Source organism: Mustela nivalis (genome assembly GCF_964662115.1).
Source record: "Mustela nivalis genome assembly, chromosome: 7".
NCBI lineage: Eukaryota > Metazoa > Chordata > Mammalia > Carnivora > Mustelidae > Mustela > Mustela nivalis.
The window spans coordinates 66,193,985-66,338,163 of record NC_139026.1 but is presented as its reverse complement, the minus strand read 5'-3'; the positions used below and the strand labels follow the sequence as shown (position 1 = coordinate 66,338,163).

General features: G+C 39.6%; 2 protein-coding genes and 3 pseudogenes across 5 annotated transcripts in view; 4 read left to right on the top strand and 1 right to left on the bottom strand.

Moving 5' to 3' along the window:
• The first annotated feature begins 1,510 nt into the window (after nt 1-1,510).
• LOC309869583 (kelch-like protein 42 pseudogene) lies at nt 1,511-2,560 on the top strand (annotated as a pseudogene). The gene has a single exon. The product of its transcript is annotated as a kelch-like protein 42 pseudogene (transcript).
• A 32,051-nt stretch (nt 2,561-34,611) lies between these two features.
• On the top strand, nt 34,612-80,623 carry LOC309868825 (liprin-beta-1-like; the record flags this gene model as incomplete). Its single annotated transcript, XM_082739010.1, has 21 exons — nt 34,612-34,830; nt 35,742-35,873; nt 40,420-40,512; nt 40,835-40,927; nt 42,280-42,394; nt 45,604-45,665; nt 48,814-48,898; nt 58,989-59,143; nt 64,328-64,443; nt 65,416-65,472; nt 66,777-66,846; nt 69,049-69,220; nt 69,684-69,716; nt 71,846-71,978; nt 72,265-72,393; nt 73,885-74,035; nt 74,721-74,832; nt 74,980-75,068; nt 78,711-78,833; nt 79,558-79,683; nt 80,259-80,623. 21 exons carry the CDS (start codon nt 34,612-34,614, stop codon nt 80,481-80,483), a joined length of 2,490 nt encoding a protein of 829 aa, XP_082595136.1. The 3' UTR covers nt 80,484-80,623.
• Nucleotides 80,624-83,943: 3,320 nt separating this feature from the next.
• LOC309868511 (rab15 effector protein pseudogene) lies at nt 83,944-86,480 on the top strand (annotated as a pseudogene). The gene has a single exon. The product of its transcript is annotated as a rab15 effector protein pseudogene (transcript).
• A 3,329-nt stretch (nt 86,481-89,809) lies between these two features.
• LOC309868507 (small ribosomal subunit protein mS35-like) lies at nt 89,810-134,519 on the top strand. The gene is made up of 7 exons (XM_082738431.1): nt 89,810-89,852; nt 91,452-91,619; nt 94,338-94,398; nt 101,819-101,958; nt 108,717-108,826; nt 111,326-111,395; nt 134,236-134,519. The coding sequence occupies exons 2-7, from the start codon at nt 91,476-91,478 to the stop codon at nt 134,503-134,505; spliced, it is 795 nt and encodes a 264-aa protein (XP_082594557.1). The 5' UTR covers nt 89,810-89,852; nt 91,452-91,475; the 3' UTR covers nt 134,506-134,519.
• A 9,145-nt stretch (nt 134,520-143,664) lies between these two features.
• The window catches only part of LOC309868824 (MANSC domain-containing protein 4 pseudogene), a 7,747-nt pseudogene continuing 7,232 nt past the window's right edge, over nt 143,665-144,179 (bottom strand). The window contains exon 3 of the transcript in view: nt 143,665-144,179. This exon is cut by the window's right edge and continues 126 nt beyond it. The product of the transcript in view is annotated as an MANSC domain-containing protein 4 pseudogene (transcript).

Below are 144,179 nucleotides of genomic sequence, written 5' to 3'. Positions count from 1 at the left end.
CTGGTTTTTAATGCTTCTCCCCTTACTAAGGTAAAATGTTAATCCGGTTGTAGGAGAGAACTTGTTTCAAAAAGCGGAAATGTATTTATGAAGAAGGTGTCATTTAACAACTTGCCATTCCAGAAGACAGATGAAGCTTGTCATAATAAAAACAAAGCCCAAATACATCTCCTCCCCAAGTTGAGGACTATTACGGAAGAATCTTGGTCTGGGAAAAATTTCACATTTTTTTTGTTTTTGTTTTTTGTTTGTTTTGTTTTTTAGGATAGGGTGCCAGTTCCCTCCCAATCCTTATCCCTCCATCTACCCAAAGCTAACCTAACAGTATCCCTCTCACTCCCTTCTAAGATTAATTCATATCTCATGAACAACACGAGGTCTTCATTATTTGGCCTGAGCTTTTTACTCATCTCTTTGCAACGTCCAGTGACAGAAGACCGGGAAGTTGCCCCTCCTTCAGTAGTCCTCATGGGCTGGGGAACATACGGTGGCAAGAAACGCCACTAGGTAGGCCAGTATGACTAAAGGCGGCCAGATCTTCTGCTCAGACCATCTGTCATGGCTAGCCCAACCAAACTGAAATAGGAAAAGCAATAACTTTTAGACGAGGTTTTAAAAGAAGTCACGTGTCCTCACTTAAATTGTCTTTCTTTTAATAGCATAAAAAGACTTAACGGGCCCCAGCAGCAAATACAAGCTCGTCTGCTTCCCGACCCGTTTCATCTGCTGTACTGTGCAGCCCAGCGAGCCCTGCAGAACCTGCTGCCATCTGCCTGGACCTTCTTTCTGCAAGATGGCTCCTCCACGATGACCCTGGCGAAGAATCAGCTCTAGGTGTCACCTGCGTGTGTAGGGACGGCCTATGTGCCTCAGGCCCCGGGACACTATGCCGGATTGGGCTAGATGGGCGATCCCAGATGTGATGTCATTTTGACTCCCAGGACCCCCGACTCCCATCATCCCGGTCCCCCCACGCCTGTTTTCTTCTTCTCTTCTCTGTCTCCCCGCTCGTAAAGCAGCGCGGAAGAAACAGCGGACTGGCTTCACCTCGCCTCCAGTCCCCCTCCCAACCCGCGCGTCGCTGCGGAGCCCGCAGGCCGCAGAGCCGCTGCGCCGGGCGTGCGGGGGAGGGCTGCGGGGACGTGGCCGCAGCCGGAGCGCCGGGGCCCGCAGCCCTCCCCGACAACGGATCCGCTCGCAGGTCTGGCGGGCGGCAGGGGTCCTGCGGGCGGAAGTGAGAAGCGAGGCGTGGCAGGAGGCTGCGGGCTGGGGGCTGGGATCCCCTCGGCGGCGGACGCGGCCCGGACAACCCGGACGAGGACGGCGGCCGCCTCCCGACGCCCGGCGCGCGGCAACCCGGCCTTTTGTGGCGTTGAGGCAGAGCAGACCGGCAGGGCGGCCGCTGCGGGGGAGCGAGGCTGAGCCGCCGCCCCTGGGACCAGGAGGAGGGGCTGCCTCGGGGGCGCCGCCGCGACCCAGATAGGCTGGGCGGACGCGGGAGCGGGCGGCGGCCCGTCGCCTCCCTCCTCCTCCGCGGCGCCATCCCTCGGCGCGCCCAACCCGGAACCCGGCGAGCGCGTGGGGGCGGGGAGGCGAGCGCGCAGAGCTGGCGGGCACCCCCGCGGCCCCCGGCCCCCCAGCCATGTCGGCCGAGGAGATGGTGCAGATCCGCCTGGAGGACCGCTGCTACCCGGTGAGCAAGAGGAAGCTTATCGAGCAGAGCGACTATTTCCGCGCCCTCTACCGCTCCGGCATGCGCGAGGCCCTGAGCCAGGAGGCCGGCGGCCCCGAGGTGCAGCAGCTGCGCGGCCTCAGCGCCCCGGGCCTGCGCCTGGTGCTGGACTTCATCAACGCCGGCGGGGCCCGCGAAGGCTGGCTCCTGGGCCCGCAGGCGGAGAAGGGCGGCGGGGTGGAGGAGGAAGAGGAGATGGACGAGGTGAGCCTGCTGGCGGAGCTGGTGGAAGCGGCCTCCTTCCTTCAGGTCACGTCTCTGCTGCAGCTGCTGCTGTCCCAGGTGCGGCTCACCAACTGCCTGGAGCTGTACCGCCTGGCGCAGGTGTACGGGCTGCCCGACCTGCAGGAGGCCTGCCTGCGCTTCATGGTCGTCCACTTCCACGAGGTGCTGTGCAAGCCCCAGTTCCACCTCCTGGGGGCTCCTCCTCAGGCCCCCGGGGATATCAGCCTGAAGCAGAGGCTGAGAGAGGCCCGGATGACCGGGACTCCGGTTCTTGTAGCCCTGGGGGATTTCCTGGGGGGCCCCCTGGCCCCACACCCCTACCAAGGGGAGCCCCCGTCCATGCTCAGGTATGAGGAGATGACCGAACGTTGGTTCCCGCTGGCCAACAACCTTCCTCCCGACCTGGTGAACGTCAGGGGTTACGGGTCTGCCATCCTGGACAACTACCTCTTCATAGTGGGCGGGTATAGGATCACTAGCCAGGAAATCTCGGCTGCGCACTCCTACAACCCCAGCACCAATGAGTGGCTCCAGGTGGCCTCCATGAACCAGAAGAGGTAAGCGCCCAGCGGGGCTGCTTCTGCTTCTTTTCCCGTTCCATTCATTCACTTGCTCACTAGTTCGTTCATTCCCTTGATGTTTGCTGGGCAATCGCAGGAGATTTTGCTGAAGTGGGAATGACATCTTCAGGAGTGTCGCTGGCCTGGACTCTGGCAGAGTTCCCAAGGAACTGAGAACTTGCGAGGAAGAAGTGGCCCCCGCCAGGTCAACTAACCGAGTACTTTCCTTGCAGGTCTCGCTCTTTCAGGCAAACTGCCTTTTTGCCTCTTTCCCAGTTGGGGGGGCGTGGGGGTGGGGGATGTCTGTGGTTTCCTGGAAGGATACTGTAAAGGAAAACTTTTTTTAAGTTTGCTTTCATTTTTACCTTTTTTAAAATTTTTTAGGCTCTAATCCTGATTACAGTGACAGACCGGGCAGTGACCTGTAATGCGGTCTTGGGAGGATTTTTGTTGTTGTTATTGACTTTGAAGCTTTCCACACTGGGGCCCCAATCTGTAATCAGATTACCATTAGAATTGTACCTTGGATTGTCTTTTTTATTTTGTATCCTCTCTTTTGCATCTCCCTTCCTTCCCAGACAGTTTCGTCTTTGTTCTAAAATTTGAGCCTGGCAGTGGTCACCTACAAAATTAGAACGTTTCAGTGCACCCAACCTTCCCCCTCCCATCCTCAAATCCCTCCCAACATGCCCTTGGGTGACATGAAGACAGGTAAAGGAGGAGGGGAGGCGAGGGAGAGTAGGGAATAGAGGTGGGAAAGGAAAAGGAAGAAGAAGGAAAAAAAAAAAAATAAAAGAGCAGAGCAGATACAGGAAGAGATGGTAGGAAAGAAAGATGGAAGGACTCAAGATGGCCCAGAGCCATTCACACTTAAGTGGGGAGAAGAATCAATCAGTATGATCCACGAAAGGACAGGAATACCCTTTTTTCTGCTATTCTTGTATCCATCTCAACCCCCACATGGGCCCTACCCTCAAGTGTGGAACAAGTAGTTGGGGGACTCACCACAGGCAAAGAAAGTTGTAACTGGAATGGGAAGACCATTATACATACATACTTGACTTAAGGGTACCCCAGCCTAGGGGGGTGGGGGGAACAGTGGCTTTATTTCTACTCTAACATGAAATTCATTTTGGAAAGTGTTCTTTTTTTTCTGGTGATAAAAATAATACATACTTATTTTAGAAAAGTGGAAAATGGAAAAGAATCAAGAAACAGAAAGACTATCACTCCTGCTCCCTCCCTCACAGAGGCAATACTGTGTAGAGATTGGCATGTTTTCTTCCAAGCCCTTTTTAGTGTATTATTTATACCACTGAGATGATACTGTATTTAAGGTTTGGTATCAGAAGTGTTATTTTTAGGCAAATTCTACAAGCTTTAATTGAGGTAACAAAGGGACATTCAGTGGTTACGAATGGTGCTCAGATTTGGGGTGGAAGGCCCAGCCGGTTGTCTGTCACCTCTACACACGTGTGTCCAGCTGTATCAACTGCTGCTCAACAGAACCCCTCCACCCCCAAATCCAGCTTGAGTTCTAACATAACACCTCACAGAATTCTTATTTTTTTAGAGAAGCGGGGAAGGCCACAGGGGGAAAGTGAATCCTAAGCAGGCTCCGTGTCCAGCACAGAGCCTGACGTAGGGTTTGATCTCATGATGCTGGCATCATGACCTGAGCCAAAATCAAGTCAGATCCTTAACCAACTGAGTCACTCCAGTGCCCCCTTTTCTTTCTTTACAAATCCTTGATAGTCGTTTTTCTTTTTTCTTTTTCTTTTTAGGAATATTCTTTATGTCCTCCAGGGGAAAAAAAAAAAGGTATTCAAGTAATTCGTAAATACATGCTTAGAAAAATTACAAATGACACGAGAAACCACAGAGTGGAAGATATGTGTATCTACTGATATATATTTATATATTATACATTTGTAAATATATGTTATAAATGTACATTTATATAAACATAAGTATGTTAATAATTGTTAGGGGAAAATGTTTGTATGTGTGTACATGTAGGGGTGTCTGTTCATCTTCTATATATTTTTACCATAGGTTGATTAGGCTGTGCTGATTATTATGACAATTCCACTTGGAGAGTTTTTTCTGTATCAACAAATATCAACATACATAGAGCGGTCTCACTCATTAAGAGCTGTATTCTAGCCTTTGGCTGTATGGTAATGTAATCAGCCCATCCCTTACTCGTGAGCATTTAAGTTGCTTGTATTTGCCATTATAAACACTGCTATAATGGGATGCCTGGGTGGCTCAGTGGGTTAAGCATCTGCCTTTGGCTCAGGTCATGATCCCAGGGCCCTGGAATGGGTCCCATGTTAGGCTCCCTGCTCCTCAGGGAGTCTGCTTCTCCCTCTCCCTCTGCCCCTCCCCACACTTGTGCTCTCTCACTCGCTCACTCTCTCTTTCGAATACATAAGATCTTTTTAAAAAATGCTATGTTGAACATCTTGGCATAGATGTGCCTCTCTTAGCAGGCATTTTTCAGTAGTCCTAAATAACAAATTCCTGGAATCTCTGGATAGGTGGGCCAAAGTATATATAAGTTTTAAATTTTGGTAGCCTCTGCCAAATTGCCCATCAGAACATTGTTCAGATCTCCTCTCCTATCAACAGTGTCTGAGCTTGCCAGTTCCTGTACTCCTGCCAAGACAGGATATTATCATCATTTTATATTTTTACCAATCCAGTTGGCAAACACTGATGTGAATCTTTCTGCTTGGGAGAGAAATTTTTCCTCTCAGATGTTTATTGGCACTTTGTATATATTTTATAAGTGGCCTTTGCCAATGAAAAATACAATTGGTTTATCTTTTTCCTATTCCGTTTAGAAATTCTGTTTACATACGTAGAATCAATCTCTTGTCTCTTAGGTAATGTTGCACTGTTTTCCCCCTGCCTTTATTTTACTGGAAGGCCTCCAAAATAAAAATCCACAAAGTGACTAGGCTGGTGAAGTCAATGAGTAGAGGGGTGGGTTGGAGTGATGATGAATCGGAGAGCTGTCACCCTACCGCAAGAGGGCCCCACCCCTGTCACCCACAGCTTGTTGCTATCTCCAAGTATAGCCAGATGCCCTGATTTTTAAAGACTGGCAACTTACTGCATTGAAAAAACCAACATCAACAATAACAGAAACCTTGCAGACCAAACAAACTGTAGGACAACACTGGCATTGTGAGCCTCCAATTTTGGACATCAGGTTTATCATGTATTCTTTTTTTTTTTTTTTAAATTTTAAATCTTTAATATGTAATACCTAATCTTCATTATAATCTTAAAAAGATCTCTTTATACAAATGTATCACATATTCTTACATGAGGAAATTTAAATTTTGGGGGAGTCAAATTTGTCCTACATACTATTAGCTTTTAATCTTGCACAGGAAGGGTGTCTACAAGTTAAGAATATACAAATATTCATCTGTCTTATAATCTATTTTGTGGTTTTGCCTTTTTACATTTATATTTGAATGTGTTTGGGATTTATTTTTATGTAAAGTATAATGTAAGGTTATAGCATGTTTCCTAAATGTCTCAGTGGCCTCAGTCCTCACTGTGATTTGCACAACCAGTTATCAGATGATAATTTTCCTGTTTCCATATTGACATATTGGCTTTTCCTTTACCAATAGCATACTTTTATTTATATTTATTTATTTTTTTTATTTATTTATTTTTTCCAATAGCATACTTTTAAATTATTGCAGCTTGGTAAACTATTCCGTTGTCTCGTGGAATAGAGACCCATTTTTTTCTGTTTATTTTTTTTTAAGATTTTATTTATTTATTTGACAGAGAGAGAGACACATCACAAGTAGGCAGATCAGCAGGCAGAGAGAGGGGGAAGCAGGCTCCCTGCTGAGCAGAGAGCCCAATGCTGGACTCGATCCCAGGACCCTGAGATCATGACCTGAGCCAAAGGCAGAGGCTTAACCCACTGAGCCACCCAGGCACCCCTTTTTGGTTTTATTTTTATTCTCTTAGCTATTCTTTGTACATTTTCCCCTTCAGAGAAACTTTAGAATCCAATTGTCAAGTTCTGTTGGAGTTTTGATTGATATTTATCAGTTAAGTTGGAGGAGGATTAATAGTTTCATAATACTTTGCAGATAGAAAAATTGTTTTTCCATGTATTTAGGTCTTTTGGTCTTTCAGGAAAGGTTTATGATCTTTGTATAGTCTGTATATTTTTTGCAGCTATTCTCAGGAATTTTCTAGTTTTTTTTAAAACTTTTGTGTATTTTTTTTTTTAAGTAAGTTCTGGGCGAAGGTGGGGCTTGAGCTCAAAACCCTGAGATTAAGAGTTGCGTGCTCCACTGACTGAGCGAGTCAGGCAACCCCGAGCTACTGTTTTTTTTCTACACAGATACTTTTTTCCACCAAATTTTATAATTTGTAACCTTCTTTATCTCTCTCATACTTTGACTCAGATTTGAGGGTCAGCTCAATTGGATGTCCCTTTCTGAACTCTGAGTTAGGCTAAATATTCAAATTCTTTGTTTCTCTAGAACACTTTCCACCTCGAATTGAAGTTTTCTGCTTTATGTCTGCTTCTCTCCCTTCCAGTCAGGTCCAGTTCATTGCTTCTGTGTGCCCCTACTGCTAATGTGGTATCCAATAATTCATAGATGCTCAAAATGCACCATTGTTTTTGAATTATGAACTATATCATATATTATTGTAATAAAAGTGACTATATTATTTTATTTTTTTAAATGTAATATTGTGAATATTTTTATCTTGTAACAGTCACTGTCGTTATTTAGAATAGCAGAAAAATAATATTAGGTAACATTTAACTGAACATTTACTCTGTGCTAGGTACTGTTCTTACTGCTTTGCATGTATTATCTCACTTATTCTTCACAAAGACTGTATCAGGCAGGTTCCCATTTTACAGTCAGAAACTGTAAGTAAGTAATTTGCTAAGATGTGTAGTAAGTAGAGTAACCAAAATGTAAATATCCATTGAATAGATATAACCATTTAGAGTATTTACAGTTTGGCTTCTAGACTGGCAGTGACCATCTTCATGTGCATTTTTTAATTTTCTTAAAAATTATTTTCTTCAGAGAAGTGGAGCACAGATGCTTTGTGCTGCTTTTAAAAATTTCATTACATGTGTTTGAGCTTCACCACAGCCTTCATTCATGTCTAGCATCTTTCTAGTCACTATTGGGCAAACAACAAAGACAACATGGTTCCTGTCCTCAAGGAATTTAGATGATGAAACAAGTAAAAATGAAACTTAGAATGGGATTGTTTCTGGATAATGTATCTAATACAGTTTCTGGAAACACCAGAGGAAACTTAGAACCTTGAGGAAAAGCAGATTTCAGCCCCTGTGATTACACAGCATTTCACATCTGGCTTGATTCACTGCCTCTGTGATGTACCTTTACATCACAGTACCTTTACTGTTTTACTTTGACAAAGTGGTCAAATGCAAAGCAGCCCACATTCCTCAGCAACTGAATAGGGTGGTGATCTCAGAATCTTAAATAGTATGGCACAGGCAGGAACCCTAGCTTGAGAGATTCTGTAAAGCCCTTTGCACCCTGGATAAAATGGTGCATGTGACCAGTAGTGTTCCCCATGCCCACCCCCCGCCCAAAAAGGAAGAAAGAGATGTTAGTGTTGTGCCGGCACACTTGAAAATGGCAGTGTGAGTACACAGCAGAGCAGAGAGGCTGCTTTGAAGTCCAGGGATGCCCCACTGCCCAGTGGTCTGCATGTGGGTTTGATCTCAGGAGTTGTCAGGACATCTGTGCGAAAGTCTGTGTACCCACAACATTGCTTGCCCTCCCTCCTTGCTTCCATTGGTGATAACTTGCAGGAACTGGCCACTGTTGCTTGCAGCAATCCTGGTCGTTCATTTCTCCGTCTCTAACATCTCTAGTCTCTCTGATTGCCCTGTACTTTTGCTCTGCAGTTGTTCTGTGTGTGAATACAAAGCCGGGAGAGAGTTAAACAAGTTTCCTGGCTGAGACGGAATTACTGTCGTCAGCCTTAGCTGTTCCCTTTTTCTCTGGGCCAAAGTTTAGTATTTTAGGGCATTTCTGGTCTCCTTTCTAGTTAAGGTTGCAGCCCGAGAATAGTGGGAAGGAAAGAAAACTATATGTCTGTTCATCCCCCACTCATTGTGATTTTGTCCAGTAGTTGCTTCGTGTGCTCCAGTCTCTCAGACACCTAGTAGGTAGCGACCTGCTGGTCCCCAGGGGAGGTTAATCCATAGGGAAGTGGCAGAAGGTAGGCAAGAGGAGGAGGAGGAGGGGACACAAGGACCTGAATGCTCCACAAACTATATGTCTTTTCTGTGTGGTTGAGAAAAGATCTTGCCATTTCTCTCTGATGTTTACTCCAATGGCAACAAACTTTTCTATGTAGCAAACCTTGACAATGGTTCCTATTTCTTGAGCTCTTAACTCTGGGCTACATGTTGTAGACACTGTTTTAGATGTCACTTCCTATTTCACACTCACAGCATCTCTTTGGAGTAGTCTCTTTTTAGATCATTTTAATCTCTTTTTAGTAGTATTGGCTCCATCTTCCCAAGGGGAAATTGAGGATGAGTTTCATAAGTTTGCATGGTTACAGGGCCAGCACTCGAAGCCGCTCCCACCTCTGTGTCACCGGCCGCCCTACAGCTGTATACAGCTACTGTTGATCTGTGTAGCAGGGTTCAGCATGTTTCATGTCACTTAGTTTTTAAGGATTTGCTGGGCTCTTTATTTCCTTGAGGTGAAGTAGTAATTAAATCAGCATTTTTTCCCCTTTATTTCTAAGTCAGTCAAGGATGTAGCTACAACACATCATTATTTGGTTTAAAAATTATTCTTTTTACCCCCTGAAGGTAGTATGTCAGGGATCAATATTAAGAAAACACTAGAGATGAATTTTTTTTTTTTTTTAAGCCGTAGCTTGGATTCATACTTTCACCCTTCCAGTAGGTGAAGAGTGAAAGAGTTACTTTCAAAGAGTAGGAAATAAGGTGCTTCATGGTGAGAATTTATGGATGAGAGAGCACTTTGTATGTAATTCCAGAATACATTCCAGCCGGTGACTGTTGCAGTTAACAAATGACAAAGAGATCCTCTCGGAATTAAGAAATTTAGTCTTATGACACCCAGAAAAAGCATTCCCTCTTGTGACCCCTTTCTGCAGGTGTTCCCCTTTTCAACTCTTCCTGTGTGATATATGTTCCTTTCTCCACTTCACAGGTGGGGAAACTGAGGACGAGATGAACTGAGATTTAGTGACTTATCTAAGGTCACACAGCCATTGAGTGGTGGAGCTAAGATCTCCCCGTGTGAGCCTGGGCTCACAATCCTCAGCAGGACGCGTGTTCACTAAGTGGTCCGCGTTGGGGTGGCAGTTTCATCTTCAACTCAATATTGAAAAGCGTCTTCTCTTCAAGTGAATTTGAGCATGCTGGGTCTGGAGAGATGGAATTGTTTACTTTTAACTGCTTACTCATTCAGCCCTTACATGTTTACTTAGGACAAATGCTTATGCTGGATGAATATTAAAAACCGTTTTGATCTTAGAAAATTTACTATCTGTGTACCTTTGGGAAGCAAAAACAAATTGCAGACTAGTAAAATTTAGTCCTTATTTGCAAGCTTTATTTCCTTTGGTTCCCCAAATTTGCACACACAGAGAGGGCATCATGGTCAGATTTTAAGGACCATTGGCAGCAGGAAAAGTAAGCAACATGAAGTAGAGACCCCCCCGGTGGCTGCCACCCCAGTGAAGTCGGTTGGCATAAAATGTGACTGGCTGGCTAGGTGTAATGGACAATGTGAGGTTCTTGCTGAAGAGTACTCTGTTCACTTTGTCATTTGAAAAACAAAACAAAGACTCATTTAAACGGACACGTTGCAGGCACCTTTGAAAACATCTTACTGTTTTAGTAGGTGTAGGTGGCTATTACCCACATGTCCTATGTCATGGTACATCAGTGTTGATTAGACTCCTGCTAGGAGATCACACATGGGCAACTTGTTCCCTGTTTCTTCCTCATGTACCCTCTTAGCATTTTTCAAATGTGGGTCTCCCCATTCTTTTTTAGGATATTGTTAATTTTGAAGACATTGTTGTATTAGTGGTAGATGTGGTGTCTAAATTTACTACTTTATTTCAAACACTAGAAAACTAAGAAATTATAATGGTAGTATCTTATCTCAGTGTGGTACTTCCTGAGAAACTGTTGCCTGTAATGTCTTGACCATCCTGTGATGAGTATTATCCCCATACCAGCAATAGTGAATTGGCGTGTTTGGACTAGGGTCAGAGAGCTGCTTCAGGTCTTTCTGTTGCATTGTGCTCTGCTCACACTCCTGTAAACTTGAGACCAAGCACCAATCTGGGAGACTGACCCAAATGTGTATCCCATCTGGCCTTCAAGGAGTCATTAATTTCTGTGCGCTACACTGGAACAAATTCGTTTTTTCTTTTCAATTCAGAAGTTAAAAGTTACAAGACTTTTATGTAGCATCTGAAGCTGATGAGCAGTATTTGATTGTATTACTGAATATGGGGCTTAAAACCAGTGTCTTCTCCTTTTAAAATTATTTTATTTATTTGAGAGAGACAGAGATAGTGAGAGAGAGCATGAGCAGGAAGGAGAGGGAGAAGCAGACTCCCAGAACCCTGGAACCATGACCTGAGCCAAAGGCTGACGCTCAACCAGCTGAGCCACCCGGGTGCCCCTAAAATTATTTTCTATTATGATAAATGAGCATTTGTTGATTTAAGTATTTGTTAACATACGGAAGCCCCCGTAAGGGTGCTGTATCAAAATATGTTTAGTTTGGTGCTTATGTAGCCCTTTGTATTGTGGTGTGAAACAGTATATAAGATGCCCTCGGATGGAGCGGTGGGATGGGGGGGGCGAGAGATCTGCCAGGAGCACTTGTGGTAAAGGGGTCTTTGAACCACCCTCTAGCACCCACCCTTAGCATATGCACCATAGAAGGTGCTAGTGTGTACCTAACATGGAGCCTCCTCAATGGGGCGGAAGAATTGGAAACATGCTGAGTAGAGAGACAAGGGAGGTTATGCGTTCCTCCCTTAACACTTGCTCCCGCAGTTGAAAGAAATATTAAAATATTAAATATTAATATAAATTATTATTTAATGTTAATATGAATAAATTAATATTACTATTAAAATATCTTTGGTTCTTGGCATAAGGCTAAGCAAGACTACTCTTGGTTATATTGAGTTGCTTATCTCTAATTGCTAACATTTGAAAAATGCTTCATTCTTGTGAATTCTGAGATAGGAGTGAAATTTGAGGTGTCATTTGGCCATTCCTCTGTCCCCAGGCAGAATGGCACCCAGCTTGGAGAGCTAATTTTCTTTAGATCTCCAGCACATTCCTCAGTCTGCTTTAGCAGTTGATGCCATTGCCTTCTTAATGGTTAAGAAAACTGACTCTCTGGGCCTTTGTATCTCTCTTTCAGGTCTAACTTCAAACTTGTGGCTGTTAATTCAAAACTCTATGCCATTGGTGGGCAGGCCGTTTCTAATGTTGAGTGTTACAATCCCGAGCAGGATGCCTGGAATTTTGTGGCACCCTTACCAAACCCTCTGGCCGAGTTCTCTGCGTGTGAGTGTAAGGGGAAAATTTATGTCATTGGAGGATATACGACCAGAGGTAAGTGAAGGGGCCAAGTAAGTGATCCTCTTCCACGTGAGCTTGGGCAGCCTGGGGAAATGCTCTGATGTACATATTGTAATTTCATACATTATATACTGGACATTTGCATATCTGGGAGGAAGAGAGTTGAGTATTACAAGGGTACTTTGGACAGAAGGGACCTTTGATCCCTTTGTGTGAGCATGAAAATTGAATGGGGTAGAGGATGTGATGAAGAGAATACGTATTTTCTTTTTTTTTTTTTTTTTTAAAGATGTTATTTGTTTATTTGACAGAGAGAAATCACAAGTAGATGGAGAGGCAGGCAGAGAGAGAGGAAGGGAAGCAGGCTCCCTGCTGAGCAGAGAGCCCGATGCGGGACTCGATCCCAAGACCCTGAGATCATGACCTGAGCCGAAGGCAGTGGCTTAACCCACTGAGCCACCCAGGTGCCCCAAGAGAATACGTATTTTCTTTCTGCTCTGGAAGCCCAGCCTTGTGAGCAGCTATCTTGTGACTGGACTGGGTAAGTGCCATCCTTCTTCCAAACACATTTAACACTATGGAATTTAGGGCCAGAACATCCTTGTGGATCTGTGTTTTCACTTTCTTCGTTCTTGAGCACAAACCTATCAGACAGTTTCCAGAAGCTCAGCTCAAGGCTGTTGTTCACATAGTGTAAGAGGATTACAAAAGACAACAATATAAGAGAACTTTTTCCTGACCAGAGGTGGGAGGTGGTTGTGCTTTTTATTAAGCTGTACTGTTTTTGGTGGGCATTTGGCATTGATAATTTGGAAATAAGTTTTCCCAATAGGTTTTTTACTGCTGTTCTTGGTAGATAGCATCTCACATGATAATGACAAACTTGGTTGTGTTAGGAGGCGGTGGGGCCCACCAGATAGAAGTGTGTCTTGCCTTTTATCGCTCTCCCCCACTTGTGTCCGAGTTACCTCTTGGCCAAAGAAATGTATTTATTTTTTATTTTTTAAAAAAGATTTGATTTATTTATTTGACAGGAATAGAAAGCGCATATCTTTGAGGGAGCCACTGTTGAACTCAGTACAGGTGCTGTGTTTATGCATCTAAGGAGAGGCAGTGACCAAGAGAAATGCATGGGACGCAGTGAACTTTTTTGTTTTTTAATGCCCTCAAGTTTTTATCCCTGTGGAGCTAGTCCCAGTGCCTCTCCCTCATGACTTTCCAGTAAAGATAAATAATTGCCAGCTTTTTGGGGTAATAAATAATTGAAAAAAGAGAGAGAGAGACATAGCAACCATTTCTTTTACCTTCTACATTGGTGTTTGGGTACGGTGGTCAACTTCATGTGTTTAATGAAACCAAATGTTCTTACAAAGAACATTTGTTGTAAAGGCCTGTAAAATACATTGTTTGAATTTTAGAGATAAACCTCATACCTGTCAAGCAGGTTTATATAACACTGAAAAGTAAGCCCAAATATGTAAGCAAGTCTGAAGAAAATGATTTTGTTTTGCTGGTACGGCGCACATACTTTTTTCTCTCATTGGGATCCTACTGAGTAAAAAATTGACATGGGGTGGGCAATAAAATTTACGTTAATCTCTCCAATTCTGTGTGTGGAGAAACCTGAATGCTTTCTATGTATGCTTGGTAAGTTTTCACCACAGTTTGGCCCATTATGACATTATTGATTCTAGAATATGAGTATCTAAGGTAACAAACACTTGTCTAGTGCAACTAGCTGAACTTTGTAGGTTTCAGGTTGAGCGGTTCACTTGAAGGAGTTGTTTTAGTTTTGGATATTATGATAATGGGAATCCCAAAATGTTTTGGTTATTTCGGTTAGCGTGTGTTTGGCAAGTGCGGTCATACGAAGCTTAAGATCACAGCAAAGGTAGGACCTTCCAGGGACCACTTCCATTTTGCTCTCAGTCCTTTTGATGTATAATGGGCCTCCTCTAACCCCAGCCCCATGTGTGTGACAAAAAGTGGAGAACCTGGTCGTAGTTTAACATGTAGCTAATAGCGTCATAGCATATTTGACACCATAATGAAGAGGAGATAATGAAATATTTCCTGTTTTTAAGCACTTTGACTTGCTTTCTGAGATATAGCATGATAACCCCAATGAGACAAAGAACATTTGTTGTAAAGGCCTGTAAAATACATTGAATTTTAGAGATAAACCTCATACCTGTCAAGCAGGTTTATATAACACTGAAAAGTAAGCCCAAATATGTAAGCAAGTCTGAAGAAAATGATTTTGTTTTGCTGGTACGGCGCACATACTTTTTTCTCTCATTGGGATCCTACTGAGTAAAAAATTGACATGGGGTGGGCAATAAAATTTACGTTAATCTCTCCAATTCTGTGTGTGGAGAAAGCTGAATGCTCTCTATGTATGCTTGGTAAGTTTTCACCACAGTTTGGCCCATTATGACATTATTGATTCTAGAATATGAGTATCTTAGGTAACAAACACTTGTCTAGTGCAACTAGCTGAACTTTGTAGGTTTCAGGTTGAGCGGTTCACTTGAAGGAGTTGTTTTAGTTTTGGATATTATGATAATGGGAATCCCAAAATGTTTTGGTTATTTCGGTTAGCGTGTGTCTGGCAAGTGCGTTCATTCGAAGCTTAAGATCACAGCAAAGGTAGGACCTTCCAGGGACCACTTCCATTTTGCTCTCAGTCCTTTTGATGTATAATGGGCCTCCTCTAACCCCAGCCCCATGTGTGTGACAAAAAGTGGAGAACCTGGTCGTAGTTTAACATGTAGCTAATAGCGTCATAGCATATTTGACACCATAATGAAGAGGAGATAATGAAATATTTCCTGTTTTTAAGCACTTTGACTTGCTTTCTGAGATATAGCATGATAACCCCAATGAGACAAAGAACATTTGTTGTAAAGGCCTGTAAAATACATTGTTTGAATTTTAGAGATAAACCTCATACCTGTCAAGCAGGTTTATATAACACTGAAAAGTAAGCCCAAATATGTAAGCAAGTCTGAAGAAAATGATTTTGTTTTGCTGGTACGGCGCACATACTTTTTTCTCTCATTGGGATCCTACTGAGTAAAAAATTGACATGGGGTGGGCAATAAAATTTACGTTAATCTCTCCAATTCTGTGTGTGGAGAAAGCTGAATGCTCTCTATGTATGCTTGGTAAGTTTTCACCACAGTTTGGCCCATTATGACATTATTGATTCTAGAATATGAGTATCTTAGGTAACAAACACTTGTCTAGTGCAACTAGCTGAACTTTGTAGGTTTCAGGTTGAGCGGTTCACTTGAAGGAGTTGTTTTAGTTTTGGATATTATGATAATGGGAATCCCAAAATGTTTTGGTTATTTCGGTTAGCGTGTGTCTGGCAAGTGCGTTCATTCGAAGCTTAAGATCACAGCAAAGGTAGGACCTTCCAGGGACCACTTCCATTTTGCTCTCAGTCCTTTTGATGTATAATGGGCCTCCTCTAACCCCAGCCCCATGTGTGTGACAAAAAGTGGAGAACCTGGTCGTAGTTTAACATGTAGCTAATAGCGTCATAGCATATTTGACACCATAATGAAGAGGAGATAATGAAATATTTCCTGTTTTTAAGCACTTTGACTTGTTTTCTGAGATATAGCATGATAACCCCAATGAGACAAAGAACATTTGTTGTAAAGGCCTGTAAAATACATTGTTTGAATTTTAGAGATAAACCTCATACCTGTCAAGCAGGTTTATATAACACTGGAAAGTAAGCCCAAATATGTAAGCAAGTCTGAAGAAAATGATTTTGTTTTGCTGGTACGGCGCACATACTTTTTTCTCTCATTGGGATCCTACTGAGTAAAAAATTGACATGGGGTGGGCAATAAAATTTACGTTAATCTCTCCAATTCTGTGTGTGGAGAAAGCTGAATGCTCTCTATGTATGCTTGGTAAGTTTTCACGACAGTTTGGCCCATTATGACATTATTGATTCTAGAATATGAGTATCTAAGGTAACAAACACTTGTCTAGTGCAACTAGCTGAACTTTGTAGGTTTCAAGGTTGAGCGGTTCACTTGAAGGAGTTGTTTTAGTTTTGGATATTATGATAATGGGAATCCCAAAATGTTTTGGTTATTTCGGTTAGCGTGTGTCTGGCAAGTGTGGTCATTCGAAGCTTAAGATCACACACAGCAAAGGTAGGACCTTCCAGGGACCACTTCCATTTTGCTCTCAGTCCTTTTGATGTATAATGGGCCTCCTCTAACCCCAGCCCCATGTGTGTGACAAAAAGTGGAGAACCTGGTCGTAGTTTAACATGTAGCTAATAGCGTCATAGCATATTTGACACCATAATGAAGAGGAGATAATGAAATATTTCCTGTTTTTAAGCACTTTGACTTGCTTTCTGAGATATAGCATGATAACCCCAATGAGACAAAGAACATTTGTTGTAAAGGCCTGTAAAATACATTGTTTGAATTTTAGAGATAAACCTCATACCTGTCAAGCAGGTTTATATAACACTGAAAAGTAAGCCCAAATATGTAAGCAAGTCTGAAGAAAATGATTTTGTTTTGCTGGTACGGCGCACATACGTTTTTCTCTCATTGGGATCCTACTGAGTAAAAAATTGACATGGGGTGGGCAATAAAATTTACGTTAATCTCTCCAATTCTGTGTGTGGAGAAAGCTGAATGCTCTCTATGTATGCTTGGTAAGTTTTCACGACAGTTTGGCCCATTATGACATTATTGATTCTAGAATATGAGTATCTAAGGTAACAAACACTTGTCTAGTGCAACTAGCTGAACTTTGTAGGTTTCAAGGTTGAGCGGTTCACTTGAAGGAGTTGTTTTAGTTTTGGATATTATGATAATGGGAATCCCAAAATGTTTTGGTTATTTCGGTTAGCGTGTGTCTGGCAAGTGCGGTCATTCGAAGCTTAAGATCACACACAGCAAAGGTAGGACCTTCCAGGGACCACTTCCATTTTGCTCTCAGTCCTTTTGATGTATAATGGGCCTCCTCTAACCCCAGCCCCATGTGTGTGACAAAAAGTGGAGAACCTGGTCGTAGTTTAACATGTAGCTAATAGCGTCATAGCATATTTGACACCATAATGAAGAGGAGATAATGAAATATTTCCTGTTTTTAAGCACTTTGACTTGCTTTCTGAGATATAGCATGATAACCCCAATGAGACAAAGAACATTTGTTGTAAAGGCCTGTAAAATACATTGTTTGAATTTTAGAGATAAACCTCATACCTGTCAAGCAGGTTTATATAACACTGAAAAGTAAGCCCAAATATGTAAGCAAGTCTGAAGAAAATGATTTTGTTTTGCTGGTACGGCGCACATACGTTTTTCTCTCATTGGGATCCTACTGAGTAAAAAATTGACATGGGGTGGGCAATAAAATTTACGTTAATCTCTCCAATTCTGTGTGTGGAGAAAGCTGAATGCTCTCTATGTATGCTTGGTAAGTTTTCACGACAGTTTGGCCCATTATGACATTATTGATTCTAGAATATGAGTATCTAAGGTAACAAACACTTGTCTAGTGCAACTAGCTGAACTTTGTAGGTTTCAAGGTTGAGCGGTTCACTTGAAGGAGTTGTTTTAGTTTTGGATATTATGATAATGGGAATCCCAAAATGTTTTGGTTATTTCGGTTAGCGTGTGTCTAGCAAGTGTGGTCATTCGAAGCTTAAGATCACACACAGCAAAGGTAGGACCTTCCAGGGACCACTTCCATTTTGCTCTCAGTCCTTTTGATGTATAATGGGCCTCCTCTAACCCCAGCCCCATGTGTGTGACAAAAAGTGGAGAACCTGGTCGTAGTTTAACATGTAGCTAATAGCGTCATAGCATATTTGACACCATAATGAAGAGGAGATAATGAAATATTTCCTGTTTTTAAGCACTTTGACTTGCTTTCTGAGATATAGCATGATAACCCCAATGAATATTTCAAATTCTGTTTCTTACAAAGAACATTTGTTGTAAAGGCCTGTAAAATACATTGTTTGAATTTTAGAGATAAACCTCATACCTGTCAAGCAGGTTTATATAACACTGAAAAGTAAGCCCAAATATGTAAGCAAGTCTGAAGAAAATGATTTTGTTTTGCTGGTACGGCGCACATACTTTTTTCTCTCATTGGGATCCTACTGAGTAAAAAATTGACATGGGGTGGGCAATAAAATTTACGTTAATCTCTCCAATTCTGTGTGTGGAGAAAGCTGAATGCTCTCTATGTATGCTTGGTAAGTTTTCACGACAGTTTGGCCCATTATGACATTATTGATTCTAGAATATGAGTATCTAAGGTAACAAACACTTGTCTAGTGCAACTAGCTGAACTTTGTAGGTTTCAAGGTTGAGCGGTTCACTTGAAGGAGTTGTTTTAGTTTTGGATATTATGATAATGGGAATCCCAAAATGTTTTGGTTATTTCGGTTAGCGTGTGTCTGGCAAGTGCGGTCATTCGAAGCTTAAGATCACACACAGCAAAGGTAGGACCTTCCAGGGACCACTTCCATTTTGCTCTCAGTCCTTTTGATGTATAATGGGCCTCCTCTAACCCCAGCCCCATGTGTGTGACAAAAAGTGGAGAACCTGGTCGTAGTTTAACATGTAGCTAATAGCGTCATAGCATATTTGACACCATAATGAAGAGGAGATAATGAAATATTTCCTGTTTTTAAGCACTTTGACTTGCTTTCTGAGATATAGCATGATAACCCCAATGAGACAAAGAACATTTGTTGTAAAGGCCTGTAAAATACATTGTTTGAATTTTAGAGATAAACCTCATACCTGTCAAGCAGGTTTATATAACACTGAAAAGTAAGCCCAAATATGTAAGCAAGTCTGAAGAAAATGATTTTGTTTTGCTGGTACGGCGCACATACGTTTTTCTCTCATTGGGATCCTACTGAGTAAAAAATTGACATGGGGTGGGCAATAAAATTTACGTTAATCTCTCCAATTCTGTGTGTGGAGAAAGCTGAATGCTCTCTATGTATGCTTGGTAAGTTTTCACGACAGTTTGGCCCATTATGACATTATTGATTCTAGAATATGAGTATCTAAGGTAACAAACACTTGTCTAGTGCAACTAGCTGAACTTTGTAGGTTTCAAGGTTGAGCGGTTCACTTGAAGGAGTTGTTTTAGTTTTGGATATTATGATAATGGGAATCCCAAAATGTTTTGGTTATTTCGGTTAGCGTGTGTCTGGCAAGTGCGGTCATTCGAAGCTTAAGATCACACACAGCAAAGGTAGGACCTTCCAGGGACCACTTCCATTTTGCTCTCAGTCCTTTTGATGTATAATGGGCCTCCTCTAACCCCAGCCCCATGTGTGTGACAAAAAGTGGAGAACCTGGTCGTAGTTTAACATGTAGCTAATAGCGTCATAGCATATTTGACACCATAATGAAGAGGAGATAATGAAATATTTCCTGTTTTTAAGCACTTTGACTTGCTTTCTGAGATATAGCATGATAACCCCAATGAGACAAAGAACATTTGTTGTAAAGGCCTGTAAAATACATTGTTTGAATTTTAGAGATAAACCTCATACCTGTCAAGCAGGTTTATATAACACTGAAAAGTAAGCCCAAATATGTAAGCAAGTCTGAAGAAAATGATTTTGTTTTGCTGGTACGGCGCTCATACTTTTTTCTCTCATTGGGATCCTACTGAGTAAAAAATTGACATGGGGTGGGCAATAAAATTTACGTTAATCTCTCCAATTCTGTGTGTGGAGAAAGCTGAATGCTCTCTATGTATGCTTGGTAAGTTTTCACGACAGTTTGGCCCATTATGACATTATTGATTCTAGAATATGAGTATCTAAGGTAACAAACACTTGTCTAGTGCAACTAGCTGAACTTTGTAGGTTTCAAGGTTGAGCGGTTCACTTGAAGGAGTTGTTTTAGTTTTGGATATTATGATAATGGGAATCCCAAAATGTTTTGGTTATTTCGGTTAGCGTGTGTCTGGCAAGTGCGGTCATTCGAAGCTTAAGATCACACACAGCAAAGGTAGGACCTTCCAGGGACCACTTCCATTTTGCTCTCAGTCCTTTTGATGTATAATGGGCCTCCTCTAACCCCAGCCCCATGTGTGTGACAAAAAGTGGAGAACCTGGTCGTAGTTTAACATGTAGCTAATAGCGTCATAGCATATTTGACACCATAATGAAGAGGAGATAATGAAATATTTCCTGTTTTTAAGCACTTTGACTTGCTTTCTGAGATATAGCATGATAACCCCAATGAATATTTCAAATTCTGTTTCTTACAAAGAACATTTGTTGTAAAGGCCTGTAAAATACATTGTTTGAATTTTAGAGATAAACCTCATACCTGTCAAGCAGGTTTATATAACACTGAAAAGTAAGCCCAAATATGTAAGCAAGTCTGAAGAAAATGATTTTGTTTTGCTGGTACGGCGCACATACTTTTTTCTCTCATTGGGATCCTACTGAGTAAAAAATTGACATGGGGTGGGCAATAAAATTTACGTTAATCTCTCCAATTCTGTGTGTGGAGAAAGCTGAATGCTCTCTATGTATGCTTGGTAAGTTTTCACCACAGTTTGGCCCATTATGACATTATTGATTCTAGAATATGAGTATCTAAGGTAACAAACACTTGTCTAGTGCAACTAGCTGAACTTTGTAGGTTTCAAGGTTGAGCGGTTCACTTGAAGGAGTTGTTTTAGTTTTGGATATTATGATAATGGGAATCCCAAAATGTTTTGGTTATTTCGGTTAGCGTGTGTCTGGCAAGTGCGGTCATTCGAAGCTTAAGATCACACACAGCAAAGGTAGGACCTTCCAGGGACCACTTCCATTTTGCTCTCAGTCCTTTTGATGTATAATGGGCCTCCTCTAACCCCAGCCCCATGTGTGTGACAAAAAGTGGAGAACCTGGTCGTAGTTTAACATGTAGCTAATAGCGTCATAGCATATTTGACACCATAATGAAGAGGAGATAATGAAATATTTCCTGTTTTTAAGCACTTTGACTTGCTTTCTGAGATATAGCATGATAACCCCAATGAATATTTCAAATTCTGTTTCTTTCAAAGAACATTTGTTGTAAAGGCCTGTAAAATACATTGTTTGAATTTTAGAGATATACCTCATACCTGTCAAGCAGGTTTATATAACACTGAAAAGAGTTTTTATATAACACTCTAGGATCATGACCTGAGCTAAGGGCAGTTGCTTAACCAACTGAGCCACCCAGGCACCCCTGCTTATTGCAATTTCATATTGTCACTTATTAAACAAGTGCTTGGAAATTTTAAAAAAACAATGGTTCTTCACCAGTCTGAAAACCATGGTCTAGGTTCTCATACCTCCGTGTCAGAGCATTTGAAAGGCTCGTTGAACGGAACAGAGAAGAAATACATAACTATCTGTTGTCACCTTGCGTGAAAGATCTGAAACTCATTTTATTAACTGGTGGAGTGTGTGGTCTTGCAGTTAGGTAGACAGTCGGCCACTGCGTGTTAAGTGACTGAGGTAATTCAGCTCTGCCGGTTCAGAAAATTTCTCTTCCCTAGCTGACGTCTAAGTGGGGTTGTAATTTGGCCTTGAGCTGTCACACCTGCTGGGAAGCATGTGTCATTTAAAAGGATATAATGGTAACATCATTGTTTTTTCAGATCTAGGTTGGAATTTGCCCTTGACAAACACAAAATGATGAGTGACGCAAGTGATATGTTGGCTGTGGCGTTGGAGCAGATGGATGGGCTTACAGCAGGTAATCTGCGTCCTCTGAAAGATGGAATCATGACATTTACTCTGCACTTTTGGCTTTTTCATTCCAACTCTTTTATTACCTTTTCCACTTTATTTTCATTTATTGGTTGCCTTTAGATTCCTCGTGGTTTCACATTAGCCCCTCTTCTCTATTTTATACCAGTATCATTCTCAAACTTTGTTTGAAAATGTCTAATTCCATTTCCATACTGTAGTTCTGACTCAAGGAGAAAGAAAGTATTCTCGGGCAATGCTCTCGGGTTCCCTTCCTCCTCGGGAGCTTTGTACTATCTGTACTTTACTGTACTCCCAATAAACCTTGCTTTGCTGCCGACCCCCCCCCCCCAAAAAAAAGTAAGTAAGTACATCTCATGGGATTTCGGTGCAGGTAGTAGCTGTAGGTCACACTTTGAGAGATACTGCTCTACCTAGGATCCATGGATATTCTGATCTATTCCCTTGAATTTGACATTTACTTTGCCACCAGTAACTCTCACCTCTATTTACTTTCTCAATTCTCTGCTAAGCTTTGGGTCTCTAACTGCCAATCAGATACCTCCTTTGAAATAGCCTATATGCATATCCATGTCATCACAGAAAGAAAAAAGGAATGGACTCTGGGTCCATGACCTGAGCCAAAGGCAAACGCTTAATGACTGAGCCACCCACGTGCCCCTTAGCCATTCCTTTTTTTCCCCTCTGAAGTCTGTCCTGTCTGTGCTCTGCCGTGCTTTGTCCTGGCAACCCTCTCCCTTGATGTTCTTGGCATTCTTGCTTTCCCGCTGTAGTTCCTCATTCTCTAGACCACCAGAATTTTCTTTCTGAAACACAGATCTGGTCGTATTCCTCCCTTATTATGAATCTTGAGTGATTCTCTGTTATGGAAGTAGAGCAAAAACAGTGTAGATCATGACCTGCTTGTTTTCTCATCATGACCAGAGGGACTGAACAGTAGGTAAACCCTTTCAGATGCTTGCGCTCTCCTAGGGGTAGTGGCTCCTTAAGGTCTCATGTCACATTCTGCGTTTTGTCACAGGAGAAGTACCTTTATGTATTTAGGAACCCATGGTCATGAAGAAAGGTTGAAGGGGCCAGTGGGTGGGGTTGTCATCCATCTGATGGTCTGATGGTCAGGGTCGAGGTGTGGGTAGCATCTACTGCTCCTCCATTCTAGCTACCTAGCCCCTGTTGCTTATCTTTTCTGGTCATAAATTTGACCCTACTCTGTTTCAGTGGTTTGAAGAAACTACAGGTGTTTTCATTGTCAGAGGTTCTTCCCTTGAATGCCATGGCAAGTCAAAGTTTGGCCTCCTTTGTTCTACTTGTATATCCCGAGACCAGATTTTAATTTGACCTCCTTTGTAGATTAGACCACATCTTGTGTACTGTGTTTAGTTCTTGGAATATCCGTTTCAAAGAGGTTATTGGTAAAACTTAAGAGAAGGTGACCGTGAAGGCGAAGAAACAACTTCATCTGGTAAGCAAGTATATTCTTGCTCAGGGCATGATAGATACTTTCACACAGTTGAAGGACTATTACGTGGAAAAGAGATTGGACTTACTGTGTCACAGTTTCGGAAAATAGAACCAGAGCCAGATCCTAGGCTGTTATCAGAGGTTATAACCTCAAATTCTTAGTGGAACTCCGTAGTCAAGACAAGTGATGTTTCTGGACAGTAGTTGAGGACTGACGTTTTACATACTCTACTAGATGAGTATATTTGTTCCTTAGCCCTGGCAGGGCTTCAGGACCAACATGAGAGTTCTTCGGAAAATCAAGACTTCCTGGGTCTCAGCTCACACTGACGCAGTCAGGAGCTTTTTGGGTAGGACCTGGCTTTATTTTCTCAAATTACTATCAGTAGCTCTCCACCTAAGGTAGAGGGAGATGTGATTGCAAATATTTGAGGAGTTTTTCTAAATATGCATTTCTCCCCTATCCCTCACCTTGTTTTGTGATGGAGACTTAAAAGAGTAGAAGGTTATTGTGGGTACATCTATTGTGAATAGTATTATCAGGTGATTGTAGTGCTTTAAACTACTGGAATAGGACACGATAGCCTGTTTTGTTTTTAAAATGCTCTACTGTTCCTCCCTTTCCCGGACATACTCTCCTCAATTTCTATTTTTCTGGATTTTCCTCTCAGCCTTATATGGTTCCTGAGGGGAAGATCATGGGAAGTATTTAACATTGGGCCTAGCATATCAGTGGTTACCATTATTACAGTTTGGCAGATTTGGGTCCTCATCATTTGGTCTAGTTCTTTGGAAGGTCAGTGGAATGGACTAACTGAAGGAAAATGCCTCTCCCTATGGTTGGAATTGATCAAGCTGTGTGGCAACTGGAGAGAGAATTTACACATTGTTTCACACTTTTCTTCCCTTTATAAGACCCTCAGATTAATGAGGTGGTAGTCAAAATATCATAATTATTGACACTTAAAGTTAGTACTTCTAATTAATATGTATATTTGATAGACCAGAAAATAAAAATCAAAGAGATGAAGAGGTATATATGAGTGATTTCTGAGCAGGCAATGGGTTAGTTATGTACATTCAAGTCATAAAACGCTTTCCCTTATAAGTAATAGGGAAAGAAAGGCTGTAAAACTATTTTTTAAAGCTGATATTAGCTAGAGTTTTTGATGCTAGGCTGCAAACAAAATCATGGGAGAAAATGTTAACACACACACACTCCTGTACATACACAAATGTATACATGTAATTCATTGAAATTCTCCAAAGATTAAATTCTGGTAAATTAACCGGAAGCCAGTCCTGTTACCCTTGACATTATGCTATGCGGTTTCCACCAAATTGTGCAACTTCTTTTACAGGGAATTTCTCAAAATCTTATGGTACCTAAATTTATATTTTGGGGAGTACTTGGCTCTATCCACACTGATCTCTACCTTCTTAGCCCTTATTTCCATGAGGTCAGCACATCTTTCACCAAAGTCCATTCATTATGTTCTTACCATAATACACAGTTGACGTCCCTGTTAGGTATTTGGTGATTGATATTTACCATCAATTATATGGATTTTATTTTTGCACCGAATCACTATGACTTGGAGAGATTCACACGACTCCTTTATTTTCTTTTCCTTTTTGCTTATTTTGATTATTCCTCACTGTGACTGGACTTGCTTGCCACCCTCAGCTTTAGGACATTATGTAATATAAACCCTGTTGTTCTCTCTGTGATTTTTTTTTTTTAAACTTAGGTTCTAAGGCCCTGGAATATTCCAATGGAATTTTTGATTGCCAGTCTCCCACCTCCCCGGGATTCATGGGAAGCCTGCGAACTCTGCACCTTGTGGAAGACCTGCGTGGCTTGTTGGAGGTGATGGACACAGATGAGAAGGAAGGGTTGAGATGCCAGATCCCAGATTCAACAGCGGAAACACTCGTCAAATGGCTTCAGAGTCAAATGGTAGATAATGGCACATTACAGATCCTGCGCTCGGAATCTCTTGTGGCTTATTCCAAAATTTAGAACATAGAGTAGCTGATTAGAGCAACAACAACAAAAAAGTACAGGGCAGCAGGTTCACTGTGATTTTTATCCCTTAATGCATCCCAGTTCCCTTTAAGGATAATGTTAGTGTACATTTCATGGGCTCCAGCCCACCACCTGATTTTGCCTCTGAAGGTGGACTCGCTTTCTTGGATGACCTGCTGTGGCCTAGAACAAATAGTCCTGTAAAGGAAAGAACCTTGCACGTAATAGATGCTTTCTCAGTACTATTGGAAAATTTACTGTAAAAGGACCAAGAGCAGTTCAGATAGGAAGCAGAGTGAATAGAACCTCCAAAGACAGCGAGGCAGAGGTCTGCAGTATCTGATAGGAAGTGCCCTCTAGTGATCTGTGGGGGTCATGTCAGTTCTAGGGTGTGAGGGAAGCTATAGAATTGGGCTTCCAATCGCGTTCTTCTTCCCGGAACAGTGAAGCCCCTTTCTAGGCATCCGTCTCAAAAACGGATGGTGTGGAGGATCTGCCCTTTCCCTGAACACATTGGTATATACCATGGTTTTAATACATTTGGAACAAATAAAATCTAAAGAATGCCACTAAAAAAATTGAGAGAAGAAGATAGAAAAAGTGTTCTTTCTGTAATACGAGTAATGCCACTGAACTATATGCTTAAGAATGGTAAAAGTGACAAATTTTCTGGGTATATCTTACCACCACCCAAAATGAGAACATTAATACTGTGATAAAACTGATGGTTGGATTGTATCTTGGCATTTCCCAATGCAGGTGCTGGAGACAACAGACCTGAATTTCAATTTGGGGGCTGATTCTTAGAAGCTTGCATGATTTGGGGGAGATTTTTTAAGCTGTTTGTCTCGTTTCCTCGTTTGTGAAACAGGGACAACAGCTTCTGCCGCACGGGAGTGTGAGTGCCGGGAGCGAACTTATGAGTGCTTGTCGGTGCGCCTGGTAGACGAGTCGAAAATACAACACTGAAGAGATTGTAGAGGATGGAGGGGAAACTACGGGGTCCATCTGCAAAGAGGGAAAGAAAGTGTTGGCTCCAGTTCCGTGTCACTCCTACATGGTTCACTTTTTTACAAGGCTACAGACATTTTTCAGACTATGGAGAAGCTTTTACAATATTTTAGAGACTTCTTCTCAGTTACATAATTAAGATTTCATTTATGTTTAATGATAGCCACTTTGGGAGTCCATGTCCTTAAGACTGATACCGATCTTCTCATTAATGCCACTGGCCCTTTGCAGTTCTAATTACTTTGTCTGGGCCAGGAGACCCCCTGGTTTCCTGTCGGGTGTCGCGTCTTCCTTCCCTACTGATTTCTGCTGTATCATTCTTTCATAGGATCAGAAGCTGGTTCAGAAGAAAGAAAATAGTCACATTAATAGTTTGTTACTTGTGAGGGGATATTAAATCACTAAGAATGAATTTGTTTGAATAAAGTAGCTATAGCTGTAACCTTCTAAACACTGACAAGTTTAAGACTCCGAAGTTTTTCTCCTGTGGTTAAAACAAAACAAAAACCTAAATCTGTTGAGTATGCCATATTTGGTCAAGTACTGAGATAGAAGTATTATCCTGTTAATAGAGATATTAATGGTGGAGAATTACATGCTTTATCAAGCTCTAAGTTCAAGAGGGCAAACAGAAAAATATGTCAAATTATTTGAGCCAAGCAAGCAGTTTCTGTTTGCTTTAGGTCTAACTCTATGAGTTGCCTAGAACATTCATACTATGCTTTTCCCAATAGAAGACGTTGAGGATCATGACCTTGATCAGGGCATAAAATCCCACAAGTGACCAGTTACTTAGCAGCTTTAGTATGAGGCATTCGCAAAATCAGCAGAAATGACAAAAGTGCAGTTTTTGACAAAGTGAGTGGAACTGCGATGATAGAACTTCAAATCGGCATCGTGGCCGATAAGATAAATTGAAGTGTGCCTCACTGGCTTCTGACCTGATAAGTCACAATACATTTCCATCGTATTCCTACATTTAAAAAATAGGTCCTATTAATTGCAAGTGTATCTTCTAAAAAAGTTTTTAGAACAAGTTTCATAAAAATAAAAATACTCATGACTTGAGACGTGGGGCACATTCTCTCCAGTCCCTGACTCTCCGCCACATGACCCATTCTAGGCCCGCCGTCCCCAGAATCCCCCACTGCTCTCTGCCCAGCTTCCCTTCTCATGTGTGTCTCCAGGGAATGTTTGTTCCAGCTTTGGCAAACAAGGCCCATCTTAAGATTGGGTCACAGGGTCACAGATCATCTGAGTTCAGCAGTGTCTCACTGAGACATCCTAGCTCACGTGAAAGCTTCTCACCCCCAGAACACTTGTTTCTTGCTCCCGTTGGCTATTGAGTGAAGAAGATGTGTTCTATTTCTGGAAAACAAACACTGAGAAAAATTACAACCCAGAAATAAATCCATATTTCTGATTTTGACCACATCTGCTCTCTTGACTTGGAAAGTACAGGAGGTACTCAGGCTTATCCTGAGCTTCGGGCTTTGAAGCACTTTCTGGCGACTTTGAATAAACAGGCATCTTTTTCTAGGAGAAGGTCATGAGTGGGCTTTTTGGGTGTGACGCTGTATATGTGAGATGGATTTCTCCCTTTGGATTTCTTTTTGAGCAGACCTGATGAGATTTTGGAAGAAATAGACATCTTCCTGGAAAGATTGTCTGTATTGCCCCGGGTTCGTATTTATTTTTTAGAGTCATAACAGAAATTTCAGAGGAGACAATAAATGGTGTGTTTCAAGATTGATGGAGGCAGACCTGCTAGTACATAGCGTCATCAGCCAATCAGTGGGGACACTCCAGTGGGGATGCTCCAGGAGCTCCCAGTGGCAGTGCTGTTGCCCTGAGATCATTATGCACAGCACAAGGTGAGAGCCTCACCGCCCTGATTCCATCACACTTGGAGAGAGGACAGGGGAGTGGAGTATTGTTGCCTGGTGGTTTGACTTCCAGTGCTCTTGCCATCACGTTCATTTATTCTTTGGACAACAGTGTATGAGATTCCTTCTTGTGCTGGTAGGCCCTGGTGAAATGTGACTGTGGTGTTCGTGGCCTTCCTGTCTTTCTCCGTTTCTCCTCCTACTCCAGTATCTGGTAGAGAGCAGGCAAACAAATGTCTGCACGCAGCAGTAGAGAGGTAATGCTGGTTAGGGTGCACGAGGCCCTGGTGTGAGAGGGTTCTTTGAGTGGCTGGAGATAAATTTAACCAAAGGAGATTTAGAGGGCTGCGCCTTCCTTTTTTGTCCTTGATACAGAATTTTGAAAAATGTCATCATGAAATAAAAAACTGGATGGCAGTTTTTAAAACTAATTTAAAAAATAAGTGTATTGAGGGGCGCCTGAGTGGCTCAGTGGGTTAAGCCTCTACCTTTGGCTCAGATCATGATCTTAGGGTCCTGGGATCGAGCCCCACATTGGGCTCTCTGCACAGTCGGGAGACTGCTTCCTCCTCTCTCTCTGCCTGCCTCTCTGCCTACTTGTGATCTCTCTCTCTGTGTCAAATAAATAAATGAAATCTTAAAAAAAAAATAAGTGTATTGACTTTGGTGGAGACTGTGTATCTGTGTGTGTGTGTGTGTGTGTCTGTGTGTGTGTATCTGTGTTATAGCAGCAGTCCAACTGTTTCTTAACATTTGTTGTCCTTATAAAATGAAACTGATTTTCTTTTCCATATTGTCATTTAGCTACTCAGCACTCTGATTTGGGAATGTTCTATTCAAACTGAGTTCTGTGTTACAACAGAAGCTAAGTGTAATTGTGGCAAATCACTGCTTGCTTGTTGGTTTGGGATTTAGACAGGACAGCAGAGCTCTGGAAAGAACAAAGCAAAACGAAGCTGGGGAGAGAGGGTAGTCAACTGGAGACCAGTGCAAACCAACAGAACTAAGAAAATTAAAGGAAAATATAGCACGATACTTTAAGTGAACATAGCAGGCAAAACATTCCTGCCTACCTTGAAGTAGTAACCGTTGATATTGTTGTGTGATGGGTACTTAAGGTCTCTACTTTCAGATACAAATGAAATTTTGTATAATAAAACAGTTTTTGAAAGGGAGGCATGGGAAGCAAGATGCTAACATTTATTACATCTTTATACTTCATCATGGGTCTACTTGACCATTAAAAGGAAAATAATATAAATAGAAGAGCTTCTATCTAGATGACTGTGGGTGAGGTATATTGTGCCTTTAGCATTATATGGAGCATCTGCTCCATGAATTCAGACAACTCATATTCCCAGGGGTGGTTGCTGGCTAACTTTTGGACTCTATAATTCTGTAAGGAATAGAGCCATTTAGACATTTTACCCGTCGTGCCAGGAATATCCGGCAAACACCACAAGTTCCTTAATTAAAGTATCACTGTTGCATTCGAGCTGGATCCCTTGCCTTGCTTTTCCCTCCCAAGTGTCCCATACCTTCCTCCACACGCACTGTTAGTTGGCTACAATACTATTGAAATCCCCAAGCTGATGCTGATTTTGACTTAAACTTTCAGTTGTATCGAATGTGGTCAGGATGGAGTTGCATCATGAGTGAAAGTAGGAAGAGTTATTTTGAAGGCATCTCTGGGATTTTGAGTAAAGTAATTTGAGCTGGTGTTCAGTGCTTTGGATGTCAAATAGACTCAACAAGAGTTGATACTCAATGTATTTTTAACTCTCTGCCCATGATTTTATAAGAATCTTGGGAGAATCAAAAGAAATGTAAGGTAGTTTTGCCTTGTGGGATCATTAAGGAGAATAAGTGACCAACTCTTGTAAGGTCATGAGGAAGCCATCCATGGCAGAATATGGTGAAAAGCTAAGTGGTGAAGGACAAGACAGAGAAGGGAAACAGTGTAGGGGCAGAAGAGAGTATGGCATAAGGTAAGAAGGAGGAGGTGAGAACTGGCTAAGAAAAATGGATTTGTAGAGGCCGAGAGGAATGATGAGTGAGTATAGTGGTGGACACACAGCCTTGGAGTAGATGTTGGAATGGCCAGTGGAAGAACGTTCACTAGGAGGAAGAAACTGAGAATAGTATGGGTAGAGGTGGTAATTGTAAGTCTCAGGGAAGCAGGAAATTAAGGATCCAAAGGTTATGTGGAATAATGAGCTTTGAGCAGGAAGTAAGACTCAATTCCCCCAAGATGGCGGAAGAAAGGGAAGATGTCGAAGGCCATATATACTCTGCTTTGGAGAAGATGGTATGTAAGGGAGTTCATGCAAGATAGTCTCAAGTATAGTCCATTAAAAAGGCTCTGAAAACACCTTGTAAACATGGTAGCAAGAGGGAGTACAGGCTTCAGGTCAACCACGGAGTGAGAAGTGAGAGGGCCAACTTGCAACCAAGTGTTCATTCATCCTGTATTCATCTGATGGTTATTGAACACCTATCATTCGTTATTCATTCCATAGTCATTTGGTTTGAACTCACTGTGTGCCAGGTGCAAAGGCAAACCTACTCACAAAGAAGGCAGTTTGTTGGAAGAGGGGAACATACATGTAGCCACGTCTAACCTCATCTGTTCAGTGTGTTGCCTGCCACGATGAGGATTCCACGATCTGGAATCTCTAACTGGCCTATGAGTGAACAGGTAACTCAAGGAACACTTCACAGGCCAAGCCCAGGTTGAGCTGGACTTTACAGAGCGAGGAAAGATGAGGAAAGGGTGGGAAATACGGCCCGCACCAAAGGAATAGAATTTGAGAGTGCATGCCACGTGGGAGGTTTTGAGTGGTCAGGTTGGTAAAGCTTGGGAGTTGGAGGAAAAACAGAGGTGGTAAGGTATTTGCCTAATGGAATTTACCTCCTGCAAGGATTCTTAAGTCCAAGGTAACAGAATTGGCAGAAATAGAAATAAATGTGTGAAGAGACTAGACTTTCACCTGCTTGACTAGGTCAGTGCACTCCTTGAAAAGTATTTAACTACTCCATTGGTGATTCTTAACTTTGGCTTTGTTTTGCTGTGGTGACCTGTGGTCTTTTAAAAAAAGAACTCCTTGAGCATTATGAACTCTTGTAAATATCACTAGTCTCGAGAAGTGTGAGTATGTATGCTCATAGTGAGTCAGTTTTTAGTATTTTGATTCTAAGATCGTTTTGTGATACTGATTTTGGAACATCTGATTTCCATTTCAAATGCAGTAGCTTCGTGAAACCCTTCTAGAACTTGCTATAGCAGCATTTCTAATCTTTCCATCGGAAGAAATAACAACTTTTACTTTTTATCCTCAGTGAACAGAAACCTTTTTTTTTTTCTACCTCATGAAATGTATCTGTTTATAAAAGCACGTGGGGTTTTAAAAGCAGATGCCTGCTAACATTCATCATCAGAATGAGGAATTCAAAGCTGTAGAAGGCCAGTCTGAGTACTGCTTCAGATTGAGAACATGTATCATACATCCTGGCTCTGTTCCAAAAAACTGTCCTTAAGAAATTATGTAAATTTCATTTTCATGGCAGTCCCTGGGGTTGGAAGTCTTTCAGGCCACAACTTGTAATGTATTTGGATTCTTCGGTTTACAATATGACCAGAATTATGCAATGGTTATAGGGCAGGTATGTGGTCAAGCTGATGTTAAAAAACTTTATCCACTCTAAATACATGTTGCAGCCTTCCTCAATTAGCTTCTGATTCTTTTGTGGCCTCATGGGCAATGTATCCAGTGCATCTAAGTTTTTAGAAGCAACATGCTGCAATTTTCTTTTTTGTTAGCATGTGCATGTACGTGTGTGTGCGTGCGCTCAACACATGCCTTTTATTACTTCCAGAATTTATATGGGAAACTGCATTATTTGGAAAGGTAGTATAAGAATACCAGTTAATTCTGGAAAATAATAGATGTCACATCTGCTGTGTTCTTGGACGATAAGGTTGAGTTTGTGTTTCTCTGGTTTAAACCTGAAATTATTTGCTCTTTTTTTTTTTTTTTTAAGATTTTATTTATTTCAGAGAGAGAAAAAATGAGAGAGCATGAACAGGGAGGAGAGGCAGAAGCGGACTCCCTGCTGAGCAGGGAGCGTGATGTAGGACTCCATCCCAGGACCCTGGGATCATGACCTGAGCTGAAGGCAGATGCTTAACCAACTGAGCCTGCCAGGCGCCCCTGAAGTTATTTGCTTTCTTCATTGACCTCTGGATGGCCCTATCTAACTAATTTGAGCTCCAGTGGCTTTTATTTCTGTTGTAGTTGAATGAGGAATCAGGAATTTCTATTGGGATTACCCGTCATATGATTATGAGCTACTTACATGAGATAACAAGGGACATATCAGATATACTGCTGTATTTCAAAATGATGTTTTTATATTGTGTGCTCTCCGTGAGCCTTTTTGTGTATCTCCTTAATGGCTTTTATATATGAGACAGCTGAGAAAAAGAAAAATGTGACTCGCTTTCCCAATCGGTGTTTCCTTCAGCATTTACACCATGCACAGACATGTCCGAATCTGATAAAAACGTGCGGGGCTGGAGGGAGGTGAAGAAAGTGAGCACGAATCTAAGCAGAGCCCCAGGCCAGTGCTGTGGTTGCAGGATGATACCTGTTTCCAGGCTCTGCAGGAGCTTGGCGTAACCTAATAGAGTTGAGCAAAGTCACAAAGAGTGAAGTCAGAATGGGAGCTAATAAAGTTCCTGGTAAGGTGTGGATGGGGACGGTTGGGGGAAGTAGTTGTGGACTGCTTCCTAAGCTTTCAGGGGAAGGAAGAAAGGCTTCAAAGACAAAGGGAAGGCTTGCCCTGAGATTTGGTCCTGAGTAACAGGGAGGAAGCTGATATGAGCTGCCCCCAAGGCCTCCTCTGTAAAGACAGGCATTTGCAGTTCTGGGTTTGCAACTTGGGAGGAGAGGGGAGGCACATAAGGGCAGCCCAGGACATTCCCAGTGCCCCCACCCAGAAATAGCACAGATCATTCAGGCGGCATAAGTAATTTCTGCCTGCCCACACACTCGCGAAACTTCGTATGACCCAGCTATGCGTCCCTGCGAGCATGTTAGTAACCACTGTTCCTTTTAGGTCATGATTTTTCTGCTTGATGGGAACTTGTCTGGTTTGGTGATAACATGCCTACCATGCCCATTTTACCTATTTTGAGGCAAATGGACCAAGTTTTAGACTCGTGTTTTCTAGCAGTGGTGGCAGCAGCTGGCTGAATTCTATTCAGGTTCCTTGGATTAAGAATGTATGCCATTTTATTTGCTCACAGTCGTTTCAGTTTTAAAGAGAGTCAAGCCTTACACATACTCCTTCATCTTTTCAGACAAATGGACACCTGCCCGGAAATGGAGAGGTGTATCAAGAAAGGCTAGTACGTTTAGAGAATGATAACGAATCTCTCGTTCTTCAGGCAAGTGATTTTTAACAATGCTATTCTTCCTCCACAACATATTTACAAAGACCATTTTAAATTGGGATGGCATATTCAGATGCTTGGGAGCCGGATTGCTGATAGAAATAAGTGCTGATAGAAATAAGTACGTACACACAATAGGGAGTGGTGAGGACTGTGGTAGCACCAAGGTGTGCCTCCCCGGTCTAGAGTGAGCAGCCTCGGCTCCTCTGATGACAGCCACAGTGTCATCTAAGCTGACTTTCTGATCTGATCTGTCATCTTAGTTGATCTGGTGTTTTTAATTTACAGCATAAATTGCAATTTTATACCACATATTTTCATAAACCTGAATGTTTTTGAATCTGAATCTATTTAATTTTCAATTTTAAAAATGATCCTGTGAGCTGAACAGAACAGAAGTGAGTAGCGGACTCTGGTTTAGTGGCTAAATTTGAGTTTTCTTCTTCTTAATGTTTTAAATGCACGACAAACATTTTTATTTTGGTATTTTGAGTTAAGTAAATTGCAGTGTATTTATGGGATTGGTGATCGTGGGGAAAGACTCACGTGTAGTCCTTGACAGCTTCTCTTTCAAACATAACTCTCTTAATCTCTAATACTACCTCCCACTCCCATTCCAACCTCCCCAAAATGATGATCTATGCACATACCCTCTCGCATAAAATGGTTGAAATGAAGTTAACCTATAACTACAAGGTATTGCATATCCCCAATCAGCCCTAACCTCCTTAAAAATTGGGAGTCTGCAGGTCAAGAAGCATCACTTAGATAGGATTGTAAAGGACTGCTGTCTTATTGACAGCTTTTTTTTTCCCCTTACAACAAATGGGTAGTGACATCATTCCAGTTTTTGTTCTATTTAGAGAAATAAAGTTTGTAGTGGGACCCAAATCCTTCCTAATCTATTGCAGTATTTTGCTCTATATACAGGTAAGTGTGTTAACAGACCAGGTGGATGCTCAGGGGGAGAAGATTCGAGATTTGGAATTTTGTCTTGAAGAGCACCGGGAGAAGCTGAATGCCACAGAGGAAATGCTGCAGCAGGTATGTTCAGAAGCCGTCACTGAGGTGGGGTTTTCTTGCTCGCCTGTTTGAAGTTCTGCACTTGTTTGTTGTGTCCCCTCGGACGCAGCATTGAAGTTCATGATTCACCGAGACTGGCATAGTTTAAGCAAAAACCGAGGGTAACAGGGTCTCAAAACACATGCATAACATAGAAAGCGTTCATGTAATTTGAATCTGGAATAAAATACTGATAGGATTATAGGTAGTTTTAATGTTCTTCTTTAAATTTGCATATGGTTTCCTAACCCCCAGATATGAGCATATATTTTATGATTAAGAAAAAAGATACGTACCATATGTGACTTTTATGGGGAAAAGAAAACAAACCCAAACTTGTAATACACCACACACACACACACACACACACAGTGCTCGTAGACGAGAGGGCCTATAATATAGCGGGTAGGGTACGTACTGGAGGGAGACTGTTTCAGTTTGAGTCCTTGCTCTGCCACATCCTTGCTGTATGACCTTTGGCAGGTTTTCAGCCTCTCTGTTCCTCACCTTCCTCATTTGTTGAACACAGATAATTCCTGAGTTATCTTTAGTAGGAGTTTCTGCTTTAGAAAGTTGTTTTGAGGATCGAACCACATCAGAACAGTGCCTAACACAGAGCGACCCTGTCAGCATCAGTGTTCTCATCAGGCTTTGAAGCAGTTAAGATTTCTGCATATCTAGAGCATGTACGTCTCCCCAGGAAGTAAGCGCACACTTAGTTCTGCTCCATGAAGGTTCACAGAAGCAGATAATATTTTCAAATTTTATCTGTTTAGTGATTAATCTTTACCACATTCCCGACTTGATAGTTACTGCTTTGCAGGGTAAGACACAATCATATGTGGTGATTTGTAATAAAACAAGTTTTGAGTGTATCTCTTAAATTCCAATAGGAGCTTCTGAGTAGGACATCCCTAGAAACTGAGAAGTTGGATCTGATGGCTGAAATATCTAACTTGAAGCTTAAACTGACCGCTGTGGAGAAGGATAGATTGGATTATGAAGACAGGTTCAGAGACACGGAGGTAAGTGATACCCTCCCCCTTAACATACATATGCGTGTGCGTCTGTATATGTCATACACATATTTCCAGAGCAAGTTGAAATTCCTTGTAGGCGTGAGGGGGAGGTAGTTAATGGCTACGTGCTCTCGTTCATCCGTGCTCCTTTTTAGGAATAATCTTTAATTACATTGGCTTTTTTTACATTGACTTTTTAATCACTAAATGCTCATGGCAATATTTATTGTGAGATTTTTTGTTGTTCATACCTTTTTTTAAATTGTGAGACTTTTGATATGAAATTTTAATGCTTTCATTAGTCTTTAGAAAGAACTTTTCACTTTGTGACATTTGGAGCTTCTCTCTGTTCGTCTGCCTGTCTGTCCTCCTGTCCGTCCTCCTGTCCATCCGTAGTGGTTTTCTTCATTATGGAAATAATGGGTTTAAGTGTATCACTTTACTAATAGCCATTTTTACATTTTACTGATTATTTTCTATATAATAAGTAGGTTTGAAAATATGTACAGAGAACATGCTTTTATTATATAATCATAAAAATCAGATTTTTAGAGTTTATTCAGTTTGGCCTTCTACTTTTGGTCTCTTCCACACATAAATCATACCAATTAAATAAAGCTCAGTATACTTTTGTGAAATTTGGGATAGATTCTACAACTTGAAGTACCCATTTTTGTGGTTAAACATGTTTTGTTCTTTGGGCTGTTTTATTGTTAATCTGGGTCTTTTATTTGCTTATTATTTGTTGTTGGGAAAAGAGAGCATATCCGTTTGAAATCTGTTTATTTGGAAAAAATTTGAAGATCTGCAGGACTCCCTTATCTCCCAGGGAATCTCTTCCTTTCTCTCTCTTTTGTTTCCTCGGTTGGAGTATGGAAAGTTGTCATACTGCATTAGAAACTGCGTCCCAAGAAGCGGAGAGGAGAACTCATTTAAGTATTCTTCCCCCTCTGTTTTCTTTGCACACGTTTCTTTGAAGCCAACTCTGTACCATCATGATAACGGGGTCCCTTAGGTATGTTACTAGCTGTGGGCAAGTCCCGCATAGACTGGCTTTAGTGAGATTTACTCCATTGCTATTTTCCAAATTCAATTTTCTGCCAAAATGGAACTGTAATGGAAGGTCTTGGCGTATGTGTTACTTCCTCAACAGCAAAAGGAAATCCCCAACTTAGTTCACGTTCAATCTTCAAAAGTTCTTTGTCAGTCACCTATATGAGCATGTTCCTCACTTGATTGAGGCTGGGGCTCTTAGAACAGAGCTGAGAAAGTCATCCAGTTTCTCTAAAATTGTCCCTTTTGTGCTTTCTTGAAAAAATCCATTTGGATATTTTCCTCTATTTCCTCTCTGTCATTCCCTGACTCCACACTTGCTGCATAACATGACAGAGTTCAGTCAACAGATGGACTGCGTGGCATGGAGGTTACTCTGGTGCAGGGAAAGACGTCGCAGTGTTCTGGTCAAGAGTTGGCCCTTTCCCTTGTGTCCATAAAGCTGAGGGGGAGTCATCCTGCATGACTGGTTAATTTGGATCGGGGATGTTAACCAAGCATTGGGACTAAATAGAAGTGGATGTGTTAGGATTTTTTGGTAAGACTCCAGAGCAGTAGTCACATCTCTTGAGTTTGTCTGCGTTTTTTTAAAAAAGATTTTATTGAGTTGAGAGAAAAAGAGCGTGTGAGCAGGGGGAGAAGGTGAGGGAGAATCTCAAGAGACTTTGTGCTGAGTGAGGAGCCTGTCGTGGGGCTCGATCCCATAACCCTGAGCCGAAGATCAAGTCAGAGATGTAAGCGATTGAGCCACCCAGGTGCCGTGTCTGCATTTTTTTAATAAAACTTTTTTTTTTTTTTCCTGGTGCTTCCTTCCTTTACTCATTACTCATGCATTTTCAATCATAAACAAAGTGATCCTGTCATCAGACTTTCAGTAAACTCAATCCTTGATTTTTTTTCTAAGATATTTAACACTATTGGTAAAATACCACATGCATATCTAGAGATTATAAACTATAATCTGATCAACCTCATTACATATAACAACAAATAAAATAGTCCTCAAAATTAAAACCGAATTGAATATGCTCTTTCCTATTTTTGTTCCCTTAATAAAATGTTTGGTGGGGGCGCCTGGCTGGCTCAGTCAGTAGAGTGTGCAAGCCCCATATTGGGTCTGGAGCCTCCTTTAAAAACAAACAAAAATTTCCCTGGCTGTTTCATGAATCCAAAATTCCTTAACTTTGTCTTAGAATTTTAGATTATTTGGAGATTAATTTCTAAGAAAATATTGGAGTGGGGAAGAAATACAGGCACTTCTGAAAGATTAAGGGTAAAAGTCTTGAAATCCTGGAATTTTGAAGACTTGCCTGGAATGGCTGATAGGAGATGCTTAACACTATTCAACAGTGCCCCCTTCTGGTAAGAGTACAGATGCCAGAAATGACGTTTCTGCGGAGCCTGAAGTTTCTCGGAGAGGGAAAAGGGACTAGTAACAGGGGTTTTCTTTTTATAAAGAACTGAATTGGAAATAATTTGAATTCCATTATTTTAAAGTCTTATATTGAGCTATTTCCAGATTTTCCAGCTTGACTGACTGTGGAAAAACAGGACTTCTTTCAGGTTGGAGATTTACATTCATACTTAGTGTTGCCAGAAGGGAAATTTGGGTAGGGTTTGTTTGTTTGTTTGTTTGTTTGTTTTTTAACAGAAAAATTATCTCAATTTATAATTGTGGTTTTTTTAGTTACTTCTTTTTGCAAGTTGTCACTGTTTCTAAAAGAAGAGTTAAAATAAGACAATACCAAATAGGAATTCAAAGCTGCTAGCCATGAAAAAGTGGCAAGATATATATTAAAAAGACCAGGAGATGAAGGAAGGTCACTAAGAATTCTAGTATGCAAGAATGATTAATAAATGGGGGATAAATAAATGGGAGAAACTGACTTTTTCCTTAGACTTGAATTCCGAACCTGTAGATAAGGAATCACAGCTAAAATGTTATTAAATGATGTCAAACAGTTCCTGACCTCATTCGTGAAAGGAGGAAACAGCTGTTCCCTTACTGAGGTACTGTACTAATAACAACTGTACTAGGGGCACCTAGGTGGCCCTGTCAGTTAAACCTCTGACTTGAATTTTGGCTCAGGTCAGAATCTCATTGAGCCTTGCCTAGGACTCCATGCTTAGCGGGAGTCTGCTTGAAACGTCTCTCCTTCTTCCCCCCTCTTTAGGAAAAAAAAAAAAAAAAGAAAAAATAATTATAATAATAACTAATGAGTAATTATTATATAGTACTGTTAAGTAATTTAGGAAAGGCATCCCTCTCCCCATGTGTGAATCATTACTCATAGAAGTTTAGTAAGAAAGTTTTATTTCTTATGGTATTGCTTCTTTTTTATGGCATTTTTGTATAGTTCTGTCATCTGTTTATTTGTGGCTCAGGAGTAGAGGACTTGTAAAATGAGGAATAAAAACATGTTAAGCATTGGTGGAGTCTTGATGGTTTGTAATCAAAAAAGAAATCCTTTCCACAGTATTTGAAGTTGGTATTGTGTGGCATTCTGATTCCCTTTTCCTACTGTCTGGGCTCTAGACAAAAATATGTTACTGTTTCTTAGAACACTTAGACAAGTTTTACAAGCAAATTAGTTTTTGTTTTGTTTTGTTTTTTTAATGTGAAAGAGAAAAGCTTCTGGCTGTATTTGTATTATGAAAACCTTAGGATTATTTTCTTTTTTCTGTTCCAAATGTAACATTCATGTTATGACAATGTATTTGTAAATTACAGGGCCCTCATCCACCCTCAAGCTGAGAATCCTTGGTTTAAAAGGTTTACATTTCAAAAAAAACAATAAAAGGATTTAAATTCCATTCCATTCTCCCAGACTGGGTTGATGAACAATCTATATTTTTGTTAGACAAAGGAAGAAATTGTAAAAATATTTTTATAAATAATCCACAGATCACTGAAAAGGCCCTAAAAGTAATGGCTTTACTAAAGAAAATTTTTCTAGTTAATTTTTAAAGTTGGAATCTATATGGTGATTTTTAGTCCAGAAATAGCTGATGATTGATGTATGCGATTGGCTACCTTTGTTAATCAAAATTGAAAGTCACCTTTTAACTCTTAAGCATAGGAGACAAACTGAGGGTTGCTGGAGGGGTGGGGGGTGGGGGGATGGGGTAAGGGGGATGGGCATTAAGGAGAGCAGTGATGTGAAGAGACTGGGTGTTATATAAGACTAATGAATCACTGACCTCTACCTCTGAAACTAATGATACATTATATGTTAATTATTTGAATTTAATTTTTAAAGAATTACCTTTTATTTCCATAATCTCATGATTGTGGGCCAGATGCATGGAGAATTTAAAATAGTGTTTTAACTAGAAAGATGCTTTGGGCCTCAGGGAGATACATTTATTTCCATTTGTCTGATCCAATTCCTACAACCTGAACCCAGGGGCTTGTTGACTAGGTTTCCAAGCTGCTATTTTGGCCTACATAGGTGTGTTGTTGCTTTCCTGATATGTTTCATTGTTCCTCCTTTGACAGGGGCTAATGCAAGAGATCAATGATTTGAGGTTAAGAGTCAGTGAAATGGACAATGAAAGACTTCAGTATGAAAAAAAGCTGAAATCAACCAAGGTAAGCTTTCTCAATGGCAAAAATTTGTAAACAGCCTGACTCACTTACCTATGATCCATAATACAAGTTCTCAACTCAATAGATGATAAAGAAGTTATCTTACAAGTGAATGAAATTTCCCCCCAAGCTGGAGACTTTCTTGAATTTGAACACCACTATTCTGAATTTTTAAAACTTGGGGCTTTAACTAATCTAGTGAAACATAACCTGTTATTTCTGTTAGTTAACCTAACCTCCTTTATAAATCGATACTATTTTCTTGGATATTTAGGCTTGTCTTTTTCTATCTGTGGTTTCTTTCACACCTCTGTCTCTCTACCAGGCTTTAATGGCCAAACTTTCTAGCATGAAAATCAAGGTGGGTCAGATGCAGTATGAAAAGCAGCGGATGGAACAAAAATGGGAGTCACTGAAGGTGTAGTAGACTTTGGGTAATGGGGTCCTGGGCCTGTTTGCTTTCTGGCTTGCGCTGTTTTGCCGTGATAGTGTTTTTTAGTAGCATGTGCATTCATCGTGTGTGTGTCATCTGTTTTTTTAAAAATACATTTAAAAAAGCTGATGGAAGGGCCAGTGCGATCCCTGATGTTGTTTTCAGAAACATATGAAATAATTAATGAAAAATAATAAATGGGCAAAATAAAAATATTCATTTAGAAATTTGATCTCATTCTCTTAGAGTACCTGAGATCCAAGCTTGGTAAAATAGTTGTAAAAATGCACCTGGAAAAAGATATCCATTTTGCCTCAGACTGCTTCTTCCTTTGGGACTTTCTTACAGGTTAACTGTATCATGACAGTGAGTTGAAATTACTGCTGTAAAGAAGCTTTTTGCCAGTGCTACTGAAAATTCCTTGTACTTGGGATCCATGCCTATCATAAGTAAAAAGTATAGGGCCAGCTTTCTTGCGTCTTTGGAGATCTTCTCATAGTACTAAACACAATACCTACCTTAAGAGACTGAAAATAAAATGTTTATCAGTTATAAAAATACACTTATTAGCACTGCAGAGCTTTATTTTCTGTGCTAAAAAAAGCCAGCAAAATTTCAGTTTGCTAAAGCTAATTCTTCACCAAAATTAAACTGAAAATTTAACATTAGTAAATAGAATATTGGACTTGGAATCTTTAATAGCTACATAGTAGACAAGAAGGGGGGGGGATTTAAAATCTGTTAAATCTTTTTTCCATTGTTGTGGGAGACTCTGTCCTTTTATTTTGGTGATGAAGATGAATTAGTTAGTCCCATGATTTGGCTAACATTGTTCACCACTTGCTACCTTACCCATCAATTAAGCTCTGCCTTGTTCATGCTCAGGGAACATGAATGCCATCTTGAAATACTAAATAAATCTCAGTCAAGTCTTGATATATATTTTCCAATTTGCATTTTATTTTGCTTTTATGACACTCGGGGTCTAATTTGATTATCATCCTGGATTAACTGGGGGAGGGTTTTTTTTGTTTGTTTAACATAAGCTTTAAAACTTAGGCTACTCAGGTCCTAATTACACTTTAAAGCATTTTGTTTTAATTTGGTCACACAGAAACTTGAAACACTTATTCCAGAATTATTAGACATTGACCTTCATTAATTGTCTTGCTTCCTGCTTCCTCTTGCCACTGTCTGGTTTCTGAAGTCTGCATCTAGATTCCTATCGTTTTTGTTTCATTCCCAAAAACTCATTATTGACTTAAGAGTTAACATGCTCCCTGAATATTCTCCTTTAGTCATAATTCCCTGTTGTAAAACGAGCTTATCATTTGTAGGACGAACTGGCATCTTTAAAAGAACAGCTGGAAGAGAAGGAATCTGAAGTAAAAAGGCTACAGGAAAAACTGGTGTGCAAGATGAAAGGAGAAGGGGTGGAAATTCTCGATCGAGGTGGGCACATACATTTGACATTTGTTCTCTTACTTTCTTAGAAACCTCCCTGTGCAGCCCTCCCTTCCTCCCCACACCTGCAAAAGAACCCCGTGTCAGTGGTGAGTCCTTTCAGAGAAAGGAGAAGGGTAGCGGAAACCAGCTGAGGCCAGGACAGCAGGGCCTCCTCCGAAACTCTTCCCTGTGCCTGGGGATCTAGTAGCTTCCTCTTCAGCAGCTGGAGGAGAGCAACTCTGTACTTCATGCGGTGTTTATTATGCATTACTAAGTTGTGAATTCTGTTGAGACAGTTCTTGTTCTGATGGCAGTACAAGGAAGTGATAGAAAGCATTAAAAGGGAACATTATCATGTCCCAGGTTTAATCTCCCTCTGAACTGAACTTGAAACAGCATGAACTAAGAGATTTAGAAACCGTTCCTTACACTTTTGAGAGAAGAGAGGAAAGGACTTTGCATCTTTGGAAGATCAAGGAAAATTTCTTATGGTGGACTGAGCCCTCAACCTGCTAGAAAGCAAAAATAATCCTCTTTTTTGAAAACGTGTGTGAATTTATCAAAAATTTTTCTCATAACTGAGGAAGTTTGTCTTGAATATTGTATGGACTGTCATTTTTAATACACGTTATATGTGATAGAAAATAACTTGAATGAAATGTGTTTTTTATGTTATATTTGGAAATATAAATGCACAGAACACCTGACAACACTAGGTTTGATTTAACCTTTCTTTGCTATTATAAATCACTGTGGCATGCAAACTACAAAGCAACTTCTGACTCTTGAAACTAAAAATTCCATTGAGTGTAGCTTTAGTACATTTTTATGTGAGCATCGGTAACCTCACTGTCTGAATAATGAAGGGCTTCAGTTAGGTTACCTATAATGTCTTTCTTGGTTCTAGAATACCCTGGCTTTATATCCCTGTAGTTGTAATTCCCTATGGATCAGAAAGCTAACTCATCAACCATTGAAGGATTTTTCCCCCCTTGTGTATTTTGGCATATAATAGAATTCTGGCGTTGTGTTTTTTTGTTTTTTAAGGAAGCTCTACACTCAACATGGGGTTGGAACTCACCTCCCCGAGATCAAAAATCACATACTATATACTGACTGAACGAACCAGCAAGGCATCCCTAGATTTGTGTAGTCTTTAAAGGACGTTCACAGATAGGTCATGCCTTTAGGGTTTTAAGAATAAAATGGAATCATGTTGTGGGCTAGAGGACGTGTTGGAGTAGTGGTTCCCAAAGACGGACGCTGGTCTATGAACTGCTTATCGCCAACACACAGCCCGATAAACACAAGAGTCGGGAGCAATGTTTAGAAACTTCATAGCAATCTGATGTTGGCATAAGATCTCACTGCGTGATCAGTGGACTCATCTCATTGAACGGGAGGTAGACCACGTCAGAGTCATTGAATTTGAGTGGTGAGGTTCATGTGTCCTAAGCCAAGTGCTGGGCACATTCAGGAAAGCCATGTGCTGACCCGTAATGGAAATGTTACAACCAAACATCACTAATGGTGTTTTCACCCCGTAGAGTATAAGGACTGCTTGTATTCCACAGACCTAACTTTAATATGCCAGGAAATAAGGGTTCACAGAGAAGAAGTGACAGAGGTAGGAACTCAAATCTAGGTCTTTGGATGAATTATATTCTCTTTCTAACCTTACACAGAGCTTCATGCATTGCAGTACCATTCCTAAAGCCACAAAATAGTGTTTAATATTCAGTTTTTATAGGGTTAGCTTCTTTATCTTAGGCAAAAGGCTAAATAATAGTACTTTAAAAATATTTATTGTTGTAATGTATATACTAACTTCCAATTCGATGGGTTTTCCTACACAGATGAAAATTTTAAAAAGAAGCTCAAAGACAAAGTAAGGTTTTTGGTGTCTTTCCATCAGCCTTTAAATTCACCAAAAGTACTACTTGGACTGTTCTTTGCATGTGTTTTAAAAACATTTATCTCACCAAAGATGTGAAGTTGCTTCATCGATAAGCTCTCCATTTCTTCAGAGTGCACAAAATAGAGCGTATATAAACAAACAGTAAAAACAAGGAGTAAAAGGTCATTTTGCTGATTTTTCCCCCCCCGATTCAGCCCTTTTGCTCCACAGGGTATAGCAGAACACCCAGAGTAACAGAGGGGAGGAAGAATTTTTTTTGTAGTTCGGGAGACAGAGTATCTGAGGAGAAAATTACTTTTCAAGGTTTTGTAGCCCACTTCTTCCCTGAGATCTACATTAGGAACTAAACATACCCTGTTGGTGTTAGACAAGATTGTACCCAGGCTGATTAACAGAACCAGCCTCATCGAGATAAATCATTAATTAATAGACTCTTTCCTCCAGATGTTGAATTCTTACACCCAGAGAATTGGGCATCAAAAAAAAAAAAAAGGCATTTTCTACAGAATATACCTTCATATTGAAAGTGTTTTATCAGTGATGAATGATGCATTTTAAAACTTACCTTAAGTAGTAGTTTGTTTGTTTGTTTTTCTCAGAAGCAGGTAACCTTAGCTCAATTTTTTTTTCTGTTTGAATTTTTTAAAATTTGTGATTTCGTTTTAGGTTGACATTTCATCTTAAAATATTGGTTCTTTTATTATTAAAGTAATGTGCTTTTGTATTTGACTGTCAAATTTTAAGGAAAATCACATTTACCTTTTAAAATAGTGTCATAAATGATGTTTATAGATGAAGCAAAGTACTTATCCTTCTGTATGGAACCTACAACCACCTTCATAGCATGACTGCTATTGATGCCACATTCCATCAGGCTCTTGCCATTCATGCCTCCATCTTGGTTAAAACTGAGTATCCTGTCCTCTGCTTATGTCATTGTGTACACCGTCCATCGCTTTCGCCCACTGCTTTCTAGGTTTCTTGTTTCTTTTTTTTTTTTTTTAATTGAAAAGCCGTGTTTTCATGGTTGTAGCACTGAAATTTCACCTTCCGTGTTCTCGTGAGGATTTTGTTATTGCTTCGAGAGAGGGTAGTTAGCTCTGACCCATATTGTTTGCTTCCTGGAGTGGTAACTATTCAGGCGACATGGAAGGTGTTCATTTTTCAGATTTTCCCCAAAAGAGGATATGGACGGTAAACATTTCATTAAAACACTTCAGTCTGAAGAGTCAGCCCCTTGTTATTGTCACACACCTTAACAAAACTGACTTCTGACGTGTTCTTGTGATATTTTCAGATATTGAAGTGCAAAAAATGAAAAAGGCTATGGAATCTTTGATGGCAGCAAATGAAGAAAAGGTATCTAGATGAAATTAAAGTATTTATGTGGGTGTGTACCACCATTTTGATCACTCCATGAGTTTTCTTGAGATATGCCAGGTTGGAAGAACCCTACACACTACTGATGTTGAGGGACAGCCGTTCTGCCTTTCTACCTTCATGTGCCTGCTCTCGGTGATGGCAGTTGTCATTGTGACTGTGTGGGTAGAGTGGTGACCGGCAGCACTGGGTCCACTGAGATCTCCCTCTCCCACCTCCCTGTGAATCTGGAAAAATGTTCAAGCCCTCAGATCATTTCTTTATATTCAGGTGGGAAATGAGAGAAAGGATACAGTCCATAGTGCATCCTTTCTGGGCTCGCATGAACTCTGAAAGGGGTGGTCCCTGACAACTGTTAGCTTCCCGATGAGGTTAATTTTCTTCATATCATTTTCTTCACACTCCTGGATTCTTTCACATGAGGGATTGTCTCTGTTCTCCTGAGAGGTGAGATACGAGAACAGAGGCATCAGTACCATGAAATAAAATATGGCCCTAGGCTGTCTTTTAGCTTTGTTGGCCAAATGCCAGGGACTCCAGAGTCTTCTTTCCTGTTGCTTCACTGATTTCATTCTGATGAGAGCAGGGAAACAGTGTCCTCTAAAGCAAGGTGTTTTTTCATGGCCTACCTGATCAGCCATATACCCAGCGGACAGCAGCAGTCGGGTTCAGCTCGCATCATCAGAACTACTCTTACACCTCATGTTACTCAATGAATAGGACAAGGAGGCATTTTCCCAAGAAAAGAGTCATTTCAAGGAAGTAAAAAAACAAGCAACTGCCAAAGAACTTTGCCTTGATCTTTTTGTCTCAGCTTGTTTCTTTCTCTAATTCTTGTGTTCTCTGTTTTACTCTATATTTTTGCCGTTCATTCTCTTTATTTGCTCTTTATTAGGAAATAAACTCATTGCCCTCTCCACCCACCTATATTTAGGTTTCTTTTTGCTAGTCTTTACCACTGTGGAATAAAAAGGAAAGTCATTAGCAAGGGGCCCATGTAGTTTTTACTTTTTTTTTTTTTTTAAGATTTTATTTATTTGAGAGAAAAACAGCGAACAGGGAGCTTGATATGGGGCTTGATCCCAGGACTCTGGGATCACTACCTGAGCCAAAGGTAGACGCATAACTGACTGAGTCCCCTCGGTGCCCCCATAGCTTTTACTTTTAAAAAAGTAATCACAAATTCATTTAGTCTTAATTTCTCTCTCTCAAAAAGCATCAATAACAAACAAATCTCCCAGTGTTGACTGAGGGCTTACTAGACATTCAAACTGCTTTAGGAGCACCAACGCTGACATAAGTTTTTAGTAGTTCCAGAAGGCTTCAAAGAGGTTGCATTTGAGCAAAATCTGAGGAAAGGCAAGAGTTGTTTATCAGGAAAACGAAAGCTGCTAAGGAGAGTATCTATGAACTAAACATGTCTCAAAAGCCCAGACTTGGCACAGCCTAGTGCATGTTGGGAAAGTTCAGAATGAGATAAGGTAGAGGGGTATATGACGCTGACATTTACACAGGTTGACAGGGTTTTTGAAAACCTTATTTTGGATTTGAGGGCTCCTGGGTGGCTCAGTTGGTTAAGCACCTACCTTCGGTCAGGTTACGACCACAGGGTCCTGGGATTGAGCTCCACATCAGGTTCCCTGTGGGAGCCTGCTTCTCCCTCTCCCTCTGCCCCTTCCTCCTGCTTCTTCTTCTCTCACTCTCACCCTCTTTTTGTCTCGAGTAAGTAAAAGTCTTTGAAGTAATTTTTTTGGGGGGGATTTGAGAACAAGTTTCTAGTTTGAGTAATGAGGTGAATGATAGTGCCCTCAAAGAGTTAAGGGAATCTAAGCTCAAGTACCAGGGGCAAATAATGAGCTTAATTTTAGAGACATTCACTTCGATGTGCTCATGGGACTTTTAAAAGGAGATTTCTCATAGAAAGTTGGAAAATGAATCTAAATTTGGGGGTTAATGTATAATTATAGATGGGGTAGGGAGTGAACCCAGTCCATTTTAGGAAAAATACAGAATTATAGATTTTCGGAGACTAAGCTATAGTTGATATGTAAATTAGCTTTTGCTCCATGACAAATCACATTTATTATTTCTCATACTTCTGATGGTTGATTAGGGGGTTCTCCTGGTCTGGGCTGGCTTTGTTGATCTCTGCAGTTAGCTGGTGGGTGGGATGGGGCTGGATGGTCTAGGCTGGTGTGACTCCCATGTCTAGTGATTAACATCCTTGCGTAGATTGGGCCCATCTGGGATGTCTCTTTTCCAAATGATATCTCGTCTTCCATTAGACTAGCCTGTGCTTCTTCACATAGTGAAGGTTCCCTGGAGCAGAGAGAGAGGGCAAACCCTAACCACATTTGTTGATATCTCTTTGACCAAAGCAAGTCACATGGCCAGGCCCAAAACCAGTGAGAGAAGAGCTAGGGAGCCCATTTTTTTAGGATCCACCAGAGTGGGGGTAAAGGACAAAATCTTAAAGCACTAACATTTTATAGACTGGGCTGGGTAGATAGTGGAAGTAGAATATCTATCTGGTCAAGGGATTAAGAAATCAAAATAGAAGAAAAGAAAGAGTGGAAAGAAAAGTGAAGGAAAAAGGAGGAAAGAGTGGGGTCAGTCAAGTATCAGAGGTCAAATTAGAAAAAGGATGAAAAGTTCTCTTATTTTTAGTAAATGTGAAGTCTCTGATGACTCTGATGACTAATTGGTACAACTTTGGCTGAGTGTTTTGAGAAGAGAAAGGCCAGATTATGATTGATGACAGCAGGTAAAGACAACAGGTGTAGTAGATCTTTCTTTCAAGACCTGCCCATAAGTTGGAGAGGAGAATAATTAAAGTTGATTTTTTTCTTGTTTTGTTTTTGTTTTTGTTTTGTATCTTATTACCTTGTTTTGTTTTTGTTTTTAAAGATGGCAGCTGAAGGATAGGATCTCTAAATTTAGAGGTACTTTTTCTCTATCTCTGATGTACGTAGGAAAACTGGTAAAATGTAGATATTACCAGTTTTACTAAAGTTTAGAAATATTCCTTGAATAATGTAAATAATTCATGTCTCCCTATTCTTTGTGTTGCAATTACTTTTACTGTTTAAAGTCATAGTTTAAAGATGACAATTTATTTTATTAATAGGATCGGAAAATAGAAGATCTTCGACAGTGCCTGAATAGGTACAAGAAGATGCAAGATACAGTGATACTGACCCAAGGTAAAAAAGGTACTGTAGCTCTATAGGTTTTTCTACTTTACTTGATTTTAAGTGGCTATGAACTTTAACATTTGTTTTCATTTTCCTGGAATATCCATTATTCCAAAATAGTTTGTTTATTCATTTATTCAACAATATCATTAGGAAACAATATCACACACTTTCTTGGTGAGTAGGCCAAAGAGAATACTGTGGACTGGTTGGTCAAGGAGAACCTCTGTGTGGAGTTCATCAGATAGCATTCTAGACAGAACAGTGTGTTCTAGAGCCTGGGGGGAGGGGCATCTGGGTGGCTCAGTGGGTTAAGCATCTGCCTTCAGCTCAGGTCATGATCCCAGGGTCCTGGGATCGAGTCCTGCATTGGCCTCCCAGATCAGCAAACAGTCTGCTTCTCCCTCTACCCTTCCCTCCTGCTTATGCTTTCTCTCTCTCTCTCAAAAATAAATAAGTAAATTTTATTCATTCATTCATTCATTTATTTATTTGTTTGTTTGTTTGTTTATTTATTAAAAGAGCCTATGGGGAAAATGGGCTCGGTGTATTTAAGTAGTAAAAAGACCGTTGTGACTGACTGGAAGGAAGTGATCAGGGGGAGAATGAGAGGAGATGAGCCGAGCGGATAGAAGTTAGCGTTGGCCAGGTCAGGCAATGTGAGGCATTCAGCTCTGTGAGCCCAGAGGGATCCACGGAAGGGTTTTTACAAGTCTGCGGCATTTTCGTAACAAATGGACCATATTGGGAGGAGGGAGCAGTATCAGAAGAAGAGAAGCCAGTCAAGAGGCTCTTGCAGGATTCCAAATGGAATGTTAATAATGGTACTGATTAGAAACACATTTTGGTGTTCGAACTAACACAGTGGTGTGACGAATTAGATGAGAGTGAAGAAGAGGAAAGAATCAAGAAAGACTGATGTTTTTGACTAAAGCGACCGGGGGTGGGGGGTGGGTGTGTGATGATTCCATTTACCAAGGTAGCGAAGCCTAGTGAGGGCGCACTGAAATGATTAAGGGGGGTTGTGTTCAGCTTTGAATGTGTTAAGTTAAAACATAAAATAAAACCAAAACCATAAGACATCTAAGTAAAAATAGTCACGCTTTGATGGGGATTAAGGAGTGCACTTGTTGGGATGAGCACAGGGTGATGTTGGGAAGTTTTGAATTACTATATTGTATACCTGAGACTAGTATTACACTGTATGTTAATTAGAATTAAAAACTTAATAAAATAGTTATGCCTTTTGATGTGGTATTATTCTATAGGTGCATGGTTCAGTTGGCCATCCTCAAATGTGGAAAATCTCTGGGGGTCATTTAAAACAAAAGTGTTAAGAACGTTGGAAGTTTTCTCATTCATTAGCAATGCAAGGTGGGGTTATTTGCTCTAAAAGTAAACATGAGTAATAAATTTTTTCAGAGATACTTGTGAAATACTCAGATTTTGGAATTTCAATTTCGATGAGTTCAAAAAGAAAGAAAATCCTACTTCAGACGAGGATTTCTGAGAGGGGAAAAAAAAATGGATCTTCATCTTATTTTCCACAGGACTTAGTGTATGTTAAAATTTTAAATATCCAAATGAGCAAGCAAATGAACCTCTGTCAGTGTTCTTACAGCGATTCTCATCACTCAGCATTTTCTCTGCCTTCAAGAGAGTGTCTCTTTTTAGACAGTATTGCAAATTAACAAGTGATTAATTTTTACGTAGTCATAACATTTATTTTTTTTTAAAGATTTTATTTATTTATTTGACAAAGAGAAAGATCACAAATAGGCAAAGAGGCAGCTGAAAGAGAGGGGAAAGCAGGCTCCCTGCTGAGCAGAGGACCCTGAGATCATGACCTGAGCCGAAAGCAGAGGCTCAACCCACTGAGCCACCCAGGCACCCCTGTAGTCATAACATTTAAAACAGTATTTGATTTTATAGAATCTCAATACTGTAGTTTTTATATTTAAAAATCAAAGGAAAATATTAATTTCTATAATTATGAAACATAAGAAAATCAAGAAAAGAGGTATTCTTCATAATTGCACTGACATGATCATTTTTGTCAGTTTCATGGGGTTTTTTGTTGTTGTTGTTGTTTGTTTAATCTGGTTTTGTTTTAAAATAGACTCCATGACCAGCATGGAGCCCAACATAGGGCTTGAACTCACGACCTGGAGATCAAGACCTGAGCAGAGATGGAGTCTGACGTTTGGAGCACCTGGGTGGCTCAGTTTGTTAAGCGTCCGACTCTTGCTTTCAGCTCAGCTCATGATCTTATGGGTCGTGAGATCAGGCCTTACCTTGGCTCTGCACTCAGGTGGAGGCTACTTGAAGATTCTTTCCTTCTGTCCCTCCCCTGGCCTGTGCGTGCATGCAATGCTCTCTCTCTCTCAAATAAGTAAATAAAGCTTAAAAAAAAAAAAGAGAGAGAGAGAGACACTTAACCAACTGAGATACCCAGGCACCCCTCCTGTACTTTTTTTCATCTTTTTTAATGCATATAAAATGTGTAGAAAAAGGAGGTTGTTTTTCGTTTTCTTTTCCAAAGTTAGTTGTATTATTTTACATTGCCAACAGCAATGTATCACTTGCCAACACTTGGTATGGTATTTGAAACTTCACAATCCTGTACATTTGATATGATTTTGATTTAATTGGTTTAGTGTTTAAGTATTCTCGTCACAAGTCCCTCATGATGAAAAGTATTGGACATCTTATCATGTACTTACTGACATTTGTATATTAAAAAGAGGGAGTTTTTAACCACCATTGAAAATTATGTCCTGTTCTAATGAACAGTTTATAAACAGTGATTTCTAACTAGTATTTGTATTTACTTAGTCCTTAGAGAATGCGAATAATACCTACATTTTAATGAACTTAGAATAAATGCCTAATAAAAATATAAGAAGGTAAGTCTAGTTAACAGCTTTAAATGAGTTTAGGATTTTGTACTATTCAGAGAATAGTGTTTTAAGCATCAATTTTTGGTTTTAAAAAAGAATATCTGACATAGTTGTTCAGCAGCTAATCCTTTTCATTGCTGAAGATGTAGAAGTAGTTCTCAAAGTTGGCCGCTTTCCTGGGTATGTGGTTGCATTTGTCCATAAGGCTGTTCTTTCTTCTTTAAAATAAATGGCACAGAAGGATCATCTTAAGGAATCAGAAGATTGCCTATTGTTGTTTTTTCTTCTTTATATGTATGTGGTTTTTGTTTTGTTTTGTTTTGTTTTGCTTTAAGAACACAGAAATGATGATGTGAGTGCTGTGAAATGTGTAAACCTGGCAATTCACAGACCTGTACCTCTGGAGATAAAAATACATTATTAGTTTATTAAAAATTAATAAAAAAATAAGAACACAAATGATGAATGATGAATATTGAGTTTCTCATGGTGACTGTGTTGCTGTTCAGAATTTGTTTGTTGTACCACTGATATTCTCCAGCTTGGTTGTTTCTTTTTTTTTTTTTAATTTTTTATTTTTTATAAACATATATTTTTATCGCAAGGGGTACAGGTCTGTGAATCACCAGGTTTACACACTTCACAGCACTCACCAAAGCACATACCCTCGCCAATTTCCATAATCCCACCCCCTTCTCCCAAACCCCCTCCCCCCAGCAACCCTCAGTTTGTTTTGTGAGATTAAGAGTCACTTATGGTTTGTCTCCCTCCCAATCCCATCTTGTTTCATTTATTCTTCTCGTACCCACTTAAGCCTCCATGTTGCATCACCACTTCCTCATATCAGGGAGATCATATGATAGTTGTCTTTCTCTGCTTGACTTATTTCGCTAAGCATGATACGCTCTAGTTCCATCCATGTTGTTGCAAATGGCAAGATTTCATTTCTTTGGATGGCTGCATAGTATTCCATTGTGTATATATACCACATCTTCTTGATCCATTCATCTGTTGATGGACATCTAGGTTCTTTCCATAGTTTGGCTATTGTGGACATTGCTGCTATAAACATTCGGGTGCACGTGCCCCTTTGGATCACTACATTTGTATCTTTAGGGTAAATACCCAATAGTGCAATTGCTGGGTCATAGGGCAGTTCTATTTTCAACATTTTGAGGAACCTCCATGCTGTTTTCCAGAGTGGCTGCACCAGCTTGCATTCCCACCAACAGTGTAGGAGGGTTCCCCTTTCTCCGCATCCTCGCCAGCATCTGTCATTTCCTGACTTGTTGATTTTAGCCATTCTGACTGGTGTGAGGTGATATCTCATTGTGGTTTTGATTTGTATTTCCCTGATGCCGAGTGATATGGAGCACTTTTTCATGTGTCTGTTGGCCATCTGGATGTCTTCTTTGCAGAAATGTCTGTTCATGTCATCTGCCCATTTCTTGATTGGATTATTTGTTCTTTGGGTGTTGAGTTTGCTAAGTTCTTTATAGATTCTGGACACTAGTCCTTTATCTGATATGTCGTTTGCAAATATCTTCTCCCATTCTGTCAGTTGTCTTTTGATTTTGTTAACTGTTTCCTTTGCTGTGCAAAAGCTTTTGATCTTGATGAAATCCCAATAGTTCATTTTTTCCCTTGCTTCCCTTGCCTTTGGCGTTGTTCCTAGGAAGATGTTGCTGCGGCAGAGGTCGAAGAGGTTGCTGCCTGTGTTCTCCTCAAGGATTCTGATGGATTCCTTTCGCACATTGAGGTCCTTCATCATTTTGAGTCTATTTTTGTGTGTGGTGTAAGGAAATGGTCCAATTTCATTTTTCTGCATGTGGCTGTCCAATTTTCCCAGCACCATTTATTGAAGAGGCTGTCTTTTTTCCATTGGACATTCTTTCCTGCTTTGTCGAAGATTAGTGGACTGTAGAGTTGAGGGTCTATTTCTGGGCTCTCTATTCTGTTCCATTGATCTATGTGTCTGTTTTTGTGCCAGTACCATGCTGTCTTGATGATGACAGCTTTGTAATAGAGCTTGAAGTCTGGAATTGTGATGTCACCAACGTTGGCTTTCTTTTTCAATATCCCTTTGGCTATTCGAGGTCTTTTCTGGTTCCATATAAATTTTAGCATTATTTGTTCCATTTCTTTGAAAAAGATGGATGGTACTTTGATAGGAATTGCATTAAATGTGTAGATTGCTTTAGGTAGCATAGACATTTTCACAATATTTTTTCTTCCAATCCAGGAGCATGGAACATTTTTCCATTTCTTTGTGTCTTCCTCAATTTCTTTCATGAGTACTTTATAGTTTTCTGAGTATAGATTCTGTGTCTCTTTGGTTAGGTTTATTCCTAGGTATCTTATGGTTTTCGATGCAATTGTAAATGGGATTGACTCCTTAATATCTCTTTCTTCTGTCTTGCTGTTGGTGTAGAGAAATGCAACTGATTTCTGTGCATGGATTTTATATCCTGACACTTTACTGAATTCCTGTATAAGTTCTAGCAGTTTTGGAGTGGAGTCTTTGGGTTTTCCACATATAGTATCATATCATCTGCGAAGAGTGATAATTTGACTTCTTCTTTGCCGATTTGGATGCCTTTAATGTCCTTTTGTTGTCTGATTGCTGAGGCTAGGACCTCTAGTACTATGTTGAATAGCAGTGGTGATAATGGACATCCCTGCCGTGTTCCTGACCTTAGCGGAAAAGCTTTCAGTTTTTCTCCATTGAGAATGATATTTGCGGTGGGTTTTTCATAGATGGCTTTGATGATATTGAGGTATGTGCCCTGTATCCCTACACTTTGAAGAGTTTTGATCAGGAAGGGATGCTGTACTTTGTCAAATGCTTTTTCAGCATCTATTGAGAGTATCATATGGTTCTTGTTCTTTCTTTTATTGATGTGTTGTATCACATTGACTGATTTGCGGATGTTAAACCAACCTTGCAGCCCTGGGATAAATCCCGCTTGGTCGTGGTGAATAATCTTTTTAATGTACTGTTGAATCCTATTGGCTAGTATTTTGTTGAGTATTTTCGCATCTGTGTTCATCAAGGATATCGGTCTATAGCTCTCTTTTTTGGTGGGATCCTTGTCTGGTTTTGGGATCAAGGTGATGCTGGCCTCATAAAATGAGTTTGGAAGTTTTCCTTCCATTTCTATTTTTTGGAACAGTTTCAGGAGAATAGGAATTAGTTCTTCTTTAAATGTTTGGTAGAATTCCCCCGGGAAGCCGTCTGGCCCTGGGCTTTTGTTTGTTTGGAGACTTTTAATGACTGTTTCAATCTCCTTACTGGTTATGGGTCTGTTCAGGCTTTCTATTTCTTCCTGGTTCAGTTGTGGTAGTTTATATGTTTCTAGGAATGCATCCATTTCTTCCAGATTGTCAAATTTATTGCCGTAGAGTTGCTCATAGTATGTTCTTATAATAGTTTGTATTTCTTTGGTGTTAGTTGTGATCTCTCCTCTTTCATTCATGATTTTATTTATTTGGGTCCTTTCTCTTTTCTTTTTGGTAAGTCGGGCCAGGGGTTCATCAAATTTATTAATTCTTTCAAAGAACCAGCTCCTAGTTTCGTTGATTTGTTCTATTGTTTTTTTGGTTTCTATTTCATTGATTTCTGCTCTGATCTTTATGATTTCTCTTCTCCTGCTGGGCTTAGGGTTTCTTTCTTGTTCTTTCTCCAGCTCCTTTAGGTGTAGGGTTAGGTTGTGTACCTGAGACCTTTCTTGTTTCTTGAGAAAGGCTTGTACCGCTATATATTTTCCTCTCAGGACTGCCTTTGTTGTGTCCCACAGATTTTGAACCGTTGTATTTTCATTATCATTTGTTTCCATGATTTTTTTCAATTCTTCTTTAATTTCCCGGTTGACCCATTCATTCTTTAGAAGGATACTGTTTAGTCTCCATGTATTGGGGTTCTTTCCAAACTTCCTTTTGTGGTTGAGTTCTAGCTTTAGAGCATTGTGGTCTGAAAATATGCAGGGAATGATCCCAATCTTTTGATACCGGTTGAGTCCTGATTTAGGACCGAGGATGTGATCTATTCTGGAGAATGTTCCATTTGCACTAGAGAAGAATGCGTATTCTGTTGCTTTGGGATGAAATATTCTGAATATATCTGTGATGTCCATCTGGTCCAGTGTGTCGTTTAAGGCCTTTATTTCCTTGCTGATCTTTTGCTTGGATGATCTGTCCATTTCAGTGAGGGGAGTGTTAAAGTCCCCTACTATTATTGTATTATTGTGGATGTGTTTCTTTGATTTTGTTATTAATTGGTTTATATAGTTGGCTGCTCCCACATTGGGGGCATAGATATTTAAAATTGTTAAATCTTCTTGTTGGACAGACCCTTTGAGTATGATATAGTGTCCTTCCTCATCTCTTATTATAGTCTTTGGCTTAAAATCTAATTGATCTAAGGATTGCCACTCCTGCTTTCTTCTGATGTCCATTAGCATGGTAAATTCTTTTCCACCCCCTCACTTTAAATCTGGAGGTGTCTTCGGGCTTAAAATGAGTTTCTTGGAGGCAACATATAGATGGGTTTTGTTTTTTTATCCATTCTGATACCCTGTGTCTTTTGACAGGGGCATTTAGCCCATTCACATTCAGGGTTACTATTGAGAGATATGAATTTAGTGCCATTGTATTGCCTGTAAGGTGACTGTTACTGTATATGGTCTCTGTTCCTTTCTGATCTACCACTTGTAGGCTCTCTCTTTGCTTAGAGGACCCCTTTCAATATTTCCTGTAGAGCTGGTTTGGTATTTGCAAATCCTTTCAGTTTTTGTTTGTCCTGGAAGCTTTTAATCTCTCCTTCTATTTTCAATGATAGCCTAGCTGGATATAGTATTCTTGGCTGCATGTTTTTCTCGTTTAGTGCTCTGAAAATATCATGCCAGCTCTTTCTGGCCTGCCAGGTCTCTGTGGATAAGTCAGCTGCCAATCTAATATTTTTACCATTGTATGTTACAGACTTCTTTTCCCGGGCTGCTTTCAGGATTTTCTCTTTGTCACTGAGACTTGTAAATTTTACTATTAGGTGACGGGGTGTGGGCCTATTCTTATTGATTTTGAGGGGCGTTCTCTGAACCTCCTGAATTTTGATGCTCATTCCCTTTGCCATATTGGGGAAATTCTCCCCAATAATTCTCTCCAGTATACCTTCTGCTCCCCTCTCTCTTTCTTCTTCTTCTGGAATCCCAATTATTCTAATGTTGTTTCGTCTTATGGTGTCACTTATCTCTCGGATTCTCCCCTCGTGGTCCAGTGGCTGTTTGTCCCACTTTTGCTCAGCTTCTTTATTCTCTGTCATTTGGTCTTCTATATCACTAATTCTTTCTTCTGCCTCATTTATCCTAGCAGTGAGAGCCTCCATTTTTGATTGCACCTCATTAATAGCTTTTTTGATTTCAACTTGGTTAGATTTTAGTTCTTTTATTTCTCCAGAAAGGGCTTTTCTATCTCTCGAGAGGGTTTCTCTAATATCTTCCATGCCTTTTTCGAGCCCGGCTAGAACCTTGAGAATTGTCATTCTGAACTCTAGATCTGACATATTACCGATGTCTGTATTGATTAGGTCCTTAGCCTTCGGTACTGCCTCTTGTTCTTTTTTTTGTGTTGTATTTTTACGTCTTGTGATTTTGTCCAGATAAGAGTAAATGAAGGGGCAAGTAAAATACTAAAAGGGTGGCAACAACCCCAGGAAAATATGCTTTAACCAAATTAGAAGAGATCCAATATCGTGAGTGGGGAGAAAGGGGATAAAAAGAGGTTCAAAAAGGAAGAAAGAAAAAAAAAGAAAAAAGAAATTAAAAAGAAAAGAATTTTTTAAAAAAGAAAACACCTAAGAAATATGTAAAAAAGAAAAAAATATATATATTAGATAAACTGTTAAAAAAGAAAAAGGTAACAGTTAAAAAAAAAAATTTACCCGAAGGCGAGAAGGAAAAAAAAAAAATGAAAAAGAAAAAATTAAATTAACTGCAAGACTAAAAAAAAATCACAGGAAAAAACCATGAGTTCCGTGCTTGGCTTTCTCCTCCTCTGGAATTCTGCTGCTCTCCTTGGTATTGAAACCGCACTCCTTGGTAGGTGAACTTGGTCTCGGCTGGATTTCTTGTTGATCTTCTGGGGGAGGGGCCTGTTGTAGTGATTCTCAAGTGTCTTTGCCCCAGGCGGAATTACAGCACCCTTACCCGGGGCCGGGGTGAGTAATCCGCTCGGGTTTGCTTTCAGGAGCTTTTGTTCCCTGAGCGCTTTCCGTTGAGTTCCGGAGGACGGGAATACAAATGGCGGCCTCCTGGTCTCAGGCCCGGAGGAGCCGAGAGCCCAGGGCCCCAGAGAACAGCGCCCAGTTACTCCCGTCTGCCTGACCTCCAGCTGCGCTCCGAGCTCACCGAGCCTGCGACCGGTTCAAGGTAACACTGAGCTGTGAGCCTATTGTCCGCTCTGTCTCTGTAGCTGGCTCTCCCGTTCCAATACCCGCAAGCTCTGCGACACTCAGACACCCCCGATCCTTCTGTGACCCTGCGGGACCTGAGGCCACGCTGACCCCGCGTGGGCTTCGCCCCCCCGGTTTAGCCTCTGGAGCGATGTCCCTCAGCGGAACAGACTTTTAAAAGTCCTGATTTTGTGCGCGCTTGCTCCGCTGCTTGCCGGGAGCCGGCCCCTCCCCCGGGGTCTATCTTCCCGTCGCTTTGGATTCACTTCTCCGCCGGTCCTACCTTTCAGAAAGTGGTTGTTTTTCTGTTTCCAGAATTGCTGTTCTTCTTCTCTTCGATCTGCCCATGGATTTTCAGGTGTTTGCAATCTTTAGATAAGCTATCTAGCTGATCTCTGGCTAGCTGAAGCAGTCTCAGCTTGCTACTTCTCCGCCATCTTGACTCCTCCCCAGCTTGGTTGTTTCTGAACTGAAATTTGTAAAGCCCCAAATTCTGAAACAAAATTAGGGAAGGTTGTTGGACTAAATGAACTTCTGATTTCAAGGCTGTGAGTCTGTGGTAATAGCTATTAATACCACCCTCAGGCTCCAGGTGCTCATAGTTTAACATTTCTCCTAGAGGTCCTCTTGTTATTTTTCTAAGGATTTCAAAGGAAACTCACTTTTGATTTTTGAGGATGGGAAAAATGTTTATATTCAGTTGGTATTCTTCCTCCAAAAGTGAAATGTAAATGAAAAGCTGCCATTTTTCTCCTTTTCCTAGACCAAGATGGCGACTTTGACGGTCTGCTCACTTCTGGTTCCGTCTCCACTTTGCTGGATGCGCAGGGTTTTAGTGACCTGGAGAAAAGTGTATCATCTACACCAGTCACGGGATCTCCCAGTCGTGACCCATTCAACACAAGTGTTCCAGAAGAGGTATTTACAGACTCTCAACATTATCTTTGTAGTGAAGAGACTGTGTCATTGAAGGTTAAAATGCTGTTGACAGCAGGAAAGACCTGGGATCTTTTCTCAGTGTGGCTACTGACTGAGTCTTAGCAATTTTCATGTCAAAACTCAGTCTGCTAGGACTTTATTTGAAAGATTGGTTTTTCCCCCCCTCTTTAATAAATAAATACCTTGGGCAATGTCAAAATTGCTTAAATAATTCAGGAAGAACATGGGAGAAAGATGTCATCCTAAATAGATTACAATCTACACAATAATAATCTTTATTAGTAAAGAACAAATAGGGAATAAATGAAGAGGGATAACGTGAGATTATATAAAGAAGTTGGTTTTAGTCACTTCCAATGTTGTCTCTGAAAAATTCTGGTCTAAAATCTTCCCTGACTTCTTTAGACTTGGAAAAAAGCAGCTGGACAGGAATATTTAGTCTTGAACTCATCATTAACTTTTCTTTCACACATCAGACTGGTGCCAAAATCTGTTTCCATTACCTATTGCAAACCACCCCAAAAATTTGTGGCTTGAGTGACAGCACTTGTTTTGCTAACAAATGTGTGATGTGGGTAAGGCTCAGCAGGAGCATTTCTTCTTCGCTCCACTGGGCAATAGTTGGAATGGTGTGAAGGCTGGAGGCTTAAGTCATCCGAAGGCTACCCATTTGTATATCACATGGTTGGTTGGTACTACTGTTGGACAGGACCTCAGCTGAGGCCCTAGCTGGAAATACCTGTGACTCCCTGGCTTTCTTCTAGCAGAGCGTTTAGATCCTAAGGATGAGCATCCCAATAAGAGGACTGGGCATATTTATATCATCTTTTATGCTATGACTCGGAAACCCTGTGGCATCTCTTCTCCTGTAGTCACAGGCCCACACACATTCACAGAGAGGAAACAAAGACCCTACCTCTTGATGGACAAGTAATATCACATTTGAGAAGAACACATGGGATGGCATATACCCCTACGACCATATTCGACTAGTACAACTGCCCTCCACTCTCTGGCTACAATCATTTATATCCCTCCCCCATGCAAAATGTCCTCATCCCCTCATCAAAGACCTCTTGGTCTTACTCCAGTCAGGCTTCCGCATCCCAAGACCTTGTCATCCAGACCCGGTCAAGATGTAGGTGCAGCTGCTCAGGTTTGGCTTCTCGAGTAGCACTCCATTCCATGTAAAGAACCAGGAAATTCAAGGTCAAGTCATTTGTCCCCTACACACCTGACATGCAGTGGTGGAATGGGCATAGTAACTACTGGGCATTCCCATTCAAGAAGAGGGAACATAGACATGGAAGACACCCACGTATCATTAGTCAGTAGCAGTTCCCAAATCCAGCCAGGCTCGTGTGGCCAGTTCCTTGACAGGGCCCAGACCTTTGGGCTCTTGGTTGTTCCTTGGGAGTCATCTTTCCATTTCCAGGAGAAAGAACCTGTAATTGCAGATGAGTTGTTTTCTGCAAAAGTATCTATACGGGTCTAGGGCCTTCTGCCTTCTACTATCTCTGTCCCTCTTGGTTCTATTTGGTATAATATTTTATTCATTTGGCATTTCTTATGAATCAATTTATAATCCACTCCGTCAGGTAAAGGATATCCACAATTATCTTCACCATAAGACTTTCTCTATCTTAAGTTTTCTGTATGGCTGCTATGGAATATCCCTCTGTTTTTAGAGTTGTCGAACTTTTTGAAGGTTTCAATGAGACAGCTGTACCTTAAGTCTTCCTGAGGTCTTAACCTAGGCACACCCGTGGCTTCCTGACAGCACCTCCCTCTTTGCCCTAGAACTTTTAATTTTAGTGCAGTGTACTGTCTAGAGAAACTGGGAATGGGAAAAATTGTTTTTGTTATTGTTGTTTTTGTTTTTTAACTAAATAGTCTTGACTACCTTATGTTTTCCAATTCCCCCTTTGGTCGTCTTTCCTTTAACATTTTACTGTATTCAGTGAGAAAAAAACCAAGTGGCATCTTTTCTTTTCCTATCTATTCCTGCTGATTACCTAATGAGAAAATGAAATTTGAATTGCATGAAAATGAATTCAAGGAGGAAACATTTCTCTCTTCACTATAGGAGAGGGCTAAAAGATGTCAGTCATAAGGATTACTGGGTAGGGGAAATTGGAAGGTGGTGATCAAAAGGTACGGACTTCCAGTTATAAGACAAGTGTGCTGGGGGTATAAGGTACAACGTGATGACTATAGTTAACACTGCTGTCTGGTATGCTGGAAGGTTGCTAAGACTGTAGATCCGAAAAGTTCTCATTGCAAGGAAAAAAATGTGTTTTTTTTTCCTTTCCTTTTCTTTTTTCTTTTTAATTTATACGGTACTGCATGTCAGTGATATCCCAATAAAATTGGAAAAAAGAGGCAAAGGATTAGTTAAGGAATAAAAAATATTTTAGAGGGGGAAATAAAAAATATGTTAGAGGGGGAAAATCCCCTAATTGCTAATTATATTTCTACTGAAGGGAAAAATAACAGTTGACAGTCAATGAGTATGCTTGCTGCCTATTTACAGAATGGCAGATGTTACATGTAAGATTTGCCCAGATAGTCTCTTTAAAAAAAGTCTTTCCTATGTGAATTGTACTTTAATGAGACTTTTTGTTTGGAACCAGAATGATTTGATGAGGATTGAGTGTGTTCAGCCATATTGTTAAAGAAGAGCTAGAAGGGAGATTGGAGTTGGGAGTTAAAGTCCTAAGTTCAAAACGAAATCAAGGAAATGGATCAGTTTGTTAGTGGGCCATTTCCTTCCCCATGTTAGGAACCCGGGGAGCTACTGTGAACTTGACAACACAAGGGATGATGGCTCAATAATTCGCCCAGAACTAATCATAAAGATTCAAATTTAAAAAAAAAAAGAAAAAAGAGAGTGAAGTAATCTCCTATTTTACAGCAATAGGACTTCTTAAAGAACAAAATTCAGGGGCGCCTGGGTGGCTCAGTAGGTTAAGCCTCTGCCTTCGGCTCAGTTTATGATCTCAGGGTCCTGGGATCAATCAAGTCCCACATTGGGCTCTCTGCTCAGCAGGGAGCCTGCTTCCTCCTCTCTCTCTCGGCCTACTTGTGATCTCTCTGTGTCAAATAAATAAAATCTTTAAAAAAAAATTCAGCTGAGAAAATTTTTAACACAGGGATGATGGCTCTGTAAATTGCCCAGAACTAATCATAAAGATTCTAAAAAATAAATAAATAAATAAAAAATCGCGAAGCAACAAGATCAGACTTGTTGTTAAAGAACAAACTTCAAATGAGTAAATTTGCAACATCTTACTGGCTTTATTCAGCAATTTATGAATCAGGCAATGTCCGTTTTAGCAGATGGAAAGGAACTCTACGGATCTGTACAAAATGAAGGGCTTTTTTAGGCCGAAGGAAGCAGGAGCAGAGGATCAGGCTGGTCATTTGCTGGTTGGTTAAGTAGGGTTACTTTCCTTAATGTGCAGCAAAGAGAAGTCTCGGGGCGGGGTGGGTCAGGTAACTTACTAAGGGCAGGCAAGTGCCGATTGGTTGACCTAGGTCTGCCTTTTCTGGGAGTGCCGAGCACGGAAACTTAGCTAAGCTTGGGTTTACTGACGTGGAGCTTAACACGAACCACTCCGTCTTGGGCCCAATCAGATTATTTCAACAGACTTCACATGTTATAACCTCTTAGTGTCAAGGAATGAGACCACCGCTCAGTAACTGGAACAAAAAACCACAGAGCTAAATGTATTGCTTATCTAGTTACCTCGGTGAACTTTGTTGGTCAGGGACAGTCTCTTTGATCATATGTGGGGCATGTGGGGTTGCTTGGAGCTCAGGGATTGAGGGACTCTCAGAGGCTAGAGAGAGTTGACATCCGCTGTGGATGTGTGGTTACAGAGGTGAGACTGTCATTGATTGATTGGCATCTAGAAGTGTGTTCCAGGTTGTAAGTCCCTACCTTCCTGGCTGACTTCAGAAGGAGGGACGGTCACTGATTGGTTGGTTGACTGGCAGACTGAATTCACTGAGGAAAATTTTATTTTTTTATCACAATATTTTTTAAGTGATTCATGTATTGTAGTTTATGATGGGCTCTTACACCATAATGCTCTACAGTCATCGAAAATTATTTAACCCCAGAGTATAAAATTTCTTCCATAGATTCCATCCTTAGGGTACACAAAGCATTTGTTTAGGAAGGTGTTTTTAGGCATTTTTGTTGTTGCTGCTGTAGTATTATTAAGCCAAGTGTTTTAAGTGGTATCCACAAAGAACTGGTTTGGGGGGTGCCTAGGTGGCTCAGTCGTTAAGTGTCTGCCTTCTGCTCAGGTCGTGATCCCAGGGTTCTGGGATGGAGCCCCTCATCAGGCTCCCTGCTCAGGGAAGTGGGAAGCCTGCTTCTCCCTCTCCCACTCCTCCTCCTTGTGTTCCCTCTCACCATGTCTCTCTCTGTCAAATAAATGAAATCTTAAAAAAAAAAAAAATCTGGTTTGAACAACATTCTATATTAGACTAGTGATAGAAAATAAAGTGAAAACAGATGTGTTTACAAAGCACTTTACCCAAATCTCATCTCAAATCATGACAACCCTGTCAGGTAGGCATTGCCATTCTCATGTTACAGAGGAGAAAACTGGTGCCCAGTTAAGTGACTTGCATAAGGTTAGAACCAAAGTTTTTACTAGGGCTTAAAGTTGTCAGGATCAACTATTGACTTACTTGATGGTATTATGTTTTATTCAGAACCAAGTTCAAAAATGACCTTCCTTGGGGCACCTGGGTGGCTCAGTGGGTTAAGCCTCTGCCTTCAGCTCAGGTCATGATCTCAGGGTCCTGGGATCGAGCCCTACATCGGGATCTCTGCTAAGCAGGGACCTGCTTCCCCCCTCTCTCTGCCTGCCTCTCTGCCTACTTGTGATCACTCTCTCTCTGTCAAATAAATAAATAAAACCTTTAAAAAAAAAAAAAATGACCTTCCTCCAGAATGTTTTCTCTGACTTTAACAGTCATTGATGTTTATATCCAGAGACCATTTTATAAAGAGAAGAATAGTGTTTTTAAACATAGGTGTATGAAATTTTTTTGATGGACCATGTAATTGTCTCCGTTATTTTTATTTTATCTCTGTGACTTCTGTCTTATTTATTGGATTTTTTACTTTCTCTAATTACATTACAGTTCCACACCAGCATCTTACAAGTTTCAATCCCTTCATTACTGCCAACATCTAAGGGCCTGGAAACGTCTGAAAGCGCAAAATTGCCTCCTCAACCAGAGACTTCATTTGAAGAAAGGTATGTATGTCATTTATGACCCAACATTGCAATATAAATGTTCAGCAGAGTAGATCAAGCAAACACAAGAGTGCATTGCAATTTATTTACAGACACAGGTTTTACTGTGAGAGGCAAGAAACTGTAAGGCATGTGCCAGGGGACCAGTGTAAATCAATCACTACAGTCAGTTCTGGATTATTGAAATAAAGGGTGTGAAGCAAGAAGTCCTAGGGCAGGAGTCCAGGGAGGTGTGGTGTTCAGGTTAGAGAGAGATTTTAGGGGACTCAAGTTTTATGTCCTAAGTCATGGGGAGCCGCCAGTGGGTCCCAAGCCCCATAGCAATGGTCATGTGGCCCAGGCTGTTCGGAAGAAGGATTTGGGACAGGGATACAGTAGTTTCTCCATTAACAAGTAGAATTTTGAGGGAGCATGTTCTCAATTAACCTTATAATGAGACCAAATAAAAGAAAATATAATAGAATATTTTAGGGGCACCTGGATGGCTCAGTGGGTTAAGCCTCTGCCTTTGGCTCAGGTCATGATCCCAGGGTCCTGGGATCGAGCCTCACATAGGGCTCTCTGCTCGGCAGGGAGCCTGCTTCCTCTTCTCTCTCTGCCTGCTTCTCTGCCTACTTGTGATTTCTCTGTCAGATAAATAAGTAAAATATTTTTTTAACAAAAGAAAATATAGTAGAAAATTTTAAAAGAGAGGGGCAGCTGGGAATCTTCAGTAAATTCAGCAGCTGACTCAATCTCAGCTCAGGTCTTAATCTCAGGGTTGTGGGTTCAAGCCCCATACTGGGCATGGAGCCTGTGTTTAAAAACAAAACAAAACAAAACACACACGACTGTTTTAAAAGAGAAATCGCTTCCCCAGCACAATTTTTTGTTTTTTTGACAGTTCTGCTTACTTAGAATATATATGGTCTTTTACTTGTGAAGCACACACATTCCATTTTTTTTTTCCTTTTCTTTTCTTTCTTCTTTTAGTGATGGAAAAATAATCCTTGGTGCTTCTGTTGAAACCCAGCCGTGCGATAGTCTTTCGTAAGTCATGTTCTTGAATGTGGAAAATGTCATTGATACCTGGGAGAGAGGAAGCTTCTGACAAACTCACAGTGACCACTGTGAGAAGCGGATGACTGAGGCCTGAATACATTAATGCAGGTGTGGTGGTTGGATGTCAGGGAAAGGGGAGGTTGTGAGTTAACAAAGAGATTCTTACTCATGGACTGTTATCCATTATCTCGTGCCAAGTGTTTGCACGGCTTTAGCCTTCCTTCATCAGTTTTCATGTGAAGTGCAGTGCTTTGAATTTCAGGTTTGCACTGGCTTGCATTTTGACCCTAGCAGAAAAGAGTCACAGAGAATGATGTAATGGCTGGAAAGGCTGCAGTAGTTTTTTGCATTCTCCATGTAGTAAACCGGTCCATTATCTATGTTTATCCAAGTTCAAGTCTGAATTAGGAAAATCTCTTACCAGAGCAGTATTCAAAGATGAGATCTTCTCTTTTCTCACCAATATCTTTTACTTTATTTGATACTGGACAAGTCTAGTAACTTATGTACACATGAGTACATGAGAATTGCCTTTTAAAAGTTTGCATATGTGTGTTACTCTGCTTCTTAGAGCTTTTTTCTCTCTCTAAACTGGTCACCTATTCCTGACTTCCATTTTTGAAAAGACAGCCCTGTACACTTGAATGCTAGTTATGTGAAAGGGAAAAAAATCTCTGGATGTTTACAGTGTCACTTCGCCTTTGCAAGGAAAGCAAACAAATTATTATGGGCAGCCAGAGGGATTTTTCTTGTATGCCTCGATCAGAACTGTAAAATGAACTACTTGGCCAGATTCAGAAAATGGATTCCTTTGTGAATTGAAAAGTAACACTTCTGTCCTTTATTTTAATTACAAGGATTATATATAAATAGTATGTGAGTGTTTTAGAAGTTCCCTGGTATATTAACTAAAATTTAAATAAAAATAAAAAATAAAAAAGTTCCTGGTCTAAATGTATACATAAAAGGATACACCACTGGTCCATGGAAAAATGCTGTTTTATTTTCAAATGTTGACATCACAAGGAGAGTCCTAAGTGTTTTTCCAGCTATTCTAACATGTGTGGGACATTTAGAGTTATTGGCAGGACAGTTAACCACCTCTGCTTTTAAAAGAACTCAATGTTATAATTTAGTAAAGCACATAAGTGACTGCCTGAATCCGGATTTTCTTTTATGACCAGGATTCAACCCACACACAGTTTTAGTTTCTTTCCAAGATATTCTCCTAAGAAACAGTGGCACCAGAGCCACTTATTATTAATCCTAATTACTATTATTGTTATTTTTAGAACTTCAAGTCTGCAAAAGTCCAGCAGCCTGGGCAATCTGAAGAAAGAGTCATCAGATGGGGTTGGTTCTGTGTTGTTTCTCTGTCTGTTACCCTGAGACGCAAATATTTAGGGATCCTCACATTTTCCCATTTTCCAAAGAAAACTCTCAAGAAGAGTTTGAGGTTTCTCTAATGCAGATTTATTAGATACCACAGTTAATGGTAAATATTAAGAAGGGTGAATATGAACAGTTGAAACTACTGGATATAATCACAACTGAAGACTAATTAGCCATTATTGGAAATAAATGGAACTGAGATTGTATAGCTTAGAAGTAGATAAAAGTTTATTTTAATTTCTAGAATTGTGTGTAACAGTTTGTGAATATATGAAGCCATTCCTATGTCCAGATTACAATGGAAAAATGTTTGTGATGTCTGATACATGGGATTGCTTAACTGTCTCCAAAAAACCCAAACTCAGAACCTCCAAAACATGTTATATGAAAGAAGCCAGACACGAAAGATCAGATAGTCCACGATTCCATTTATGTGAAGTATGTAGAGTAGATAAATCCATAGAGACAGAACACAGTTTGGCGGTTGCCAGAGATGGAGAGGGAGGAACGGAGAGAAACTGCTTCCAGGGTGAGGGGTTTTATTCAAAATGATGGAAATGTTTGGGAGCTAGGTGGAGGTGGCAGTTATATAACACCGTGAGTGTACTTAATGTCCCCTAATTGTTCAGTTACTTTTTATGTTTCACCTCAATAAACTGTTGGGGAGGTACAAAAAACAGACAAAACCCCCAACTCTCAATCAGGCTAGTGATATTCTTAATTATCATATTTGGGCTTCCTAAGACCTCACAAAACATCCTTAGGTCACCCGCCCGAGAACAGCTGTTTATTTAATATAGCCACTGTGTATACAGCAAACATTTTGGTGTTCTGTTTTTTTGTCTTTTTTTTTTTAAAGACCTCATCAACAAGGGCTCTCGTTCTTCCTCCAATTTTCAACCATTAACTCTGTAAAGGCTACCTTCTGGTAGGCCACTTCCAGATGCACTCCCTTGACTGCTGGCTCTGAATGCCTTGAGTTGTAATGTAGGTGTCCCTGATAAGGCATGGACTGTGCACACAGCTGTAATTACAGGCATCCTTTGTCCTTTTTTGTCTTGCCAATTCAATAAATGATTAAATGATTTTGACATCTGTGGTGAGACATAGGTAATAGTTGCACTAAACTGTGGCATCTATAAACTTGTAGTTACGATGAGCAATAAATTCAGAGGATAAAATAACCACCTTCAAAGCTTGTGTCCCCTCTCCCCTTTCTCTACCTCTGCAAAAACAAAAACAGAGGGCAGGAGATGTTAGAGGAATGAGGGCATGCAAATCAAAGCATCTTTGGATCCTACTAAAACAATATAATAGATCATGTTACTGGAACTGCTAATTCAAATAACAAGAAAGCTAAAAAATCAACAGTACTTAGAAGTATAACTTAATTACAGTTAAGTTTCGCGATAAAGACCTTGACCTATTAGAGACAGCCAAAGAATCTTCTGAGTCGATGAAGAAAAATTTAATTATAACAAGTTTAGTTTTGGTGTTAAGTGTATCAAGCATGTCATAGTGTTTGAAAATTGGTGATCTGTGTCGGGTAACTTGCAGGCAAGGTAATGAATATGTCTCAGAACACCCTCTCAAAAACAAAATGTTTAACAGTCACTGGTTGTGTCCTCATTTGACTAGTAATTCCTTGAGTAGAATATTTAAATAACTGGAGTAGAATCTCTTTCTGCTGCTGGTGTAGAAGCTTGGAGATAACGCCTACTTTGCACAGTGATTATATTACGCTGGGCTTCTGATGTAGTTACGGTACAAAGACTGTGAACTGCATTGTAGCCTAGTCCTGTCATAACCATTCGAAAAATAGGAAGCCTGCTGGTATTCTGGTTATGCAGTACCTTATTTCCATGTCATTGGGGGAATGAGGCAAATAAAATAAAGCTTGAGAATTTCTATGTCCTAAATACTTCACATCTGAAGCATGCCGGTTATAGGTCAGTGATGAACATGTTTTTGTTGCTGCTCTTGCTTCCTAAGTAGCTTTCAGAACTGACTTTCTAAATTGTAATATGGTGCTTGGTGTTCATAATCAACTTATCAGTTCTGTGATTCTTTTAAATAAAATCACATGTGTAACAGATCAGGTGTTGTGCCCAGCGTGTACTCCTAATTGTGCACAGCCACGCTGTGTTCCATTTATTATTACTTGTCTTTTAGGATAAAGCTCCTGTAGAAAGCAGCCCATTCAGGGGCCTCCCTCCGAAAGCTCCGTGGCGTGATGCATCCGTGGACGACAACCCCTTTGGCACTCGGAAAGCCAGATCATTCTTTGGGCGTGGCTTTTTTAAAATAAAAAGTAACAAGAGGACAGCAAGTGCACCAAACTTGGGTTCGTATGGCCAGCGTGCTTTTGCTTTAATTCACTCAGGACGAGGACAAGGTCAATCCCCTCCCTTCCCTGGTTCATTGATCTGTGCGTTTCTCATTCTCAGAAATGAAGGTGAATGCAAGAAACTGACCCCATGGGTTTAATTCGGTGGTAAAGATAGCTCTGTGCAGGCCATCACCCTGCTCTCCTTGTTGGAGTATAAGTGTAGAGGAAAGACCAAAACCCTTGACACTCTCTGAGTTCATTGTAAACAGCTTCTCATCTGTTTCGAAAGTGGACCAATTAACCCCATATTGTTCCTGCTAATGGAGTCTGCGATGTTGGAAGCACAGCGCAGTGCTTGCCTTTCCTCCCCCGTGTGTATTTTGTGAGTAGGACTTTGAGCTGTGTTTCATTTTGTCATTCTCCTGTGTTCTCTCCATTGGGCTGCGTGTGATTGTGTGCATTGTTGGGATATCTGAAGATCGTAAACGAAGTGCCAGTGCACCCACCCTAGGTATCGTACCCCTGCATGCCAGCCTTCGCCAGTGCTGTCCTCCAGGCTGACTAATCCTTGCTCTTGGCATCTGCGATCTCTAGAAAGCAAGCTGGCAGCGATCAGAAAATGTTGTCCTCGACTCCAGAGAGTTCCTTCCAACTGCTGCTAAAGTGAACTTTCTGGAGAGTCTTTGCTTCCCAGCCTACGTGCTGTTTTAACCCCTGCTAATGACACCTTGCCAGGAGCTCTGGGAGGACCCAGAAGCGCACGGCACCCTCAGAGTCCAGGGCAGGACTCTCCTGCCTCGTACCTTCCAGCTTTCTCACCCTTCCGGTGCATCCTGTCTCACACTAACTCCCAGGTCCTGACAGTTCCTTCTCCATGTCTCCATTATCCCCAGAGAGCAATGTTTTCAGCCAAATCGAGAAGTCTGTAGAAGACATTGCAAATGATTGCTTTAGACTGACTTTTCTTAAGGGAATGTTCTTCTGACATTTATTGCTTTGAAGATGGAAGTGGCATTTAGTGACACTGGAGGAAGATTTCTGGGATATTTAAGGAGCCTCCCCTAGAGTGATTTTAGGAGAGGGGAAACTCCGTTTTCCTTTTTAAAAGTGTGGGGCATGGGAGGGAGGAAACATCCTCAAAACAAAAAAATGGAAACAGGATGCTTTTAGAATGAGGGTGAGTTAGGCAACATTTTCTGGTATACCCGTACCCATGATGGCTTTGGGGTTTGGATGGAAAGGTTCCTTTGGATTTTCCCTGAGATACCCATACACCAACTCATGTGGGTCAGCACAGGTTACTTTTCTCCCTTTGCAGTCTTACATTTCTAGAATACACATGGGATAAATAAAATCCAGACAACATTTTCAAATGTTTTTGCATCTTTCTTAGAAGAAATACATTGTTAATGCTAAGAGCCCAGTGCTGCTTATTATAACCTATAATCACAGCTGTGCTTCGTAGAAAAGTCAACCTCTGCAACTTTTGTATCTTGCTGAAACACCATTTCTGTGATTTTTGTACAACTTTTTCTTTCCCGTAAAAGTGTCGTCTCACACTGAGGAAACAGTACTGCTTGTGTTTGTTAGTGGGGGATCATATCTTAAGGGGCAGGTAAAAGAATTAAGAAATAGAGAATGCTGGGAGAACTGGGCGTAGCAAATTTGGATGTTACTCTTTCAAGGCAGAATCAACAGACACTGATTTTATATCAAAAGAAAAATGTGTGCATATCCAGTACAGTCTTTTCTCAGTAGGACATAGCAAGTTATAAATAGAATAACTCTCTTGAAAAAAGACCGCCAGGGCTTGGTGACTAGGATCTGATGTAAATGCCAAAGGAGAGGAGGGAGTGAAAAGAAAATGCCAAAGAGTGTGAATGGGAGTAACAGGAAGAATATTAATTAGTATCAAGGGAATATTAAATAAGAAAATCTAAGAGAATTCTTCTGAGAATTGGATGGATTTGTTGAGTCTAAGATGTTCCTGGCACAGCACATTGGGAATATCCATAAACGTTCAGATCCTGAGTCTGGGGAGAGAGATTAGGACCAGAGATTGTGATACTGGCTGCTTATGAATGAGGGAAGCCATCATTTTGTGCCAGGCACGGAGTGGGTGAACTTGTTCAGAGATTCTGCTGGCAGGAGCCTAGAACAGAATCTCGGAGTGGAAGAAGAGGAGAAAACAGGTCCTATAGCAGAGAAGAAACGATCAGATGACAGATCTGGGAGATTGTCCTAACAAGATGAAGGAGATGATGTTTTTGGAGAATGTGGGAAGAATGTCAGCAGTACCAAGTGCTGCAGAAAAATCGAGATTAATTTAAGTGATCTCAGATCACTTAAAGAATGTGGCAATCCTATCCCACCTTTGAACTTCAAAGAGGTGGTAATTTGTGAGTTAATGAATTTAGGCACAATATCATATGCGATATTATACACATCATTCACTGATACACAGCAGACGGTAAAGCAGAACATAAATTTGTGTTCCATCTGTAATATTTGTAGGGTGCTCTTTACAGACCAACAGAAGAAGAATTTGTGAAGAGTTGCTAAAGTTAAGAAGGGTAGCATCTAGTCATGTTCATTCCGTACTTTAAAACTCACCAAGTATGTATTCTGTTCTTGGAATAGCTGAAACAGAGAAGGAGACAGCTGAGCACCTAGATCTGGCTGGTAGATCTTCCCAGCCGAAAAATTCGCAGATATCTCCACCATCGCCGGATTCCAAAAAGAAATCCAGAGGGATCACGAAACTCTTTGGAAAGTAAGTAACACAGCAGACAACCGGAGGGGGCTTTGTGTTGTGTGTTGCTCAAATGTAGGAATAAATGGAAGATTGCCTAGAAACAAGTATGCAGTTGTAAGGCTTTGCTGTTCCTTTGATGGAAGGAAGATTGTGATCTGGGATGCACTGACTCACTGGGTCTCAGTTAAAGTGTAAATCCAGACATCTTTTCTGACCATACATAAGCAATGTTCTCATTAACTTTAAAGTCCTAAGGTCTCCTCAGGTCTCTACAAGGCAATGTGATGTTGTTTCTTCTATTCAGACTTAGGAGAAGTCAGTCAACTACATTCAACCCAGATGACCTGTCTGAGCCTGAATTTAAAAGAGGAGGGACAAGGGCAACTGCAGGGCCACAACTGGGTTGGTCTCGAGATTTGGGACAATCTAACAGGTGAGAAAAACTGAACGAATGGACTTTGACATCTCTACCCACATGTCCAGGCTATGAGCACTTGCAATGTTAGTATTGTCCCTGGGCTGAGCAGTAGAATCCCTTGCTTACCCCTTTGCCTGGCAGAGGGGTCCGTCATCTTTAGAGCAGTGCGGGTTGGCAGTGGTTGGTGAAAATCATGCAGAAGATGAGGGCTGCGTGAGCCAGGGGAGGAACCAAAGCTAAAGTGTCAGCAACATCTGTGTAAGAATGATTCTTTGACTTCAATCTGACTGAGAAAATAGTTACTCCAAGTACTCTAAAGCATAGCTCTAGAGAGATGGGCTAACATAGCGGTTAAGAGTAGGTTCTAGAGACAGACTGCTTGGATCTGATTGCTGGCTTCGCTGCTTCCTGTAACCTGGGTGACCTTTGAGCAACTACATCCATACTCTACGCCTCCGTGTCCCCTGGTATGAATTAGTCTAATTATGAAGATTAAAGGAGTTAATATGCGTTGAGTATCTGGTAAATAGTAACTGTTCAGTGAACGTTAATGACTAATGGATTCTGTGAACGCACCTACATAAATTCATTAAGACACAAATTCTAACGGAATTTAATCAGGATTAAATAATCCTGAATTTATCAGGACTATGTAATGCTTTATCTGTTAAGACTCTAGGAACTTTTCCTACACCCTTACCACAATTGAGGGCTGTTTTGAAATTACTGTACTGACCTACTGAGCATGAGAAGGATGGGGTTGGCAAACATCTAGCACAAACCATTACACTTAGTCTTTGGAACATGGTCTCTCCTACCCTCGCAGAAGACTGGGCACAGGTTTTATCAAGGAGGAAACCCTGGCTTTCTCCAAACACATGAAGGTCTCATTTGCCATGTGTTCTCTTTATACACAGTAGAGGATCTCCTTGTGCTGTTTTAAAAAAAAATAAAGAAAATTTTTGTTTATCTACATTTTTTTTCCCCCAAAGAGGAACACGATTTACATGTCAAAGTAGAAAATTTGACCCAGAAATTACTGTGATTATGTTTCCCTGTACTCAGTGATGGCATGTTGCGCTCTTCTCACTGATAACCATTTGGAGAGAAACCATAATTCTGCTACAGTTCAAGTTAGACTTGATTTCTTTCCATCTAACCTAGTGTTTTCTGTTTAGAAATTCAGTCTTCAAACCACGTTGACTGAAACTAGTACAGTGACTTGACTTGTTGGTTCAACTTGTTTTTCTTCCACAAATATGTTTCTTGCTCAAACATATTGAATCTTTTGTGGTTTCATTTGAAAATGAAAGCTGTGGTCCTTTTGAGGTAACTTTCAATGCCAGTACCACCTCCCCTAAACATGGACTGAAAAGTAAGCTTTTCATGGTCAAATAGGGCATTACTAGGGAATTTCTACATTCATTCAGTATAAGTTGGTCAACCTTGAGAAGCCACAGGGCTGGCTTGGAATTGTTCTTCACACAGTTGTTCGTTTTCTTATAGCGACTTGGATATGCCATTTGCCAAATGGACCAAGGAGCAGGTTTGTGATTGGCTTGTGGAGCAGGGCTTGGGGTCCTACGTGAATTCAGGCAAGCACTGGATTGCATCTGGCCAAACACTTCTGCAGGCTTCTCAGCAAGATCTGGAGAAGGTGACTGCTTCTCTGTTTTGTTTAGACAATGGCTACTGAGAAAGAGAATATGATTGTAGAATTGTTTTATACTCCAGAAAGGGGAGTGGGGGGAGCCAGTGAGTACTCTTGAAAAACTGTGTTTTCTGCTTCACACTTTTTTTTTTTTAATTTAATCGCATGGATTTAACAAGAAGGACCTGATCTTAATGATTCCTTATGAAACATGTAAGCCACTGGCTATTTTAATGAGAAATAATTGTATAGACATAATAATAAACCTTAAGCTCATATTTCTCAGAATCTTTGTGAGGCTTTAGCATTGGCCCAACTTCTCAGTGTAATGTATGCAATTCAACTTTACTTTGCCAAAAGGAAAAGGAAAGAGCCCTACATCTTACGTCAAATTATTTAACATATTTCCTAATTGTTTAACCTTTTGTACAGAAAGAATAGAATTCCAGTCTTGCTGAGGAAGGAGCCTACTAGGGAATGGAACATCCCACTAAACTAGTTGCTGTGGTCTTGGCTTTCTAGGGGCCTTTTGTTCAGCAACATTTCACCAACTTGACTTGGCATGCTGACTGAACAGGATTGTCGGGTCTTTAACACTGGCTTCGTTTGGGGGGAGCTGGCATCTTTTGCCAGTGGCATCTAGCCCATAGTGACAGAATGGTCAAACCAGTGTTTCTGCTTATTATTTCAGGAACTTGGGATTAAGCGTTCACTTCATCGAAAGAAGCTCCAGCTGGCACTGCAAGCCGTGGGGTCTGAAGAAGAAACCAACCATGGAAAGCTGGATTTCAACTGGGTTACTAGTAAGAGATTTTAAATTCACTCATTCATGAATGAGTAAATGAGTGACTGACTGAATGAATGAATAAATGAATGAAGCTGCTTTTTCTTTTGAATCACAAGTACAGGTGTTGCGTGGCTTACTAACAACACCGATTTCTCTCCTGTAGGGTGGTTGGATGACATTGGTCTCCCCCAGTACAAGACCCAGTTTGACGAAGGACGGGTAGATGGTCGAATGCTCCATTACATGACTCTTGTAAGTGATTGGCTCCTGGGAGTTGGGGAAGGGGAGTGTCAAATTGCTTTTCTCTGGAAAGACACAGAAATAGTGAGCAAAATACATTGTTTTCACAATGATTCCACCAGAGTTTCAGGGTGTTGCCTTAACTTGAGAAGAGCCAGAAGAGTTTCTGTTAAGTTGAAGTCAGAGGATTTGGTGATTGCAGTATCGTTGGGAAATTTAAAACTTGGATTTAAGCTGTATGAAGGCTAATCTAAACTCAGCTCTCCAGGAAGATGGTTTTATGTATATTCGACAATGTAGACCCTGAAGTGCATGCTTTGAAGGGGTAAATTTTCGCATAATTGTATATGCGAATTATATGGTATAAAGATGCTTTGTTTTATTTTATTTTAGATTTTATTCATTTATTTGAAGGAGAGAGTGAGATAGAGCACGAGCCCGGAGAGGGTCAGAGAGAGGAGGAGACTTTCACTAAGAAGGGAGCCTGATGTGAGGTTTGGTCCCGGGACTCTGGGATCATGACCTGAGCCGAAGGCAGCCACTTAACTGCCTGAGCCACCAAGGCGCCCCTCTCCTAACGATGTTTAAAAAATAGAGTGTAGAGTGTCGAAGCCCTGGGGGTTTCTGAGTTACACATTCCTATATGCAGTGACTGCTCAGAAGAGACCACCCTTTTGACCTGACATCTAGAGACCCGTCTCCTCTCCTCCCTTCTGCTTTGGAGAATGTTACCCAAAACCTGCCTCCTTTCTCTCTTTAGCCCCGTTCCACTAGGGGAGTAATCGCAGAGGCAAGAAGTAGGCTGAGGTGGACTCTCTGATTCCTGCATTACTGTTCCGTATTTTTATCCTTCCATCTAAGAGGTAGAAGGACTTTACAACAGTGGAAGAGACGGTTTCCAGGAGAACTTGTTCTAGATTCCGCAGTCCTGTTAGTGCACTGCTGCTTTAGATTCTTTTCTTTAAAAGGCCTTTTGTGAGCTACGCTCTGGAACCAACCCCGAGAAGTATCTTCGTTAAGTTTGTTGAAAATTTGGGGCATCTGGGTGGCTCAGTGCGTTAAGCCTCCACCTTCAGCTCAGACCATGATCTCAGGGTCCTGGGATTGAGCCCCGCATCGGGCTCTCTGCTCAGCAGGGAGCCTGCTTCCTCCTCTCTCTCTCTGCCTGCCTCCCTGCCTACTTGTGATCTCTGTCTGTCAAATAAATCTTTTTTTAAAAAAAAGTTGTTGAAAATTTCAAACAGCTTATTTTTCAATGTCAGAATTGTGGGGTTCCTTTCATGGGATTCATTTTCTTCTCTGTCATTGAACCAAAGTCCGTACCTTGGTGGGCACCTGCTTGTAATAACACGAGCGCGTGGCACATTGCATGTATACTGTGTGCCAGACACTCTTCCAAGCTCCGTACTCCTATGAATACTCCAGTTTCAGCAAGCCTTGAGGTGACATTCTTGTTATCCCCCAGTGTTTAGGTGAGGGAATGAGAAACTTGAGAAATGGGGTAGCTCAACCAAGTTTCCACAGCCAGAAAGTAGTCAGAAGTCACAGGGTGTTTGAACCCAAGATGTTTCCAGATTCCTCCTCTTAATAGCTCAGCCTGCAACAAATTCAGTAAATACTTGCCTGCTTGTCTAGGTAGGTATGCTTCTGCACGAACGTGAGTAGATTCAGGCTTAAAACCACAAGAAAAGTGCACATAAATTTTGTGACTATAAAAGAGTAAATCATCTTAGACAATTAGACCTCAAAAGTTCTGAGTCACAAAAATACCTATTTGAACATGGTATCCTGGGCTGGATCCTGGAATAGAGAAAGGACCTAGTGGAAAAGCTGGTGAAATCTGAGTAAAGTCTGTAGTTTTAATTACCATTTTTTTGTTTATGTTAATTCCTCAGTTTTGATGACTACATTATGGTTATAGAAGGTGTTAACCATTAGGGAAAGCTGAGTGAAGGATATATGGAACTATTATCTCTTCTTTGGCAACTCTTTGGTAAATTAAAATTACCTAAAAGATTTTTTTAGGGGCACCTGGGTGGCTCAGTGGGTTAAGCCCCTGCCTTCGGCTCAGGTCATGATCTCAGGGTCCTGGGATCGAGCCCTGCATCAGGCTCTCTGTTTAGCAGGGAGCCTGCTTCTCCCTCTCTCTCTATGCCTGCCTCTCTCCCACTTATGATCTCTCTCTCTCTGTCAAATAAATAAATAAAATCTTAAAAAAAAAAAAAAAGAAGAAGAAGAAGGCGGCGGCACCTGGGTGGCTCAGTGGGCTAAGCCCCTGCCTTCGGCTCAGGTCATGATCTCAGGGTCCTGGGATTGAGTCCGGCGTCGGGCTCTGCTTAGCAGGGAGCCTGCTTCCTCCTCTCTCTCTCTGCCTGCCTCTCTGCCTACTTGCGATCTTGCTCTGACAAATAAATAAATAAAAATCTTTAAAAAAACAAAAGATTTGTTAAAAAATCTAAAAATAGTATCTGTTTTGATTTAAAACAGCCCTCTAAAAAAAATGTCTCAAGCTAAAATAATTTGCATTGTATTTACATTGTAATCACGTATTTAGATTTTTTTAAATCTGAAAAACTTGAATTAGTTGAAACTGACCCACGTGGAAATGTTTTGAATGGGTGTCTCAATCTTAGATTAAAATGTGTTGAATGCCTTCTAACTTACCATAAGGAAGTGCCTTAAAGAAATTGATCCAAAAAAAATTCAGGAAATAATTTTGCTGAGTAGCTTTAAGAATTTAAGCTGATTGTCCAATATTTTTATTTAAAAACTATTTCTATAATAGATTATCACCCCCCCCAACCACCAACAAATGTGTTTATCAGTAAGGTGTGTCTAAAATGGATATTTGTCTTGTTTTATTTTCTTGGTGTGTTTTGAAATAGACTGGTGCTTATCTTGACACTGCCCTCCACATCACCTTCTGAAATAATTTGTTTTGGTGTGTTTGGTATGTTTGAAATGTTCCCAATAACCACAGACAGGAAAGTTACACCTGGAAGGAACTGATGGTGATACATGTTGCTACTAATAACTTCTTCATGTCTCCTTTCTCTTTAACTCTCACCAAAACCTTCTCATCGATCAACATAATTTTCCCAAAATTATTCACAGACTCTGCTGGATAGAGCATAATAATCAAGAACTAGAGATTCCTTGAGGCTTGGGGAATACTATAACAGAGATACTTTTCTGATTTTCTCCCAAATGGTGATGTGCCTTAGTTCAGCAAACCTAGTTCTGCTGTCCTCACTGAACATCATGGGCTCTTAACTCTTTGCTTTATCACACCAAATCAAAGTGTAACCCAGCCAATTCCTTTCCAACTGTGCTCTACAGAGCTGTGGGGTCTCACGATCCTGTTTCAAAGTGTCCGGAAGAGAAACAGGTGAAACTTGGCTTCTGTTGATACAACACTAATTTTTTGGTGGTTGTTTTTAATTTGGGGTCCTGGAGAGGATTTTGTTGGGAACAGGAAAAAAAGTGTTCTGTTACCAAATAAAGGGTTTGAAAATACAAGCGCTCGAGGCCTGTTGGTAGAGGGGTTTCCTAGTTTTACTTGTTTTCTGAAATTTCCCTGAGAAGGTCCTCCTGCTCTAGGCCAGCTCAGTGAACTCCTCTTTTTGTTGTTGTTGTTGTTTTGTTTTTTTTCAGGATGACTTACTGTCTTTGAAGGTCGTGAGTGTGCTACATCATCTCAGTATCAAAAGGGCTATCCAGGTCCTGAGGATCAATAACTTTGAACCGAACTGTCTGCGGAGGCGGCCGTCTGACGAGGTAGCACCTGAGGTTGAGATTCCTGCTGCATGCGCTCTCCATGCACGGGACAGCTGTGCGGGCAAAACAGACACACGAGTCTTCATGGGCCGGCAGGGAAGGCTTCTGCCATCCTCAGAGCCTCAAGTCCAGCCTCATTACCTTATCGGGCTTTATTTTCCTATACCCCCCCCAATGTGATGGCTCTACCTATGTAACCACAAAGATTGTGTTTTAATTTCCCTCCCTCCTTTTCTCAGGTGTCTCTTATTTTCTTGCCTCCTTAAGCCACAGAGTTAAATATCACTCTAGAGACTTGTTTTCCTAAAGCACTGCTTCATGAGTTTGTGAAAAAAGCTTGGAACACTGGCACGGATGCCTCAAAACAAAACTGAGATTAGCAGACCCCTTTTCACCTTTTCTGTAAATACTTAGTGGGATGTTGAGGGAATTGTGCTCTAGAAGGCAGACTTTGTAGAAGGTGCAGTTTGAGTGTTTGGGATCCCACAGTCAATGGACTAACGCTCCTTTTATTTTGTTTTACTTTTTTCATAAAAAATAAAATGTTCCAGATTTCATTGTTTATGCACCACACCCAGTGTTCCATGCAATACGTGCCCTCCTTAATACCCACCACCAGGCTCACCCAACCCCCTACCCCCTTCCCCTCCAAAACCCTCTGTGTGTTTCTCAGAGCCCACAGTCTCTCATGACTGAAGCTCCTGGTGGTTGTTTGTTCTCACAGAACAGCGTCACCCCGTCCGAAGTTCAGCAGTGGACCAATCACCGGGTGATGGAGTGGCTGCGCTCCGTGGACCTGGCAGAATATGCCCCCAATCTCAGAGGCAGTGGTGTCCATGGTGGGCTCATGGTAAAACTCTCTTTTAATTGAAAAACTGACTTCTCATTTTGTTTCCATCAGTCAAATGAGTTAGGACATTATCAGTTTGCTTGTCATAATCCTAGCACCATCAAACTGAGCCCTCCTGTAACCATTTCTAGGGAGTCTTTACTTTCCGAGTATTTTTCCCCATCATGTATTTGTATCATGTAGGGTTAGATCAGATTTCAATCCATTGTCTCTTATCTTCTGTGACCATCTGGCCACTGGTTCTCATGTGAGGCGCAGCACCAAAGGCGTGAAACACCTGCCACATCCAGATTCTATTTCTGCACAGTGATATAAGGAGTCGCCTTCCAAAGGCTCCACTTTGGGGAGCTACAAGCCCTAACTTTGGAATGCATAGATGTTGGGAACGGCTCTACTTCTCACTGGCTTAGGCAAAATAAAGATCTATAGCTTGAAAATCAAAGTCCATGCTCGGTCTCTCTCTGGGCTTTTGCGGGATCATTGGTGATGACTAAATGAAGGAACTTTGCCAATTACAAAGCGCAGGGCAGACATGCATGATACACAGTGCCTTAAATGACTTTTTTTTTTTATAGGTTCTAGAACCTCGTTTTAATGTAGAAACAATGGCTCAGCTATTGAACATCCCACCAAGTAAGACCCTCTTGCGAAGACATTTGGCTACTCATTTCAACCTTCTGATCGGGGCCGAGGCCCAGCACCAAAAGCGTGATGCCATGGAGTTACCAGATTATGTACTCCTGACAGCCAAGGCCAAAGTGAAGGTTGGTTTAGGCTTCTGTCTTCTAATAACTGGTTAAAGCAAAAACTAAAGCTGGGGCTTGGTTTTGACCTGACTGTCCCATTTTCTGGAGTTTCCTGAGTCTTGTGGATGGGTTAATGGTCTGTGCATCTTTAAGAGTAATTAAGAAAATGCATTTTTGCAAGTGTCTTTCTGGGGGAACCTTTGCTCACATTTATTCTATTAGAGTTAACAGTGATGAAGAGGATGACATTGGGATGCAGTCAATGTATTGCCAATGCAGAGTCCATGACTTGGGCTCAAACATTGATTGCAGTTGTTCTATGGATAAATCCAGCAGAAGAGGAAGATTTCTCACACAGATTCAACTTGTCTGGCTTGCAATGAACCAATCTTGCAAGTTAGAAAAAGATACTTAAGAAATGACTCAAGGTAGACCAACAGAGAATGGCTGTTTCTGGGTATACCCAGATTCATGGGTCATACCAAATTCAGATTACATTTTCTTCTTTTTAATCATTTCTCTGTGAACTCTTATGAGTCTGTTATCTCAACCAACTTAATGTGGAGATGGAGTTTATCAGCTCTTCTGCAAATTTGTACTAATTTCTTTATATATAGAAATATAGATATTTCTCGCTCTCTTACCTCCTCTACCTGCCTGACACTTTCTCATTAGCTCCCTTTCTCTCTTAAGAGATCTGCCAGATTTGAAACTTCTCAAAGACTCTGTTCTATTTAAATTCTCACCATCAGCCTGATCACCGTCTGCTGAACTGATAGTCTCAGGGACTATGCAGTGACTCAGATGGAGTTTCTCTTCCAAGTATCATTAGAAATTCTCTCTCCAAACAAGCGAGGATTCCTTTAGCAACCTCAGTTCTGTTATGGAAGCATAGCCGGCATACAGGATAATCATAGCTTCCCCTGAAAAGAAAACACAGTTAGGGGCGCCTGGGTGGCTCAGTGGGTTAAGCCGCTGCCTTCAGCTCAGGTCATGATCTCAGAGTCCTGGGATCGAGTCCCGCATCGGGCGCTCTGCTCAGCGGAGAGCCTGCTTCCCTCTCTCCTGCCTCTCCATCTACTTGTGATTTCTCTCTGTCAAATAAATAAATAAAATCTTTAAAAAAAAAAAAAGAAAAAAGAAAACACAGTTAGGACCATTCTCTTTTCCTGATCTGAGATGGGAAAACCTTGCAAAACTGGATTCATCCCTGAGAAATATCATTGCATTAAGTCCTGTTTAATCAAAAACTAAGGCTCTTGGCATTTTTTTGCGTATCACCGCGACTGCGCAGCTAATTGGGGTGAATAAGTAGAATAAGCTTAATCTTCTGAGATTCATAATCTGGATCATTTATTATATTTGGGCACATCAATCATACACACACAGGGTGCTTTTATTTTTGTCACACCAATTTAATCATCCAATTGCTTTTCTCTGTAAATGGAGTGAATATTTGAATCATGCATATTCTCAATTCTCTGCCATATGAGTTTTATTAAATCCCTGGATGTTTGCTTTTCTTTTAAAGCCAAGGAAACTTACCTTCGGCAATTTTTGGAAACTGAGAAGGAAGAGACAGGAAGATAGGGAAAAATATATTTGTCCTATGGAACTGGGACATCCATCAGGAAGTACCTCTAAGAAGGGATTTAAACCTGGATTGGACACGCGTCTGTATGACGAAGATGATTTGGACTGGTTGGAGCAGGTAAAGGCAATAGGACATGCCTGTTTTCTTTCAAGTTCCTCCAGCCATGAAACACTAAATGGAAACTTGATGCACTGTGTCTACTAATCAGTTTTTTCTCTAATATCTGAAAATATAATAAGAAAATAATAGTCAATAGCTTCCCAGTTGCTTGCTATGTCCCAGGCACTATCCTCAGCAGTTAACGTATGTCAGCTTTCACTGACAGAGCCTTGTCATCCTCAGTGTAGGGGGAAGGAAACCGAGGCACGGAGAGGCTGAGTAACTCACCTGAGATAGAAGAGCAGCTTGAAGACCTGGGCTTCCAAGCTGCCAGGCTGGGCTGCTCACTGATGTTATACTGTCTCTGGGTTATGGAAATCTGTGTATTAAGTCAAGTGGAAATACACAGCTCATGTAGTCTTTTTCAATGCAAAGTCCTGGATTTGAGTATTGCCCCCTAGTCACCAATCCTTTGATGTCATTGTCAATATCAGAGCATTAGGCTAGAGGTGCCAGTAAAGGGACATTTTGGCTCATTCTTAGCCTCTGGTTGCTGTAACGAAAGGAGGTATCCCCAGAAGTGTTCTGTTGCTCCCAGCCCGTTTCATATCACTTGCATTATTTCTTCTTCGACTTCTCATTTTGCTGTCCTTTCTTTGAAATGATGCAACCGAGTAGGTCACATGATGGGTGTGTTCTTTACAGATGGAGGATTCAGAAGACACAGTGAGACAGATACGGGTGTTCACCGAAGGCATCAACAATCTAACGGTAAGTCTGTAAAACGAAGTTAAAATGTTATTCTACAGGGGCACCTGGCTGGCTCCGTTGGTGGAGCGTGCGATTCTTGATGGGGTTGTGACTTCGAGCCCTACGTTGGGGGTAGAGATTACTTAAAAATAAAATCTTTAAAAATGAGAAGAAGTTTAAAATAAAATTGTTATTCTAAAAAGATATTTAAAATAACCCCAAAGGACTGCATGTTTTAACGGAGCGAGTGTCGTGCCGAGCTCCTGCTTCCTGTTTCATGACCCCATCCCCTTGTTTTCCAGCGCAAGTTAAAGGAGGACGACATGTTTCGGGATTTTGCCGCCCGTTTCCCCAGTGCCAGCATCACTGACGAGGACTTCAGTGTTTAATCTGAGCACTTGGACGAGCATGAGGAGCCCCTTGGCTTTCCTCCACCTGATTTTTCAAACAACTCAAAGAATCTAGAACAAACAACAGATTATATACAATTGATCATTCCACCTTCTCGGAAATGGACACGGAGTCCTGGGTTGCGGGGGACAGCGTGTGCCTATTCCGAAGACGCCATGAAAAATGAGACACTGGTGAATGAGAGTGTAGTGGTCTGTCCTCTATTTAATGTAAAAATCTGTGATATATTTAAAGTGTTGCATTTAATATGAGTGTTTTACTGTAGCGTTTCACGTTCCCATTCAACAGTACCCAGGATTTGGGGATCAGGAAGCAGTGCGTGGATGATCTCGTCACGTCAGTGTGACAACACTGTAGCTGTCAGCATAGGACATCACATGCTTTCAAAATCCGTATGTGGAATTTCCTCAAGTGTTCCACGTGCCTGCTAAATGCCAGCGGCCACCTCCACTTGCCACCTCTTGTCCTATTTTATATATTTTTCTAAATACGTGTATATATTTAGTACATAGAAAATAGAACTTTTATTTTGTGACATACAGGAGATGATGAAAAGCAAATGCAGTGCTCCAAACAGTCATATACCAAGTGGTCCTCGAAAGGTTGGGATGATCTCTCCTTCTCCCAGCTGAATTTTAATGATATTAAAAATGAGTTAATATTGATCATCCCAACTAAATTAGGGTATATGAAATGCCCCTTCTCTGATGACACATCACCCAGTTAATTGTTGAAGAGTTGAAAGTTTCAGCCTTCATCTTGGATCCTTTAGCCTCAAAAGGAAGAACACCAGGGACATTTGAATACTATTAACTCAAATGAATTCAGAAGTTCCCCCCCAAATTTGTAGAAATTTCTGAAGAAATCAGACCCAAACAAAAACCTTCACAGTATTAAGCTGCTTATTTTCCTTCTTGCTGAGTATCTCATGACATCAAAATACTAACCATCTACCTACTGTTATTAATTGTATATTTCTCGGGCTATCAGTGGATGGGATTTTGTTAAGCTGAATATGCATCTGAACATTTCGTCTCAGAGTTCAGTAACGCTGAGGCTGCACAATGAGTTTTAGAATGGCTATATATTGATGAGAAAACGTAATTCATGTTTTTAGCACAGGGCCCAGATGACATTTATTTCTAAAGGAAATAGCGGTGGCAAAAACTTACTGTGTTTATCATTATTTTTAGGGGTAGTTGAAAAAATAACCCATTTTTTATTCACTACTACACTTCCCACGATAGCCAACATGGTAAAGACACGTCACAAATTGGTGTGGGGAGAGGCAGTTCAGTATGTGCCCATGGATTTGCTTATAAATTCTATTTGAATATCAGTGGTGTGATCTTGCAAGTTCTTAGCAGGTTACCAAGCTTTTCAGCAAGGGCCTATAATACCAAATTACTGTTTATTCGTGACTAAAATGATCTGATGCTAATAATAATCCTTTACTCTCTACTATTCATTGTCTGGTAACTGTATTGGACTCTTACATACTAGTATTGTTTTTAATGTGAACATATGTCACCATTTGAAAAACAATTTCTTATTCAAACCTGGTTAAAAAAAATATGCCAGAAGACTGTTAGAGATGCCAAATATTCTTTATTCAGGGCAGTGTAACATAACTGATGATATGTGATAAAGTTAAATATTTTTTTGATGAGATATATTTTATTTACAAAACATTGTGCACTGCTGGTTTTAACATATGAAAAGAAATAAAGTCAGTTGATAATTGTCTCCTGTTTTTATGCTCTGTGACTTTATTTTCCTTTGTGCAGAATACCCAGTAGGCTTTATTTCTGACCTATTAGAACAGTGACACAGATGCTTTATCATTTGTAAACTCCCATAAATTTCATGGGGGAGGGTTATAGCATATATCGACAGGTAGAAATTTGAGGGCTCTGAGGAATTTCTGTACAAAAGGAAATAGGCAGCTGGACTGGGTGGGGCGTAAGGAATCCTAGCAGAGGGGTTATTAGAAAAGCAAAGGGAAATGACTCGCCATCAAAGTTGAAGAAGTTTGTTTTAGAAGGAGATGTATATTCCTTTAAAGAACTAAATACTGTCTTTAAGTAAAATTTGAAAAGCGGAAACCTATCTTGGAAGAGATTGCCCAATATTAGAAGTGGAGTGAACATCGCTAGAGAAGAACAGATGTTTTGGTGAGAGTTAATCATCTCTAACTTAATAAACCAGCAGGAATGTGTGAATACAACACACCTCATTGGCAAACAGAGAGACCGGGCATGTTTGTTTAGCTGTGTGTCTATGTGCTCAGCTACGCCACGTCAATGCTGAGTCAGAAAACTGGGACTGCATTACCAGACATGACTTCACTGTAAAACACCGTAAAACTTCTCCGAAGAAGTCATTCTGCATGAGCTTCATACGTTCGATCTCCGGAAGCAGTATTGATCAGGTGCAGAGGAAATATGGGGCAAAACTCATCGCAACAGTTGCCTCCGAAGGACAGCAAAGAGGATTCCAGCATCTGTGAGGTTGTCAGCGAGGCTATAGTCCATGCAGCTCGGAAAGTGAGGGAGTATCTTGGATTCGAAGATCCTCTGAGCAATCTGTGCCCAGCTTCCAACACTCTGAACGAGATCTTCTTAATCCACTTCATCACTTTCTGCCAAGACAAGGGAGTGGATGAATGACCACCACCAAGAAGACCAAGCACCAAGCTGTACTGTTCGGGGCAGACTGGATTTGGACTTTCTGGGGAGCCGACAAACAGTTCAGGCTTCAGCTGGCAGTGCAAACTCTGCAGATGTCTTCCCTCCCTCCTGTGGCATCTCAGCCCTGTGACATGTCCCCTCCAGAATCCAGGGCAGGGGGGTCTTCCAGGAAGAGAAGTCGATTTGATAAGCTTGAAGAATTCTGTCACTTGATAGGAGATGACTGACTGGGCCTGTTTATCATCTTTGGGGTGCCAGGTAAGCCCAAAGACATCAGAGGAGTAGTCCTGGACAGTGTCAAAAGTGAGACCGTGCGGGGCCAGTTGCCAGGACAGAAGGCCGTGGCACAGTTTGTCCTGGAAACGGAAGAGTGTGTGCCCATCAGAAAGCTGCTGGGGAACTGTCTGAGTAAGAAAGATGGGCTGAGAGAGGTGGGCAAGGTTTATATTAGCATCCTCTGAACTGGACGTGGGCAAAGAGACTGTAAGGCAAAAAGGAAAAAGTATTTCAGCGAGCTCATCCACATGCATCATCCCAGCATGGGATTTTTTTTTTTTTTTCTCTACCCACCCTCCATTGCAAGAAAATAATCACCTGGATCAAAGCATATAATGTCATGACAACAGGGGGGGAAAAAACCCTGCTCATATTGCAGGGAAAATTAATTTATTCAATAATAAAAATAAGAGGAGAGAATAAAGTCAGCCTTGAAGTTTGATTTGCTAAGAAAAAGTCTTTAATTGTTTAATAAGTCTAGAACTGTAAAGTGTAAAATGTATTTTTACTGCTTGGGTGGGAGGTGGCAGGGTGGGGGATAAGCTGGTCCGTGAGACTACAGAATGGGATTAATTACACTGACAGCACCAGTCCGATTCAGGACCCCTAAACAAAACCTCATTCCCTCTCTTCCTATGAGCTCTGCCCTTGATCCCATCTCCTCCCCAGCTGCTTTTTCTGCGCACAGAGACTCTTGGTAGGATTCACTTTGGGACTTGCTTGAAGTGTCCACTTTCCCTAGGCGTTAAACACAGTGACCCCTGAGGTGCCTGGGTGGCTCAGATGATTAAGCATCTGCCATCAACTCAGGTCATGATCTCAGGGTCCTGGAATTGAGACCCACATCAGGCTCCCCGCTTTTGCCTCTCCCTCTACTACTCTGTCTGCTTGTGCTCTCTCACCCGCCCTGTCAAATAAAACATTTAAAATAAATAAACAGTGACCCCTATAGCAATCCCTCGTAATGATGATTAACATGTATCCACTTATAAAAAGCATCTTTGCTTAAAAGCCTGGGTGGAATTGTAATAGTAGTAAAAGAGAGGAAAACTAAGTGAAGCAAAAAGTGCTTAGGAATGTAAATGAAAGATTCATTCACATGATTGGTAAATGCCTAGTTTTATGTCAGGTGTTGTCCTACACCCTTCCAATCCAGTAGTAAGAACAAAGTCCCTACTCTTGGCGATTTCTCTTTTAATGATGGAAGACTGACAATTGACAAATATATGATTATATAAAATGCATCTTAAAAATATATCTAGTGTTATGTGAAAGCATGGATAAAGGGATAGTGAGTGAAGGGGGTACTACTATAATATGGGGTTTAGGTTAAGGAAGACCTCTGAGAAGGGATAATTGACCAGAGATCTGAATGAAAAGGGAGAGCATTAGTACAGAGAGATCTGGGAAAGAATGTTCTAGGCTTAGAGTACTGCAAAGGCAGAGCCTGAAATGGGAGCAGAGTCAATGTGTGTAAAGCAAAGCAGAGGCGGCTGGTGTGAATGGAGTCCAGGGAGCCCGGGAGAGAGTGATAGGAGTTGAAATTGAAGTACCCAGCAAATGAAACAAGCAAATCACCCTTGTGAGGACCCAATTTTATTGTGAGTGATAAAGGGACAGACAGACATGCCTTGATCAGATTGATCAGACTTACTCTTCAAAAAAAATTTCTCTTAGGCACCTGGGTGGCTCAGCTGGTTAAGCCACTGCCTTCGGCTCAAGTCATGATCCCGAGTCCCCGGGTGGAGTCCCGCATTGGGCTCCTAGCTATGCGGGGAGTCTGCTTCTCCCTCTGACCCCTTCCCCTCTCATGCTCTCTCACTCTCTCTCTCTCAGATAAATAAATAAAATCTTTAAAACAAAAAACAACACCTCACTTGATTACTGGGTGGCGACTAGGCTGTAAGGAGGAAAGAGTGAAATCCGAGCCCATGGGAGCAGCTGGGAAGCTGTTAAAAGAGTTGAAGGTAAAGCATACAGCGTTTGCTGATGATTGGATGTAGGGATGGAATCTACCACAATTAATGCTGTATTTTCAAACATCTTAAATATTAAGGATGCAAGGGAAGAAATAAAGGCACACACTTTGAATGAGCCTGGAAGCTACCCTGACACTCAATGTTTCCTTGGCATATGTGGACCCTATCTGTAGCAATGCTGTGTCAAGGAAACTATCAAGAAGGTGGTTAGGGTATGGGGATGAGTTCAATTAATTTGAAGGAGATGATGCTTGTGATAACATTTTTCCATACTAAATTATAAGCTAACAATAATTTTGGGAACTCTAGTACAAATTGTAAATATCCATGTTCTAAACAACTGGAAGATATAAATCAAAGACTTACCATGTCTTCTTTTTTTCATGAAAATAAAAATGTGAAGGTTTTGCTGATTTAAAAAATATTGTATTTTTTAAAAATCTGCATTCTGCTGTAAAAAAGTATGGAGATACAGAAAGTTAAGCCTTCGGGAGTCTCACCCTCTCTCCATACCCACTCTCTCCAGTTTGCTGGAGAGTTAACATTAAGAATATTGCTTAATTAACAATTCTGCTTAATTAAGAATTTGCTTAAGAAATTTGCATAATTAAGAATTAAGAATTTTGCTATTAACTAAGACGTTTTGAAGAAGTTTTAACTAAAAGTAGCTCTCTGACAGAAAGTCACTGGATTAATCTGGGTTTTAGATATAATAAAACCCCATTATAAAAATCCTTAATATTTAAAATTATTCCACGCAGCATTGGCTATAATTTGCAGGGCCATAATTTGGTAAGAAAGGTGAACAAAAAGTTTTTATCCTAAGTGAGCAACTGCACTTTTAAGAATTCTTCCAACTGAAAAATTATGTAATTCTTAGTGGCAAGGGAAGATTCCCTTTTTGAATACTTGACTCTATCGCTTCTCAGCCTTTTGGCTAAGATCAAGTGCGAATACTTCACTCTAGTTATGAGAATTCAAGGTAGGAAAGCATGAGCAGAAATAGGGGCCAGTAAAGAAACTACTGTAGAAGTGAGAGATGGTGGCCTAGACTGAACTCTCGGTAATACAAAGATTAGCGATTGTACAGACGGTAGCTTGGACAGCACCTGGTGAATGACTGGACACGCCCCCTCTTTGACATAGCTTTTCCCGATTCCCTCCCGAGGGCTCTTCCTCAATGCCCGTTACTCTATTCACGCTTCCATTACAGCACCTCACACTGCATATAGTGTGACTCCGTTAACAGATCTGTCTTTTCCACAGATTCTTCCAAGTAAGAACAAGTGTCTTGAATGAAGGTCATCTCAATGATGTCTGTTGAATGAAGGTCATCCCATTTGGTGGCCTACCTAGGGCTGGAATTCAGAGCGGCAATTTGTCCCACGAGAGCTGTATGCTTCTCTTAACGTTCGAGAAAACCCATGGTTCAGCACTGCCCAACAAACATCACCCGGCACCAGTACCTAGCGTGACCCTGTGCCAGTGGCCGCGCAAAGGGAGGACCAGAAAGCGCGGGTCACTCACTGTAAGGGGCTAGGGGCAGAAAGCTCTGTAACTACTGTGTTGTCTTTTAGGTACAGCAGGCAGAACACCCAGATATGAAAGACCACTGAGAAGAAAGGTAAACAATGTGCTCTACTACATATTATCTTTATGATCTCTGAAGTTCTAAAGTGAGGCAGATATTGATGATCAGGCAGAAGAATGCTGCCCGAGAAGGCTTCACAAGGGGATGCGTACTTGGTGACTGCCAGAGCTTTGGCTCTATTCTTTGACTGGTTTTTGTCAGTACCCCAAGAAATGGATCATCTTTGAGAAATGGACTCACATATTCCTGGGAAATAGGTATATAAACTAGAATATAGAATTATTTTTGATGGTGCTTTTAATAATTATGAAGCCTGGGATGTGTGTATTAATCTCACCAGTTTGGTCTTACGCTGTAGGCAAGTCTATAAAAGAATCCGAATCCTAAGGTCACTTGTTGAGGATGGAGTCAGAACAGAGACAAATTATTAGATGGAAGTTAACTGGTACCAAATTATAATTATCTAGAGTAGTTATTTTCACAGGAATATTACCTTCTTCCAAGGCGTACACTACCCTAGTTTTGGTATTGCATTATTGGGCATTGCCAGATTTTGCTTCTTTAAAACCCTACTTTTATATGCCAGCCGTCCCCTTCTAATGAATACAGTTTTTAAAAAAATACGTGTATGTTAATGTGATTGACTAAACTGTCACATAGCTGTTCTCTGAAACTAGGAGACTTATAATCTCTCATTATATATGTATTCAGTTAGTTTAACCTACTTACTTATTTCTAAGTTCATATTATTTATTTCTTATTTCCTCTAGTTCTCAGTTATCAGTGTCTTCTCCTGTACTGACTTCCATCAATAAAGTTCTGAAAACTATTTTAACTTGGGAAACATTCACCACCTTACACTGGTTCAGCTTATAATTTTTCAACTTTATAGTGGTGAGAAAGCAGTACACATTCAGTAGAAACTGTTGTAGGAATTTTGAATTTTGATCATTTCCTAGGCTAGCATTATGCGGTATGAGCTTGTGCGATGCTGGGCAGTGTCAGTTAGGTATAGCCACAGAGTCATGAGGATAAATAACCAATATACTTAACAACCAGTCTGTACCTTATAACTATTCTTTTTTTTTTTTGTAACTTTCAGTACAGTATTCAATAAATTATATGACATATTCAACACTTTATTATAAAATAGGCTTTGTTTTAGAAGATTTTGCTCAAATGTAAGCTAATGTAAGTGTTCTGAGCACATTTAAGGCAGGCTAGGCTAAGGTATGCTGTTTGGTAGGTTAGGTGTATTAAAAGCGTTTTTAACTTACGGTGTTTTCAACTTAAACAGAGTGTCCAATAAACCCATCATAAGTTGAGGAAGATCTGTATTTCAAAATACATTGTTACTCTTCAACAAAATGTAAAAAATTTGCTAAAAGTCTAAATCCACAGAAATTTTTAGTGAAGGAAGTGTGCTATTAAAGAAGATCCTTACCAGAAGCTTTGCAGAAACAGTGCAAAAATATTAGGTAGATTTGGTGTTTTTCATTTGAATAGCAGCAGCTTTATGAGAGGTCAGATTTTACATCAGTTGCAATTCTGCTTGTGTTTCTTTTTTTGTAGGTTTTTTGCTTTAAAATTAAAGATCATATTCATATTCATAGAGCATTTTATGTTCTATAGGCACTACCTCCTAGGACAGAGAAAATGACTGTTGACCAAGATTGGCCTAGTGTTTATCCTGTTGCAGCGCCATTTAAACCTTCTGCTGTACCTCTTCCCATTCGAATGGGCTATCCAGTAAAAAGGGGGGTGCCCATGGCAAAGGAGGGAAATCTAGAACTATTAAAGGTAAGGTCAATTGCTGATTCATTGGCTAAGAATTATTTCTAAAGAAATGCTGGTCCTCTTCCCACTCCTACCCTGCCTTGTACTTGAGGGTTCAGTATGTAGCAGCAGGTATTGTATTTTAGTTTAAACTTTTTTTCAGGTAATAATGAATGATACATTCTGATTGTCCATGGTAGAGAAGACTCAAAGAGTCCTGAGCATTTAAGAATATAACCAGTTGATCCTATGGCTTCCTTTCTGGCTTTTTCTTTTCTATTGTATTTTTTCTACCTATATCTTTCAAGTGGAACTCAGAAAAATGAAATGACCTAATTTGAGATTGAGAATTGTGACTGAAATTTACTTTTTTTTTTTTTTGTAAGATTTTATTTATTTATTTGAGAGAGAGAGGGTGAGGAACCATGCACACAAGAGAACACCAACTGGGCAAGAGGCAGAGGGTGCAGGGCTTGATCACGGGGATCATGACCTTAGCTGAACACAGGCGCCTAAACAGCTGAGCCACTGAGGTGTCCCTGAAATCTACTTTTAAAGATTTTTATTTATTTTTGACACAGAGAGAGAGAGCACAAGTAGGCAGAGAGGCAGGCAGAGACAAAGGGGGAAGCAGGCTCTCCACCGAGCAGAGAGCCCAATGCAGAGTTCAATCCCAGAACCCTGAGATCATGAGCCGAGCCGACGGCAGCGGCTTAACCCATGGAGCCACCCAGGCACCCTTGAAATCTACTTTTAAAGAGATTCTAAAACTTTCTGCCCAGAAAAGTAGAATATCATTTAATATTGTTATAGTCCTTCAACTTCTTTATTTCGTGAAGCAAAATATGTCATATTCAATGCTTCAGTTGGTAGCATCTATAATGATTTATGAACTATAAGCTTTTTTTTGAAGATTTTATTTATTTATTTTTGCAAGATAGAGGGAGCATGAGCAGGGGGAGGGGAGGAGCAGAAGGAAAAGAAGACTCCCCACTGAGCAGGGAGCCCAATGCAGGGCTCAATCCCAGGATGACCTGAGCCGAACACACACACTTAACCAACTGAGCCACCCAGGTGCCATGAACTATAACCTTTTTAAAGAAAATATGAATATGTTTTGCCTGAGAAGGCATATCTTAGATGGTTCATGTTATATACGGTAAAATTGTCATAAACTGTGTTTTCCACTCTATGAGAATCTTTTTCTTCTTTTTTTTAATTGGAAGTATAGTTAACACACAATTTTACATTAGTTTCAGGTATACAACGTAGTGGTTTCACAAGTTTTTGTGCTATACGGTGCTCACTACAAATGTAGCTAGCATCTGTCACCATACAGCCCTATTACAATATCATTGACTATATTTTCTATGCTCTACCTTTTGTCCCTATGATTTACTTACTCCATAACTGGAAGCCTTTATCTCCCACTCCTCTTCACCCATTTCTCCCATCCCTCCATGTCCCTTCCCCTCCAGCCACCAGTTTGTTCTCTGAATTTAAGGGTCTGTTTCGGCTTTTTGTTCATTATGTTTTTAGATTCCACATGTAAGTGAAATCATATGGTATTTTCTTTTTCTGACGTACTTCACTTAGCATATGTATGCTACTTTTATATGCTACTTTTATATGCATCGCATATATATATGTTTAGTATTGAAAAACCGAAAAACAAAAAATAAATTGCTAAAAGATGGTGGTTAAAAAATGAGATGGTAATATGGAGAAGGAGTTGACTGCTGCTAGAGAGGGGTAAATGAAATTTGGAAATCTGAATGTTTCAAGGGATAAAAGAAAACAAACATTGAAGAAATTGATCATTTCTTTAAATGAAAGAAGGGAACTTAGTTTAGGGGTGTTTGGATAGCACAGTGGTTGAGTGACTCCTGATTTTGGGTGAGGTCATGATTTCAAGGTCGTGCGATCGAGCCCCACATTGGGCTTCGCACTCAATGCGGAGTCGGCTTGAGATTCTTCTCCCTCTCCCTCTGCCCCTCCCAGCTGTGTGCACACATGTGCACGTTCTCTCTGTCTCAAATAAGTAAATCTTTAAAAAGCAGTTTCTACTGAGGGTTGCTGGGGGGAGGGGGTTTGGGAGAAGGGGGTGGGACTGTGGACATTGGGGAGGGTATGTGCTTTGGTGAGTGCTGTGAAGTATGTAAACCTGGTGATTCACAGACCTGTATCCCTGGGGATAAAAATTTATGTTTATAAAATGGTTTTCCCTTGGGGGAAAAAAAAAAAACATAGACAAAAAAAAAAAAAAGCAGTTTCTAGAACAGTATGAATCCATTTATGTAAAGTCATATACATGTATCTGTTTTTTAAAGAGATGTCTAGAAGGATGTTAACCAAAGTGTTAAGACTGTAGAACCTTGAATAATTTGTATGTCTTTTTGTATTCCAGGGAAATTAAGATGATTAAACAATAATCTGTGTCCTTGAGTGCTTTTAGTTTTATAACTAAAATATGTGTACCTGTAGATTTTTGGCAGGAAGAGTACTATAAGAACAGCATTTTTTCCCCCCACAACGGCCAGTCATCATAAGATACATCATGAATCTATATTTCTCAGAATTCATTTATTGAATTCATAACACATGTGACATAGAATTAATATTGTAAAAACTAGATTTTATTTATTACAAGGTTTGTTGTGCTTAGGATTTAGTTTTATGAAATTTTTATTTTATGTTTTTGAGGTAGTAGGTGAATTTATCCTTTAAATTTCTCTATTTTAGATCCCCAATTTTCTGCATTTAACTCCTGTAGCTATTAAAAAGCACTGTGAAGCTCTTAAAGGTAAGTGATTGTTTCAGTATATGAACTTAACAATAACTTTGAACATAAAAATTTCATTTCTAATGATAAAGGGGTCAGTTCATCAAGAAGATATAACATTTGTTTATGCACCTAAATTTACGCATCTTAGTTTATGCACCTAAGATAGGAATACCTAAGTATATAAAGCACATATTAACAGAACTGAAGGGAGAAACAGATGGCAGTATAGCAATAGGAGACTTCAATATACCATTTCCAACAATAAATGGATCAGTCAGAAAATCAGTAAGGAAACACTGAATATAAACTATATGTTAGACTGGATGGGTTTAGCAGATGTTTACTGAACGTTGCATCCAAAAGAAGCAGAATACAGATTCTTCTCAAGCACATATGAAACATGCTCCAGAACAGATCATATGTTAGAGCAAAAGACAAGTCTCAACAAATTTTAAAATACTGAAGTCCTATCAGGCACCCTTTCTGATCACAGTGGTATAAAACTAGAACTCTATTACAAGAAAAACCCAGAAAGTCTTCAACAAAATATTACTTAATCAAATTCAACAGTACATTAAAAGGATCATGTCAGATCAAATGGTATTTATTTCAGGAATGCAAGTATGGTCCAACATAAAAATCAGTCAGAATGATGTATCACATTAACAAAACAAAATTAGAAGAAAACATAGGCAGTAAGCTCTTTGACGTGAGTTTTGGCAATGATTTTTGGATTCGATACCAATAGCAAAGGCAACAAAAGCAAAAATAAACAGGTGGGACTATACCAAACTATAAAGCTATAGCACAGCAAAGAAAACCATTGACAAAAGGAAAGGGCAGTCTACAGAATGGGAGAAAATATTTGCAAACTTCGGGTCAGAGGTTAGTATCCAAAATATATAAAGAATTCATACAACTCAATGATAAAAAATCCCAGACAACTCAATTTAAAAATAAATAGAGGATTGGAAGAATTAATATTGTTAAAGTGTTCATACTACCCAAAACAAAGTACAGATTGAATATAATCCCTATAAAATACCAACAGCATTTTTCACAGAACTAGAAATAAGCATCCTAAAATTTGTATGGACCCACAAAAGTCCCTGAATAACCAAGAGTCTTGAGCAAGACCAAAGGTGAAGATAACACAGTCTCAGTTTTCAGGATATACAATAAGCTACAGTAATCAAAACAGTATGATATCAGGACAAAAGTAGACATATAGATCAATGGAATGGGATAGAGAGTCCATATAAACCCATGCTTATATGGTAAATTCAGCTGTGACAAAGGAGGCAAGAATATGCAATGGGGAAAAGACAGTCTCTAATAAATGATGCTGGGAAAATGGGACAGCTGTATGCAAAAGAATGAAACTGGACCACTGGCTTAAGTCACACACAAAAATAAACTCAGAATGGATTAGTCATAAATGTGGACCTGAAATCATAAAACTGCTTAAGGAAAACATGGGCATTTCTTCGACATTGATCTTAGCACTATTTTTCTTGATATGTCTCTTTGGAAAGGGAAATAAAAGCAGAAATAAACTTTTGAGACCACCAAAATAAAAAGCTTTTGCGCAATGAAGGAAACCATCAACAAAATGAAAAGGCAACCTACTGAATGGGAGAAGGTATTTGCAAGTGATATATCTAATAAGGGTTATATAAAATATATAAAAAACTTACACAACTCAACACCAAAATATCCCAAATAATTTGATTAAAAAATGGGCAGAGAACCTGACTAGATAGATGTCTTTCCAAGGAAGACATACAAATCATCAGTGGACAAGTGAAAAGATGCTCAGTATAACTAATTGTGGAAAGATTAGTGCAAATCGAAGCCACAAGGAGCTGTTGCCTCTCACCTGCTAGAAATAGTTACCACCCAGAAGGCAAGGGATACCAAATGTTGGTGAAGGTGTGGAAAAAAGGGAAACCCTATTGTACTAATGGCTAGGGATGTAAATTGATATAGCCAGTATGGAATATAGTATGTAGGTCCCTTAAAAAATTAGAACTCCCGGGCGCCTGGGTGGCTCAGAGGGTTAAGCCTCTGCCTTGGGCTCAGGTCATGATCTCAGGGTCCTGGGATCGAGTCCCGCATCGGGCTCTCTGCTTCCTCCTCTCTCTCTCTGCCTGCCTCTCTGCCTGCTTGTGATCTCTGTCTGTCAAATAAATAAATAAATAAAATCTTTAAAAAAAAAAAATTAGAACTCCCATGTGATCCAGCAATCACACTTCTGGATATATATATGTATGTGTGTGTGAATGTGTATATGTGTGTGTGTGTGTGTGTATATATATATATATTTTTTTTTTTTTCCAAAAGAAAAGGAAACATGGTATTGAAGAGATATCTGTACTCTTCTGTTCACTGCAGCATTATTTACCACAACCAAAAAATGGAAACAACCTAAGTGGGGAGTGCCTGGGTAGCTCAGTCATTAAGCGTCTGCCTTCAGCTCAGGTTATGGTCTTAGGGTCTTGGGACTGAGCACTGCATTGGGCTCCTTGCTCAGTGGGAAGCCTGCTTCTCCCTCCCCCACTTCCTCTGCTTGTGTTCCCTCTCTCAGTCTCTCTTTCTGTCAAATAAATAAATTGAAACCTTAAAAAAAAAAGTGGGGTGTGTGTTTGATATTATTTAGTTATGAGAAGGAAGGACATCCTGCCATCTGTCACAACATAGATGGCCTTGAGGGCATTGTACTAAATGAAATAAGACAGAGAAAAACAATTGGATTATTATTTCACTTACATGTGAAATTTGAGAAGGCTGAACTCAGAAGAGTAGGGGCTACGTGGGGGAGGGAGATGTTGGTCAAAGAATACAAACTTCCAGTTTTATGATAAGTTCTGGGAATCTAACATACAGAATAGTGATTATAGTTATTAATACTGTGTTCTCTACCTGGAATTTGCTGAGAGCAGATCATAAATATTCTTAACACAAGAAGAAATGGTAATTACGTGACACTGTGTTAGTGTTGTGAATGTAATCATGTTGCAACATATATTAAGTGCATCTAGTCAATATATCGTGTACCTTAAACTTACACAATGTTTTATGTCAACTATATCTCAATAAAAATGGAAGAACAAAACCTCATTTTTATTGTATTAAATTGTCTTATATTCATTGCTAGTTTCTCCTTTTTTTAGAAAAATTTTCAAGTTTTCAGTGAATTGTTAAGATGTCAAATCTGCAAGTTCCTTTTTTTTTTTTGCAGACTACTCTGCAAGTGGCTATGAATAATAAATAGAACCGGAAATTGTAGTCCTTGTTCAGGTAGACTAGGGACTTAATTGTTGCATTATAGATAGCACATACATAAAGTGATGGAAGAAAATATCGCAGAGTGTTGCCTATAGATAGAAGTCAGTATAATCCAAACTGAAGATAATGTAGAAAGATGCCAAGTCAATAGTTATAGAGTCAGTAATGGGATACTTTGCAGAGAGTTATCTTGAAGAAATTATTTAAAATAAGAACTTCATAGTGATACATAGATGTGGTAACATCAAGTAGCAGAAAAACTGATGATGAAAAGCAGTAGTGTTTTATTTCTCCTTTCCCCTCAGCCCCTCATTTTAGAAGTGTTCTCTTTTAGTCATTGTTTAGGTCTGATAATTACTTGCTGAGAGTATATTTGCTTATTTTTTCCACATAGTCTCATTTATGTATGTATGTATGTATGTATGTATGTATTTGACAGAGAGATCATAGGCAGAGAGGCAGGCAACGAGAGAGGAGAAAGCAGGCTCCCCGCTGAGCAGAGAGCCGATATGGGGCTCGATCCCAGGACCCTGAGATCGTGACCCCAGCTGAAGGCAGAGGCTTAACCCACTGAGCCACCCAGGTTTCCGATATAGTCTCTTTCTATACAGTATTTATTATATATTCTTTCTCTGTATATTTTATATATGTATAGTTATGTTAGTATATATTATTCATTATACATACGTAAAATGGAAGTAATCACCAGACCATGACTATATTGCCAGTTCTAAATTTATTGAATTTGAACAATATTTATTGATTCCTAGATATTGGCAGAGAGAGCATGCAGAGGGGAGGGAGAGAGGAAGAGGGAAAGAGAATCTGAAGCAGAGAGTCACCTGGGTGGCTCAGTAGGTTAAAGCCTCTGCCTTTGGCTCAGGTCATGATCCCAGGGTCCTGGGATTGAGCCCACATTGGGCTCTCTGCTCAGCAGGGAGCCTGCTTCCTCCTCTCTGCCTACTTGTGATCTCTGTCTGTCAAATAAATAAATAAATAAATAAATAAATAAATAATCTTAAAAAAAAAAAAAAAAAAAGAATGTGAAGCAGACTCCTTGCTGAGTACAGAGCCTCACAGGGGACTCAGTCTCATGATTTTGAGATCGTGACCTGAACCAAACCAAGAGTCGGCTTAACTGACTGCACCACCCAGATAGCCCTCACTCACTTATTCTTTTTCCTTCCCACATGCACGGAGGTAAAGGCAAAGAATTTTTTTTTCATAGTTTTATGCTTGTTTTCATATATACATAGACTCAATTTCTCATCTCATTTGCATTGGACTACATACAGAAGGACATTAGAATTGTTTTAGGTTCACAGCTGTTAGTGATTGGTTGTGTAGTTTAATTCAAGAGTTAGTACCTTTGAATGAATTCTTCATGCTAATTAAAAAGGAGATATATAAATGCTCAGTACACTTGTTAAGGCTTTTCAGAAAAGAAATGAAATGTAAAAGCTCTTCGCAGGTAACGTGATAATGCTGGAAGGAGAAATAGTATAGTGATCATGATTATGATATAATTTGAGCTTTTGGAAGGGCCTTTTATTGAGAAATGTAAGGAAGAAATAAAGAAGTCAAAAAGTAGGAAGAATGACTTTACTCTTACATGAAGGAAGAACAGTTTCTCCTATCTTCTTTCATGTATGTGGTCTTTTTGGGATAGTAGAATGCATTTCTATCCTTTTAGTATGTTTCTGTTTATATTGGTGCCTAGTGATAGACTGTGACTGATCATTATTCCAGATTTGTTCCTTGTTTGGCACAAACCATGTAGCACTTTTTAATCCTTTGTGAAGCCAGTTAAGGAATGTTCTGCACTGTGATAAATCTCATTTTTTTCCTTTTTAAACATTATTTTGGAATGTGCATTTATAATCTAGAAATGGGTTTTTAAATGAGGTACTTCTAAAATACTTCATAATTCTTAAATGAATGGTTTTCATATAGCACATTCAGAAAAGTTGCATTATATTTTAAGTGTTTAAGTGTTTAATCTTTCTTTGATTTTGTCTTTACACTTTTGCCAGCTTCTAGATTTAGCTTGTATCTTCCAAATAACTCAAAAGCTTTTAAAATATTTCTTCTCAATTTTCTTTTAAAGTAGGTCAGTTCAGATTTTATATCTAACTTGCAAGTGGAAAATCTGAAGCACAGGAAAGTTAGGTAATTTACCCAAACTTTAATAATCAGTGGTAGAAGTTAAGTAAAAACCAAGGTCTTTCGAAGTCTAGTCTATTGCTCTACCTATCAGATGAATAGGGGTCTATTATGTACTTTCCAGTTGGCTGTATTTTTTAGACATATAATCCGGTAATTTAAAAGTTGTAATTATCATCTGGTTATTGAAATGACTTATTCAAAGTTATAAAAAATAAAAGAGTCAGTACAAACCCAAGAACTCATAAAATTCTCCAAACTAGTCTCTTATAAAGTGCTTGGCAGTGTGGCATCTTAGAGTGCAGGATATTGGAATTGTTCCATGATGGGAATAAAATTTAACTTCAGTAATCATGCTCTTTCCATTTTATTTAAATGTCAGAATTGTGGAGCTACTTCTTTCCCCTCAAGTGTGTGAGTATTGCTCTCTTAAGCAGGGTGTTCAGGGAATGGTGTGAGCTATACTTAATTTGTTACCATATATTTAGTTATAAATCTTGGAGAGTCTTTGTGGCATTTTGCTGACTGGTATTAAAGCCTATAAAGGGAGCTAAATATAGTACCTACTATAAGAAAATTGTTAACTAGGGTAAAGCCTCTGCCTTCGGCTCAGGTCATGATCCACGGTTCTGGGATCGAGCCCCACATCGGGCTCTCTGCTCAGCAGGCAGCCTGCTTCCCTTCCTCTCTCTCTGCCTGCCTCTCTGCCTACTTGTGATCTCTGTCTGTCAAATAAATAAATAAAATCTTTAAAAAAAAAAAAAAGAAAGAAAATTGTTAACTATAGGAAATGTTATTGACAAAGTACCTTTCACTGTCCCTTAAATGGTCACGTGGAAGGGTTTCCACATATGTCTGTGCTTGTGACCAGCCTCTCCTGCAGTCATGCTTTTTGGAAAAAGCACAGCCCCCCTGAGATTTAATAGGTTTGACCTAAGAAACCAATTACTTTTAGGTATTCTTCGAATGAATGAAGATTCTTAGAATGCAGTGAAATTTCCATGGAGGGGAGGCTGATAGTGCCAGAAGTACATCTCAAGCTGAGAGCCCTCTACCTCACTAACTTTATAGGAATAGGGCAAAATGAAATCAGCTACCTTCTTACGGAGTCCCTCAATACAGATAGCTGTAGGACATGCCAGGAGCTCTTTTTCTTTTCAGCCCCCTCTCCCCTATTCCCCACCCCTCCACTGAAGGCCTGAGTTTGTATGTGCTGTGGAGATCTGTGCTGTGGAGATAGACGGTGCACCACATTTTTGTCACAGTGCTTGAAACTTCCCATTGTGGCCCACTTCTCACAGCCAGTCCCATCTCCCCTTTAGGCTTAGTTGTGTTGCCTGAATCTGAGGACAAGTCTGTTCCTTTTTCCATTTAGCTTCGTTGGCACAGAAGTCACCTAGAGGAAACATGAGTTACTGTAAGGATCTATTTAGTAATGCCCTAGACTGTACCTGTTCAGTTTGAGGCCCTATTCAGCTCAGTTTCTGAGAGAATGGAGACCATATCTCTCTTCTAAGAGCTCTTTCAGAGCCTTTTTCAGATCCCCTCAGAACTTTAGTAACTTTCATTTGGGAATGAATTACTATTAACTGTTGCTTTTCTCAAAAATAATTAACACTCTGAGCACTATGAACTGTTTGCTTTTAGTTGGTGAGTGAGGGGGGATTAAACTGCCCCATAACTGGGTATGTGCAAAGCTATAATAAGCTTCTATCAAGTCATAGCTTCCTTTTAACCAAGCTTACTGCTCCTCACCAAACCCAAGTTATCTGAGTCTTTCATTTAATCACATTCCCTAACGAGGATTCATCTGAGAAGAAAAGGGGTGAAGGATGATGATGTGTTTGTGAGGTGCAGAAGAGAGTCTGCTCTTTCATTCCATGTAGCTCGAGAGTCATCTCCCTCAGTGATTTGGTCTGGTAGCGCACATTGCAACGAGAATGTACTTGGCGAAACTATACTTGAGATTATTTTTCTTAATTCTCAGATTTCTGCACTGAGTGGCCAGCTGCTCTAGACAGTGATGAAAAATGTGAGAAGCATTTTCCCATTGAAGTGGACACAACTGATTATGTTTCAGCAGGACCATCTATCCGAAACCCCAAAGCACGAGTAGTAACCTTAAGGGTAAGGAATATTTTTCTAAAAATAAGAATTATTATAATACATTAATTCAAAATAACATTTTGTATATAGAAAACTGATACTGTAGAAAATTTGGAAAACAGTGAAAATTTTAAAGTATTAAATAAAATTGCCTCTAATTCTACTACTTATAAATAACCTTGACTACTGGAATTCATTTTAGTATATATATAGTCAACCTTTGTGTATGTTAATAGGATGATACTATATTTGATTAGTTATCTGCTCTTTTTTATTTAACAATGTGAATTAAAATTTTTCCAAGGTTATTAAACATTCTTTAATTTTTTTATTGAAGTATAGTTGACATACATTATTATATTAATACCAGGTGTACAAGCTAGTGATGATTATATACATTACAAAATACTCACTATGATAAGTGCAGTTACCATCTGTTAGCATACAAAGTTATCACTCTTTAATATTATTTTTTTATTTTATTTTTAAGTTATCTCCATACCCAAGGTGGGGCTTGAACTCAAAACCCCAAGATCAAGAGTCACATCCTCTACTGAGTGAGCCAGCCAAATGCCCCTCTTTAATATATTATTAATGGCTACATAGAATAACGTAAGTCAGGGTCTTTTCTATGCTAAGAGAGTGTTTGAGGCTGAACACTGATATATAATAAGAGACCAAAATCTGAATATTTGGGCTTTTTGTTTACTCTTTCAGAGATTTCTTAGGAAATAAGTGATAAATAAGAGTGGTTTTAATTCTCCTTTTTAAATATCTATACCTTGTTTTTATCTTTTCTTTTTGTCTTTTTCATTAGGTGAAACTTCTAAAATAATGTTTATGTAGTCCTTTATGCTGTTCTATACAATGGATGTGCCTCTGGCTTTTAGCTTCTAAGTATACACTGGTATTCAGTTTGAGATAATAGCCTCTATTAGGTTAACGATGTGTCCTAGTCCTATAGCATTTTTGAAATGATCTCCTTTGAATTAATGTAGTAATGAATTATATGGTTGTATTTACACTTACTGAAGTGTTCTGAACCCTGATTATTTCATAGTACATCATTCTTTTGCCTTCCTATGGATCTGCTCTGTTAGCATTTTCTTTAGGATCGTTTGTTGCTTGGAGAAACATTAAATCCCTGCTCCTACCCATCAGAGCATGTCACATACTATTGCAGTTCCAAGTGTCTTGCTGTAGTAACTTCCAAGTTAGTATTTGAAACCACTGTTTTCTCCGGTAAGAGTCTTGATCCACATGGCATAGCTTTCTCACACAGCAGTCACAGAGCAGTTACCTGATGGGTTTTTGTTTTTTGTTTTTTTGTTTTTAACTAAAAAAAAATTAGATTTATGGAAAACTTTCAAGGATAGTTCACAGAATCCTCCTATATTTCACACCAAATTTCTTATGTTGTTAACATTTTTACTATTGTGGTACATTTATTACAACGAGCCAATATTGATACATTATTAATTAAAGTTCATACTTTATTCAGATTTTCTTTTTAAAGATTTTATTTCTTTATTTGAGAAACAGCACTCATGAGACAGAACATGAGTTGGAGGGCATGGGAGAGGGAGAGGCAGGCTTGCCGCTGAGCAGGAAGCCCTGTTGACACCAGGCTCTGTCTCAGGACCCTAGGATCATGCTCTGAGCCAAAGGCAGATGCTTAACAGACTGAGCCACCCAGGTGCCCCTATTCAGATTTCTTTAGGCACCTCTTGACTGTGGTGGTTTCTCAGAATTTACTTGTTTTTAGTGACCTTGACAGTTTTGAGAAGTACTAGTTATGTATTTTGTGGAATGTACTTCATTTTAGATTTGTTTGATTTTCTTCTCATGCTTAGAATGGTATGTATTTTGGGGAAGAAAACCTCACCAGTAAAGTGCCATTTCGTCATATCATAGCAAAGGTGGAGACTCCTTTTTTTTTTTTTTTTTTTTTACACTCAAAAAGTTAGATTTTGTACTCCATGTAGTTTTTATTTTAAATCAGAACAGTCCATGTTTGGGGTGCCTAAGTGGCTCAGACAGTTAAGCGGGTACCTTTGGCCAGGGTCATGATCACAGGGTTCTGGGATCAAGACCTACTTTGGGTTCCTTGCTCAGCTGGGAGCCTGCTTCTCCCTCTACCCCTCCCCTGCTCATGTGCTCTCTCTCTCCCTCCCTCCCCTTCTCTCTTTGTCTCTTTGTCAAATAAATAAAATCTTTTTAAAAAATGAAAAAGAAAGGGCTCGTGGGTGGCTCAGTGGGTTAAAGCCTCTGCCTTTGGCTCAGGTCATGATGCCAGGGTCCTGGGTTCGAGCCCCATATCGGGCTCTGCTCAGCGGGGAGCCTGCTTCCCCCTCTCTCTCTGCCTGCTTCTCTGCCTACTTGTGATCTCTGTATGTCAAATAAAATCTTAAAAAAAAAATGAAAAAGAACATTCCATGTGGACTGCAAAAATATGTTGACAGTCTCGCAACCATTTTTACACTATAAGGTAACAAGTAGATAAACTTTAATTTCTAGAAATATTATTAGAGGTACATCCATGTTTGATTTGTAATTTTCTTTCTTTGAAAGGTTTTGGTATCAGGATTGTGCCTTCTTTATGAAATAAATTTACAAAGCTCGTCAGCCTTTTTTTCTTCCCTAGAATAGTTTAAATATCATAGCATTATATTTATATGTTTGGAGAAATTGAAAATATTAAAATCACAAAAGACAATACATGTTTACTGTATAAATTTTAGAAAATCTAGATAAAGGGGGGGAAACCTTAAAATTATGCTTGGCCAACATTCCACAGGTTAATATAAATTGCCTAAGGAGTAAGGCGCCTGGCTGGTTCAGTCAGAGGAGCATGTGACTCTAGATCTCAGGGATGTGAGTTTGAGCCCCATGTTGGGTATAGAGATTAACTAAAAATGTTTTTAAAAATTTTTTTAAAAAGTACCTAGGGGTAATTAATACCTGATATATTTTTAATAATTTAGTAAATGTTGCCTCTTTTTAATAATAATGATGATAATAACAACCAGCTGTTGTCAAGCTCCATGTTAAGTGATTTAAAAAATCTCTGAACTCAGAATCAGGAAATCTAGAATTTTGCCTTACTTTTTGTGGGCCTTAATCTTCAGTACCAGAATAGACATCCGGTTCCCTACTTGTTCTGTTTGTTTATTTTATTTTACATAAAAATAATCTGACTGCATTATTTGAAGTATCCCACAAGATACCACTTACCTATGAGGCCGCCATCCACTTTTGTCTCCTTTTTTTAAAAATTTTTTTTTAAAGATTTTATTTATTTATTTATTTGACAGAGAGATAGAGAGAGAGATCACAAGTAGGCAGAGAGGCAGGCAGAGAGAAAAGGGGAAGCAGGCTCCCCGCTGAGTGGAGAGCCCAAAGTGGGGCTTGGTCCCAGGACCCTGAGATCATGACCTGAGCCAAAAGCAGAGGCCCAACCCACTGAGCCACCCAGGGGCCTCCTGTCTTCTTTTTGTCTTATACCACCATGTGAAACCTTCATCACTTCTTTGTGTTCTTTTCCTAACTCACATCTGCCCTTCTCGGACTCTTTTCACTCTACCCACTGACAGTTGAAGCTCAGTGGTGGTGTCCTGAATGGTATCATTTCAAGGGTAAAAGTAGGTAAAACAGTGGGACTAAAGCATGTGCATTCCTGTGTGACTTATTTTTTTATTTTATTTATTTTTGGGGGGGAGAACATGAGAGAGAACCTGAGTTCTCTTCGGGGGTATAGGGAGGGAGGGAGAGAGAATCCCATGCAGTCTTCTTGCCCAGTGCAGAGCCCAGTGTGGGGCTTGATCTCACAACCCCAAGATCATGACCAAAATCAAGAGTCAGATATTTAACCAGGTGTCGCCTGGCATGATTTAAAGTAATATTGTGAAGCCAGTCAAATAGTATAAAGTACTATATTAAGAGATACTCGAGGCCACTGGGTGGGTCAGTGGTTAAAGCCTTTGCCTTCGGCTTAGGTCATGATCTCAGGGTCCTGGGATCGGGTCCCGCATCGGGCTCTCTGCTCAGTGGGGAGCTTGCTTCCCCCCTCCCTCTGCCTGCTTCTCTGCCTACTTGTGATCTCTCTCACTCTGTCAAATAAATAAATAAAATCTTTAAAAAAAAAAAGATACTCAAATTTTTAAATTCAGAGAAAGAAAGATGGTATCATATTTTTCTTGATAGTCATAAAGGTAGTGCTGAATTAAAAACAATATTTGTGTAGGACTTTTCTTTAAAAATGGCTTTCTTCTATTTATTCTCATTTATTCCTGACAAAAATCCTGTGAGTACTTTGTTTTGTAAATGAGGAAACAGTAAGATCAAGTGATTTAAGGTCACTTAGCAAATAAAGTTGCAAATCTAGAAATCAAACCCAGGTCTTGTCTTTTGTATATAACTATAGTTCTTTAACTGACGTACTGTGCTTCTAAATAGAGAAGGTACTTCACACAATTAGGTTTATTTCTCAATTTATGTAACTCTTAAATATGGGCATTTGAAAGTATATACATAAAACCATGATCTCCTATGATTTGAAATGTCAGTGTTGTTTTGGGGGATAATGTTAATACAGTATTGATGCTTTAAAATGTAGCAAAAGAAAAGTCCAAGCATTCTTTGGAATTTTGGAAAAAGAATGGTAATGATTGCTGCTCAATTTCAGAGTCAGACTGTTCATCTAGTTTAATGACTACAATTTTGCAGTGCCTTTGAGTGCTAGCAGGTGGCGTGAGTGTACCATATGGCTCTAAAATATTTGGAGTTTCTGGCATAAACGCTGTATAATTTTTGAACATTCAAAGTGTTAATGTGAATGTTAGTTTTAAAGCAGTTACAATAATCAGCATTGGTGCCATTTTTTTTTTTTTACTACTTCTTACATAAAAAGCTAGAACACTTAAATTTTTTAAATTGTAAATTTTTAAATTTATTGTTGAAAATGATTACATTGAAGGGAGTTTTAAAAGGAAAAAAATCATTCCATTCTCTTATTCTAACGTAAAAACTATTCTTTGTACTGTATCTGTATGCATGCATATGTACAAGTATGTTAATAATTAGGGGTACATTCATTTCACTATTTCCTTTTAAGTAATTCTTATCATTAATAATCAGAATTATATTTCTTATACCTCAAGCTGATAAACTGGTTGTTGATACGTATTCTTTCCAGGGGACTGTGGTAATTTGTACTGCCTGCACATAGGACCATTCTGTTAGGTTGATATTTAATAGTCAATGTTTTTCCTGCATTTATTCTTTAAAAGTATATTTTTATTTATTTATTTCCTATATTTTCTTAGTTGAAATAAAAATTCACAGTGCTTAAAAAAACATGTATCCTTTCTTTTTTTCATTAATGTGTTCATTCAACAAATACATGTCATATGTTCTTTAAGTGCTAGGCCATCACCAAAAATGGGACTGATACCGTTCTTACCCTGGAGAGTTTGCAGGCTAGTGGGAAAAATGGAAAAATAAATAAGCTCTTCTGCTATAAAGGCTTGAGGGAAGTGCAGGGTTATTGAAGCTAACGAGAAGTAGATGTGATTGTAAAATCTTATTGAGCCTTTTTTTCTCTTCATATAGTTATGGATTTTTCTTATTCTTAATGCCGCCCATGGAAAAACAGTGTGTGGCTTACTGTATTCTAATATCTAACCTATTTTTCTATGTCAAGTCTAGTTTTCTTTTAGATACCTTCAGTCCATGCCATAATTCTCTCCAAATTAAAAACTGTTCATGTAGTCCAGTGTTTCCCAAAATATGTTTTAAGGAAGACTAATTCCATGAACTGTCCCTTGAAAAATAGAATATGAGGTCAGATAAATCTGGAAATTGTTACATAAGAACCCTGCTTTGTCTTGAAATTTCAGAATGCTCATTAGCATATTACCACTTCTAAGAAGTCCTTCTATAAAGAACCCAGTTTAACTCTGTATTATCTGAATATATTCAACAAAAATAGCCTTTTTAGAGAAATACTTCTTTTTTTTTTAATATTTTATTTATTTATTTAACAGCCAGAGAACACAAGTAGGCAGAGAGGCAGGCAGAGAGAGAGGAGGAAGCAGGCTCCCTGCTGAGCAGAGAGCCCGATGTGGGGCTCAATCCCAGGACCCTGGGATCATGACCTGAGCAGAAGGCAGAGGCTTTAACCCACTGAGCCACCCAGGCGCCCCGAGAAATAATTCTACTTAACAGCCTCTGGGACTAGTATTAACATTTTGAGAAATGTCGAGCTGAATTTTAAATGTCTTGATCCTTCATGAATGCTCTATACCATCTTCCATGACATACCTGTACCTTTTAAAATAAATACCCCTAAGCAAGTTGCAATGATAAAAGTCTCATAATTGCATGGTGGAAATATCTTAAAGCATTTTTGTTTTATCCCAGTATTCTTATATTCCAGCTTTACTAATACTAATTGAGTTTAATTCTTAGTGCTACTCATAAGCTGTAATATCATTTATTTAAGAGACTTATTGGTTTTAACAGGAAAGGTGCTAATGCCCAGAACTTTCAACTCAAAACAGTTTCCTCCTCCTCCTTTTTTTTTTCCCCCATGAGTAAGATCAGGCTTCATAATGCATGCCGTTTGCTAACTCTACATAGACAACAGTACAGGTTGCAAAAGTTTCTTTTTGGTTAGTTTAACATTAAATGATATTGATACTGGGTTTTGGGGTTTTCTTTTCACTAAACAAAGTATCTGAAATAATTCTTTTCAAATAACTTTTTCTTGTATTTTTAAGGTTAAACTTTCCAGTTTGAATTTAGATGATCATGCAAAGAAGAAACTCATTAAACTTGTGGGAGAGCGATACTGCAAGACTACAGATGTACTTACCATCAAAACAGACAGGTAAAGAAAAGTTCAGCCAATTGGTCATTGTGTTGTTTTTATTGGTCATTGTGTTGTTTTATTATCTTCCAGTCTTCTGGCAGTCCTTTCCTTAAGAAATGACATTGAAAATCAGGGTATACATAAACAATGAATTCTGGTACACTGAAAAGAAATTAAAACAATAAAAAAAAATCGGGGTAGCCTTATACATCAACATAAACTAACGTATTAGGTCAGTGAAGTTGTCCCATTCATGTGTTTATTTATTTTATTTTTTCTTAAAGATTTTATTTATTTGACAGAGAGAGACACAGTGAGAGAGGGAACACAAGCAGGGGGAGTGGAAGAGGGAGAAGCAGGCTTCCCACCAAGTAGGGAGCCCGATGCAGGGCTCCATCCTAGGACCCTGGGATCATCACCTGAGCCAAAGGCAAACACTTAACAACTGAGCCACCCAGCCACCTACATTTCATGTGTTTAATATCTTCACACTAGTCTACTGTTGCTGTCCTCTTTATGGACATGGAGAGGCTTGCCTAACTGCCTAGTTAAATTATTATTGTTATTTTTCAGTCTGGATTCTAATATATCCATGTGAATAAGACTCAGGGAAGATGTTAGAAGAGAACAAAAGTGTGATTTGCAAGTGATTAAAGTTTAAACTGATTTTTACAAAGTCAAAGATCTTTCAGTTCAAAATTTAAATGATTAAATACAGAAATTTAATTTACCCAGGCAATTTTGTAAATAAGAATTTTAGTGAATTTGCTTCATAAAAACAGTATTAAATTTACCTCATATGAATTTATAAATTGTGTTATTTGAGGTGAAGAAGGGTTATTGGTATGTTTTTACAAAAGGGTTATTTTATTTCTGTTTCTGGAAGGCGGGGAAGGGTAGAAGGAAAGGGGGAGAGAGAGAATCTTAAACAGGCTCCATGCCCACCACGGAGCCCAACACGGGGCATGATCTTGTGACCCCAAGATCGTGACCTGAGCAAAATCAAGAGTCAGACACTTAACTGACTGAGCCCCCAGGTGCCCCAGGATTATTTTATTTTTATCTTACCATATTTGGCTGTTTCTGAATTATGTCAAAATATAAAGACCTGCCTTTAGAGAAAAGCAAGTGGGCAGATATCTTCTCTCCCTTCCCATTCTAGTTTCAAAGCTCTTGGAAGTCATTTAAGTTTTATGTCCTCCTTCTTAATGGTGAGAAGTAGTAGTATGGCATATATAAATGAAGGCAATAATGAGGGGTGGAAAAAACTTGGGAACCCTGGTTTTAGAGTATTATAGTATGGGGGAAAATAGATTTGAGATATATTAGTAATATTCTTTTTTACTGTCTTTAGAAAATGTAAAATAAGGTTGAGTTTTTAGTTTGTGCAGCTTAAAAAATTACTTTTAATGTGTTGCTCTTTGAAATTCTGTAAGTATCTGACAGAATTTTTCCCTAAGTTTTCCAGTGTTGGTGGGTGTGGGTGTGTGTTTATGGTAGCAACTATTTAGAGAACTATTAAACCTAAATATGTAGAATAAGCAGAGTACTGTTAAAGTCACTTGTCATGTGATGGTTTTGTTTTTTTTTTTTAAGATTTTATTTATTTAATTGACAGAAAGAGGGAGAGAGTGAGTCCAAGCAGGGGGAGCAGCAGGCAGAGGGAGAAGCAGGCTCCCCACTGAGCAGAGTCCAACATGGGACTCCATCCCAGGACCCTGGGATCATGACCTGAGCCAAAGGCAGATGCTTAACTTACTGAGCCACCGATATGCTCCTGTCAAATGATGATTTTATTTTATATTTAAAGAAATTGGAATTAATGATTTCTAAAAGCTTAATTTGTTATCTCATTTTTTTTTTAAGATTTTATTTATTTATTTGACAGACAGAAATCACAAGTAGGCAGAGAAGCAGGCAGAGAGAGAGAAGGGGAAACAGGCTCCTGCTGAGCAGAGAGCCCTATGTGGGGCTCGATCCCAGGATCCTGAGACCATGACCTGAGCCGAAGGCAGAGACTCAATCCACTGAGCCACCCAGGCGCCCCTGTTATCTCATATTTATATAGAAGTTTTATCTAGTATTAGGTCATTAATTCTATTTTAAATACAACAACTTCAGTATAGCATTGAATAGTATAGCTTATTTTTTTTTAAAACTTGGCTCTGGAGAAATCAAGATGAACGTTTTGATTAGCCACTGTCTTTAGTCTATCTCTATTTTTAAAATGACCTCAGTAGATACACTCACACTGTCCAGCAGACTCTTAGCCCCCAAGATTGTGAAGGGCACTTGGATTGGACACAGCCATATTAAAAATAGTGTAAAACTATTATCAGATACAAATAACTCCCATTAGTGATGAAAACAAAGAGAAATAAAAGGTAGGATATTCCCTGAATATAGAGAATACCTGAATATAAGTTATCCTTTGTATTTAGTGTTTGTATATTTTGCAAATTATTTTATGTACTGAATTTTTAAAATTTTGACTTCTTCTCTCTCTTTCTCTTACAGGTGCCCTTTAAAGAGACAGAATTATGATTATGCACTCTATCTGCTAACAGTTTTATACCATGAGTCTTGGGTAAGTGATTGTGTGTGAATGTTTAATAATTTTGTCAGGATAATTTAGATGGTGTTAACATTTCAAAACAGTCTGTGACAGTTAGTCGGTTGAGGATTTAATGAACCACTAAACTACAGATGAAATGTTATAAATAATTTCTACTGACATTGAAATTGAGGACCTTGAAATAGATTATGCAGTCCATCTCAGTTCCATCTTACAGAAATCAGATGACCAAATACTAAATGCCTTTAAAATTCAGAGTTTCTGTCTTCGTTTAGAAGATCTGAATTTTTTTTTCTTTTGTTTGACTTTGGCTGAAAGTTATCAAAGTTATAGAAGGGAGTTCATCTGTATAACTCAAGAATTTAGAATGCATCCTGCTGTTCAAATAAACTTCATAACAAAGCCCCAAAACTTTATAGAAAGGTATTTTAAATATTTATTAAAATTTTTAGTTAACACATAGCCTTTTGTGTGAACATTTCACTAGTTTACATCAGAAACAATTAAGGGCAATTATTTATTTAATTTTAGTATTAAAAATAGTCTTGTGTCTGAGTTTTTTGAGATTTAATACAGGCATACACATTTATTTATAAGGAAGTTTTTGCTTGAGCATCAACTTACTAATTTAAAGTTGGTATCTAATATGTTTGGGTAACTCAAAGTTTTAAATATTATTTTTAAAAATTAAAATAATTTAAAATATGCATAAATTAATTTTTTTGCAGCTTGCCTAACAGACATGGGACTCAGTAGTATTTTCTATTAGGAACATATGAAGGAATGGAAATAGGAGAGTGTCACTCTCTTTAGATGTTTGAAGGACTTCATATTAAAGAAAGGTTAGATTTGTTTTTCATGACTTTTAGGTATTACAACAAGGTAAAAGCAATAGAGAAACAGACTTTGTCACTGAGTACAAACTTTCTAAGAGAGTCCTCTAAAGATGGAGTGTGCTACTTTTAATTGGTAGAGAACATTCCATCCTTTGGCTACTTAATGGAGATATGGTGGTGAAAGGATCACTCTCTGTGGATAGATAGTTGGATTAGATGCCCTTGGGAATCTCCTGCCATCCCTGAGTTGTTGTAATTGAGTAAACACATGCAACCATTCTCCAGACTGCTCACAGCATTCTCTTCATAATAACAGTAAAACTGTAGCACAAGAGCTTAAGTGGAAAATAAAAGAAAAGGAAATTTTGTTGCCAGGTTACTAAAGAACAAAAAGTAGCTGGTAGCTTTTCTCTTCTGAGGTATTCTAATTATCATATTTTATCCAGATTTTCTAGTTCCTGGCTTCAGGAGCAACATCATAATAGCAGTTAATCTCTCTTTCCTGTCAGTTGATTTTATAAATGCCTTTGGCTTAATGTAATTAAGTTCTCTTTTGAACCAGCAACATGGTTGAATTAGCTATAGCTCTATGGCTGATCCTGAAAGAGTTAATACCAAACAATAAAAACTGACCAGTTTTGAGTCTCTTTTGCCAGCAGCCTGTAAATTGAATTTGCCCCAAAGGAAATGACAGGCATAAATAAATTCAGTGAAAGTTGACTTACTGGATTCTTTCTGTGGTTCCATGACATAGAATCCAAACAAGTTTGTATTCTGGATTCACACAAGTAGCCTTTGATCTTTAATGCTATTTACTTTGATGCCAGAATAAGTGGCCACATACATCTGTCCTAAACAGATATAATTAAATAATTTCTGTATTAAACTTGGCTCTTAATCCTTTCTAAATAAGTACCATCAATGAAGAAACTTTAAGAGAATGCAGATGAGCCGTGAAATTTTGCAGAGCTGGTGGAACAGAATTTTTATTGAATTGAAGTTCTTTTTTCCTTCACTTTCCTTCCTTTCTGGAATTCAGACTTGAAATTGATGTTACCAAACTGGTATTTAATCAAATATTTAGAGAACCCCCTTTTAATCCATTTCTTTTTAACTAGTTTCGGAGTATTTAATACCTAAAAGTAAGCTGCTCTTAATTTTCTGGCTTTTTAACCTTTTTGTGGAGGTTACCTCTAAGTGTTGAGGGGAAAGTAGTTGATTTTATGTAGCACACAGTTCTGAAACTTCTATGAAAACGTGTTCATCTAGACTTGAGGATAAAGAAATTTACTACTGTATGCTATTCAAACAGTTTAACTTTGGAAGTATCAAAGTAAATGTTGAAAAGCATAGATTTCACATACCCTAGACGTCAAGCAGTGAGTTAAAGAATGGTTATGGCAGTGCTAGGAGGTGATGAGACATGCTTTAGACCATTTATCCTTCCGCAGTTCAAAGAAGGAAAGAGAGTTGTAGAAATTTGTTTCAGTCTTTCAGTATGACATGTTGTTAGCATAGGAGTGAATTAACTTTTATCCTTTGGAACCTGATTGACCTGGATTTGAATTCCATTACTTCCTATGTAGCTTTGGCCAGCTATTTGGCCTCCTAGGTTCACTTTTCTTCTAAGTGTTTTCGGGTAGAATTTGCATGAAATGTCTGGTAGGTAGCAGGCTCTCAGTAAATGGTGGCTATTAACATTATTGTTAATACTAAAAGGAAGAAAGATTTGTCTTTGGATTTCAAATTAATTTATTCCCATTTAACTTGACAGAGACTTTATATAGGTAATCAGATCTGTACCCTGTTGTATTTGAATTTTTAGAACAGGTATCCTTCTCAGCATTCTGACATGCTGATAATAACAAAACTTCCTAGATTTTAACTTCGTGCCATGATATTCTTTAAAGCTTCCACAAGTAATTTGGTTAAGAAATGATCAGATGAAACATTTTGTAAAATGATTTGCACAAAAGATAGACACTGGGGGAAGAAAAAAAACACTTACTTTATAGAGATCTGAAATCAAATTCCAAGGATTCTTGAATAATTTGATATTTAATTACTAATAGTTCCTTTTTTAAATTTGAATTTTCAACTGTCTTATGTGGATTCCATGATAGTCTTATTGCTAGTCAAAAATACATCTAGCTTTATACTAAATTGGTTCTGGAAAGGCACATAACAAACTTCTGAGTCGGGTAATTTCAGACTCAGAGTTCATTTTTTTTTTTTAAGATTTTATTTATTTATTTAACAGAGAAAGATCACAAGCAGGCAGAGAGACAGGCAGAGAGAGAGAGAGGAGGAAGCAGGCTTCCCACTGAGCAGAGAGCCCAATGTGGGGCTCGACCCCAGGACCCTGGGATCATGACCTGAGCCGAAGGCAGAGGCTTTAACCCGCTGAGCCACCCAGGCGCCCCTCAGAGTTCATTTTTGAAGTAAAGAGTTCATGTCAAAGTAAGAAGTTCAGGGGCAGTGGGGTGGCTCAATTGGTTAAGCATCTCTTTTCAGCTCAGGTCATGATCCCAGGATCCTGGGATTGAGCCCCTTGTTAGGCTCCCTGCTCTGTGGAGATCCTGCTTCTCCCTTTCTCTCTATCTCAAATAATAAAATCGTTAAAAAAAAAAGTTCATTTTTAAAGCAGACCTTATCGCAGACGTATCTGATAATGAAGAGTCCTTTTGCAGCTCCATCATCACCATTTAATGTTTGGTCTGTGAGTTCCTTATGATGTGTGGAATACATGGAATGCACGGATATTTCCAGGTGATAGTAAAGAACTCTTTTTTTTTTTTTTTAAGATTTTATTTATTAATTTGACAGAGAGAAATCACAAGTAGATGGAGAGGCAGCCAGAAAGAGAGAGGGAAGCAGGCTCCCTGCTGTGCAGAGAGCCCGATGCGGGACTCGATCACAGGACCCTGAGATCATGACCTGAGCCGAAGGCAGTGGCTTAACCCACTGAACCACCCAGGCGCCCCAGTAAAGAACTCTTGAATGATGTTTGTAATGTTGTGTACTCTTTCCTGCATTCAGCAGTAATTTTGTCTTGTGTACCACGTACAGTGCTAGGTATTGCTCAGACTATGAAAGTGAAAGAGCTCTGCCTTTAGGTACCTTTATTTCTGGAGAGAACCAGTAAGTTATAACGTAGTCTGTTTCACTCTGTAACGGAGGTAGGAACACGGTGTTGTGAGAGCCACTGATGAGTATTAATTCTCCCTGGAAGCTTCACAAGAACTGGTGACTGGTTTTGGAAGATAAATAGGAAGATGCAGTAGAGCAGTGGGTGAAGGACTCTGGCCTTGTGGATGTAGAGAGCCGGCGGAAGTTGGGTGTGGCCGGGGTGTAAGGCTGATAGGGCAGAGGTAAGGAGTTGAGACCAGGAAAACAAGTCAGAGCCAGGTTGTGAACAGGTTGTATGGCTTATTTACAGAGTGTAAAATTGTATCCAGAGGGCAAAATTGAGCTGAGGTAGCATTTTACTAGTTGTTTAAGAAAGTACCCCTTTCACTTTTTTAATGTTTATGAAATAGTAAACCATCCGTATAGCAAATGTCAGGTGTACTTTCATTAAAATGAACTGTTTATTGATTGATGGGGTAAAAGTTTACTGGTTGCCTATTACTTGCTTGGTGTTGTTGCATATGGGGTTTAATATATAAGGAGGAAGACTTTGTCTTTTCCATTGAGGAACACTAGTAGAAACAAGGTTTAGTAGTAAATATTACAAAAGTGTTGTTATATAGTTTACGATGTTGTATAGGTTACTATTTAATTTTTAATTTTTCTACTTATTGTATATCCTTCAACACTTCAGTTGATACCTGCTTTGAGCCTATTTTTTATGATATAATTGATGTATAATATCATATTTGTTTCAGGTGGTAAAGTGTAATGCTTCCATAACATATGTTATGAAATGATCACATTATGTCTAGTTAACATTCATCCACTCATCACTGCATATAGTTACAAATGTTTTTTTCTTGTGATGAGAACTTTTGAAATTTACTCTTAGTAACTTTCAAATATGCAGTACAGTATTATTAACTGTAGTCACCATGGTGTACATGACATCCCCATGATTTGCTTTCTAACTGGAAGTTTGTACCTATTAACCATCTTCACTCACTTTGCTCAACCCTAGCTTCTAGCAGCCACCAATTTGTTCTGTTGCTATACGTTGAGGTGTTTTAGATTCCACACATAAATGAGATCATATGTTATATATCTTTCTCTGACTTTTTTTCACTTAGCTTAATGCCTTCAAGAGCCATTCATGTTGTCACAGATGGTAGGAGTTCCTTTTTTTGGCTGAATAATAGTCCATAGTGTATATGTATGTATGCTTGCATACATACACACTTAACTCTTTATCGGTTTATCCATCATTGGACACAGAGATTGTTTCCATGTCTTGGCTATTGTAAATAATGTTGCAGTGAACTTGAGGGTGCAGGTATTTTTTCAAGTTAATGTTCCTTTTCGTTGGATGTATACCCAGAAGTGGACTTGCTTGATCTTGTGATAGTTATATTTTTAATTTCTTGAGGAACTTCTGTACTGTTTTCCACAGTGGCTGTACCAATTTACATTCCCACCAGCAGTTTTCTCCCTATCTTTATCAATACTTGTTATTTCTTGTCTTTTTGAGAATAACCATTGTAACAGGGGTGAAGTGTTCTTTCATTGTCTTTCATTGTCCTTTTGATTTGCATTTCACTGGTGACTGATGTGGAACATCTTTTCATGTGTCTTTTAGGCCATCTGTATGTCTTTGGAAAAGTGGGTATTTAGATCTTCTCATTCTCAAATTGTTTTTCTGCTTGAGTTGTTATGAGTTCTTCATATATTTTGGATATTAATTCAACAGATGAATTTGAGCCTTTTATTCTTTGCGTAACTCCTATCTCACATAAATAGCAAGTTATACTGTCTCATCTATATTGGTTCATAGGGCCCTTGACCACAGACAGTTGTGCCATGTATGACTGGAAACAGTTGACTGTTTCCCATGTGTGTTTTTGTTATTCCATGTATGTTTTGTCTTTCTGACTGATCATAAGGTCCTCATTAGCATATATCCAACCTTACTGTATTTTGTTCTTCATAGTATCTAGGTCAGTGCTATATAAGAACACTGAATGTTTAATAATAGTTGTCCATTCTTTTAGATTTCCATAGACCTTTTTTTTTTTTTTAAAGATTTTATTTATTTATTTGACAGGCAGAGATCACAAGTAGGCATAGAGGCAGGCAGAGAGAGAGAGGAAGAAGCAGGCTCCCTGCGGAGCAGAGAACCCAATGCAGGGCTTGATCCCAGGACCCTGGGATCATGACCTGAGCCAAAGGCAGAGGCTTTAACCCACTGAGCCATCCAGGTGCCGATTTCCATAGCCTTTTGAAGTAGAAGTCTTCAAAAGTAAGGTGACAAAGTATCAAACTCCCTTTTTAGTAAAAACGTAGCATACTTGTTAGATCTTAGCAATGATTAGCTTACTGTTCTAGCTTAATGATCTATTGATAAAATTGTTAATAATCAGCAATCATAATTGTGCCCAGTTTATAAAAAATATCTTTGCAACAGTTTGAGATACTTAATTTTCATGGGTGTATGATTTATGTGTAGATTAGGTTTGCTTTTCATTTGATTATGTTTTCTCAAATATTTACAAAGTATTCTTAATTCCTTATTGTTTTGGAAGTTTTCCACAAACATTTGCTTCTATGAGTTTATTTCCTGATGCTAATTTATATTTGACTATGGTAGTATCCTCTGTATTATAGAAAAATAATGGCTGCTGTAACAGGGTACATCTTTTCTTTTTTTTTTTTTTTTTTAAAGATTTTATTTATTTATTTGACAGAGAGATTACAAGTAGGCAGAGAGGTAGGCAGAGAGAGAGAGGAGGAAGCAGGCTCCCTGCTGAGCAGAGAGCCCGATGTGGGACTCGATCCCAGGACCCTGAGATCATGACCCGAGTCGAAGGCAGCGGCTTAACCCACTGAGCCACCCAGGCGCCCCCAGGGTACATCTTTTCAATTGAAATGTATTTATGCATAAACTTCTGAGTAATCTAATTATGCATAAACTAATATTACAGTGTTTATTAAAGAAAAAAATAACTAAATACATTAATTGGATTCCCATGATGAGTCTGAGCATTTGTAGTAGAGCAGTAACAATAAAGAGTGCTTACTTGCTACCTTTTCCTTGATTCCAGGCAAATAGCACATCTGGCCTTAATTTAATTTATTTTTATTTTTATTATTGTTATTGTTATTTTTAGAGAGGGAGCAGAGAGGAGAGAAAGAATCTTTTTTTTTTCTTTTTCTTTTTTATAAACATATAATGTATTTTTATCCCCAGGGGTACAGGTCTGTGAATCGCCAGGTTTACACACTTCACAGCACTCACCATAGCACATACCCTCCCCAATGTCCATAACCCCACCCCCCTTTCGGAAACCCCCTCCCCCCAGCAACCTTCAGTTTGTTTTGTGAGATTAAGAGTCACTTATGGTTTGCCTCCCTCCCAATCCCATCTTGTTTCATTCATTCTAGGAAAGAAAGAATCTTAAGCAGGCTCCAAATCTAGCACCCAGCCAGATGTGGGGCTTGGTAGCACAGTCCTGAGATCATGACCTGAGCCAAAATCAAGAGTTCGACACTTAACTGACTGAGCCACCTAGGCTCCCCTTGGCTTTCGTTTTAAAAGAAATTTTTAGTCTTGCTCCAGGAGTCACCTGTGTCTCTTTCTTTTTTACCTTTGTTTTCCAAATGATCACCCTAGATAAAAATAAAAAGGAAACCAAAAAGGGGATGAGGAGTGAGAGAGGAGCTCCATTTTTTTTTTTTTAAGATTTTATTTATTTATTTGACATAGAGAAATAGTGAGAGATGATCATGATGAGCAGGGGAGAGAGGGAGAAGCAGTTTCCCGCTGAGCAGGGAGCCGCATGCCGGTCTCCATACGAGGATCCTGGGATCATGACTTGAGCCGAAGGCAGACGCTTATCTGATTGAGCTGCCCAGGTGCTCTGAGGAGCTCCATTTTTAAAAAGTGCTTTAAAATGGTGTCTTTTTTCTGAACACAATAGTGTTTAGTGTGTCCATCCATTTTAAATTAGTACTGACTTTGAAGATCAGGAATCAGATTTATCTGTTACAACCTCTTCATGATATAAATTGAGAAATCAAGATTTAGAGAGATACATAGTTTTTCTCAAGTTTACAGAGTTTGTTGGCTGAGGGACTCGAGACTTGAACTGCAGCTTCAAAGTTCATATTCTTCCCATGGTATCATATTTAGTGTTATTCAACTTTGACTTCCATTAAAACAGACTATTAAATAAGAGATGAAATCAAATCTGCACTTTAGCTGCTAGCTTACTATGTTCTCAAACTGAACAATTGAGAGTTGAAAATTTATTTCCAGGGCACCTGGGTGGCTCAGTTGGTTAAGCTTCTGGCTTCAGCTCAGGTCATGATCCCAGTGTCCTGGGATGGAAAGCCCTCTATTAGGCGCCCTGCTCAGGGGCGAGCCTACTTTTCCCTCTCCCTTGGCCTCTCCCCCTGCTTGTGCTCTTTCTCTCAAATAAATAAAATCTTTTTAAAAAAAGAAAAAAGAAAGAAAATTTATCCCCCTAACCTGTTTTCAGGTAGTGGTTGCATTAGACTCACCTGGGAAGCTTTTTTTAAATGACGGATCCATGAACTCTACATAATTAACATCTCTAGTGGTGAAACTCAGGAAGGTTTCATTTTAAAGTCTCCACAGAGGAGTCTGATATAAGTTCTGATTGTGAATAATTTCCCCAATCTTTGAGTCTTCTTAATAAAGAAACTACACAGAAGGCTGGTATATCTCTTTTAAGATGGTTTTTGTATATGTGTCTAGTATCAGTTAGTTGAGTGACCGCCTTCAGCTCAGGTCATGATCCTGGAGTCCCAGGATTGAGTCCCACATTGGGCTCCCAGCTCCACAGGGAGTCCGCTTCTTCCTCTGACCATCTACCCTCTCATGCTCCCTCTTACTTGCTCTCTCTCTCAAATAAATAAATAAGATCATTAAAAAAAAAAAAAGAAGAAGGGCAAAAAAATTTGTCCATGATACAGACTTTTTTGACTTGATGTGTTAGGCAATAGGCAGCTGTTCTGTATTCTTGGATGATGGCACAATTAAGGTGACACTTCTCTTTGCTGTCAGGGAAAACATCATATTACATCCTTTAAAAATATTTTCTCTTCCTGTTGCCTACTGCTACCACTCTGAGTCTTCATCATCTTTTAACTATAATAGCCTTATTGATTTTCCCATCCCGTCTATCTTCTGGATTTCTGTTAAAGTAATTGTTTCTAAAAAGCAAATCTATTGTGTCATATTGCTTTATAAAGTCCTTCAGTGAGTGGTTCCCTATTACCCAGGATAAAATCTAACCTCCATAGCCTGTCTGTTCACAACAGTTTGCCACCTCATTACCAGTTCTCAGGAAATATAAGCTATGTATTCTGTATCTCAGCCGTAATGAACATAATGTGTTCTTTTATAACTTTACATATGCTGTTCTTTCTGCTTATGATTTTTTTTTCAAATTGATCAGCCTTGCCGATTCATATGAATCTTTTAATACACTTCAGATGTAGCCCGTCCTAGAAGTTATCAGTGTATCCTTTCCTCCTCCTCCTGTTAGCATTCTTCTTATTGCTTCTATGGTAATTGTCTGACTGACCCTGTTAGACTGTGAGATTACTGAGGAGAAGGACGTATCTTTCATTTATTGTTGCATTCCCAACCCCGAGTACAATGTCTGACAAAATAGCATTCAGTAAATTTTTAAAAAACCAATCTGAATTAAATCGAGTTCCTTGACATACTCAGTTAAACATTTGGCCATGGTAACTGAAAGAATTGGCAGTAGTCTTTCTTTTTGTAAAAAATCCACTATGGATATTTACCTCTTCTTATTTTTTATGATTTTCAAATAACTTGAATTTTCTTCTAATGCTTAAACTGTTTTTTCCTCATGTAGCACAATGCCTTACTTATAATCATGAGAAGTGGAATATTACTGTGATTCATGTTCTAGGCAAAGGGAGCTGTAATTAAGATGGTAAAAGGTGACAACTTTGTGTGTTCAGTGGAACAGCTATTTCTTTGCCTTCTGTTACATCAGAATACACTGACCCATGCATGGAATGCAGTGTTTTTCTTTGTATTGAATTTATGCTTACAAGAGGACAAAAAGGTGATAGATGCAATTAAATTATTCTTTTGTTCTTTATATTCTTTTTTACAGTGTATCTGTGTTCCTTGGAATATGTTGTTCTGCCACTAAAAAGCAGTATGATTTGGCAAATTATTTAATGGGTCTGGGCTTCAGTTTTTGGTCTATAAAGCAGATAGTAATAGTACTACCTCATAGGGTTGTTGTGGAAGTTAAGTGAATTATTGTATGTATGGTGCTGACATACGTAGTAAGTATTCTAAAGTAAGTATTCTAATAGCTATATTCATCCCATGCTGCTTTCCTCACCTTGGCCTCCATTCAGTTCCGTGATTATACTGAGGTCTTTGCTATCTCCAGGTCTTTCTGGATGCTCTTTTCTCTGCTGGGGTTGCAGTCTTCCATTTGATTGGCTCCTACTCAACTCCAGGTTTCCTACTAGACTGGCAATTGCAGGACAGCACAGTGTGTGCCTGGCAGGGTAGTTGTGCAATAAAGATTTATTGAGCAAATGAATAATTGAGGCTTTGTAGAAAGGAGAACAGATCGTGTAGAATGAAAGGTTGCTTCCTCTAGGGTTGTAGTCAGAGCAGGTTCTCTCGTTGTAGGCAGGGAAGAAAAAAGAGAGCCCAGATATGTGTATATGTATTATATACACACTCATACAAATTAAATGCTAAAATTATAAATGTTTAGTGGTTGAAGTATTAAAATAGGAGTCTATAGGTTAATCAAACTCTGCCTAAATGGTGATCAATTTAAGCTTAGTGATATTTTTAATTGCCACCCAGTAATTTGAAGATGATATTATTTATACTTTAATATATTGCAGCTACACTTCAAAAGAAGAAACTCTTGGGGCGCCTGGGTGGCTCAGTTGGTTAAGCATCTCCCTTCAGCTCAGGTCATGATCCCGGAGTCCTGGGATCAAGCCCTGCATTGGGTTCCCTGCTCAGCCAGGAGTCTGCTTCTCTCCCTGCCCCTTACCCCACTCATGCTCTCTATCTCTTTTGCTCTTTCTCTTGCTGTCTTTCAAATAAATAAACAAAATCTTTGGGGTTGCGGTGGAGAGACTGGTTGAGGAGTACGTGAGAGTTTATATAGTGCTATCTCTTTTGTATGTGTTTGAAATTTTCTGTAATAGACTCCTTTAAATCACAAAAACAAAATGTATTTAGCCTCATAGAAAATGATTAACTTAGAGGTGCCTGGGTGGTTCAGTCAATGGAGTGTTGGACTCTTGATTTTTGGCTCAGGTCATGATTTCAGGGTCATAGGATCAAGCCCCCAGTTGGGCTCCGTGCACAGCACTAAGTTGGCTTGTCCCTCTTCCTCTGCTCCTCCCCCTGCTAGCATGTGCCCTTTCTCTCTAAAAAAAGAAAGAAAGAATTAGGAAAAAAAGAAAAGAAAAGAATTAGCTTATAAATTGGATTTTGGGGGCGCCTGGGTGGCTCAGTGGGTTAAAACCTCTGCCTTCGGCTTAGGTCATGATCTCAGGGTCCTGGGATCAAGCCCTGCAACAGGCTCCTTGCTCAGCGGGGACCTGCTTCTCTCTGCCTGCCTCTGCCGACCTGTGATCTCTGTCTGTCAAATAAATAAATAAAATCTTTTTTAAAAAATTGGATTTTGTTCCACTACATTATTATTGTATTTGAATAATGAGGATTTTTTTTCTGTTTTTTATTTCATCAGCAGATGCCTAATACGAACAAGCATAGGTACCCTTTTTCTAAAATGCTTGGATATGAAAACATTCATTTTTAGCCAGGGTACCTAGAGACATCCTGCTTCTCCCCGTACTGCCTAGCACATGGTGGGTTCTCAGGAAATGTTTTGTGAAAGAGTATGCAGGAGCAGTCACAGACCGAAAGGGAGTTTTGTCTGTTGAGCTCTTTCATTGCAATTTATTTGTTGAAGAAACCTTGGGCTCTTGTTTGCTGTGGGCTTTCCCATCATTTGAATTCTGCTGATTGTATCACCATACTATAATTTTTTAAGTTGATAGTTGTATCTAGAGCTTCATCAGATTCTATTTTGACTTTTTAAAAACTACTGTGTAATTAGTATTGTGCTCTTCCATCAGGAAGTCTATGGTATCAGATTATTTTTGTGAAATTTAACACTATTCTTTAAGTTTGAAGTTATAGAAAAATTATGTTTTAGATGGTGAAAATTATAGGCTTTTAAATAAACTTATTGGGGGCGCCTGGGTGGCTCAGTGGGTTAAAGCCTCTGCCTTCGGCTCAGGTCATGATCCCAGAGTCCTGGGATCGAGCCCTGCATTGGGCTCTCTGCTCAGCGGGGAGCCTGCTTCCTCCTCTCTCTCTGTCTGCCTCTCTGCCTGCTTGTGATCTGTCAAATAAATAAATAAAATCTTTTAAAAAATAATAAATAAATAAATAAACTTATTTAAGAAAATTGATCCAGACTAAATTTCCCAAAATTTGTTATTGCAAACTTAAAAAATAAGTTTTGATTTTTATTTGTACAAGACATTGTCTTATTCCATTTAGGTTGCTATAACACAGTACCACAGACTGGTCTGTTTATAAACAAAAGAAATTTGTTTCTTGTTTTTTTGAAGTTTGAGATATCTAAGATCAAATCATTGGCAGGTTGGGTGTCTAGTGAGGGCTCACTTCCTGTTTCATAAACAGCTATCGTTTTGCTGTCTCCTCACATGGCAGAAGGGGCAAGGGTTTTCTCTGGAAGCTCTTTCACAAGGGTGTTAATCTCATTCATGAGGGCTCCACCTCATGACCTATGCATCTCCCTGTGGCCCGCCAACGCTCGCCCGCGAGGAAGGAAGACCACCGACACAGGATTCTTCTCTATCACGCTTTATTGAAGTGCACTTGGTTGAGGTTTGTAGGGTGATGGAAGCAGGAAGCGCTTTGGGTAGAGCCAGGGCTGCACATATATACAGGCTAGCTGGGGCGTGTCTCATTCTGGGGTACGTGGCTCACTATGGTAGGTCAGCCTTGTTGCTGGGCAGAATAAGCTTAAGGCCACGCGTCCAACCACTTGTTTACGAGGCTCTCCGGCGCCATCTTGTAATGGCGGCAACGGGTTGCCACATCTCCCCCTTTTTCTTTTATTTTGCAGTCATGGCTAAAATCAGAGGAGTGTCCCCTAGTAAACATGTCCTCCTTTGCCTAGGGACGGGAGAGAAACGGAGGTACCCGTATGCAGACACTCATGACTTTCAGGGTGGCTCACCCTGTGCACTCCTAGGTGCAAACCACCCGCGGAAAATGCAAGGTTGTCTCTATTCGGGTGCAATGGGCTACTCAAAGCCCTCCGAGTGCAAGAGCACAACCTATGTTTCATTTAACATGCTGAGCCAAGCTTGGGGAGATGTTCCAGCCTCTATAGCGGCAAAGGCACGCGCTATGGCCACCTTCTCTCTTCTGCGAGCCCTCATTACCCTCAGAATTAAGAACAAAGCCACCAGTAGTCCTGCAAACATTAGCATGCCCATGACTCCTACTCCAGGAGTGGTAAAGCACAAGGTGCCTTGAAGGTTGAAATTTGTAGCGTTATAACGCTGTACCTTATTATTGATTTGTTTACAGGGTAAATCAAAAACACATTCTGGAACATACAGATGGGGTAATATTTTTGTCGCGTTTGTGACTGGCATGGGGATGGGCCATGTTCTTGAAACGGCCCAAAAGGTAGCTCCCTCAACTCTGGTCAGGCAGATCATCAGCACTATCAGCATCTCCAGGGTTGGAGTCCATGTCTGCTTCTTTGGTGTTGTCATCGGTTCTTTCATCCAACTTTCGCGTCAGTCGTGATGGCACCCACACCGGATCCGAGCGGTCCTGTGGAAAAACACAAACAGCTCCCCTGGATCTCCTAATCACGGGATCCGGTCCATACCATTTGTTATCCAGGATATCTTTCCACATTACACGTTCCTTTATGGCCTCAGCCTCTTCTGCGTGTCTATCTGCCGCACTTTTGCCATTGGCATCCAGAATTAAAAAATTGATAGTAAAGATTGCTAGGGATAGGCGATCTCGAGGGGTCATAACCGCCTCTATTCCCCCTTTTTGTTTTTGTATTAGTTCTTTAAGCGTGCGGTTAGCGCGCTCAAACCCAATCCCTTTCTATCATTTTTCAAGCTAGGACTGACTAGCTCTGATTCTCTCTGCAAGTATTTACCTAGGCCTTTGCCTGGCATATAGCCTTGTTTCATCATCAAATCTTTGCTCTGTTTGAAAAACGTTCCCTCATTAGTCAGAATTAGATTTAATTGACTCTGGACATCTCTTCCCCAGAGATTGATGGGAAGGTCCAGTACGAATGGCTGAAAAGTCCCTTTGTTCCCTTCCATCCTCCAATGTAGAGTTTTTGCACTAATCTCAGGTGTGTTTTGATAGCCTAGCCCCTGTAATGTTTGAGAGGCCTTTTGCAGCGGCCAATTCCTTGGCCAGAATCGTTGGCTCATGACGCTTCGGTCGGCCCCCGTATCTATTAGACCGGTGAAGGCCTTTCCTTCTATCTCCAAACTACACATGGGGCGACCTGTTAGCTCCAAAGATAAGTAGGCCATATCGACTCCAGAGGATAATGCCAAAAGGTGAGTGACACATAACCCTAATTGTACCCTGATAGTCTGGGTCAATGATCCCGGGGAGGACCAATAAGCCCCTCATGGTGCTGGATGATCGGCCTAAAACCAGCCCAGCCGAGCCTACAGGAAGAGGTCCTGACATGTCAGTAGGAACCGCTTGTATACCCATACGAGGGGTTAAAACCAGTCCGGCGGTGGCGCAGAGGTCCAGCCCCGCGGAGCCTGTCGTGGCTCGTCGGGTGCTCTCGGCGGCTGAAGGATCCCCTCCTGAAACGCCCCATATATTTTCGGGCCCTGAGGGCGTGGGCCCCTCTGCATGTTTTTTGACTCCGGGACATATGGGTTATTTATAGGTTGTCCATTAATGTCTTTTGTGGATCTACACTCATTGGCCCAATGTTTCCCCTTCTTGCATCTTGGGCATGTCCCTGGCTGCTTGGTATTTGGTCCCTTTGCCCTAAAGCCTTCCTTGTTAGGACAGTTTCTCTTTACGTGTCCCGGCTGTCCACAAATGAAGCAGCCATCACGTCTCCCGTGCTTAGTAGCCGCTATCATAGCTCTGGCCAGTCCTTCATTGGTGAGTGGTCCTCCTATCTCTCTGCAGGCCTTTAGCCACGCATCTAAACCTTTTCCTTTCCATGGTGTGATTGCTCGCTGGCAATCCTTAGTGCATTGCTCATAAACAAGCTGTTGCACTAGAGGCATGGCCTCCTGAGCGTCTCCAAAAATTTTTCCAGCTACCTCTATCATTCTAGCCACAAAATCTGAAAAAGGCTCATTCGGTCCTTGGATTATCTTAGTCAGGTTTCCTGATACCTCTCCCCGTTTAGGTATCATCCTCCATGCTCTTTTAAATATTTCTACGATCTGCTGATAAACAGGCACCTTCCCGGGAAGGCCGTCTGGTTATCAGCCCACTGTCCCTGCCCCAGTAGCATATCAGCAGTCCAGGGTGCTGTGTTTGGTGTACGAGCATTCACTCGCGCCTGATTATGCGCGGCTTCTGTAACCACTGCTCTATAGTCTAGATACTGTTCTGTGTTTAGGCACGCTCGAGCTATCTCCCACCAATCATTTGGTGTCAGGGCTGCGGTGGTGATCCTATCCAGTAAAATTAACGTATACTGTGCATTGGGCCCCCAAGTACGGGCGGCCTCTACTAAGTCCTTCAACTGTTTGTAGGGTATGGGCTCATGATATCTTTGCTGGTTTTGGTTTTCAAAAACAGGGAACGCAACAGCGTCCAGCGGGGTGAACTCGGCAAGGCATCTGAGCGTTTTTCGAGAGAGCCTATGGGCCCCTCCGTTCTGCTTGCCTGGATAAGGCGGAGGCGGAGCTCTTGCCGGAGGCGGCAGTCCGTATCGCTCCTCCTCATATCTAGCCGCCTCTTCCTCTAACTCCTCCTCCTCGTCCTCCGTTAGTGAGTCATCTCCCGAGTCCCTCTCTTGCTTTACACTGAGAGCGGCGAATTCCTCATAGAACTCATCTAAACTCGGGTAGATGGGTGCACTGGGAGCGGTTGCCTGATGTTTTTTGTGCTTACTTTTATCATCTGTTTCCTTTTGTTTTTCACTTCCTCTTTTATATCCCTTTTCTGACTTCTTCATTTGTTTTTTGTTTCCCCCTTCCTTTATACTACTTGGTTCCGAAAGGCTGTCCTGATGTTCCGCTAAAGCACGCCTGCCCTTTTTCAGATGCTCTACGTGTTTTCCGTCCCGTAAGCACGCATGTATAACTCTCCATAAGGGTAGGGTGCCTGATTTAAGCTGCTGATTGGCCTTGGCTGCATCCAGATCTCTTCCTAACTTTTCCCAGCAGGGAAGGTTTAAGTCCCCCGACACGGCAAACCACGGGGCACACTCATCTATGTCTTTAAGAACGGATTTGACTGTCCTCTCTGAGATCCTTAACCCCCTCTCTTTTAATAGTGCCTGTATGGGGCTCACGAAGTCTGGATATTTGCACTCACGTATCCAAAAGCAAAAAAGCAAGGCTACAACTGCAAGGACAATTATAGCTATAGCAGCTACCCAAGGCTCAAGTGTCCAAAATAACATACCGGGGAATACTTACCGGCGCCGACCACTTCGCATGTAGAGTTCTGAATCCTTTCTAGGCTCCCCGCGGTGTCCGCCGAACTATCCCGGGTCTCGGCACCAGCTGTGGCCCGCCAACGCTCGCCCGCGAGGAAGGAAGACCACCGACACAGGATTCTTCTCTATCACGCTTTATTGAAGTGCACTTGGTTGAGGTTTGTAGGGTGATGGAAGCAGGAAGCGCCTGGGTAGAGCCAGGGCTGCACATATATACAGGCTAGCTGGGGCGTGTCTCATTCTGGGGTACGTGGCTCACTATGGTAGGTCAGCCTTGTTGCTGGGCAGAATAAGCTTAAGGCCACGCGTCCAACCACTTGTTTACGAGGCTCTCCGGCGCCATCTTGTAATGGCGGCAACGGGTTGCCACATCTCCCAAAGACCCCGCCTCCAATGCCACCATTTGGGAGTTCCATTCCTACAAGAATTTAGGGTGGGCATTGGGGGGGCGGAGACCCAAGCATTCAGTCTATAAGAAATATGTTAAGATTTGTTGGAACTTGTTAAGTAGAATCATTGGGAATCTTGGAGTTATATCATAAAATATAAAAAGATTTCAGAATCTCATAGTTATAATCCCATAGTACAGATCTGATATATATAGCAATGTAGTTTTGTGTTGGTCTGTTTTGGCATTCATTAATTCTGACTTCTGCTCTATCTAGACTGTTATTAATCCCATCCAGCTCTTCCTTAGGCATAGCCTTCAAGGCTTTTGATTGGGAACTTGGTTAATCAACTTCTATATCTGCTGTAGAGTCATTTGTACTTTTCAGAAGTTTTGAGCTTAGCTTGATGTAACCTCTAACCTTGAAACAGAATCTGGTAGATGTTTTAAAAGGGTGATTGGGGTAGGGGGTGCCTGGGTGGCTCAGAGGGTTAAGCCTCTGCCTTCAGCTCAGGTCATGATCTCAGGGTCCTGTGATCAAGTCCCACATCAGGCTGTCTGCTTGGTAGGGAGTCTGTTTCCCCTTCTCTCTCTCTGCCTGCCTCTCTGCCTACTTGTGATCTCTGTCAAATAAATAAATAAAACAAAAACAAACAAAAAAAAGGGTGATTGGTTGTGCATTTAAAACACACTTCTTCCTTCTAGTGCGACTTTGTCTCCTAAACATTCTGAGATTATGGGGGATTTTACTTTGCTTTTTAGAGGTGTGATTATGATTTCCCAGCTTCTCCATAAGTAACCCCAGAACTAAAACCAGTCATGTTTGGGATTCTTCAGTTCCAGTCTGTTTTATAGAGCCCTGTGTAACAGCTCAAATTTCACGTATTCCTCTATACCCAAGAAGAATCCTGCATTTGCCAAGTGCCAGTCTTGTACAGAATTGGAAAATGCCCTCAGGAAAGAAAATGTTTAAGGATTTTCAAAAGGATCCTTCTCACATCCTTGCAGCCTGGAATTCACATTCGTCTAGTCATCACTGATTCTGTAACTCTGATATCTTTTTTTTTTTTTAAGATTTTAAAATTTATTTTAGAGAAAGAGTGAGAGTGGGGGAGGGGCAGAAAGAGAGGGATTCCCAAGTAGACTCCCTGCTGAGGAGCAAGCCCTACTGGGGGCTCCATCCCAGGACCCTAAGATCATCACCTGAGTTGAAATCAAGAGTTGGGTGTTTAACTGACTGAGTCACCCAGGTGCCCCAAGGATTTTATATTTATACCTCTTAGAAATGAAAAATATTCTAACGTGACAAGTAGTATGGACAGTATTACTGCCTTTATATCATTGACAAAGATTAAGATGTTTTAGAATAGCTTCCTAATATATCATTTATAGAACAGCATCTCTTTTAGTTAGTTCTGTTCTCTCTTCACTGACAAGCTCTATTTGGTTGTTACTCATCTGTGAAAGCTTATACATTAATGAGTAGTAAAGATTTCCCTCAAAAAGTAAATAAATTGATAATAATTAGCTTTTACTTTTCCTGCTTGAAAAACAGAGACATTCTAAAGATGCTGTAAAGATATTTTCTTCCATTTAACTCAGGACTTCAAAAAAGTAAATTTCTTTTTCTTGACAAGAATGCTATTTTGTGTGCGTGTGTGTGTGTCTGTGTTTTCTAATCTACATCTGATTAGACATAAAATGCCTATATCCGAAGGAGATTGCAGGAAAACTGGAGATAACTTAGTAAGAATAGGCAATTAATTGGGAAAATTTAATCAGTGATAGCATTTATCAAGAAGACATGAAGTTACAAGAATCACGAAAAACATTACCTTTATATCAGGGATAAGAAATAAAGACCTCTTGTTTCTTTAACTATTTTATCTAAACATTATAAAAATAATGATACAATTTTGTGAGTGGGAATAATTGCAGAACATTCGAACAATTTGGTTTGTGTTTATATTTACACTGAAAGTTTCTATTTATTGTTTGATGGGGGTAGTGATGCCCTTGACATAGAAACACATTTTGTAGGTAGGCTAACAAGGATTTGAATCCCACTCTCTTTCATTCATCTTCATAAGCTATGTTTTATTCGTAGCAAGCATTTATTTAGTGTTTACTCTTGGCCGGTTGCTCTAAGTGCATGGATATTCCTTACCTATTTTATTTTATTTTTATTCCCTACCTCTTTTAATTCACAGAACAGCCCTTGGAATCACTTCTTCTGTAACACAAGTCTGTCACAGTAGTAAGTGATGAAGCTAGGATGTAAACGGAGTTCGTAAAACACCAAAGCCCATATTAAATATTGTGTCATACCACCTCCCTGTGCGATCCTGAGCAACCACACACACACACACCCTAACTCTGTAACCCCCAAAGCTTTGGAAATTGCTAGTTTTTTCATAACTTATTTGGTGGCAAAATGAGACTTGAATGGATGAAAACATTTACAGCCTTTGTTTATCCCATTTAGTGTGACTGCATACATGTTGCTGCAAAAATGGTGATGTATTTGATTTAGGGTGTCCTGTGGTTGATCTTCCCTGGAAATGTTAACAAAATATATGGTGTATGCACTGTATTAATTTTCTAAAATGTAAAAAATTCTGAAATCAGAAACATTCCCAGGTGGCTATGGCCCCTATTTAACTTCCATATTACTTTATTTTCTTTCTGTAGAGATGTTAACATCAAACCCAGTAGGTTTTAATAAGAATTATATGAAATAATTAATGTATGTAAGCATTTAAGGTCCGTGGCATATAAGTATTTAATTTATTGGTATTGTTACTATCATTATCTTGGAATTTATATTCAACTGTGCAGAGTTTGGATCCTAAAGTTATTAGAATTGTTGAAAACATGAGTTTTGTTTAGCTTGCAGCTGAAGCCCAACACTGCTTTGTGTCTGTGTAGGATTAGTAGGAAACTATGCCTTCTACACATTGTAGTCACTTTGACTTCCACTGGCTATTTAACACAGTATGATTTTCTCCTGTAAGTGTTTGTTATCCCTTAGTGCAGTATTTCCTAACCTTTTTTGTGTCGCTGCACACAGAGAAAAGTCTTTCCTGAGATCAGTGAAGGAAGAGGGTGCTTGTGCACCGCTGCTCCAGGGTCTCCTGGCCACCTGAGGGCCGAGAGAATCAATAGCATGGCACACTGTAACACTTTGACAAAGCAGCCTAGAATTGTGTACACCAAACATAAGCGGAAGATAAATGAAATGATGAAGATTACAGTGAATTTACTTTTGTTACCTCTTTAAGTATCTATTTCAGAATAGGTGAAAAAATCCACATAAAACTAGGTGAAAGTTATAATTTTTTAAATTGTTCATCTCTTAATTGTCTTCTAGCAGTCAAGAATGAAGTAGGTTAGAACTTTTTTTAAAAAGTAAGAGGTAGATTGACTGTTTTACATAGTGCTTTATATAATGTATTTGTTGGAATCTTAAGGATACTCATTTGTAAGTTAGAATTATGAAGAAACTATGACGCTGTTTCATCATTTAAAGCACTTCTAAGAGTAGATAGGACCAAAGATACATTTAATTTAGGGCATTTGTTTTTTTTAAGGGTCTGACATTTATTTTTTCCCCAAATATTACAGTAAAACGTAGGTAGGGTAGGATGATTTTTGTCAGTTTTCTTTTTAATGTAAAATTCAGAGTTTGGCTGTTGGAAGTTATTTGCAACAGGCTTGTATGCACAGGATACAAGAAGTTGTTTCACATTATTCACCCACCCCACCCCTTTGCCAAGTCTATGGGGTGAATCACAGCCAGATTAAAAAAGGAGTGTAGAGTTAATTCTCAACCAGATAATATGTTTCTAGAATGTTAGTTGAGATGTTTTCCTCAGCTATAAATTCAGGATAGGGAGGTGGGGCAAACAGTATATAGGGAGTTGTGAGTATAGCCCCTTTGGCTAAGGAATTTGAGGGTCAGGGAGACACTCCACATCCTATTGGTTTATCTTGAAGGAAAGGTTATTTAGTTTGAAGGATATAAACAGGATTTCTTTTTCTTGTGGTTCTTTGTGGAGGAGACTCTTTCCTTGCCTTCAGTTAACCCAAATGGGGTTAGCTGAGTCCATGGCATATCCAGGGGCCTATTTGCAGTTGGTGGGGCTCCTCTTTACCTTTTGAGGGATGCATTTCCTGTGCTTTTTCTCTTTTCCTTTTTTGTTTCTTAAGATTTTTTAAAATTTTTATTTATTTGATAGACAGAGATCACAAGTAGGCAGAGAGGCAAACAGAGAGAGAGAGAGGAGGAAGCAGGCTCCCTGCTGAGCAGAGAGCCTAATGCCCCAGGACCCTAGGATCATGACCTGAGCGGAAGGCAGAGGCTTTAACCCACTGAGCCACCCAGGCGCCCCTCTTGTGCTTTTTCTTTTTTCATGGACTCGAATAGTGAGGTTGGGGACAGGAGGGAGGCAGAAGTGGAAACCGACTCCTTGGTACTCACTTAATTCTGAACAGACTTGGAGCTCTGTCTGCTCAAGTTGGGGTCTTTTTCAAGAGGAGTTTTCAGAGATAAAATAATTTTGACAGCCTTACAAATCTTTCTTTTAATACTTCAGAAATGTTCTAATTTGCGGGGTTTACCACCTTCAAAAGCTTTAAGAATATTAGATGATTCTATAATAGTATATAGCTCAGAATATGTTATTTTGGAAATAAATATTGTTAATATGTTATATTATGTTAGAATATGTTAGTTTGAAAAGAATGTGGCTGGCATTCAGCACTTCATTGAACCAGGGCTTATTATTTATCAGCTGCGTTCCTTGATTTTTCACAGAATGTTACATCTTCATCTAAATCACGAATCTCAATTATATTACTATAAAACCTAACAGTGTTCCCTAAGATAGCATAGTAGTAACTTTTGTAAGAAAAAACATGTTAGTGGGGAGCCTGGGTGGTTCAGTTGTTAAGCATCTGCCTTCAGCTCAGGTCATGATCCCAGAGTCCTGGGATTGAGCCCTGTATCGGGCTCCCTGCTCCAAGGGAAGCCTGCTTTTCCCTCACCCGCTCCCCCCTGCTTCCCCTCTCTCACTGTGTCTCTCTCTACCAAATAAATAAATAAAATCTTTTTAAAAAAAAAAAAGAAAGAAAGAAAGAATGAAAGAGAAAACAAGTAGTAACAAAAATTGTTTCCCTTAGAGGAATAGAAAATAAAGATAATAACAAAATAAAATTCCAGAATATATGAAGTCATTAGGACTAAAAATCATGTATTACACATGTATTTTATATTTTTTATTTTATTGTAATGATTGGTATTCCTTGTCATCCCCACAGGCATGTTACAAAGATAAATACAGTCTTTTCTCAACTCTTTATTATTAACCTCAGAAATGTGCAAGTGTTGATGTGTTAAGAGTTTAGGGATTAGAAAGCTGCAAAAAATGAGTTTTCTGTCTCTTTTGGGAAATAGTGTTGCTTTGTGAGTGGAATTTGCAAGCCAGATAAATTCTGTAGAGTTAGTGAGTGGTAATGTAGTAGTCACTTTACAGAGTGTGGGGTCCTGAAACAGTTGGCGCAGGTGGATAGCAGTGCTGTAAGGGAGGGAAATCAAAGTTCACATACAAAGTATCCATAGGGACTCCACATTTTGCAGATTCTCTTTCCCTAAAACAAAAACAAAACTTTGTTTTTGGATCATATTTCTCAGATTTCAGAACTCATTTTTTTCCTTTCAGAAAACTGAAGAATGGGAGAAAGATAAGACTGAAGCAGACATGAAAGAGTATGTATGGAACAATAGCTCCTCTGAAAAAAATATTCTGGAAACACTTCTCCAAATCAAAGCTGCTGAGAAAAATCTGGATGTAAATAAAGAAGAGCTCCTTGCTACGAAAGAAGTTGAAGAGTACAAAAAGTCTGTTGTTAGTCTTAAGAATGAAGGGGACAATGAAAATACCCTTTCTCAGTACAAAGAATCAGTGAAGAAACTATTAAATCTAATGTGATTTATTTAGAAAAATCTCCTTGATTTAATTTTTATTTTATGATTTTTAAAAATCTCCTTGATTTAAAATCTCTATGATATAATTTTATAATTATCTCACTTTATATAAATTTGAAAATGCTAAAAAAAAAACCGTTTTTACACATTTCAGATTTTTTTTATTAGTTTCAGAGGCTTAGTGATTATTATTAGTTTAGTGATTCATCAGTTGCATATAACATACCCAGTGCTCATTCCATCGGTTTCCCTTTTTAATACCCATCCCCCAGTTACCTCATCACCCCACCCACCTCCCCTTCAGCAACCCTCAGTGTGTTTCCTAGAGTTCAATGTCTCTTACAGTTTGCCTTCCTGTCAATTTTCATCTTATTTTATTTTTCCTTATCTTCTCCTGTGTTCATCTCTTTTATTTCTTAAATTCCACATATGAATGAAATCATATGGTATTTGTCTTTCTCTGACTTACTTATTTTGCTTAGCATAATACTCTAATTCTATCCACATTGTTGAAAACGATAAGATTTAATTCTTTCTGAATAAAAATACTACTGTGTATATATACCTCATCTTTATCCATTCATCTGTCAGTGGACATCTGGACGCTTTTCATATTTTGGCTGTGGTGGACGTTGCTACTCTAAACATTGGGGTGAGATGCCCCTTTGGATCACTGCATTTGTATCTTTGGGGTAAATACCCAGTAATGCAGTTGCTGGTTCATAGGGTAGCTCTCTTTTCAACTTTCTGAGGAACCTCCAAACTGTTTTCCAGAGCGGCTCACCAGTTTGCATTCCTACTAACAGTGTAAGAGGGTTCCCCTTTCTCCACATCTTCACCAACATCTGTTGTTCCTGACTTGTTAATTTTAGCCATTTTGACTGGTGTGAGATGGTATCTCATTATGGTTTTGATTTGTATTTCCCTCATGCTGTGTCTGCAAGCCATTTGTATGTTTTCTTTGGGGTAAAGTCTGTTGGCGTCTTCTGCCCATTTCTTGACTGGATTTTTTGATTTTTGGGTGTTGACTTTAATAAGTTTCTTTATAGATTTTGGATACTGGCCCTTTTTTTTTTTTTTTTAAATTTTATTTACTTGACAGACAGAGATCACAAGTAGGCAGAGAGAAAGGGGAAAGCAGGCTCCCCGCTGAGCAGAGAGCCCGATGCGGGGCTCGATCCCAGGACCCTGAGATCATGACCTGAGCCGAAGGCAGAGGCTTTAACCCACCGAGCCACCCAGGCGCCCCGGATACTGGCCCTTTATCTGATAAGCCATTTGCAAATATATTCTCCCATTCCATAGGTTGCCTTTTAATTTTGTCAGCTATTTGCTGTGCAAAAGCTTTTTATCTTGATGAAGTCTCAATAGTACATTTTTGCTTTTGTTTCCCTTGTCTTTGGAGACATATCTAGCAAAAAGTTGTTGCAGCTGAGGTAAGGTTGCTGCCTATATTTTCTTCTAGGATTTTGACAGATTCCTATCTCACGTTTAGGTCTTTCATCCATTTTGAGTCTATTTTTGTGATGGTGTAAGGAAATAGTCCGGTTTCATTCTTCTGCATGTGGCTGTCTAATTTTTTCAGCACCATTTGTTGAAGACACGGTCTTCTTTCCATTGGACATTCTTTCCTGCTTTGTTGAAGATTAGTTGACCATAGAGTTGAGGGTCCATATCTGCTCTCTGTTCTGTTCCATTGATCTATGTGTCTGTTTTTGTGCCAGTACCATGCTGTGTTGCTGATTACAGCTTTGTAGTAGATTTTGGCTTTATTTGCTGGTCTTTTCCCAGCTCCTTTAGGTCTAAGGTTAGGTTGTGTATTTGGGACTTCTCTTGTTTCTTTCTTTCTTTCTTTCTTTCTTTCTTTCTTTCTTTCTTTCTTTCTTTCTTTTTAAAGATTTTATTTATTTATTTGACAGACAGAGAGAGAGAGAGAGATCACAAGTAGGCAGAGAGGCAGGCAGAGAGAGGGGGAAGCAGACTCCCCACTGAGCAGAGAACCTGATGTGCGGCTCGATCCCAGAACCCTGTGATGATGACCCAAGCCGAAGGCAGAGGGTTTAACCCACTGAGCCACCCAGGCACCCTACTTCTCTTATTTCTTGAGAAAGGCTTATGTTACTATATACTTCCCTCTTAGGACCATCTTTGCTGTATCCCAAAGGTTCAGAACTATCCTGTTTTCACATTTATTTCCGTGTATATTTTGAGTTCTTCTCTAATTTCCTGATTGATTCTTTAATAAGGTGCTCTTTAACCAACATGTATTTGTGTTCCTTCCCATTTTTCTCTTGTGATTGAGTTCAGGTTTTAAAGCATGGTGTTCTAAAAATTTGCATGGTATGATCTCAGTCTTTCTGTACCAGTTGAGGCCTGATTTTTGATGCAGTATGTGATCTGTTCAGGGGAATGTTCCATGTACACTCAAGAAGAATGTGTATTCTGTTGCTTTAAGATGAAATGCTCTAAATAGATCTCTTAAGTCCATCTGGTCTGGTGTGTCATTCAAAGCCCTTGTTTCCTTTTTCATCTGCTTAGATGATCTGTCCATTGCAGTGAGTGGGGTGTTGAAGTCTCCAACTATGATTGTATTATAATCAGTGTGTTTCTTTAATTTTATTAATTGGTTTGTACAATTGGCTGCTCCCAAGTTAGGGGCATAAGTATTTACAGTTGTTAGATCTTCTTGTTGGGTAGACCCTTTTATTATGATACTGTGTCCTTTTCATCTCCTATTATAGTCTTTGGTTTAAAAAGTCTAGTTTGATGTAAGGATGGCTACTCCAGCTTTCTTTTGATATTCATTAACATGATAAATGGTTCTCCACCCCCTCATGCTCAATTTGGAGGTATCTTTGGGTCTAAAATGAGTCTCTTATAGACAGCATATCAATGGGTCTTGTTTTTTATCCACTCTGATATCATGTGTCTTTTGATTGGAACATTTAGTCCATTTACATTCAAAGTAATTACGTACGAAGTTATACCATTGTATTTTCAGTAAAGTCACTGTTTCTGTAGATTGTCACTGTTCCTTTCTGCTGTTTGTTACTTTTGGGTTCTCTTCCCTCAAAGGATCCCCTTTAATATTTCTTACAGGGCTAGTGTAGTGGTCAAAAATTCCTTTAGTTTTTGTCTAACCTGGAAACTCTTTATCTCTCCTTCTATTCTGAATGACAACCTTGCTGGATAAAAGTATTCTTGGTTGCATATTTTTCTCATTTGGTACCCTGAATATATCATGCCAGTCCTTACTGGCCTTCCAGGTCTCTGGGCAAGACCGCTGTCAGCTTTATGTTTCTACCATTGTAGGTTATGGACCTCTTGTCCTAAGCTGCTTTCAGGTTTTTCTCTTTATCTGAAATTTGCAAGCTTCTTTATTGTATGTCCAAACACAACTCCAAACTGAGAGTAAGGGGTTAGAGAAACATTTATCATTACCTCAATCTTTTTATTGATTTTGAGGGGATGTCTCTGTCCCTCCTGGATTGAATGCCTATTTCCTTCCCCAGATTAGGGAAGTTCCCAGCTGTAATTTGTTCAAATAAACCTTCTGCCCTCCCTCCTTCCCCTTCATCTTCTGGGACCCCTATTATCTGGATATTATTTTGCTTTATCGAATCACCGATTTCTGGAAGCTTTCCTTCGTGATTAAGTAGTTGTCTCTCTTCGGCTTACTTATTTTCCATTATTTTGTCTTCTATATTACTGACTCTCCTGTGCCTTATTTATTGTCACTTTCAGAGCCTCCATTTTTTACCGCATCTCAGTAATAGCATTTTTAATTTTGGCATGACTGTATTTTAGTTCTTTTATTTCTACAGTAAGGGATTCTTTAGTATCTTGAATGCTTTTTTCAAGCCCAACTTGTATCTTTATAATCATTGTTTTAAGTTCTAGTTCAGACATCTTACTTATATCCATATTAACTCCTGTTCTTCTTTCTTTTGTTATTAAGTTTCTCCATCTTGTTATTATGTCCAGAAAAGAAAAGAAGAAAGAGAGAGTAAAGACGACAATATTTCTAAGAAGTGGCCACTTTTCTCTTTGTAGCATTGCAGCATTTCTTTTATCAGATCTCTGGTTGAAAATGCAAGTGTTCAGAATGATTTGATAACTATCTAGCTGAATTCCAGGGATAAGACTAACATAGGGTCCTTACTACACCATGTTAACTCTAGAAGCCACATCACATTTAAAATATTTTCTCATACTAATGCATCATGGCAATTATTCAGCAGTTTTGTTATTTGTATGGTGTGGCAGTAGAACTGATTAGACGATCTGTGTGATTCCTTCTGGTTTGAAAGTATTTTAATTTTATTTCTGCCATCACTTTAATATTCATGTATATACATATGTTGTTATTTTATCTCCTATTTCTTTTTATACAAATTAGCACCTATTGGTTGCTTTTAAATCCAGATCTTCCTCAACTTAGGATGGGGTTATGTCCCAATAAATCCATCTTAAGATGAAAATATCGTAAGTTGAAAATATATTTAATACACCTAACCTACCAAGCATCATAGCTTAGTTCAACCTACCTTAAACGTGCTCAGAACAGTTAACATTAGCTTACAGTTGGCCAGAATCATCTATCACAGAGCCTATTTTATAATTAAGTGTTAAATATCTCATGAAGTTTATTGAATACTGTACTGAAAGTTAAAGAATGGTTTTATGGGTACAAAGTGGTTGTCATTATACAGGTTGTTTACCCTTAGGATCACATGGCTGGATAGGAGCTTCGGCTGCTGCTGCCCAGTATCATGAAAATGTATCATCATATATCACTAGTCTGGGAAAAGATCAAAATTCAAAATCTGAAGTATGGTTTCCTCAGTATGTTACTGCTTTCACACCATTATAAATTCAAAAAATCGTGAGTCAAAATAAGTCAGGACCAGCTGTAATGACTTTGGATATTTAGGAGGCTAAGTCCAGAACGTACTTCCCTGTATATAGTTCAGTGCTTTTTTTTTTACATAACTACTGTCCACCCAATGCCTTTTCTACAGATGCCAATTGTGATTAGAAACAGGTTCTTGGAAGTATTTTTCTAAACTGAAAAGTTTGCTCCATTCCTCTCTTTTGGGCTCACTTTATGTTAATTCAACTCTGCTTAGCATCCTTCTTTCTGTTTTCTGGGGCTCACTTCTCCAAGCCAATGCTTGCAGAAAAGTGGAAATGGAGGTTAACTGGTATTCATCTCTTTAGATTCCCCAGTTAGAGTTTCTGCAGCTCAGAAAAGAGATGAGGTGTAAGACCTTGAAATTAATTGGAGTAAATGACAAAGTAAGACTTGTCCTATGAAACATTCCATTCAATTTAACTGTCAATTCAGTATTTTTATCTATTATGTCTACCACTTCCAAAGTTGTAAGTGGTTAAGTTAATTAAAATAGAATTTTATTTTCTATTGAGTTTAATTACTTGGAATTAATGAGTTTGTTACTTGTCCAAAACTTACTTTGCCTAACAGAATTAGAGAACATAAATGAAAGCCAAAAAGAATTTGAAAACAGTTACCCAAAGGATTTATATGAAATGAAGGTATGATTTAGTATTAGCAAGTTCAAGAATCTGTATGTTATTAAGTATGATAAGATGACCTTGACTGCAAAAAGAGAGATACATTGTAACCCACTGCATAGAAATAGTAAATTAGGGTGCTTGGGTGGCTCAGTGGGTTAAGCCGCTGCCTTTGGCTCAGGTCATGATCTCAGGGTCCTGGGATTGAGTCCTGAATTGGGCTCTCCGCTTGGCGGGGAGCCTGCTCCCCCCACCCCTGACCCCCCCGCCTGTATCTCTGCCTGCTTGTGATCTCTCTCTGTCAAATAAATAGATAAAACCTTTTTTAAAAAAATATAAATAAGTAATAAAAATTAAAAAATTTTTATTAAAAAAATAAAAATTAAAAAATAAATTAAAATTAAAAATTAAAAGCATACTTTAAGTGTATTGAAATGTTATATTTCTTAGAGATTCATGGAGTTTAAGGAATTTCAGATGCAGAAACAGTATTGAAGAAGGGAACATTTTGAAAATAGAGGTTGAGGAGAAATCCTTTGGGAACATGTAAAGAGATGGTAGGTTAGGGTCATCCATCTTTTGAAATAATACTATAATAATAGATAAAACAGAGGAGGTAATGCTGTGTAATAAAAAATCTGACCTGGCCCAAAGAGAGGTCTGGCCTTTGCTTGCAGCTTCTAGGAGGTAACCTATGTCATACCTCATAGGAATATCTTTGTTTAGGGTGAGAGCCAGTCACAATGGATTTTAGGGTGGGGCTGGCCACACCTGACAGTCTTAGCCATGCCGGCAAAACCACATGATTTAGAGGAAGGGGCATTAAGTCACCTGGGATCAGTCCACCTGGCAGCTGAGATCAACCACCCAGGTAATCACTCGGTCATACCCATGCAATAGAGCCTCTATAAAATCTTTGAACTGCTAAAGTTTGGGCAGGTTTCCCTGGCTGGCAGTACTCTGGGCATATTACCATACACTGGTGCAGGAAAAGTAACATATCTTGCCTCTAGGGGCAGAAACTATAACTTTGGAACCCTCTGTGACTTCATTCTATGTGCTTCTTTCCTTGGCTGACTTTAATCCATATCCTTTCCCTGTGATAAACCATAACCATGAGTATAACAGCTTTCCTTGAGTTCTGTGAATTATTCTAGTGAATTACCAAACCTGAGGGTGGTTTTTCAGACAGACCTCCCCGCTCCAAATTTATACTTGGTGTCTCACAGAGCACTGTACCCTCTAGCCTTTGCAGTTTGGGTATCTCCAGGCAACTGATCTGAAGATAGGCTGTAGCACTGACACCTAATGGCAAAATCTTAGAGCTGTGAGATTAATACAGAACTGCCTCAGATAGAAAGCAGTTACGATCATTATAATTTTAGCAATAATTAAACTACTGTTTTTCATTAATCGGATCTTTACCCATCCTTTAAGATATTAATTGAGCCAATATATACAATGAACATCATATTTATCCTTTAACCAAGTCTAAGGGATATTTGCTACATTGATAACACATTGACTGCTGACATCAAACTTAAAATTATATAACTCAGAAGTTGCTTAAACACATAGGCAACTAAGAAGTAGGATAAATCTGTTCCCTTAATTGTGACATGCTTTAGTTCTTTCTTTGCATATGTCTTCCCCAACAGTGGTAAGTATTTCATAATACTGGACAGTTACAGACTTTTTAAAAGAGGTCTGGCTAGTTACAATGTTGGGAGGATTTCAGTATTATCATTACTTTGCAATTGAGTTTAACAATCTTGGCCTTGGTTGTTGACTGGTTGTTGGCCTTGAGAATCTTTTATTGTTTCTTAAGAAAGTTTTAAATTCTATTCAGAAGTTCTCTTTTGGTCCTTGTGGCTTCCAGGAAGGACATGGTTTCTAGGCTCGGCGATTTTTGCTTCCTGGCTGACACTGGCCTGGTTGCATCTGCAGTCTAATAAATGTCTTCAGTTTATCTGATGGTCACAGATAGTGGCTGAAGAAGAGGAGTATGAGTTTGGTTTCTTACAAATGTAAATATGTTTTCTCAAATTATGGTCATTTTTATAAAACTACCAATTTTAGGAAATGAGCAAATTCTAAGAAACCCCAAGGAAGAAAAATGTTTTTCTAGCACCCCTGGTTTTTTGGAAACCTTTAAAAGCTTGTATATAAAAAATAAAATAAGGTAAATTAAAAACTTGCATATATTTTAAAGAAAAATAATCTTTTAAAAGATTGTACAAATAATTTTTAAAGACTGCTTCCTGAGTTACTTATTGAAATATAATTTTAGGGTAATTTAAGTCTTTATATCCTCCCTATGTAATATGAATAATTTTTTTCCTAATGAATTGGGAAAGAAATTGATAAAATTTAATATTTAATATCATGACTAGTAAATAAGGGTAAGTTGATGACATTGTAAAAATCAGATTTTTATTTGTAGCTAATATTCCACTGATAGAGATTTTTTATATTTCTTCCTTATATTAAAAAAAGAAACAGACATATTTTTCCCCCACATAGTATCAACACTAGGGAAAGAAACAGAAACACCTCTTAAGCCACTGGACAGTTTGTTTTAACATAAGAGAGAACAATACTGTTTTATTAATCCTGTAATAGGGCTTTCTTTTATCTATTCTTGCTTATTGGCTGTGTTTTAGTATCTCTCCTCACATTTAAAAAGAGTTTCAAGGGTTAGATTAAGGGTCTAAAGCTTAAAATCATTGGAGACTTGATTGAATTAAAGTGTCTGCACTTCAGGGTGGGGGTGGGGGTAGATCTGGTGTAAGATTTGGACAGAGCTCAAATACCTACAGCTAATGTTTGCACCTGGGAAAACACTACATACACGTGAGGGCTGTAAACTAAAACTCCCAAACTTTATTCAACAGAGATCAACACAATTCCAGTACCAGAGTTAAAGGCATGTCAACTTTAAAAAATGAAGATGGTTTAGGATTAAGAAGAATTAATCAGTCGAACATCAAAACTAAATTTTTTTAAAAGGCAGCATTTGCACATGTGTTAGTAACTGTAATAATAGCACTTTTCTGTCCAATCCACTAAAAGATTTTATTAACATACATGACAATTATTTGACCTTGACAGGAAACATATGATATTATGGTGTTTTCCTCTCTGTATTTTTTTTTCCATGTTTTTTGGAGGCTTTTAATCTAACAGTGATTTCCAGCATGAACTTTTGAACCAGATATCTATTAAATCCTGCCCTCCCTAATATTAAGCTATGTGACTTTAGGGAAGATAGCCTCTCTCTTCTCATTTTCCTCATCTGTAAAATGTGATAATAATACTATAGTCATTTTAAAAAGTATATCTAATTCATAAAATTATATCCATGAGGGAATACATGTATAGCACTTAGAAGCATATCTCTCACACTGTGCTAAACAAGTGCAGGGGTCAGAATTTTGGAACTTTGGCAAAGGGTAGACTATTCACAAAATAGAAATGATCAAAGCAGTTAAGTTTATGAAGATTATGGCCTTGCAATCCTGTGCAATATTTATTTTTTTTAAACAAACAGCCCTTGTCTTACAGAAAACTAAAAACGATACCCTTGAAAGCTTACAATCTTGTAACTTTTACTATTAAGAGTTCTTCTTTAGAGTGTCAACTTTTTGACATGCCTGGATCCTGCCTTTCTCTGCCCTGGCTTATACTGGCCCTGCTGCTTTCTCCAGCATCCAGATGCTAGGATGATCATACAACAGCAAAGAAAGATGACAGAGGTACAGAGGGCCACTGGAGCCACCCACATCTTTGAAGTCACAGATGCCCCATCAGGTGTCATGTCTTCATTCTCAGCTGTGTGGTTTCTGCTGTTGGACCCCTTGGTTTTATTTAGTAATTGCTTGCTACTGTTGAGTCGGGATGGAATAGGCCTATGAAAAGCTTTTGTGTCTATGGGAACAAAGAAAGGAGAAATAGTCTTGTTATCTGGATTATTGATGAAATCAGTGCTGTGTGACACCATATTTACCTCTGTGGTAATGGAGTTATTCAGGGAAATGAGTTTTGCCCAAGAATCTGTGGTTAACTCCTTGGAATACCTAGTACTGTTTGTGTTGACAACCGAATCTTGATGTGTGGTTGATGGTAGCATTTGGTTTATCACTG

Coding starts and splice junctions, on each gene's coding strand:
- LOC309868507 (XM_082738431.1), top strand. CDS start 91,476: ATGACTGTTGACCAAGATTGGCCTAGTGTTTATCCTGTTGCAGCGCCA. Junction 108,827..111,325: donor CTTACCATCAAAACAGACAG/GTAAAGAAAAGT, acceptor TTTCTCTTACAG/GTGCCCTTTAAAGAGACAGA. Junction 111,396..134,235: donor TTTTATACCATGAGTCTTGG/GTAAGTGATTGT, acceptor TTTTCCTTTCAG/AAAACTGAAGAATGGGAGAA.